The 133,637-nt window shown below is 48.8% G+C and overlaps 5 protein-coding genes across 13 annotated transcripts; 3 read left to right on the top strand and 2 right to left on the bottom strand.

Moving 5' to 3' along the window:
- Positions 1-34,862: 34,862 nt before the first annotated feature.
- Positions 34,863-78,877, top strand: LARP1 (La ribonucleoprotein 1, translational regulator). Of its 7 annotated transcripts, none has more exons than XM_064671965.1 (20): positions 34,863-35,223; positions 50,704-50,730; positions 62,732-62,793; positions 64,347-64,412; positions 65,148-65,316; positions 65,880-66,011; positions 66,187-66,330; positions 67,014-67,176; positions 67,420-67,564; positions 67,705-67,879; positions 68,738-68,907; positions 69,152-69,511; positions 70,695-70,818; positions 71,411-71,616; positions 71,714-71,820; positions 72,204-72,355; positions 72,623-72,767; positions 73,000-73,109; positions 73,612-73,739; positions 74,322-78,877. In XM_064671965.1, exons 1-20 carry the CDS (start codon positions 34,878-34,880, stop codon positions 74,541-74,543), a joined length of 3,153 nt encoding a protein of 1,050 aa, XP_064528035.1. In that variant the 5' UTR covers positions 34,863-34,877; the 3' UTR covers positions 74,544-78,877. The 7 variants fall into 7 exon arrangements, with proteins under 7 accessions (XP_064528035.1, XP_064528034.1, XP_064528037.1 ...); XM_064671964.1 differs by having other exon boundaries at positions 65,145-65,316; XM_064671969.1 differs by lacking the exon at positions 34,863-35,223 and adding an exon at positions 42,156-42,277 and having other exon boundaries at positions 65,145-65,316.
- An 801-nt stretch (positions 78,878-79,678) lies between these two features.
- FAXDC2 (fatty acid hydroxylase domain containing 2) lies at positions 79,679-95,851 on the bottom strand. Of its 2 annotated transcripts, none has more exons than XM_064671971.1 (11): positions 95,656-95,851; positions 91,948-92,057; positions 89,722-89,786; positions 88,538-88,585; positions 85,706-85,797; positions 85,504-85,601; positions 84,701-84,822; positions 84,179-84,384; positions 83,162-83,267; positions 82,308-82,474; positions 79,679-81,288 (listed from the first exon to the last, which is right to left on the bottom strand). In XM_064671971.1, the coding sequence occupies exons 4-11, from the start codon at positions 88,583-88,585 to the stop codon at positions 81,132-81,134; spliced, it is 996 nt and encodes a 331-aa protein (XP_064528041.1). In that variant the 5' UTR covers positions 89,722-89,786; positions 91,948-92,057; positions 95,656-95,851; the 3' UTR covers positions 79,679-81,131. The 2 variants fall into 2 exon arrangements, with proteins under 2 accessions (XP_064528041.1, XP_064528043.1); XM_064671973.1 differs by lacking the exon at positions 95,656-95,851 and adding an exon at positions 92,185-92,266.
- Positions 95,852-96,092: 241 nt separating this feature from the next.
- On the top strand, positions 96,093-104,405 carry CNOT8 (CCR4-NOT transcription complex subunit 8). The gene is made up of 7 exons (XM_064671974.1): positions 96,093-96,193; positions 97,420-97,615; positions 99,247-99,440; positions 100,869-101,030; positions 101,830-101,974; positions 102,646-102,756; positions 103,077-104,405. The coding sequence occupies exons 2-7, from the start codon at positions 97,499-97,501 to the stop codon at positions 103,224-103,226; spliced, it is 879 nt and encodes a 292-aa protein (XP_064528044.1). The 5' UTR covers positions 96,093-96,193; positions 97,420-97,498; the 3' UTR covers positions 103,227-104,405.
- A 1,197-nt stretch (positions 104,406-105,602) lies between these two features.
- Positions 105,603-121,958, bottom strand: GEMIN5 (gem nuclear organelle associated protein 5). Of its 2 annotated transcripts, none has more exons than XM_064671963.1 (28): positions 121,734-121,958; positions 121,407-121,561; positions 120,704-120,885; positions 120,049-120,200; positions 119,696-119,824; positions 119,369-119,501; positions 118,778-118,937; positions 117,955-118,167; positions 117,179-117,264; positions 116,598-116,692; positions 115,757-115,893; positions 115,391-115,464; positions 114,829-115,010; positions 114,585-114,724; positions 114,012-114,183; positions 113,553-113,780; positions 112,932-113,045; positions 112,420-112,548; positions 111,744-111,839; positions 111,307-111,444; positions 110,793-110,940; positions 110,551-110,670; positions 110,102-110,312; positions 109,267-109,524; positions 108,453-108,615; positions 107,262-107,835; positions 106,736-106,832; positions 105,603-106,204 (listed from the first exon to the last, which is right to left on the bottom strand). In XM_064671963.1, the coding sequence occupies exons 1-28, from the start codon at positions 121,918-121,920 to the stop codon at positions 106,049-106,051; spliced, it is 4,629 nt and encodes a 1,542-aa protein (XP_064528033.1). In that variant the 5' UTR covers positions 121,921-121,958; the 3' UTR covers positions 105,603-106,048. The 2 variants fall into 2 exon arrangements, with proteins under 2 accessions (XP_064528033.1, XP_064528032.1); XM_064671962.1 differs by having other exon boundaries at positions 119,696-119,827; positions 121,734-121,935.
- Positions 121,959-121,995: 37 nt separating this feature from the next.
- On the top strand, positions 121,996-128,668 carry MRPL22 (mitochondrial ribosomal protein L22). The gene is made up of 7 exons (XM_064671975.1): positions 121,996-122,066; positions 122,595-122,640; positions 124,334-124,469; positions 125,623-125,688; positions 126,202-126,279; positions 127,104-127,173; positions 128,375-128,668. Exons 1-7 carry the CDS (start codon positions 122,039-122,041, stop codon positions 128,584-128,586), a joined length of 636 nt encoding a protein of 211 aa, XP_064528045.1. The 5' UTR covers positions 121,996-122,038; the 3' UTR covers positions 128,587-128,668.
- Positions 128,669-133,637: the final 4,969 nt, after the last annotated feature.

Here is a 133,637-nt window from a genome sequence, read left to right as displayed (position 1 = left end):
GGAACTGCTGTGACCCCAGCGTGCTGGATGTGGAGAGCAGCCACCAGCCAGGTGAGCTGGGCTGCAGTGCTGGGCCACACCAGTGGCTTTGCTGGGCTTGTGGACACCAGCACCTAAACACAAACCACTTTTTTAAGAACACGGATGCTCTGGGCTCTGAGCAGCCCCTGCCCTGGCAAGCAGAGAGCTGGAGGCAACAGGGCTCACACAGAGCTGGAAAGTGAGCAGAGGAGCTGAGTGTGCTGCCTGCCTGTGCCGCGTGAGCCGGCTCGGAGCACAGTAGGAAAAAATACCGCAATAGGCAAAGCATCTCCCATTTACCCCTAAGCTCCTGCTCTTCCTGTGCTGATAACAAGCCCAGTAAATCTCCCTGCAGCAGTGAGACATTTTTTCCCCTCTCCTGCCCTTACAGCCTTGTCAGACAGGGCCGGCTGTGGGAGCTGTGATGGGGCTGCCCTCCTCACCCCTCTGTCGGGAAGTACCCCAAAGCATGCAGCTCCTCGAGCATCCCACAGGTCTCTGAGCCCTGCCCTGAGGTGCAGGAAGGAGCTGGGTGCAGGCAGGAGCTGGCTCCTCTCTAATTGCTCCTCGGAGCCCTGTGGCTGGGCCACTTGCTGCTATCTCAGACCATCGCAGCTAGTGCTGGGCTGACTCAGGTGAGATGAAGAACTGATACAGCCCCTCCACCCACACTGACAGGGGTGCAGGGCAAGAGTGGGGGAGGAAAACCTGGAGAATACGTGTCCAAAATCTCCCTGGCCTTAGTGCTTTGGCTGAAATGGGGAGCTTGGGCAGTGAGCAGGCTCCCATCAGCAGGTGGGTGTTCAGCCCTGGGCTGTGTGAGCCCCAGTCACCTGCTGGATGGTGGCTCATGGACTGTGGCTGGGTGCATGGCACTGACCTGGGAGAGTTTGAGCCTGCTCAAACCCAGGCAGGATGCAACGTTACTGTTCTGAAAAAGCATCTCTGGATCCACTTAGCAGCAGGATGGGGTTTACTCCATGTGGGAGTCATGATGGGACCACAGGACTAACAATTTCCCATGCAGGAGTTGGTCACAGCACTGCCTCCCAGTTGCTCTCTGATGAGTAAGAGCTTGGACCCCTTTTTTGTCCCACCCACGCTGCTCTTCCCTCCCCACAGCCAGGCCCCGACACCAGATCACCCACAGTAAATGCCACTGTGCCACAGCTGGGCTGCTGCCCCACTGGGACCTTCCTCCCTTCCAAACGCTGCTCATTTTCCTCTTTCTCTCTCAAATCCCTCATAAATTTCCTGCTGCCGGCTCCACCAGCGCCGTGTTCCCATTAAACCTCGCAGGCTGATTGCATCTGTCAGTGTCACTGTCTGGGGCTGGAATGTGTCACCCTGTTCCAGTGGAGCCATGTATTTAGCTGTAGCAGAGCATTTCAGGACAAAGCGCTGGGTTAGATCACGGTGGGACAGTTTTCCTGCGGTGGTAAGCACTGATCCATCTCGCAGAGAGGGAGGAAAGCGCCACCACTGGATTCTTTCCTATTTATTTTTCCTAAACAGAGGGCTGAGAAGTGCAAGAATCACCTACCAGCAGTATCCTGCACTTTGCTTGAACATCCCAAGGAAAGGAAGCTTGCTTTAAAAAGTCTCCAAAACCCATGAGTCTGCAGTAGACATTTTTTGCCACTCTCCCTGTCACGTCTCACTGCTTCTGTCAGGACTCTTGAGGTGCCTGGTTGGTGGCAGCAGTGACCTCAGAGCTGTGTGTGCTTCAGAGACCCTGCTGTGTGGTGGTAAGGGCTGGGGCTTATAGGGTCTGGGATGCCCACGGTGGTGGAAGAAGCAGGTACAACCATGTACCTGCACTGCCCTGTGTCCCTGCAGGGAGCATGAACAGGGAAACATTGGTGGTGACAGTGTGGTGACAACAGGGAGCAGCCAGCCATAACGTGCCCATGCCCACATCACACACAGCAGGTCCATAATGTTGAGGAGAGGACTCTCATGTGATGTGATAATTAGACATTCAGGGTTAAAACATAAAATGAAATTGGTCTCCTGAGCTCATTACCCATGTAACTGTGCAGCTGCATGCAGGAACCCTGGGTTCTGGGAAATCCTCCACCCTGACCACGGCATCCTGTGTCCCTGCCTGGTGAGATCTTACCCCTGTATTGGCAGGGGGGTGCGTTTGAGTGACGAAGGAGTGATGGAGATGAGGAGCCAAAGGAACGGCTGATCACTGTGAGGACAGACACCCTTCTGCACCAGTTCTGCAGCAAGAGTGAGTGGTCCGCAGCACAGCAATGGACTCAACTGCCTTCTTTTTGGATACGTGTCCCTGGGTGTCACCATGCCACTGGTAACTGGTTTCCCATTGCTTTTTCCCAGCTACCTGTGCTGGTGTCCTCCGGGGGGGCTCAGATGCGCTGGGAAGCTCCTCTCCTCAGGGTGCTGCCCGGTGACCTGCATATGGTAAGGGTGGAAGAGACAGTCAGTCTGTGTTGCTTTGTTTATAAGAACATATTTGCAGTGATTGATGCCTGAGCTGGGGAAGTATGCTTGCAAGTGAGACTTTAAAACATGAATCAAACAATGTTTGGAATACGTACGCTGCTCTGTCAAACATTTCTCGGCGTTTGGAGTCTGCAGAGCCTGCGCGTCCAGAGGTACCAGTGCCTGCACGGAGGTGTCTGGAGGGAAAGCATCCACCCTGCTGTGAGGGTGAATGCAGGCGTCCTTCAGCCTCAGCATCAACTCTCCACACCCACAGGCTGTTGGGGGTGGGTCGGGGCCACTCGGACCAGAGGTGTGCGTGGAGGCGTCCCATTAAGTGCCGTCCATCACGGGACATTCCTTCAAGCGACGCTCCCTTACTGCCAAATTGTCCCTCGGGGTTGCTGAGGAATGAAAGCGGCCCTGGAGGACAGAGTCAGCTTTCAGGCTTCCTTCCCCTCCAGATAACCTGATTGCCCATGGAGGGAAGAAAGGTCTGGAAGGGTCGGGCCATATCCAGATGTTCGCTAAGTGCATTAAGACCCTCAGCCAGAGGAGCACATGCTTCAGGTTAAGCCCCTGAGCAGTCCCAGCTGCAGCACTATTAATGAAGTCTTCACTTAATCGCTTGCTGAATGCTCTCCCTGATAAGGGCTGGAGTGGTTTATAGGGGACAGGGAATTTTCTCGGGCTTTCTCTTTGCATGTCCTGCTTGGGAAGTCCCACATGGGCATCCGTCTGTGCCAGCATCCCTGCTGCCATGCCAATTTCTTTGCCCATGGAGCCATGTGGGTTTCCCAGGTAAGGGAGCTGCCTGCACCACAGTGCAGGGATTGTGGATCTGGTCCCATATTTCCTGGAGCTCTGCTTTCTCTTCCATTCATAGAGGTATTATCGCCTCCCATCACCCACGGGGTGGGGCTGGACACGGCTCATCTCAGCAGAACCAGCTATTGAAATCACTGCCAGCTGTTGCAAACAGTTCTGTCTCAGCTGTCCCACCCTACTTTCTCCAGGTCCCAGGAGACACCTTGTCCTCCCAACTCCAAAATGGTCCTCAGCCACCTCACCTCACAGAGAGATTCCAGCCATGGCAGCTGAGTTCAGTGATTCCCTCAGTCTCAGGAACTTGCACACGTGACCTGATGGCACCAGGTGATGTGCCATGCTCAGAGGAGCAATGGAGCTCACCAATAAGCCATCCTGGTGAACAGATATCTGGGGTGATGCCTAACCTGCCTTTCCTGGAAAAGGAATTGGTTGGGGACAGCCTGAGAGGAGCAGGTGCCAGCTGGCTGCCATTCACTAGCCATAAATGATGTATCCAGCCCCGGATTGGGTGAGGGCATTTGTAATGGAGAGGGACACCAGAAGCTGGGCATCCCTCCAAGATGGGCAGACCTTCCTTCTCCAGGCTGCTGCTGCCCATGGGGACAGCAGGTCTGCCTGTCTCATTCAGTCACTACTTATTTATTTATTTTCCCCAGGAATCCCAAGAAAAACATTAGAAAGAGTTCTGTTCCTCCTCCCAAGCACACCACCCTTGTGCAAAGTCTCTCTAACTGTGCACATGGAAAACTCATCCCGTGAGCAGATCCCCTTCTCGCGGGTCCGCTGTCATTGCTTTTTAGCACAAGGGAGATTTATTCACTCCGTGGGTATTTTTAAAAGGTATTTTCTTTATAGCTGGGCTTCTCCTACTTAGGTGAGATTAGGAGATCGTATTTCATGACTTCTTGTGGATCCCCTTTCCGAGGCTCTAATGAACTATGGATGAGTGACCATGGTAATCCAGTCTGTGCAGGAGCTCATTAAAGTCACCAAGGCCGTTATAATAACTGGCTACATCTGATCAGATTACTTCTTTAAATCGCTGATTCCACTGGCATATGAGAGCCTGCTCTTATCCCAGAACAGGCAGCAGGAGCTTTGCTCTGGGCTCTCACCTTGTGTGTCACTAACAAGGCACAAATTGATTAACCCACAGTGCAGAAATGCCAAGAGATTTCCCTTCTCTGTTTTGCTCACCCAACCCTGGCCAGAGCAGTCAGCCTCATGTCCTGCTGGAGGTGAGTGGATGGTACAAAAAAAGGATCTGGCCATTTCCCAGTTATAAGCAGGGATTTCGGGAAAGGTCTGGCAAGTGGCTGTACAGCCAGCCTATGCCTGTGTGATGGCACCATGGGAAGCGGTGCTTCCAGCTTTGTTCCCTGTAAGGAGCAGTCTGGAGCGGCTTCTGGCCACCCTGACCAGCATTTGCCAGCCTCCCTCCTATGCTTGACACCTCAACAAACTCATGGCATCCCCAGGGTGGCAAGGCTCACAGCTCCAGAGCAATGGGACAGATTCCAGCCCAGCATCCCAGTAAAACAGAGCCCAGAACGCTGGTAAAATGAGCTGCAGCCCCTCCAGCAGTGGGATTTGCCCTCCCACCCCACACTGAGGTGGTGGTCCTGACCCCTGCCCATATCCTTTCCTTACTGAAAGCAGAAACAGGCAGTCCTGCAAACATCCAGAGGGGAGGGGGAAAAAAAAAAAGGCCAGATCCATCTGCAAAAACCCAGGCAGAAATGTTTCTTTGTCTTGGGAAGTGTCAGTGAAAGAAATTCCCTTTGAGGATAGGTTTGTGTTTGCAAAACTTCAAACCCCTCATCTGGACAATAACAGCTTCTGTCTCAGGGAATTGGGGCCGCGAGGTACCGGCCAAGCCTGAAGTATTAGAGGTTCGGACAGTAATTAGGGCTCTGGTGCTGATAAGGGTGCAGAGCTCAGCCACCTTGGGCTCTGCTCATGCCAGAGCAGTGAGTGTGCATCGCGCCCGGCGGTTTGCAGGGCTCCGGCGGCGCAGAGGCACCGGGGGATGTAAACAAACGTGGGCTGGCCCGGCCAGGGCTCTCCATCGCTGCCGCGGCTCGGCACCGGCACCCCGCGCTCAGCAAAAGCGGGATGTGCTCAGCAGTTGTGGCAAACACGTCCCCACGGGCAGCAAAACGTCAAACTTGATTTACCGTGAGGAACAAAAGTGATTTTTTCCTGTCTCGAATGCCCGTGCGTTGCCAAACCCCTGCAGCTCCCGCTCAGCCACGTTTGCCACAGGGCACCAGCGCACGGATCCCTGGGGCACAGGCACACCCAAACACGTTCAGGACAAAAAAAAGCTGGGTCTTGGGCCTCACAGCCGCAGAAAACCAAGGATCTGCCTTCACCACCTTCTCAGCCCGCTGGCAGGGAGCCCCAGGACTGGCAGGGGTTGATGCCAGCGCCCTGCAGCCCCAGGCTGCAGAAGAGGAGGTTGATGCACAGGACTGCAGGCAGAGGAGGCCGCCAGGGACTTCTGATCATCTCATTAACCACGAGAACGGCAGAAAATAATTGCTCGTGGTTCAATGCAGTCCATCTGTGTGGGATTTTCTCAATAATAAGTGCATACGGCCTGGTTTTAATGTTTTTCAACGTTTTTTAAACTGAAACATTTCCTAGTGCCGAAGCCCGGGCAGAAATCAGTTCCAGCCCTGGGGGCAGTGAGGGGATTTAGAGGCACAAGTCTCAGGTTGACTTTTTAACAGGGTTCGTACAAACTATCCTGCCCGTAATGCTCGTGTAATTGATGCTTTTGAATACTCCAAGGAGGCCAAGGTCCTCTGAGGCTTTGAAAGTATGTTTTACAGTACTTTCTGATGTGATATATAAAAAATGCCTGATCATGAGTCAGGCAAGCAAAGCTCCTGAGGCCGACTTAAAATTATTTACATGCACACACACCCCTTTTTAAGTGATCACACTTAAAGCTTTTCGAATATTTTATTTTTTTTTTTAACAAAAACTGATTTTTCATACAGTCACAGGACTCTGATAGTTTTGGTGTAAAACCTGCCCTGCAGCCGGCTGCAAGGAGGGCAGGATGTGCTGGCCAGCTGAGGTTGGGCTGTGCCTTCCTGCAAAAGGGTTCAAAGCTGGAGCTGATGCATCTTATTTCCCTGCAAGATTCATATTGAGACATGACTCTGACCAAGCAGCAAGTGACTGAGAGGAGCTTTGCTCCTCAGGAGAGATGAAATGATGAGCTCGGTCCTTTCCAGATTTTCCCAATCCATGAAAGCCAAGCAGTTAACTGGAGCATTTTCCCTGGGATAAGGGAACTTCACAGGCATCTTGCAAACACACAGAGGCTTGTTAAAGCCATTGCTATTAAAGTGACACTCTGACCACTGCCAAAACTCTGCCCTAATAATTTCCCCATGTGGAGAAATGCCGGGCATTTGTTGTGGCTTTGCTCCACTGCCTTCTCCCCAAAGAGAGTGTGGGGAGCTGCAACCCCTGCCCATCCCACTGCTCAGCCCCAGCCCCTCTCCTTCTGGTGGCTGGGGAGGGAGTGAGGAATAACCTTCCTAGTCCCTTATCAGGCTTGTATGCTTAATCCCTCTTTTAAGTGGCAGGGAGCTGACTGGCTCCCTTTCCAGGGGCATTGCTCAGGAAGGAGCAATGCACTCCATGAGAATCATGGTGGCCCCCGGGGCGCCTCCGTGCCTGGACCCCGGTGTGAGGGGGCCAAAGCCTCAGCAGCAGAGAGCCCTGGCTGTCTCACCTGGCTCTTTCTGCTCGGGGCTGCCTCCATGAGACAAAGCAGATCCCATCCCCCTGTCCCCACTGTCGTTCCCATCCCAGAGCTCCCGTGGCCCACCCCAAGGACCCCCCAACAGTGTGGGTTCAGCGCCGAGGCAAGGGGCTATTTTGGGGAGGATTTTTTTCTGGGCAACTGTTTGAAAGCTTGAACAGCGCAGGAGTCTGAATCTGGCCTGAAGCATTTCAAATATGCCTCGCCGTGGGCTGGAGCACCGAGCCTGCCTTAAGTGGGCAAGGGATTTAGTAATCACAGCCTCCCATCGCCCTGCCAAGGGCACAGGAGCACAGCACAGCTCTGGTCACCACAAAATACTTGCTGGAGGTTGAGTATTGCACAGTTTTCCACCTACCCTGAAACCCACAGTGGGAAACTGCAGCTGAGCTCGAGCTGTGGCACCTGCCCAGGCCATGGCTTGAGTGGTGGGGGTTTTTTTTGGGGTTTTTCAGGTGGTATTGGTTATTTGGATGATAACATTCTGAGGCAAATTATTGTTATTAGTGATAATCCAAGAGAGGGAAGCAGGAAAGAGAAAATTTGGATTTTCAGGTATCCCTCTCAGGGGGGTTTTCCAACACAGTGGGGAAGCAGATGGCATTTTGGGAGCTGCTGCCAAGACCCTCCCTTTCCCACACACTTACTGAATGGTTTGGGTTTCACAGCTGTCCCCAAAAACATATAAAGGGGAATTGCGGAGATTTCGATGCAGGAAAGCTACAAGGAAGCTTCATTTAAAGGTTTCAGTGTGCTTTAGGTGACCCAAATCATACTGATTTGGTTTGGTTTTGGAGGAGGCCCTTTCCAGCTTTTAACCATTTTTTGCTTAGTCCCTTCAAATCACAGACTGTGAACTTAGGGCAGAGAGAACACATCTCCTGGACATTGGAATAGCAAGTCATGTTTTTAAGTGGCACTTGGCCTTTCTCAACCCATACCCCAGGCACCCGGTCTTACCTGAGCTGTTCAGAGTTTGATGAGGATTTATAAATTATTTTGCTCATGCTCAAATTTATACTTTCTATGGCAAATATATACTTCTCCAACCATGTTTTTGTTGTGGATGAGCAAGAGCAGTTTGGGCCATGGAAAGGAAAGAGTGGCAACAGGGTTTTTTGCCTGCATGGCTTTGCCGAGGTGAGAGGACTCCATGAGCAGTGGTGTGTCCCAGCGCAGCCTGGCCAGCACCCACAGCAGGGACACACACTGGGAGCAGGGTGATCCATCCCAGAAAGGAGGTGACATGCTGAAAACAGGGTGACAGGCTGAAAATGGATGACATATGCTGGGAAAGGTGTGATGCATGCCAGGAAGAGGTGACACACTGCAAATGGGGTGACACATACCAGGATGGGGATGGCATACACTGGGAAGCAGGTGACACAAGCCAAGATAGTGGTGACACAGATTCTGGAGAGAGTGTGACAGATGCCAAGAACAGATGACACTTGCTGGGAAAGGGGTGGCAGACATCGAGAAGGGAGTGGCAGACATTGAGAAGGGAGCGACACATGCCAGGGAGGGCGTGATGCTCATCAGGACAGCAGGGCAGGACCACTCAGCTCAGCTCAGCAGCTGCAGATGGCACAGGGCAGCCAGGACATCACTGGTGTGCAGTGGCATGGCCAGATCCTGCAGTGTTGGGCCACCTCAGCTGTCACACACACGTGCCCACGTGTGGAGCAGTCTGACACGGAGCGATGCATCACGGAGCCGTTTTCCTCTGCCCAGCAGCAACACCCACCTCTGGTGCTCGAGCTGTGGCTAACGTCCTTTCACCGTGTATTATACAAATAATATAAATAACTCGTCCTCGGACTTCAAACATGCCACTTCAGATGTATGGTGGGAGATTACAGAGTTTGTTAAAGCTCAGGTCTTCAATCATCTGGGCAGCTTCGAAGCTGCTCACTAAAATACAGATCAATGCTTCAATTTTATGGGAGGCCTGTCCCATGTGACCAGACTCAAATCCCTTATTTTATGGCTTGCTTATACATTCCTGGTGAAAAACGGTTTACATTTTGGGCCCCGGGAGCTCTCCTAAATCAGCTGCCAGGTTTTTGCAGCTGGTAGTAAAGGGAAGCGCTGTCATCGGGCTGCCCGGCGGTGAACAAACGAGCCGCCAGCCACGGGACTGACGGCTCGTCCCGACCCTGCGCCAGCTCCCCGGCTGCTGCTGCCACAAGGACGCCACTCCGGTGAAGGGACACCGGCTGCCACACCCTGGGTACCCCTCAGTGGCATCAGCTCCACGGCAGCATCTCCCCCTGGGAGACTCCAAAGCTTCAGGACTTCGGAGACACTCAGATGAAAGGGTTAAGCCGGACTGGACGGCTGGAGAGGAGAGGGATGATAATCCCTCGGCTCTGGGCCTGCTAATTATTTGCTGATTCAGCTGCTGAGCAAAGCCCAGCCCCAAAGAAGGCCCTCCTGCTGTCAGTGCTGGGGTGCTGGGGTTCAGCGCCGCATGTTTTCTCCTGAGAGCTGAGCCCTGCCTGCTCTTCTACCTGGAGAGCATCAGCATGTCATGAGTAGTTTTCAAAGGGAAATTTAGGCATGGATTATCCCTGGGCCAAGATTTTATCCTCTTTCATTTTCCTGCAGCGCTTCCCCCTTTCCATCACCAGCGAGCATGAGAAAGGGGTCCAAGGCACTGCACAGCTTGGTCCCCTCAGAGGACCCTGAGTCCCAGCGAGGACAGGAGCTGCCACTTGCCACAACAGGACCTGTGGGTACATGCTGTGGGGGCAGAACTCAGTAGCGCATCCCCCTTTGCCAGCTGCATCACCTCCCTCCTTTAATGTCCACGACAAGCTTCCAGCACTTCCTGGCAACGAAATCCCCTGAGGTTACCACTAACAAAGTCCCCCCCAAAACCCACAAACCCCACCGTTGTTGGCTGCCACCTCACCTGGGCAGCTTCAGCACTGAGTTATGGCCGGGACATTTGGCTCTTCCCGGCTGAGCAGAACGTGCCGCCGGTAGCAGGCGGTGGCTGTAACTCCTGCCTGTACAAACACCTCCTCTCCCCGGCTCCTTCCCGACGGCACCGTGACAGAAAGCAGCTGCTTTGCCAGAGGAGGGAACTTGGAGCTGCAGCCAGCAGAGGTGGAAGGAGCCTGAAGGATGAAGGCGGGTGCCGGGTGTGCCGATGGGGTGGTGAACCCGAGCAAACCTGAAGCAACTGTGGGATGTGGCGCTGTGGGGTGGGAGGATGGCTGAACCTGTGGGGCTCACAGGTTTTCCCCTCCATTGCTTCTCACTGAGGGCACTGTCATGGGAGCAGAAAGCCCCATGGGGAGGTTTCATCTATCCCACTTCCTCCTCTCCTGCACAAGAAGGTTTCTCTCCTCATGGGATTACCAGAGATTTTCCCATGGGTTGGCTGTTCCCCAGCCTGGTGGGTGGAACTGGCCCCGCAGAGTGTGTGTAGCCTCCACTGAGCCCCAAAGAGGAAAGCAGAGCTGCAGCTTCCCAACACAGTAAATCTATGATGGGATGGTTGGATGAGATGAATCAAAAAACCATTTGGGCTGATCTCCTCCAGCTCCTGCCCAAGTGAACTTTCATGGCAGCCCAAGGAAACCCAGCTCCTTTTGCTGAGGCACCCAAAGCAAGATAAAACCAGCATCAGCTCCTGACCCCATGGTGTCAAGGTGCTGGTCTCCTGCTCTGAGCATGGCTGTGTCCCTCACAGCCTGTCCCTCACTCCGGTGATGGTCAGTAAAATGCCAGGTGATTTTATCCCACTCTTATTAAACACAGATGAATTTCTGTCTTGAGGAAAGTACAGAGCATCCTCCTGCTTCCAGCTATTTAGGGGATAGTTGGAAGTAGGTGGTTTTTTCTCTGTTGCAAATGGGTAGCTTCATAAAGAAAAAGAAAAAACAAAAGTAAAAAAATAACCATATTCATCTTGCTTTGAACATGCTGTAAATAAATCAGTTCACTCCCAGGATAAGCTCTGCCTTCTCTTTGCGGTTGACTCCTGCCAGTGCTAATTGGAGCCAATAGGCACATCATGAGGGGAGCAACCCCCTTTACAGGTAACACTTTAGCCTGGCGAGCATGTTTACAGCCTTATTTCAAAGCTTTAAGGAGGAGGGATCTGTCATAAACCCTGGCAGCTCTCGCTGAGCAAACAGTGCTGCTAGAATAGTTAAATCCCCGGCATTTGGGTGGAAAAATATAGAAAACATGTGTGTTTCCATGCGAGCTCTGCTGCTGTGCAGAGCCAGCTCTGTGGCACTGCAGGCAGACTCAGGTCCTGAGGTGATGAAGAGCCATCCCTGGAAGGGACACTAATAGGTCTGGGTGGCCCTGAGGACCCTCTGGGACCCCCATCCTGTCCGTGCCAGGGAATCCATATAAACCCAATGCAAGGCTCAGCGAGATATATTCCCTATACCGTGCTTCCCATAAATAAGCCCTCTGACTTTTGGGGTGTCTGGAGACAGTGATCTAGAAGAAAACCACCCTTCCCAGTCAATGAAGGAGCTAGGTGTTGGTTTGCTCATTAAAAGAAATAGTTATCTTGGGGAAACTGTGGAAGTGAGCAAAGATATTTTCAGGATTACTTTTATCTGACGAAAATAAGGAGACATTTCCTGTGGTAAAGATGTTGATGAGGTTTATAGGAAAAGCTCTGTGCAGGTGTTGATGAACTGTGAAGGAGCCACACTCTGGGACTGGGATGGGGGAACCATGGCCCCCATCTGCCATGGCTGCAGCTGATGCTCCCGATGCTGGATGCTGCATCTCTTGCTGCAGTGCCATCCACTCAGCCATCCTCATCTCTAACACTAAGTGCAAATAATAAACTAAGTGCAAATAACTAGCAATAAATCAGATTTTCCTTGCACAGCCCCCCCGACTGTGCCCTTTGGCAGTCCCCCCTCACACAGTAGCTGACAGTGAGATTTCCCACCCCCTGAAGGGTTAGAACCACCTCTCTATCCTGGCAGGGCAGGGAGCAGAAGCCTGGCAGGACTCCAGTGGGGAAATGGCACTGCCACAAGCCTTCCCCCAAAGATGAATGGCAGCCAGTTTTCCTAATCCAGCCACTATGGAAAAATTGTTTGTTCTCATCCTGTTTGAAATGGCTTCAAAGTGGCTCCAGTCTAGACTGTGCCAAGATAAATTACAAACCTAAAGCACTGATATAAACCATAGGGGAAGGAGTCATTTGCTCTAATGTAATTAAAACAAGATATCATAATGTATGTAAGCATGTATATGTGCAGGCAGGCCCTCCTGGCAGGGCAGCAGGGAAGAAGTAGGATGCTGTCAGGCTGCACCCAGCAGACACTGGACCATCCCCACTGGGCTGGGAGGGGGGTACTGCCCCTTTAAGGTGTGGTTGTCCACACCTCCATCACCTGCCAGCCAATCAGGCTGTGGCAGGGATTGGTGACATCCCACTGCTGCTATAAAAGGTAAAGGCACAGCGCTCTCCTTTAGTCCAGTGGTGGTTGGTCATGGGAATTGTTCACGTCCATGATCCTGGTTCATGGTGGGTGATCATTTCCATGACCCTGGTGCATGGGGGTTGATGCCCATATGTGGTGCTGGTGTGAGATGTCATTGCTGGAAGCAAAGGGGAGGGCTCTGGAAGGGTGGCAGCGTGCCAAGAGAGGCCCAGGCCATGGTCATGGTAGGAAGAGAATGGCAGAAGGGCTGCTCTGATGAAGAAGATGAAGTAGGGAATGAGAGTCTTTCAGCACCAGGATGCTTTTTGTCAAAGTGTATCTGATGGGAATTTTCCTCCAAACCTCACAGAGGCATTTGAGGAAAAGGCTTTTACTCCCAAAAATGTACAGAGTGAAATAAACACTTCTTCCTTCACTTGGAATAGCTCTAATTTGTGATGAACTAAATAAAATTCCAAGTAATTCTTCCACTTCAGTTAAATGCAACTCAAGATAAGTAGACAAGGATCCCCTTACACGCTAAGTCTCCTCTCATTTTTCTAAAAATTAGGAAGGAAGAGAAAAAGGAAACAGAAAGAACAAGCGCTGAAATTTGTGGTAAAGGAAAGTAAATAAAATTAAGACAAAAATTCTGAGTCATTCTGTGGACAAATAAATAAAGAGCTCTTGATAAATAATACTTATATAAATTTAATACTTATATAAATTTAAAGTTAATTTAAAAATTAACTTTTTTAAAAAGTTAATGATCATTCATTTTTCACCATGACTTGGGATACAGACAAAGCTCAATGAAAGTGACTCCTATAAAGAGAAAAAGCAAAGCTATGTGTCATTTTCTTTTAATAGCTGTATTACGCTTGAAAATTAAGATATGTGTATGTAGAGCTGGAAGTTAATAAGTGCATAAACATCTGTGTGTGCAGACATGTTTGTGAGGGGATATATGTTACTGTACATCATCCCTCCATTCATTCCTGTCCTTCCCAAGGCTGTGGCCGTGCCGCAGCCTGGCCTTAACATCCCTTGGATCCCTTCTCTGGGTGTCTTTCCCTTCAGCAGCAGCAGTGGATCCTTGCAGCAGTGGATCATCCAGACGCCATCTCAGGTGTGAGAACTTTCAGCTCCGCACTAACCACAGTTCTTTTTCCAGTCAGTCCTGAAACAACTTCTTCCTGGTGCTGCCAGGATGTTGTCCCCAAAGGTGCGGTGGCAGCGCGGGTTGGGCGGGCACACCCCTCTCTCCCCCCGCCCTGATGCCCTGGTGTGATGCCAGACGGACGCGTGTGGAGTTTCGGCTCATGCCACAAGAGGTCTCACGGATTTCATTGGGACCGTCAGAGGAGTAAAATCCCTGTTAACGCAAGCAGGAGTAACGCTCGTGGGACATCTCAGACACAGGTGAAGTGTGGCTGTGTCTGGGCTCTTACTTTCCTTCGGAACAGCCCTAAATCTCCCACCTGACAGCCCTTGAACTGGTTTCCAAAGCTACTTCATGCCTGGTGAGACGGTGGCGTGTGAAAAGCAGATGACCCTCATCACTCCTGGTGAATCACTCGGAGTTCATTTTTGTGGGATGCTTTGGGACCCCACAGGCACAGAGAGCACACGGCCACGGGGAACAACCTCGCCTAGGGTTGAGCTGCTGCTTTTACCTTGTACCAATCGCAGTGCAGGGCAACCTGCTTGGATCTTTGCCTGCATCCCGTTTACATTCCACAGGACACTTTGTCAGATCCACAGCTCCACGTGGGCAAACCGTGGTCCCGTCCCCACGTCCTGCCCATGTCCCCACCCTGGGCTGCCCCCGCCCTCTCAGCATCCACACAGGTTCTGTGACCACATAAATTTCGTCTCGGAGCTTTGAAGTCCCGAAGAGGGGAGTTGTTGTTTTGGTTTGGGAGTGGCTTATCGCCGCGATGCTCCTGCCTGTCTCTCTCCGCATGGCTCCAGCCTGCCGTCCGTGCAGCCCCGCTGCCAGGGACCGCCGGGCTGCCAGAGCCGGCTGATAAGGATGATGGATGGGGATGAGGTTGGCTCCACCATGGCCAGCTGCTTCCTGGGAGCCAGAGCCGGCCCAGCACTCCCTGAGCCCGGAGGAATGTGAATTCGCGGGATGGAGAGCCAGCACGGGATGTCGAGCCCTCCACCAGCTCTGACAAAGGGTGTTGGTACCACGTGTGGGTATTCCCACATCAGTCAGGGTCCTTCCCATATCCCCGTGCCCATGGAGAGGGGTGGGCAGTGCAGATCCAAAACTGCAGCCCTGTTGTGGGACAGTGGGAAGGAGGTGCTCCCACCCTGCCCTGTCATATCCAAGGTGTGTCTGCAGCCCACCCTGGTCCCCTCCACTGGGTGAGGGCAGCAGGTGGCTTTGACAGGTGATGGGAGGGAACTGCCACCGTGCTGCCAGGATGACATCTCACCTATTAGCAGCAGCCTGATGGCACAGAGAGACCTGCAGGCAGATGACCCTCACTTGTGCCAGGGAGATGCTTTCATTTACATTAGGCTTCCTGGGGTGGGAATAGGACTGAGGGGGCTCTGTACACCCTGGTCCCTTTGGTAGTGTGTGGTGGCTCCAGCATTGAGAGATCCCTGGATTTAGGGCATCCCAACCAGGAAATGATGCTGCATCACATCACATCTGGGTCTCCCCAGCCTTCAGGGGAGTTCTTTGCAGTGATTTTCAGAGCTGAGCTGCAGCTAATATACCTGGAGCAACTCCCTCCATGGGTCAGCTCTTGTTTTTGACTCAAACCAAACCCAGGGAAACATTCTTGTGCAGCTACCACAAGGACCACATTGTAGTTTCTTTACAATGCCATTCTTGTGTCTCTCCCTCACTATGATTTTTCTTTGCCTTCCTCTGACCCAGATCTCCTCCCTTTTGTATTTCTTTCCCATTCCTTTTCTCCCAATCTGCACCTGGAGGACTAAATGCCTCAGCTCCCAGGTGTGAGCTGCAGAAAGCAGTCAGCCCAAATCCTCTTCCCCTGGAAAGAGTCTGGATTCAGTTCCCTCTAACAGGCAGGATAATGAAGAGTCCAGAGCACAGAGATTGCCACTAGCCCATTCCCCACAGCATCGCTCCCTGAGCTCTGCCAAATGCAAACCTGGGATAAAGCACAGTAATTGCAGTGCCTCAGTCAGACAATGGAAAAATTGGATGCCTTTCCACGCCAGCCTCATTACGAGGGTTTCTTAAATGGAGGTTGTGCTTGTAATTAAATAGGCATATCTTGGCTCCTCAAGACAGGAGGAAAAGGCAATTTGAAAATGTATTAAAACAGAGAGTTTGGCAATTCTCCTGGATTTAGAACAATTCATGGATTTAAATTGTTCCATTTCAAATATGTGTGCTTGCTTTCAGTGGAATTAAATAAAGATGTGCAAGATGGAAGGAAAGCAGTACTTTTTTGGATACTTTTCCCTCTATGGCTAGGGGGTAACACTGGGCTCTGAGAACTCCTTGGTAGCCGTGCGTTTTCTGGGCTGCTCTGTGCAGCTGATACTGTGACTGACTCAGCTGATGAGTATAGGAAAGCAAGAAGTCCTATTAATGCCAAATTTTCCAAAGTCTTTCAGCCTGGCTTCTGGTTTTGCTCTTACTTCCTACACTCCTTAATGTGCTCGTGCCACTCATGGGACCAGCTCTCCAAGCACAAGCTGTGAGTGTCTGGGGATGGAAGATCCTCTTCTCCAGCTGCTTTTCCTGCAGGGGTGCCACATTAAAAACAACAATCGCAAGGTTGCTGACAAAAAACTCCTCAGGCACCCTGCCTTTGTACGCATCCTATGATTTGGCATGAAACATTGGTAATACCATCATTATACGAGTTTCCACATCCACAGGGAGAAACTCACGAGATATTTGAGAACACATCAAAATCTAACACCTCTTTTACTCCAAGAAAAGAAAAAAACACCCTTAATTTCTCTTCAGGCAGCAGCTGTCTTGCTGGGAAGGTTTAGCTCGCCAAACCTCCTCACTTGACCAGGGAGAGGAATGGGCATCTTCAGGAGAGAGTAACCCTTTTGCAGAGCACTTGCACATCTTTGGCTGTTTGTACATCTATTAGTCATTTATTTTAAGCCCAAGTAACAGGAAAATCCTCTCCCTGCTGCCTCTGGCTCCTCTGGCATCACGTGTGTGTGTGTGTGTCAGTGGCCAGCTGAGAGGTGAACAGGAGATGAACTATGAGATGACTTATTCGGGAAGCAGGGAGGATAGAGGAGTAGTTTGAATCCAGCCCAAATCCTGAGCTCTGAGGGCTTGACATAAGCATTTAAGCCTTTGGTTGGGATCTGGTGATAGAAGAGGGCTGGAAAGCACATTTCTTTTGTGGTTAAAGGTCCTTTTGCCAGTCCATAAATCCAGAGGGAGGTCCGTTTATTCTGTTTACTGCAGTTACCTAACCCGTGAGCCTCTGTGTAAATCATGGCAAGCTGTGATTTAGAGGGGAGCTGGTCTCTCTGTGGCGTGTGCACCATGTCCCTGCCCAGACCCCCAAGCAGGCAGCTGCTCTTCCAGAAGCTGGGAGATAAGAGCAATAAACGCCGCAGGTCCCTCCAGCACCACTGCCGCTGCATTTGGTGTGGCACGATCACGCGTTGCTGTGAAGTGATGGAAGGATGAACCTGAGCCCAAATTATGCTCCTTTCTTTCCTTGTTTTAAGGAAGCAGCAGGCATTTCCCAGAGCTTCCAAGCTACAATGTCCCATTTCCACCCTGTCACCCCAGGGATGTCCAAGAGCCGCTGTCTGATGGGGCTTGGCCAGACGAGGAGGGGACCAGAGTGATAATAACCCCCCCTGGGTGCCCTGCACCCAGCCTTCCTCACCTGAGAGGTGCTGACTCCCCGAGCTGAAATCGGCCGCCAGATAAGGGAATGAATCCCAGATAATGGCGCCAGCTGCTCCGTATGAGCCTCCCTGGCCCCTGGGGAAAACTGTCTGTGTTATCTGTCTGTAGAGCAAGAGGAAGAGGAGGGCTTGGACAACTGAAAAAGGAAAAAAAAATCACCTTTGAAACAGCAGCACTGGCACGCCAGGCCTGGACACACAGGTTTGGCGATGGGAGAGGGATGATGCAAAGCTGGAAGACTGTGGACAGGGAGACAGCTCACCCCGGGGGGAGCGAGCCCTCAGCCCAGGGGGCTTCCCTGCTTCCCACAGCCCGGGCTCCATCCTCCAGAGTCCCTTCAGCCCTCCCTCTGCCTCCTCCCACTCACCTCCATTAAGAAGCCACAGGATTCCCTTGGCCTTCTCCACTAGGACATTGCTGCCAGTTTTGATGCTAACCATTGCTCTCTCCCGAGCCCCCTCCATTTCCAGGCTGGAGTAGCACAGGGAGGGATCAGCTCAGGTCCTTGCTGTTTAGTCTACCGATCAGATCGGTGACGAGGAGTCTGGCAGCTGGCAGAAAGCGCTTCTATAATCGCTCAGATGTCGACTTCGGGCTGTTTGTCCAGTGGTTCTTTCTCTCTTTAAATCCTGGAGCAGGGGAAAGGGGAGGATGATTGGCAGGGAGGTGGCTGAAAAATGTTATGTCCCCAGCACTGAAGTCTGGGCAGTTGGAGAGAGCTCCCTGATGACTTCAAATGAGAGGGATTCGGGGTGTTGTTCACTGACAATAGTAAAGTCAAGAGGCATCTGGGCAAAACACAGCATCCTCCAGGCAGTCTGGGATGGATTGCTCCACTTTCAGGCTGGAAAATCCTTGACTGCAAAGCTGGACAGGCAGCATGTGGCTCTAAGTGTGCAGATGTGAAGGCAGATGTGAGTGTGCATTTGATGGCCCCTTGCAGGGAGGGTGATGGTCTGAAACTCCCTTCCCCCGGAGCCTGTGGGTCCCTTCAGTTCCAGCTGCAATGCAGCGTGATGTCCTGCCTCGACTTCAAGGCTTGAAGGGTTAAGGAGCCCATGTCCCCTGTCCATCAACAGATGAACCTCGTTTGCTGGAAACCAGAGCTGTGTTTTTGAGCAAAACAGAGGTCAGACCACTTTGCAGTGTGTAGCATCGCTGGGAGGCACATCAGGGTTGGCACGTGCTAAAGGGGGAGCCCAGATGGCCAAACCTCACTCAAAGTCTATGCATCATCTGGCTTCAGCTCATGTGAGCACTAGAGCATGCAGGCAAAGCAAGTGACCTAGGGTGGTCTTCAGGGTGTTGGGGTCCCTCCTTTGAACACTGATCAAAGTGAGCCCTGTGGACTCAGGACTGCCAGCTCAGGGAGGGATAGAGATGCTCAGAGCAGTCAGTGCAGCAGACGGGATGACAGAGTGGATGGTCTGACCTGACCAAAGAGATGGAGTTTGTTTTCTCTAGAAAGCTGGAAACGGAGGAGGACATGATAAGAGTGTTCCAGGATCTCCAAGACAACAGTGATCAATTGATCTCAGGGTCAGCTGGAGTTGGGACAAGACATAATCAACTTAATTTGCAATGAGAAAGCTCAAAGGTCAGATATTAAGACAAATGATTCAAGCACCGTAGGACAGTCAAGCCTGGACCAGGTTATGGGATGGGTGTTTTAAAACCAAGCTGGACAAGGCTGTGGGAGAGCAGTCAGGTGCAGGCGTGGGGCTTAAAAGGGCTTTAATTCCCTGAGCTCAGTGGCCAAGGACATCCTTGTTCCGCACCTCGGCTGTCCTCATTCCAACAGCTCTGTCTCCTAATTGGCTGGACAGGCTAGACCCAAACCATCCATCCCTAGGTCACAGCACAGCCTGGGCCACTCAACCTCCCCTCAGCAGCTCCTGACCTGCAGTGGGACAGGGACCAGTGAGACCTCCCCAAGCCCTCCCTCACTCTGTGGCTCCGCTCCGAAGGTGGCATTCCTAAACCCAAAAGAGGGAAACTCGACGGCTTTTAGACACTTACAAGCTATTTTACAGGAATTTTCAGGCTATTTTCTAAGTCTTGCTTTGGGCTGGTGCCTTTTGGCATTTTAAAGAGAAAAATTATGAGGAGGCTGAGGCTTATTAAAATCCAAAACTCGGCCACTCCTGCAAAAACAACCCTGCTTATTCCAGGCTGGCTTTTATGGCTGTTATATGTGTGTGATGAAAACTGGCTGGGGCTAGCAGCAGAGTGGTGTGGCTATTGCCATATCCCAAACCGCATGTTCACGGGTGTGTTAGTGATTTGCTGAAGCGCTCTGACTTTGGAAAGGTTTCATTCAAACTGGGGGGGGGGGAGCAGTGCTCATTTGGGGTTTCATGGCTCTTTTCACGTGACTTTAGATCTCTGGTTAAATAAGCAGAATTAATCAAGATTAATAAAAAGAAAAGCACTTTCCTCCCCTTTTGGAGGTTGCAAGGAGCACGCACACTCCACAGTCACTGGCTACTGCAGGAAAGCTCCCAAATCCAGTATCTCTCCAAGCCCACGTTCCTGCCCTCATCCTTTTGGTCGGTGCCTGCTGTCTGCTGGTGACTAAGGAGGTTTATCTGCAGGGCTTTGCAATCAAAGGGCTGCGATAGGCAGGGAAGGATTAACCCCAGAAGGGGAGGAAAATCCTTCGCCGCCTCCTGCTCCATACATCAAACACAGCGGCCCCGCGGCTCAGCTGCAGCACAGCCCAGCAGTTAATCACAGAGGAGCCCGACCCTTTGAGACAGAGACCTGAGATCCAGCTCCTCCAGCTCCAGCTGGACCAGCACAGGACCCTCCATGTACCCTCCCAACCTGTCCCAGCTCTGTGGCTCCCACTGGTGCCTATAACCCTCCTCTGGGCTGCTCTCTTGAGTTCCCCCACACCAGATCCCTTTGGGGCTTGGTGTCCTTTTGGTGCTGCTGTATGTGCAAAGGGAGATGGGACCTTTAATTCCATGCTCATGAGACAGGTTGGGATTCGGGTGTTGGCCATGGCCACCCCAGCTGCCAAGCCTCCCATCCTGCTCGGCCATGGAATGTGCTCCATGCAGTGCTAGGCACTGCTGTGCAGGGTGCAGTGCAGGGATGCAGGGGGCAGGCTCCCCTGGGACTGGAGTGCATCCCTGGCATTACACCCATCTCTATGAGCCAACTGGAGCAGGAGCTGTGGGGGTGAGGTCCAAGGTGGGGTGACCCGGCTTCCCACATGAAGCGTCAGTGGTGGTGGTGGGAACAGGGTCCTGCAGGGTTTGGAGAGGATGGGCTTTGGGGACAGCCCTGTCACACATGCCTTGACTCCCCAGATGGAGGTGGTGGTTGGTGGGGGATTGGTAGGGAAGCTGCCACATCCCCTTACCCTGCTACTGAGGTGGCTTATGAGACCACCCTGGGACTTGCCCTTCAGCCTCCTCTGCCTCACGTTGTGAGGCATATGAGGCTTTCCCTCATATGGTTCCCATCCCATAGGCTAATGCTTATTGCTGAAGATCCTTTGGAAGCTTTTCCCAGTTACCGTGAGTGGCAGCAGCTGGCTGTGAAAAACCCCACAAATTTATGAACTTTCTACCTGTGCAGTTTCCCCCCTTCCTTTTGGTCCAACCTGCATATCCTTGCACACCAGGCCAGCCCTTTCCCTCCAGTGCCAAGTGCTGGATCACACCCACTGCAGGCTGACAGCAGTGTGATGTCCCACCTGGGCAATGCCACCATCGCAAATGGCACCGTGCCACACAGTTTCCTGGATGATTAATCCCCACCAGGACTTCAGAGAAGCTCCCTGGGAGCTGGATGGATGTGTCAACAAGAGTGTGCACAGCTAACACCACAGGGCCTTGCTGAACACAACCAAGAGCAGCTGTAAGATCCTTCTGGCAGGTGAGCAAGCAGAGTAGTTTGATATTTGGAGGAAAGCTCAAGGGAGTTTTTAAGGGGAAAGATCCTGGTTTTGCAGCCTTAACAGTTTCCCTAGAGAAGGAAATGGCCATCCACGTCCAGTTCACAATCCAACCCGCAGGAGGCAGCCAGGCACGGATGAAGTCTTTTAATTTGCAGCCACCTCCAATCTAGCAGGAAACAACCCTAGGACTCTCATGGCAGCCCGGAGGGGAGTAGCCAGCCCAGCATGGGGGATGTGTGCTGCCACTCTGGCACTGCCGGCTGGGCAGCTGTTCAGTGATGGCCATACCCCCGGAGATCCAGCAAATCTCCTGCCTCACTTGGTACGTCATCCTGGCAGCTGATTCTCACTGGTCATGGAAAGGAGCAGCGCTGGAGCGAGGGCGCTGTGCTGGGCAGGACACGGAGAGCTCCTGGGGCACAGGAAGCGCAGGCAGGCTGGCAGCCAGTGCATCCCACGGGTGCATCCCTGCTCAGGGGGTGGTGGGGCAGGACTCCCGGGGAGGGCTCTGCTTCACGTCTGTGGTGCCTGCAGAGCAGCACAGGGCAGTGTCAGACCCATAAGTGACGGGAGCTGAGAGCCAGGAGGGTCATCCCGGCCTGTCTGCACCTCCGTCTGTCCCCCTGCGCATCCGCAGTGGGAAGAACTCAAAGGAGAGATGCAGGATGCATGTGCTGCCCGTGCTGCGGGGAATTCCCTACCACGGGTGACCGTCATCTGGTCAGAAGCATCCCCGGGCAGGAGGTGACCCGGGACGGGACCCACGAGGGGGGGATAGGGCCAAGCTCCTAGTGGAGCCGCAGTCCACATGTGCCACCCCCTGGACACTCGGCGTAACCGACTGGAAGCCTCCTATCCCGCGGCAGGAACCTCCGGGTCTGGCCTCTGGTGATAGGACAGGCAGGTATTTGGCATTCTTGGGGCTCATCTCCTGTTACAGCGGGCAGTGGGGTTCAGAGGCGGACCCCTGGACGAGGAGTGACTTAACCCACAGCACTGCCAGCCCTCGGTGCATCCTCCCCACTGGGCTCTCACTGTTTGGGATGGGGTTGGCTCTCTCATCCTTGAGAAGTGCAGGTTTTAGGATCCGTTCCATTAAATTATCTCCAAATTTTCAAACAGCACGAAACCTCTGGGCTTTTTCACTGTCGGGTTTCTGCCAGCCCAGCCCTCCGGGGTGCAGCTGTGGTTGGAAGCATCTGCCACAATGAGGAGAAGGCATTGACTCCCACTGGCCCCGAGAGCAGAGGACACAGAAACAAAAAAATTACCTCTTTTGGGAACCCTTGGAAAATGGGATTTCATATAAACTTATTGCACATGCAGAGATTTGCATCTCTCTGTACACAAAGGCTCTTGCAGAAGCGTTGCTGTTGGCCTGGCACCGGCAGCACCGTGGGATGCCAGCTCTGGGAGCTGAGATGTTATCTCGGGGATGTCCCAGACAGAGCCAGGGCATATCAACCCGTACTGTGCTGAGGACACCTTGCAAACGTCCCAGCATGTTCTTGGGATTTATTTCTGGGATGAAGCCAGGCAGGAGGAGACTTTCTGCTTCCTTGCTCCAGGCAGCTGTTTTTCAAGCAAATACTTCGTCCCCGTAGGACAAATGCTTCCCTTTGGAAAGAGCACAAGGGCTGGTTTTCGTGGATTTGGGATGAAAGGGAGATCCCCTGGCTGAGAAAAGCGGTGTTCTGGGTCCCCCCCGAGCCGGGCGGTGCTCGGTCCCTCCGCCCGGGCTGCAGGCGGCAGGTGGCAGCAGAGCCGGGCCGGGGCTGTGCTCCGCTCCAGGGACTGCCCTGATCCCGGGGCTTCCCTGCTTCCAGGGCTTTCCTGCTCCCAGGTTCGGCCTGGAACGAGCCAGCAGCAGCATTTCCTTCCGAACTGGTTTTCTTTGTGGGGAGAGGAACTTTCCTCCTGGCTGTGCCGTGTCCTGACTCCTCTCCCTGCAGGAAAGAGCACCAGTAAATTCAAGCTGGCTGCTTCCCATTGCCAACCATCCCAAAGCTGCTGCCGTGACCTTGCCAGGGATCTGCAGGGCACAGTGACAGTTCAAACATCTCTCTCTCTGCACCATCCTAGGGTCTCATCCACCCTGGGAAGGGCAAAAAATTCCCACTGCATCAAGCATTGTTTTTTTCTGTCAAGAGTGCCTTGGGAACCAGAGAGAGGGGCAATCTCTCCCTGCCCCAAATGCTCTCTAGAAATATATATAAAAAGCAAAGCACAAGGGTGTGAGAGCTGTAAACAGGTTTTCAGTGGGTTTTCCATGGCACCTACCATCTGCTGGGAGCTCAGCCAGAACCCATGGGGGTGCACGGCTGGCAAGGCACCAGCCAAAGCTTATCCTGGTACCTGACTCCAGCACAGTGCTGGGAGGGGGCCAAAGACCCCCTCATTCTCAGGATGCTTTTGGGTGCCTGTTTACAGGGTCAGGTGATTTTGTTGAGTCACAGGTCAGGGCTGGCAAGTGCCCAGAACTGCACCATCAGCCAGATGGAGGCTTGGGGCCACGCCATTGTCAAAGAAACAGTGGGGGAAAAAACTGGAGGGCATCCTCTCCAGACTTATGTGCTCCTATAGCATCCTGCCTGGTTAAAAATAAAAATAATTAAAAAATACAGAGAGAAAAAAAAAAAAGTCTGCTCTGAGAGCACAGAGCCCTTGCTGGTAGAGTAGTTCCTGCCAGAAGAGTGGGCAGAGGGATGGGGTTGAGCTGTCCTGAGAGACATGGTGTGGGTTGCAAAGCTGGAGCCAGACCCTGATTTGGAACCATATGATTTTAGGAAGCCCAACCTTGGCCACAGGGACATATAAAGGCTGCTGCAAGCAAGTAGTGAGTCTCTGAGCCTCTGAAGGCCTCTGAGAAGGACAGGGGTAGTTGAGACCAGCTGGAGGTGCTGGTGGTGGAGGATATGCAGCCCCGGGTGCTGAGCCACCCTCAAATATCTCTTTTTCACTCCCTGGATCTCCTCTCCCTGGAAGCAGGCATGGGAGGATTCTCCTACAAGGCCCCAGGGTGAGAGAGAGGGCACCAGCACTCACACTGCCAGTTCCCAAAGGACTGACCATGCAGGGAAGCCCACCAGAGCTGCACGACTTCTCGTGCTGCATTAGCACCTGCCATGGTGGGAAATTCTCCCCACCAGAGGTAGCCCCCCTCTCCCTTGCCAGCTCTGTCTCCTGGCGTGCTGACTTATCTCTGGCACAGGTGTCCTGGGTGCCTGTGTCACCCCACCCAGCCTGGCTCCCCAGAGATGCAGTTAAGAGCTGAGGCTGCCCTCTCCTGATTACACACAAGGGTGCTGAAGCTTTTATCATGGGCAAAGCCCTGCTGGCTCATTCCATCCTTCTGGCCTCTCCGAGTGCTCGGAGCCCGGCTGTGCTATCTCCCCTCCTCATGTGAACTGCACGCCTTGCAGGCTGCCTATCTGAAAGGCACCGCTGAGCAGGACAGGGTCCCTGGCCTCTGCCCAAGGGAAAGTGCCATTTGCTACTACCTGGGGAACTGGTTCTTCCAGGGAAGGACGGATCCTGATTGCTCTCATGCTGGCATTGTGAACCCTGAACACCAGCAGCTGCTCCTGGGACAGGTGCAGCCCAAGAGCTGGCTCCAAACCCTGTCCTGTCCCTGGGAGTGGGTTGAAGGGGCAGGATTGCCCTTCAGCAGCCAGCAGACCTTCAGGACAGAATAAAAAGGGTTATGCAGTGTGTTAGAAAAAGTTTCAAGGTGAGGAGCCGATCTCACTGCAGTTTCCTGGGAGTTTTCCTGGTGTTTGGGCTATCACACAACTGAGCAGGTCACTAGAGCGGTTGCAGGGAGAATAGCTCCACTAGGCAAAGCATCCAAAACAGCAGCACTTGAGGAAGCTCCATGGGAACAACTTTCAGTGCCCTGTGGAAAGATGGTACCATCCCAAATAGTGCCAAGTAGAGCGGCTGGGGTCACTGCATCAGTCACTGGCTCCCCTGCCTGGAAAGGGGACAACATGGAAGTGTTTGGGCTCCAGAGAGCTTGGGGAAGGGCAGAAAGGCTGGGGAGCCCTGGGAGGACATATCTGTGCTTAAAGATCAAGCAGACAGCATGCCTGGGTGCCTCACAGCACTGGCTGCTCAGTGCTCCGGCCTCTGCCGGTATTATCGGCCATCGGAACAGGCTGTCGCCATGTGGAGAAAGGCAGGAGGTGCCTTAATGAGGCTCACTAAAGTAAATTATTAAATTAACAGCTAAGACAGTGCAGCTGCAGAGACGGCCAGTGCTGGCACAGGAATTGCAGAGCCAAGCTGAGCAGGATGGCTCGAGCCTGCCAGAGGGAGCGTGTCGGGCAAAAGCGCCTCAGGACCTGCTGGGAGCTCCACGGGGGAGCTGGATCTGGCAGGTGCAGAGAGGCAGGGATATGTGTGCAGGGATACTGTCCTGGATTTTCCTCTCTCTGGTGGCTCCATCCCACCAGGCAGGACAGAAAGTCAAAAGCAGCCACTAACATGGTGTTTGTCCTCTGGTGTTGTACTGGGGAGGTCTCGTGCCCCACCAGCATTAACCACCCCCGGCTGCTCTGCAGGCTCCAGCTGCCCTCCTGCTCCAGGCTCTGAGCCACCATCACATGCTCCTCCCTGATTGGATAAACTGAGAAGATGTTTTGGTTTGGCACAAGCTTTGGTTTTACATCTTTAGGAGAGGAATTACAAAATAATAAGATAAGGCTGTAGACTGGAAACAAGCTCAAAAACCCCCACGGTTTCAAGAGTAAAGAGGTCTCTCCCGACTGTCAGACTCATGGAACTATCTTGGTTTAGGACATAAATTGCTGCCAAGGGTTACTGGAGAGCTGGAAAGACCATCTTGGGTGGTCCTGTGCCAACCTTGTGCTGCCTGTACTGAAACAGAGACAAGGTGTCACTGTGGGAACAGGAACTTAGAAGTAAATTGCTGGGGTGAAGAGGGGCAATATGTGCTTTTCTCCTTGTTCTTTTTCTGGCCGTGAAGAGGACCTGAAAGGTGTCTCCCTCTGGAGAAGATAAGCTCCTCTCTGGCTCCTGTCGTTTCCACTCTGAAGTCCTGGCCTTGCTTGCTGTTGGATGAAAACGTGTTTAGGAACAGAGTTAGCTGAGAAGCATGAAAATTGAACAGACTGAAACACAGGCAAGAAATCTTGGCTCTGACTGCACACAGCTTCACTTTGCATTTGTTTTGCTCATAATTTAACTTCAAAGTCTAACAACCAGGCTGGCAGGAGAACAGACTCCCTTACAGGTCACTCACCAGATGAGGGAAAGCTCTCATATCACCACCAAATTGGGCAGCCAAAATATAACAAAATCCACCTGCAAGTTCTGCACTTCTGGCCTGAGATCCTTTCACCCAGTGTGGCTGGAGCTGGTCAGTCCTTATCACTACTGCAACAACTGCCATCAAATAATATCACCAGGACTTCTTCAATCACTGAATATAATTGATATTGTCTGACATAATTGTAAAAATTAATGCATTGTTGCAGAACGTGGCCACTGCATCCCCAGATTTGCAACTAAACTTCTCATCCCACATTAATTTCCACTGACAGCATTGGAAGCAGAGGATGTCTCAGGTCCCTGAGGTGGTTTTCCTTTCCCCTCATTGCTTGCTTGGCTGTCAAGAACCTCAGGAGCTCATTGGGAAGTGCAGAAGAAGCAAGGGCAAAAATATAAAGCCATAAAAGACAATGTCTTGCAGCCTGGACTCCTGGTCCACTGGAGTGGGCAGTGGATTCAAGATCCTCCTGGAAGCTTTACAGGAGCATGTCCACAAGCATCCCATAGTCTTGCTTGCCTTCTGGAGCTGGGAAAGCAAACATGCTGTATTCTGGGGTTAATTAGAAATACTTTAGTTAATGCCTTTGCAGCTGCTGATCTCGATGAGACTTCCCTATAGTGACAGCTTCAGGATGACATTTTAAAACCACAGATGGAACAATTCCTGTCCACTGCTCCCATCTCTATGACAGGTGAGGTTCCCCAGCCCTCCTGAGGGCCACTAAAGAGCTGGGGAGTTCCCTGCAACCTTCCAGGCACCACAGCATTATCTGACATCCCCAGCCCAGACCTCTGCAGGGAGAGGAGCTGGGGGACAGTCCCCTTGCCCAAGGCCAATTTCACTCTCAATGACACTGTCACTCCCAGCCCCGCCACCCCTCTGACCGCTCGGACATGGATACTGCACGTCCTCCCCTCCACAACCCTTTCCCATCCCCAGTGACCTCCCTGGGGACAAAGCATGAACATGAGCCCTTTTAGCTGCTGTGTTTGTATACACAGGCCCACTGCTGACACAGATCTCTTAATCCCCCTGCCTGTGTCCCACGGGCTGTGCTTGTACAGCGGTGGCCATGGCTGGGTGCTGGCACTGCACTTTACTGAAGCCCTTTTACCTCTGACTCGCTGATCAGCTGCTGACAGGGTGTTATCAAGAGGCTGTGGTGAGTTCAGTGGCAATGCCAGCACCCTGGCCAAGGGCACTATCCCTAGCTTGACTTGGTGGCACCAGGGCAGGCTGCTGTGTGCTGAGGAGGACTGGTCTATGTTGCTCTATGCTTTGGCATTGCTTTGCTTCCAATTTATCATCTCTCCCACTTCATGGGCTTCAGCTCAGAGGTGGAGGTGGCTCAGCTCACGATTCAGCAAGTTGATGTTTCCTTTGCACTAGCAAAATATTTGGGAAAGCAAACACAAAGCTGGCAAGGCTGAGTGGGAGTTACAGCCAGTGGGCCTGGCTCGAGGTAGAGCACAAGTGGAGAGGAGGGGATGCTCAGAGCATGGAGCCATGTCCCCCTGTGCACCCTGGGGGTGGGGGACATGAGAGAGCAGGGCTGGCTGATGGGGGAGTATCTCTGCATGATGGAGCTTTCCCCAAGTGACAGCATGTGGAGGAAAGCCAGGGAAAACAGCTCAGCACTGAAACCTCCTTGCAATGTGAGTAGGGATGTGAGTAGAAACATGTGCAGTAGAAGAAGAACTTTGTGACAACGGGAACACAACAGGCCCATGCAGCAGTTAAAGGGAGACCATTTCATCACGCCTGGGGGTCAGGCAGAGGTAGCCCCTTTGTTTACGTGCAGATGCAGCTCTTGGTCAGAGAGAGACGTGTTGCCCCTCCCGGGGTCCTTTGTCACCTATGGTGTGATGGCTGGTGCTCGCAGCTGGCAACCAGACAGGGACAGGCAGGGACTGAGTGTGCAGTCCCTCCACTGAGGGTCATGGGAGGAGACTCAAACTCCATGCAGGATAGCTGGCCAGGAAACTCAGCCCTACCATTCCAGACTGGCTCTTGACAGGGTTCCTGCCTGGTTCCTCCTCGTCTGGTACCCCCAGGATGCCCATTGGAGTCTGGGCTGCTGGCTGCTTGTGCCTGGCACCAGGGGCGATGTGGCTGCAAAGCGGGAAGGAAAGCATTGTGGTAGGATGCCCAGTGCCCCCAAAAGTTGAAGGGCAGAAATCTGAATTCTTGCACACAAAATAACAATCCGCTTTTAACTTCTCACTGTTTCCAAGTTCTGCAACTATCAAAGGAGGAGAACAGCACCCATTGGATCCATCCAGATCCACAAAGATCCACACAGATCCCAGCGTGCTGCCCGCCAGAGAAACAACCAGCAGCAATGTTGCTGTGCTGTGGGTCAGGGTAGGATTTGAATGGCAAAACATAGGGCTTCACTTTGACTGCAGAGGGGTAAAACAATATTTAAATAACTGCCAGCCACTGAAAGGAGCAGGAGTCACACGGGAAAAGAGAGAATTTGTGGTCATTCATGGCTGATGGTTTTATCATTTACATACAACCTGCAAAGGGAGTGAACAAAACTGCTGAGAGCTGTTTCTGATTTAGTATTTCATAACTTTGGTGGTTGACTCGAACCCTTTTGGCTGTTAATTATCCTTAGGTGCTTAGAGGAAAATATCCCAGCAATTCCACCCATCAATCTTATTGATTCTCACCTTGAGTCTTCGGGAGCTTTTAGGGCACCTGCACAAGCTGCCACTGCTTGAATTAATCGAGCTCTGCAGAGCAGCCACTGCCTGGTGCCTCCCTGCACATCAGGCATGAGGCAGAAAGACATATGTCTCCAGCCAGTGCCACTGCAAGGAGCTGATGGCAGAGAAACATAAACTCCCGGGAATCACAGCACATTGCCAGCATGGCTTGGTTCTCTGTGGGAATAGCACATCCCTGGGTGGGCTGAGTCAGGGACCTTTGGCACTGCTGTGGGCAGTCTGGTCATCCAGGGAAGGATGAAGGATGTCTCATCTGAAGCATAGAGAGTTTAAGGCATCTTAAACAAGGATTCTAGAGCTCTTATGCCTCATTTGTCTTTGTACAAGTGTCTGAAATTGTTCTGCTGAAATTCCTGATGGTGGAGGGGTGGCCTGGAGGGTAAATATCCATTAGAGAAAGTATCAGGGTCAGTAGTCAACTTATGTCATGTTTTCATGAGCTCCTGAAGTGGTTTAGGGGACATATGAAACCTTGGGTTAATATATCTCCAGCAAAATATATAAGGTGAGAAATCGTGGTCTAGAGAAATTATTACTTTCTAAAGCCAATGCCATCAATAACTTGGAAATGGGGGTGTTTTTAGAATTTTTCTCAAGCAGTCAAGATTATTTATTGGCTTTGGGGGAGTCCTATAAGAACTGTGGTTTTGGAGGGAAAAGTTGCAGTGATAAAAGCAGTTATCTATCATTAGATAATCCCTCTTCCAATCCACTTATTAAAAACCTGCAAAAACTGCATTGCAGACTTTGGACCTTTAATTACGGGATATTTGCTCTCATTTAAATCTAACTTCTTAACACCAGGAAAATCCATGCAGTGCACTCTCGACACAAACACATCTGCAGCACTGCTTCCCAGTGGGCAGAGGATGGGTGGAAGCAGCCAGGGGCCAGTGGCTCTGCAGAGCTGGTGGGAGCTGACTGCCAACCTACGAGAGCCATGAGCAGCACAGTGCCTTTGGCTGGGCTGCAGCATCAAACCACTGAGCCTGAGCCCCCTGGGCCATGGTGTCCTGCTAAGGGAAAGCACTTTTTAATGGGCATGTAATGGAACTCGTTAGTGTCTGCTGGTTTATTGTGCAGGTTGAAAATTACTTATGTGTGTGAACGCGTTCACTCCTCACGCTGATCGTTCATACACAGTGCTAGGAGGGTCCGAGAGAATTTATCTAAGGACCAGGGAATATCTTCCATCTCCCTGGATCACAGGGCTGCAGATAGGAAAAGCCTACAGAACTGTCCGTGAGCACTCGGTGTGTTCTCACCCCTTTGGCCATCCCTTGCAGAAGCAGAGAGTTTGCTGCTCTGGCTGCCTGTTGTGCTTTAGTGGATGGCCCCTCTGTCCAGAGCAGGGGTGGGAGCTCTGGGATTGAAAACACAGAGCAAGGAGAGGTTAAAATCTGGGTTAAAGAAAGAGTTGTTAGAGGTCTCTCTGGCAGAAACCTGCAGGAATGGGCACTTTCTTCTGGTTCTGAGCTAAAGCAGGATGAAATGACAGTATTTGGGGTAGTGGAATAAAAGGTTTTGGTGTTTTATTTTAAAAGTATTCGAGTCTTTTGTGATGGCTACAATGTGCCACTAATAGGTGTCTGCTGGGGCTGGGAGGCACCTGCCATGGCAGGGTGACAGGGACTTGCTGACAGCCTGCCCTTGGCCCTGCTCACCGCTGGGGCTGCAAACTGGGACTGGTATTTGGGCTTCCACTGCTTTGTGGGAGAGAATCTGATCCAAACTGAAAATGTTGAGTCAGATTTCCCTGATGAGGAACTTTGGGGCAAGCTGAGTATTTTTCAGTGGGAAACTGTCAGGTTTTCTGAAATTGAAAATTCCCATTTCAATCTTAGGGCTGTAACTAGTGGCCCAAAGTCCTGGGAATGGTTCTGCACCTGCATGCCACTCTCTTCTCAAAGAGAAGATGTTTCTCTTCTAGAAATGAGCTCTGGGTGTCCTTTGAGAAGCTTTTTCCCTGTGGGTGCCAGAGGTAGTTTGATGCAGTTGGAAGCAGTTTCCTACAGTTTGATGGTCACGCTACATCTGCAACTGCTTTGGGAGCAGGACTATGACATCCCCCAAGGGCAGCCGGGTTTGCTGGAGGGTGACATTGCAGGAAAATCAGCCCCTCCCTGACAATGTTTCTGCCTGGCAGGGTTCACAGAGCAGTAACAACTGCAGAAATAAGTCAAAGCATATGACCCAGGATAGGAAGCTTGGACTTTCCCTGGCAAAATCCTCTTTCTCTTTTGCAAAGTGTTCAAGGTGCCTGAGCCTTAATGTTCTGCCATCCATGTGTAAAGCTTGGGCATCTCACCAGGGAACAGCGTGACCGGCACTGGCTGGCAGCAAACAAGCTGATGTGGAGGTGCTGGAGAGAGAAGATTCCCTTGGGAAGCACATTTCTACTCAGAGCTGACTGTGAGGTCAGTACGGCCCCTGGATGCAGGGAGAAGAGATGTGATCAAGAGTGTGCTGCAGCTGCTGATTTTCGCTGGGGACCAGACTAGAGAAAAGTAAAACTGTAGGAAACGTGTACAATGGTGACCTCCTGTCCCCGGCACCAGACAAAATTAGGCAAGTGGAACCTGAGGAAGGGGCTGAGTTACCACCCAAACAGGATGGGGAAGCTAAGGGGTGTATCAGTCACATCAGCTGCTTTGTGCTCCCCAACACACACACCCCTCGCTCCGGGCTGAACTAAAGCTGTTGCCAAAGGGAAGGTCAGGACCTGAGGTAGCCAGGCCAGTAGAAATTAAACTGGGGATATTCCAGCCAAGCAAGACCCAGAGATGCTCAAAGACATTCATGGCCACCATCAAAGCATCTTTAAACCTCCAGGCCAGCACCAAAGCAGCCAGGCATCTGTGTTAAATATGCAAGCCACGCTTCAGTCGAGGCGAAATAAATAAGCTGCTGTACACAGAGCAAGGGAGGTGGGGAGCTCCTGCCCAAATCACTACTCAGCAGAGGAGTTTCCCTGGAGACTGCTTCCTTGGAGCCTGCGCAGGGCCAGCACAGGGCTGGGAAGCAGCACTCAGAGCTGCTTGATGTGGTCTGGGCAGGCAGAGGGACACATCTGGGGTGGAGGATGAGGCAGAGAAGCAGGCTTGGGGATGGCAGTCAGGTGTTTTCCTTAAATTTTGGAAAAGCAGAGAGGGATTATTTCCCAGTGAATTGTGCTGCAGAAGTGCAGAGACTCCTTGGCTGCTTCTCAGCAAGTCCCTGGAGCCAAGGAGTAGAATATCCAAGTGCCATGGACGCTGGGCAGAGCAGGGGGAGATGGGTCCAGCACAGGTGAGGGCACTGAGGGAGGAGTGGGGCACACAGAGTTTTCTAGATGTGGCCAGTGTGTTTACACCACCCAGCTGGAGGTGGTGCACACTCAGCTTCCCTTCACGTGAAGGATGGGTGTCTGAGAGCTGACCTGCCAGTGTGATGTTACCTGTGGCTGGTGCAGGAAGGTCGCACGGACACTTCCCTCTCTGCCCCCTCACCTCCGTATTTATTTTCTGACATGGAAAACCCTGATGGGGTTTGGCCTGGCCAAGCACTGTGTGGACACTGAGAGTGAGACTCACCCTGAGAGCTCCCAGGCAGAGCTCCCTCCTGCCTGGCAGCTCTGGAGCCAGCTTGGCTTTAAGCCACTGTGGGCTCCTTCCCGCTCACGTGGCAGGCAGAGCAGTGTCCCAAAAGGACCAAGTGTCAGGAATGCTGTGCCCTGGATGGGGGACAGGACAGAAACACCACTGGGCTGAAGGTCCCCTGGCTGGAACCACAAGGACCCACTCCTAGAGAGGGTGAAGGTGGGAGCCTGGCTGGAAGTTGTGCAGCTCCCAAGTCATGCTTGTGAGGAGAACAGGGACCGTTGGCACATCAGGAACTGGGCCATATGGAGCACAGGATGTGGCTTCTGTTATTGCAACTCAGGTACTGGAGCATCCCCCCTGGGTATCCAGCCAGGCAGACAGGCCAGTGTCTGGCTCTACTGGAATTATATTTAAATTTCCTTTTGGAATTTTACTGGCCAAATTCTTGAATGTATTTGGGATGCGACACACACCGGCAATCCCTGAGGCTGCAGCATATGAAGGTGTTCTCTGAGCCAAGGAGTTGGGTACCGAGGGATGCAGAGATCCAAGATGTCCCAGTGGAGCATCCCCAACAGCCTGGGACCACCTCTATGGATCTGCCAGACCCCTGATGGTGTTGCCCTGCCAAACGTTGTATTGAGTTCATGTTTGTTTCTCACTTCTTTCCTTCCAACAGTGAAATCAGCTTTTAATCCCGCTCCACACACTGGCAGCTACATCTTCAGTGCCTTGTCATGCTGATGGGCCTCCTGCAGGGATTGCACAGATGTGTCCTCGGGGCTGCACGACGTGCCAAGACTTCCAGATAAACCTTTCTGGGCATAAGTGGAGTGGTGTGGTCACTGTGACAGGGAGGAGGCCAGGAGAGACTTGTATTGAATAAAAAAGGCACTGAGTAAGGGCCACTGTGTATTAGACAGGTTGTGCTAAATGGTATCAGCAATCCAAGCTGTCTTTTCAATGTGTATAATTTGTGGGCACTTGCACACAGGGTCCGCACTCACCCTCTTCCCAGCTGCAAGAATTGGGGGACAAACACCAGAGACATAAGTGATGATGATGAGCAAATGATTTCCCACCAGCTAGAAATCAAGCAAATATTTTAACCTCCTCAAAGGAAGGTTTTGCCGGGATCAGGACAAGGGAGGCGGTTTCTATCTCATCAGTGTGTACAAATACCCAAATGGGGGGGGGGGGTGCCAAGAAGATGGAGCCAGGCTCTTCCAGGTGGTGCCATGAGGCAAGCAATGCACAGCAAGTTCCACCTGAACACGAGGAAGAACTTCTTTACCGTGCAGTGACCGGGCACTGGAACGGATCGCCCAGAGAGGCTGTGCTGTCTCCCTCGCTGGAGATATTCCAGTCCCGTCTGCACACAACCCTGTGCCATGTGCTCCAGGACAACCACGCTTAAGCAGGGACGCTGGACCACATGACCCACTGTGGTCCCTTTCCAGCTTGACCGTTGATGAAACCACATTATCCCGAGAGCAACCCCATCCCTCGGCGCCACGCGGGGGACGCTGTCGAAGCCGGCTCGGCGACTCCGGGGCTCCCCCGGTGCGTTCGCACCGGGGGAGCCCCGGAGTCCCCGAGCCGGCAGCTGCCCCCCTGGCCCGAGCGGTGCCTTCTCTCCCAGCCGTGCGGTGGGGCCGGGATATCAGGGAAGGGTCCAGCGCCCTTTAAACCCACCCCCGTGCCCGTTTCCCCCTCCCACCCCCTCTCCCGCAGCTCAGCCGGGGCGTTGCATCAGGCCCGCGCGCGCCGCCGGCCGCCCCGCGGGGGCGCGCCCCGCGCCGCCCCTCCCCTCGCCGGCGGCGCGCACGGGCGGGCGGGCGGTGCGCGCCCCCGCGGCAGTCGCGTGGTCCCCGCGCGGCTCCATATTGCGGCGGCACCGGGGCTCGGGGGAAGGAGGAGGAGGAAGGGGGGGGTGGGGGGTTTCCCGGCGGGGCTCGGGGGCGCGCAGATGGCGACGCAGGTGGAGGCGCTGCTGCCCGGCACGGCCCCGCTGCTGCCCGCCGAGGAGCGCGCCCTGGTGCTGAAGCCGCCGCAGGACGGCGGCGGCCGGGAGAAGGGCGAGCCGCCCATGGGCCCCGACGGCGGGCCGGCGGCGCCGCGGCCGCCCAGCGCCAAGCAGCAGAAGGAGGAGAGCAACAACCAGGAGAAGGAGAGCCTGCTGAGGGCCGGCGGCGAGGCGGAGGATGGCGGCGAGGCGGGCGGTGCGGGGCGCCGGGAGTTCATCGAGGCCCCGCCGCCCAAGGTGAACCCCTGGACGAAGAACGCGCCGGCCGTGAACGGACAGTCGCCTCCCGGTGGGTGCTGCGGGGGTTCGGCGGGGAGCGGAGCGGGGCCGGGGCGGGCGGTGTGTGTGTGGGGGGGGGGGGAGAGTGGGCCGGGAGCGCCGCCGACCGCGCCCCGGGCGGCCGCGCCATGCGGCACACGCGGCGTGGGGCCGCGCCCGCGGCCTGCGGGGCCGCGCCGGGCCGGGGGCCGCGCCGGGCCCGCGCGGGGGCAGCGGCGGCGCCGGCCGCGGCCACGAGGCGGGGAGGGCAGCGCGGCCCGGCCATGCGGCGAGCGGGGGGTGCCGCGGGCCCGGCGGAGGCGGGCGGGCCCGGCGGCGGACACGCGGCCCCCCCCCCTCCCTTCTCCTCCTCCTCCTCCCCGCTCCCGGCATTCCGCCGCAGCAGCGCCGGCAACGTGGTGGGTTCCCCGGCACATGTGCGGGTCCCCCGGGAGCGCAACCCCGCCGTCCCCGCGGGGCCCCGTGCCCGGGCCGCGGCCTGCGCTGCCCACGTGTGCGCGGCCGCGGCTCCCCGCGCAGGCCGCGCCGCCTTTCTCTGCCGACTCATGGCGGTGGCGGCGCCCAGCGCGGCTCTGCCCTCGGTGGGGGCACGGCTGGGGAAGGGGGGGCTGTCCCCAGGAAGGCTGCGCTGTCCAAATCGCGTTTGTAGCCCGCTGCTGTCGTCAGCAAAGGGTGAAGCTGCGGAGCACCATTTCCCCGCGTGTTGGGATGAGTGCTGCGCTCCCCCCCGTACCTGCTTCCAGTGAATCGCGACTAGGAGGAAAACAGAAGTTTTCACTAAGCGTCTTGTTTGGGAAATAGTTATTTTTTTTCCTACCTGCCTCTGTTAACTCTGAAACACACTGCCAGATATGACATCGGATTCCCAATTACCGTACGTGCCAGTATTTTGTAAGAACTGTTAGTGCCTAGGATGATGATTCATCAAGAGTTATTGATCTTTGGGAGATGGACAGCTCTGCAATTTCCATGTGGAAAGCTGTCATCTTAAGGGGAAGTATAGAGGACAAGTTAATCGTGCTAGGTAGAAGTCCATGTTCGGATTGTTTGGTGGTTTGTCATTGTACTCACTGACATAAGCAAAGCTTAAGAAAATCCAGGGCAGCGTCGCTGTCTGCATTTGCCTTGTGCGTTATGGCACAAAACTGGTCACATCACTCCTTTGTGTGAAGGTTGCACTCCATTGTGATGCCTCCTAAGGTAACAATTCATAGAAATAAACCAAAAAATGCAGAATTGCAAGATTGAACGTTCCTGTTTGAGGCTCTGGTCTAGGGGGTGTCCAGATTCATTACCAGGCCCATCAGTCACAAAGGTGTGTGAGAGATGAGACAGCTTCCCAGCACAAGCAGGGGGTCCTTACAACTCCTGGGATGATTTTTTGGAGGGAGCGAGTGAGAGTGTGTCTGTAGCGTGTCCACACAATTGTAGGGTAAGGGAGTAATGCTGCAACATCAGAATTATCCTTGGGCCCAATACAGTTGTCCCAGTATTCCCGAAGGTGTTTAAATAATGGAATTGGTTGGTGGTGTCTTCTGGGACACTTGGCAGCAGCAGCTGGTTCCAGCAGTGCCCCCAGTGCTGCTGCCTGGCTCTCTTCTCTTGGGGCATTGTTTCTTTTGCTGCCTGTTCGTTAGCAGAAGAGAAAACGTGTAAAATAAACACGGCTGGTGAGCTCCCATGAGAGGCAGGCTGCCAGCTGACCTTGCCTGGCAGCGTTGCGCCCAAGTACCTTCTCGCAGAGTTTGCCGGCTCCCGTCGTGTCTTTGCTGCTTTGGGTGGAGAATTTCTTTTGGCAGATACTTACCAAAAAAGATCTGAAGCGTGAATTTTTGTGAAAGAATGTGCTGGTGAGGTGAGTTGTGCTGTAGTGACCTCCAGAAGGATCACCCAAGGAAAGTGACTCTTTTTTACCCTTACAGTGAATTGAGAGCTGCTGAACTCTGGGAAGGCACTGCTGGATGTCTTTGGTTTCTAAGCAGAGCTTAGGAAGCCTTGGCTCATAATCCAGCAGTGTTCCCAAAGCAATGCTTCTGTGCTGGAGATATTAAATGTTTTCAGCCCTGATCATGCCAGAAATAGTGAGGAGACCAAGAAGTGTAGAGCTGAAGACAGCTCTATAATGATAAAGGGATCCCTCTATGACTTGTTTTACAGGCTTTGAAAGCCCTAATTTTTTTTTATAATCATTGTATTAATTATAGACCCGTAGAGCAGATTTAATAGACAAGACCTACTTACTCCTTAGGTGTTCACTCATTCTGTAATGGTCTGTGTTGGAATTGGTGTTTATAAAAGTAAAGGCATTGAGCTCTGGCCCAGGGGAGACAGAGCCACCTGCAAGATCTTGGTGAATTTCTGCTGTCTCTATTGGAATATGGTTAAGGAACAGCTTAACAAACCCACCTTTGATTGTTTTGAACTGTTTGACTTGTGACAGCTGGGCAAGTTCAGTGCATTGAGGGGCTGATTCAGGAACTGAAGAACAGGGTCCTTTTTGGCGGATCAGGATTTACCTTCATGTCTTGCCTACTTGCTGCAGCATTTTTTGAGCTCAAGGTTGGCAGTGAAGTCAGTAATATAATAGGATGGTTGAGTAAATGTTTCTGCTTTTTCAGGAAGGAGGACTCTTGAAGCAAAGCCTCTCCTTGCTTTTTAACCTCCCAGAAGCATGACAGTGTAGCAGTAAGTGGAGCAACCATTAGGTCGAGTTAAACAGCAATGATAGTGCTGATGCTGTAAGCAGAGGCTGAGGCTCAGCTGGAGTGGCACACTAGAAAATTTTCCTGATGTCCTGATAAGATGTGTGTTACATTTGTTTGTGTGTCTGTTTCAGAGTGGAGGTTCGAAGATCCTTTGATCCCTGAGATATGCACCGTCCTGTCCTATTTGACAGGGCTTGACACTGCTGACTGCTTGTGAGGGACGCTGCAGAGATGTAATGATGCCTCGATTTTACTCTAATGATCTAGTAACAAGGTCTATGTGACTGTCCCCTCATTATTACACGTTCTTTTCTTATCATGTAAATAAATGCAACCAGCAGCCTGGCTGGTGAAGGCGTGATGGTAGTGTGTGTGTCTGTAGTAGCAAATGAAACATTTTCTGGCAAAACCAGCTTTGCACTACTGTCTATAAACCAAATTCGAAGTATTTTCTCCAACTCTTCTATAGAGGAGAAGTGTGGCTTGCAGTTAAGACAGCTCGACCTTCTGGAACATGTTGTACTCCTCCGCTGTGCCCTGCACCGGGGCTGGTGCTGATGCAAGCACTGGTACGGACAGGTGTTAACAGCACCCCGTTTTGAAAACCTGCTGGATTTATTTCAAGAAATGTTGCATCAAGGCAGTTGGCACTTCTTTATTTTTAAAGCCATTTACATCTTGGAAGTAAGAACACTCAGGTTTTAATGACCAGCACTGCAGTCCCTGAGCTTTGCTTGCACTAAGTTTTATGCCGTTTTTCATTCTCCTTGGAAGCGCTCGACCAGGAAAAGCAGTGTATTTCCTAGTGGAAATGCAGGAGGTGCTTTGATTTCTTGAGTAGAGTTTCTTGCATGCCATTTGGCAAAGGCACTGGGCGGATAAGCAGTACTTTCCAGAAGGCACACCTTGGTTGCTACCAGCAAGCACCAGAGGTTGCCTGACTATTGTTAAGAGAGAGTGCATGTTGCTTTATGCCAGAGCAGAGGTTGGGTTGGCTACCGGTCCTGAGGAGAAGGCAGGGGAAGATTTGTTAGCTTCTCACCCCTTGCAGACTAACTCCCCATAGGGCTTTCCTTGAAACCAGCCTCCAGCACAGGAGATAAGATGTATGGGAAGCTTATTTTACCTTTGGCATGTCTTTGCGTTCAGAGTAGACACACACTTCTGTTTGCTCGGGCACCCAGCTCGGTAGTGCTACACACACCTATTTCCAAAGTGTTGGGCAATTCTTGCTCTGTCGTGGCACGTAATTGTGGAGCTCTCCTGGCTGTTTGTTGCAACAGAGCTGCTATCGCAGCAGGAGGCCTCCCTCCCCATCACCCCAAGTTTCCTCTCCGAAATATTGTTTTGTTCCGATCCCACAACTCACATTTGAGTAACTCTTCCCGCCTTGTTGGGGAGGATGAGGGTAACTGGAACTCGTTGCACCAAAAAACGTGAAGCTTAGTGTTTTCCCTCCCCCGCATACCTTTGCCCTTCAGCTTTGTGCTGGACCTTTGCCCTGTTCTGCACTGTTTCGGGAAGGGAAGGCTGGGGAATGCAGCGTAGCTCCTGAGAGCTGACTCACTGGCCCTGGTTGCTGGGCTTCAAGCGCCTGCTTCTGCTGCGACCTCTGGATCCAAACTGCCAAGGCATCACTGGAGGATTCTCTCCAACCACCTCCTTACCTTCACAACTCTTCTTTTAAGCTTTTTTTTGCCTGTGGTGTCATGGAGGTTTCCACCAGGAGTGCATCAGGGATCACTGGATTGGGCAGCAGAAGGGCTTGGTTCAGATGTGAAGACTAAAGATGTGAAGACTTTCCCAGAAAGCAGGGCTGGGAATGGGGGCACTGGGGCTGCAATGCTCTGCTCTCCCTTCCAGATTATGACACCCGATCCTTTTGCTATGCTCAAATAGTGTGAAATTATCCTCAGGGGAATGCCAAATGCCGACTTGGATAGAGTTAGGTTGCTCTTTACATACTTGATACTACTTTGTAATGCATCTCTGACACCACCTCAGTGGTTGTGCTTGTTTGGCAAAATAAGGAATGAGCATTTTAGTAGACAGCCATGCTGTTCAGACCAGGTGGAATGTTTTAACCCTTACAGTTACTACAGCTGTGCTTACCCTAAGTCCAGTTGGGACCGGTGAGCTTTGTTCGTTCCCAACCGCGATACACATTTACATTATGGTCTTTAACATGTTATTTAGCCTCTGGTCATCTTGGCATTGAAACCTTTGCTGACTTCCTACCAAGGGCTTGAGTCTCTATGCTGCTAGCTCTGTCAAATCCTGGCTTGCTGTGCACACAGGGAGCTTGGGGAAAGAGGTGATGCAACCTTGGTGATACCTGCTGGGCTCTGCCATCGTGGTATTGCTGACTAGGTGGAGCTTTGCATGGGCAAGAAGTTGTCTCCTGGGGTTGGGTAAAGCTCTGGGTACCTTGTGGATCTGTGGCACGGACAGCTCTGCATTTTTTCCTTTCTTCACTTGAGACTGAGCTTCAGTTCCAAAGTCATTCTGCAGGTCCAGGTCCTCGTTAGTGAGCTTTGAGTGGAGTTGGGAGACTTTATCTCCTTGCATTGAAGTGACTGGCTAATCTGAATATCTTGCAGCAAATAATGCAGCTGCACAACTTGAGCAGGTCAGAGGAGAGGGAAAAGAAAGGCTTCAAAGAAGTTAATGCAGTGCTGGGAGAACTTACAGCTACTTGTGTATTTAGGCAATGCTGATGGGTGACCAGAACAAATGGGAACTGAATTTGGCCTTGAATAAATTGATTACCAGACAACTTTGTGGGGAGAGTCCTGGGTCAGGGTCAGTCTGGATTGCTTGGCTGAAAGACATGGGCGTGCACATGAAGGTCCCGCAGCTGTGGAGTAAAAACTGGCACGAGGCATTTGGTGGAAATAGGTTTGCTGATAGCAATTCTAATGCTGTGCAAGATAAACTTTTGTTTTTGGGAAAGGTTGTGGAAATGGTGGTCAAGTGTCAACATGTTTCTAAAGGGAGGCTCATCCTGTAATTGGAGATTCCCAGAAGATCCTCTTAACTGAACTTTCCTCTATCAGAGGATTTGTGCTGCAGTTTTGGGGCTTCCTTGGAAGGCCTGGGTGGATTGTCCTTCCCAAGCAAATCGATGTGTGATGTGTTGTGGCTCTGCTGGTCTAAATATTGCACCAGGCTGAGCAAGCTACTGGAGCCATCCTTAGCAAGTCATCTAGCCCAGCTTTGGTGTGACACTCACTGTGGATTTTGCCAGGATCAAGAGCTCTTCCTGCAGCATTAAAGCTATGTGTGCTGGGGGATGTTCTGCTGAGACATGCAAGGAGAGGGAGGAAGGGCTGTGAACCTGCTTTATCAGTGGTTTACCTTCATTGTCCTTCTAGAGCAAAGCTGACTTAGGGAGCAGCAGCTTCCCTTGACACTTCCATGTGTTTCAGCATTGTATGGGAACGTGCAGCAGGCTTCAGTACTCTGCATGGTTGTGATTTTATTTTTATTTTGTGGGTTTGAGTCACTCTGTTCCTTTGCGTGGTCACAAGTTGGAAGGTTTGGTAGAGTTCTCTGCTTCAAATAGCTTGGGAGTGACAGTGTGTTGGGGGTGATGATGGTGGCCCTGGCTGGGTTGGGTGCTCTGGCACCACAGGCCAGAGGGAAGCCTCCATTTCCTTTAGAAATGGTCAACAAAGGTGGTGGTTGGTGTGACCGAAGTCTCAGTGCTGCTCAGTCTGTCTCTGGTGGCAGCCAGAGGTAACACAAATGCCCTTTGTTCGCTTGATCTAGAAAAATGGCACTCTGGTTCCCTCCAGAGTGGGTGTGACACTCACGATGTGCTGGCGGGCACAGCTTGCCCCAACCTGTGCTCCTGGGGAGGCACGTTCACTTCCTGCCGGACACCTCTTGAAGTGGCTGGAAACAGGTCTGCAACCTGCTGCTTTAGCAGCAGAGCTGGCCTGTGACCTGGCCACATGTCCACAGGCACTGTTCTCCACTCCCAACTTGCTCCCCAAAGCAGCCCCAGCCTCTGATGGGGCCGAGGAGAGGCATCCCTGCCCCACAAGGAAGGTGTTGAAGGAGAAGCGTCTCCAGTGCTCCATTGTCACTCCGTTGATCTCTGGCAGGCTCTGCAGAGATCCCTTGGTGACCATGAGACAGCCAGGGAGGTAGTGGGGGCTTGGATGGGGCTTGTGAACCTCACGTGTCCTTGACACACGAGCCAGAGTTAAACTGTGATTGGAAAGCTGGACGGGGGGCGGAAATGTGAAGCGTGTCCTTCCTGCTGGCCGCCCGCCGGTGCAGCCGGAGGGGCTGTGTGAGCCCGGGGGGACCGGCGGCTGGGAGATGGGTCCTGCTCTGCTCTTCCCGGCCCAGGTATGGGGGTGCAGTCCCCGGGGGGAGGTGGGAGGAGGAAGCGGAGTCTGTGCTGAGCACACTGCTGAGCACGTTTTTCCAGCTGAGCGGCGGCGTGTGCCGCGCTCCTGCAGAGTGACTCTGCAGTCTGCAGGGCATGGCTGCGCCGGAGGGACCCGGCGAGGGGGGCTCTTATCGCTTCTGCTTTCCTGGTAGTCATTTGACTTCTTTGACTCGCCTGCCGAGAGAGAACAGGGGGTTTTCAGGGCTAGATAAGGTAGCTTTTAAGAAGTTCTGAAACACTTGAGAAAAGAGGTGGGTTTTTTCCTGACTAAATATGTGGGGAAACAAGTATGAAATTGGAAAAACCACAACAATGAGGAAAGGGTAGAGTTTTGTTGATGGGGGAAAGTAAGAGAAAAGGTGTGTGGGGAGCTTGGTGTTTTACTTGCTTGGTAACTCAGAGATGGGTATGTTGCTGAATACTGAGCACTGTCTTTAAGCAGATTATTTGTGATATATATTCGGCCTTCACACTAAGTCACACTGCCCTTTTTTTTTTTTTTTTTTTTCTTTATGACTGTGGTTTTGAAAGCTCCTAGTCAGTGGGGTAAATGAGTGATTAATTTACCATATCTTAGTTACCAAACTATCTGGTCTGCACACTTAGAGATGACAAAGCTAGTGACAGAATAAAAGAGTGAGAACTTAACGGTTTATAAGCAGCACTTAAATGTTTGATAAGTCAGCATTCACTTCAAACTACAGGAAATTAATTTCTTCAGATTCTCCAAGGTCAGATCTTCCTTTTCTTTATTTTATTAAATGTTACAAAAGAAGCACTGAGTTTATTCCTGCAAGACCCTTAGGATTCTTTTGTACCTCTGCTGTAACCAGAAGGGTTGCACTTCCAAATAGTCACAAAGTCTGTGTCAGCTCTCCTGGCCTCACAGAATGGGCCTATGAAAATAAAGACTTGACCATAATAAGAAATAGCAATGCTCTTGGCCTCCTCTAGCACAAAAAGAGATACCTAAAGGAGTGACTGAAGCGCTTCACTGTACCTGTGTACCTCCAGGGCTCTTGTTGGTAGGTCAGCTGCAAGGCTGTGCAAGTGGGCAGGTAAAGGGAAAAACAGAATGAAGAATTAAGTGTAAAGAGTGACAGCAGTATGCAGGATGCTGACAAAGTAGCAGCAGATACATTGCTCCACATTTTAGTATCCAAATAATGTTGGGAGGTTTTACTCTGACTGAAACAGAAGCGATGGGATATTTGTGCAGGAGGTTCCACCCAGCAAAAAAGAAGAGCAAATCGCAGAGGTGTCTCCACCATGTGCTCAGATGACAAAGCAGGAGACTTCACTGTCTGCAATCATATTGAATTTCATTTCCCAGCTCCCAGCTGAACCTTGAGAGCTCGGGGGAATACCGTCTATGATCTAATGCATCTTTTGAGTGCTCAGAAATCCTCGGCCACTGTGGAGGGTCTTGCAGTGATCTGAACAAAAGGGGACTTTTCTTTTGGCTTCCCAGTCTCGGGTGAACTCAGCTCCCTGCTTGTTTGGTTTTTTAATTAAAGAATGATAAATGTGACATTTGCACACTGTGCAGGGAAGAATTTTCTGTAAGTGACCCATGATTTTAAATTTTTAAACTTAAACATCTAAGAACAACTGTGGAGATGATTTGGAGAAGACGTGGCAGATTACAGCGAGATAACCCTCTTGTTGGAGTTGAAATCTGAGTTGATCTAACTGCCAGCAGAGAAGTGGAACCAAGCACAGTTGGAGTTCGAAGGGTGATTGGAAAGGCTTTGTGTTTGATTAAAACCAAGCAGATAGCCTGGACCAGAGGGAGGGAACATCTCAGACTGTGAGTCTGATGATTTGTAATTCAGTTAAGAGATTTAATTATGTTGTCTTCACTGTGCTGCCTTGTGTATCCTACATCCCCCCTGCTTGGCCCTCTGCCTGCAGCCCTAAGGTGGAGAGAGCCTTGCAATTTTGTTCCTGGAGTTTTCAGAGGGATTTATGGCATCCTTGACTGATATTATGAGGCTTACCCATGATACTGGTGGTTTTGAGGAGCTGGGGTGGGATCCCCTTTCATGGAGAGACTGGATTTCTGGCTGCTGTAATGGATTCTCCTCTGTAGAGAGAAGGATCTGTCCTGCCTGCTGCTTATTGCACTGTCCTTGGGCAAAGCTTGGCTGTGGAGGCTGACCCTGCCCTTGATGTGCACACAGATAGTGTGACAACCCTTTCAGAGGGAAACACCATCCTATCTCACTTTTCACAGTATGGGATCCAGTTGGCTTCTGAACTCTACCAAAATGGTTCCTGTGTTTCAACAAGAGTCTTTAAGACATGTTAATTTTGCTTGATTGTGCCTGAAATTTTGCTGCCTGTTCAATATCCGGTGTCTTAAAGAGCAATTTGGGGAGGATGAATGTGATCATTTGGCCCAGATTCATGTAGGGTTGGTCTCCTGGAAGGCTGGAGGTCTGCAGTAATGTCACTTCAGGCTTACTGGTGATTAAAGAATGTGAGGCAGAGCTGGGTCACCAGCAGCTCCATGGGAACAGTAATTGAGCACCTTTAAGTTGCCCTGTACTTCCTCTGCAGCTCCTTGTTCAGTTCATGATTAGGAATGTTGGGACTCTTGCCTGGAGCAACAGTGTTTTGCTGTTTCTCCATTTTGGAGTTGAGGGAAGGGGTTAATAGGAGAGAACACCCAGTGTTTGTTCTCTCCAGTGCAAGCACTGATAAGTGGATGGGAGAAACAACAGCCGTGACCTCCAGTTATTCCTCGTGTGCCTGTGCACATGTGAGTGTTGGATTCGCAGGACTGTTCTCATATTTCTGGTCAGGCTGACCAGATGCATTCCTCAGAACCCCATTGGCATCTGTGGGGCTCAGAGAAGAGACCTGGACCCTCTTCCACAGGGATCTCTGTAAGGTGATTTTGCTGGACACAGTGCCGGTCCCACTGGTGCCCATGTTTAGCCAGTGTCACAGCCCTGCCCTGTCAGTGCTGCTCCCCTTTGGCCTGGAGGAGACTGAACATCAGCATTAAGGTACTAATTTAGTGTTGGTGTGAAGTTAAAGTTACGGAGCTGTCTCAAATAGGTAATGCTCTGACTTTGGAATAGGTAATTTTTTTCTAGAGGTGTTCCTCTTACACCTCGGTGATGCTGGAGGTCTTCATTCCTTTTCAAGTACATAAGCAGTGGCTCCACAGCTGAGCTTCACCAAACCCACAGGTGCTTATACACTGAAAACCTATTTCAAGCATTTGTTTCCATGTGGTTTGTGGGAAATTGATGTTTAGCACTCACATTGACTGTAGCTCTTGAGCTGGTGTAGGCGACAGGGGTGTCTGAGAAGGAACCAAACCTCTCCTCTGAATGGAGAGTAGAAAATCACTTACTGGGGTCTGCTAGTCTGGATACCCTTGCGGAGGAATTGATGTGGGTGCTGATAAACCCTTCGGCAGATTTTTCTTTCTCTTGCACAGACCATAGGTGGTGTCTTAGGACTTAACCAGCATCAGGTTAGGATTGATCCGTCTGTCTCAAGCTTCAGCTTCTCTTTGAGAGGGGGTAAGGATACTTCCTACAGTAAGTTAAGAAGCATGGGAGGTGTTTGTGTGGACCTGGCAGCTGGATAGGGTTGGGAAAATCTAAGTGGCTGAGAGCTGGACCCTCCACGAGCCTGCTCAGCAGGTAACAAAGGAGGGGAACAGGAAGCAAATGAGATCTCAGGAGTGATTTAATTGGCCATGCTAATCTTTGGGTTTGGGGTTTCTTGCTTTGCTACTTTTTCCTAATAAACCTCGCCCCCTTCTCTGCTGAGTGTTGCTTTGAAGAGACCTGTAACTGTCTCAGGAACCTGTGCAGGCACTGCCTTGGCCTCTGAGGATGGTAGAGGTTTGAGCTGGAATGTTGCGTGGGACAGGGAAGAGATTCAAGCACCACTGGTCTCTTTGCAGCACATGCTGGACTGTGTAATTTGGACTTTTTCGCTCTTTGGATCGTCCCTGCTGGGCTGCAGGTCAGGAGGAGAGATACCAATCGATCCTGCCATCCACCAGCACTTCCCTTCCCAGTCCCTCTCCTGGGCAGCCAGCACAGCCCTGCAGCTTTCGAGCCATTGTGATCGAGTTCTGGTCACGTCTCTGCTGCCGAGTCCCCGCGTGACCTTGGAGAGGTCATTTTTTTTGCTGACGTCCGAGTCTTTTGTCTGCAAAACGTGGAGGGTGATTTGGTTACAACTTCATGGGTCGAAAGCCAGAACAAATCAGCTGGTGTCTTCCTGTAGCAGTGTCAGTGTGGATGAGCCCTGTGTCCCGCTGGGAGCGGCTGAGGAGCTGGCTGTCATCTCCACTGGTACCTGTACGTGCAGAGGCGCAGCCTTCGCTCAGCACACCGGTGCAGTGGTACCAGGCAGCGTGCTTTGGTGACTGGCAGGTGACACAAAGCACTCTGAGGTCCTCTTCCCCCCAGCTTGGAGAGCAGGAGGGTAATTGGAGCTGGTTCCTGCTGGTGCTCCGCCTGCGGCCGCATGGCCCCTCGGCAGTTATGGCTGCAGGTTGCTGTAATAACGAGTCAGCGTTTCTCTTGCGTCAGGGATAATGAGCTGCTCTTCAGCCGCTGCCTCCTGGGCCCTGCCAGGAGGAAGCAGTGTCCATGGTGGAAAAGGGGGGCTGGGAGCAGGCAGTGGGTGGTGGAGGTCCCTTCCCAGCTGTAGCTTCTGAGCAGGGAGAAGATGGGCTTCCTGCGAGGGTATTTGGATTCAGCACTATAAGTGTGGCTGGTGGAGGAGCCCCCTTGGCAGTGTGCTTCCACAGGGAGTGGGAGGAGCAGTGGAGGGGAAATGGGGGCTCACAAATGGGGTAACCTTCCTGGACCTGTCCCAGATACCTGAATAGCAGCAGGAGCCAGATAGCCCCTGGGGAGGGGGTATGTGTGTGGATGCATCAGCTTTTCTCTTTAGATGCCCCATTTTAGCATACGGGCTCCTCCTGCATGTAAAAATACCACCAGGCAAAAATTGAGATTCTGTATCCACCCCCCCAGCACCACCTAAAATCAGGACAACTGCCCTCAATTTAGTTATGTCTCCTGGGCTTTTTATACAGCAACTCTGGGTATTGGTGCTCAGAGCAAGCACCCCTGTACCACATCTGCACCCTCACTTGGTGGTCCTGAAAGGGGCACTTTATGCCCATCCTGACACTCTACCATGCACACCCTTGACCTCCTCCTGCTCACTCCTTCCTCCACCTCCCTTTCCTGAAAACGGGAAGAGTCGTGGAATGTGTTTTCCATTGAGATGTTGTAGGCTGTGTGGATACTGTACAGGAAGGATGGTCATGGGCTTGGGAAATAGCTGGCTCGGCAGAGACAGGCACGACGGTTAAGAGATGACTGGTTCCTGTGGTGATTATAATCCCTTTGTTTAGTCACCAAGTCTTTCTGATTTTGGGCACATGCTGAGAAACCAAAGTGTCTGCATGCAAGAAGGGGAAGGAAATGTGAGACCATAGGGCCCAAATTTCCTAGGCCTTCTTATTTGCATTATGCTCCTTCCCTCTGGGCTGACTGAAGGCTATTTAGTGTTGGTCCAGCGGGGCAGGCAGGGCATGGCTGGGATGTGTGATGCAGGCAAGGGCAGAGCTGCCTGGCTCCCACACAGAGGCTGCCCCTCCTGGGCAGGTGGCTGATGGGATGGTGGAGAACTGCTGTGGAGCATGGTCCTACAGTGTCTGGCCTGTGTTGGGAGACCTGGCATCAGGGTGCTTTGGGAGGTAGCAGATGGGAAAGCAAGGTGTGTGGTAGCAGGAAGCCAGCTGGTTTGCTGGCTTCACCTTTCTATGTTGGGACTTCGCTTGTCCAAAATACCAGCCTGATCTCTGTGCCTGGGTCTTTTGTGTTTGATTTTTAACCTTGGGAGAGCTGGGAAGGGAGCTGACCTAGACAGGCAGCCTCAGTCCTGTAGTGTACTAGACAGGCTCCTTGGAGAGCAGTCCGAGGGGTTTATCTTTGCCTTGCTGGCCACATGTGTCTCTGCCTCCTTCCCTACCATGGCTTTCTTGGGAAAAGAAAGCGCTGCCTGATTTAGACTTCTCTTGGGCACCTGAGGTGCTGCCCTTAATTGGCAGGCTAATTTTTAATCTAGTCACTTGTGCTTGCAGGGGAAAAAGGTGTCCCAAAGGGTCGTTGTGCCTGACAGTCCCTGACCAGCCCTGCCTCAGATGTGTGCTCCCAGCAACCCTGTTTTTAGAAGAGCAAGTCCTGCAGACTGATTGCTCTGTCCTTCTTCTCAACAGTGGGGAAAACTTACTACAAGCCCAGAGTTCTGGATCTCTGCTCTGGAGAGGTTGGAGTCAAATCTGTGTTAATTTTAGGTGTGATGAGTTGGACAGGTCTGACCACTGGATACAAGTGTCATTCCTCCGCAGGAGTTGCACTGACAAACCTCTTGAGGTGAATGTGAGCTGTATCTGCCCTCGACCGTGATGTGTGGTCCTTGAATTCTACTGACATCAGCCACTGAGGAGTTTCACTGCTTTTCTAGTAAATGTAGTGGCAAATCTGCTATTGAGTTGTGGCTGAGCTCAAGAGGAGCCAGGTGAGCCTTTCTGCACATCTAGAGCCAGATGGGGCAGTGGGGGATACAGCAGTGAGATGAGAGGAGACCTTGAGGGAATGCGGGCTGGGAGTTGTGGTGGTGATGTGACTGACAGGAGATGTTGCTGAGGGGTCACCTGCAGCTGCTGCCTGGTTTGGTGGCAGTTGTGGTTTCTAGAGGTGGGTTCTAGCCTGGACCTCTTGTGAGTAGTTGGTTCTGCTGCGGCGTGCGTTTGAGGAGTTGGTTGGACAGCCTAGCAGGAATGCAGACTGGAGAACTGCACCCATTGGGGTATGGCAAGGGCAGTGATTGCCAAGGCCTGTAGTTCTTGATGGGCACAAAGGAATTTCTTTTATCAACCTTTATATTGTTATTATTTTATTTTGCTTTTTGATAACAGCTGATATAGCTGAGCGAAACAGGTGGGATACCAGTGGATGCATTTGGGTTGTGGGCTGGTGGAGGATTGCAGTAGAACATGCAGTTTGCAAAGGATCCAGACTGGGCTTGGAGGCTTTTCTGGATGTGTTGGATTGGCCCTGATATCATGCCTTCAAATGGCCACAGACCATAACTGTGTAATGTCTTGATTTAGGGCTTTTTGCTCCACTTACTACTTCCTGCTCATACATGGGATGAAAGCATCCCTGCCCGAGGATGCTTTGAACATGGTGCACTGTCAAAGGTAAAGAAAGAGAAGTTCTTTGTGTGTATTTTTGCTGTTTTGGCACTGGCTGAGCCCAGGCCAAAGAGCATTGCCCTGTATGAGGGGTAGTCCTTGTGACTTTCCAGCTGAATGTGTGTTTTGGGTAGCTGATAAGCAGGAGCCAGGGGCCTGCCCCTGTCCCAGGAGACCTTGCCTTGCTGGCAGCCTCCCTTCACCCTTCTCTTCCAAGATCCTTGAAGAAAACAACATAATGTATTGCTGTCTCAAAAGTACTGTTTTCATAGCTTCTGGGGGAGCCTTTATTAACAGGCTTTCTCCACATACAGTGTCCTGTGTGCTCCTCAAATGAAAAATCTTCCATCTGGTCCTTCCTAGCTACTTCAGGAAACATCTTCCCAGCAATAAATAGGGTCCTTCAAGAGAAGGACCTGTACCTCTAACTGGAAAAAGCGTGGGGTGGTCGTGAGGTTGAATAATCTGTGTCAGGGTCTTAACTCCCCCAGACTCCACAGCAAGCTGTGCTTGCTGACAGGGACACCTGAGCTGGGAAGGGGAAGGCATTCTTCTGGGGTGGTGGGTGATGTGCCAAGGCACTGGGTGCCCATTTGATGATGGTTGGGTGCTTCTGGCTGCCTGTTCTCTGGTGTAGGTGCTGTGTTAGAGCCAGGCACAGCTGCCGATGTCCCTGGTGGCTGCGAAAACCAAGGACCATGAGGAAAATGCTCAATTGGATTTTGCCTTGGCTTCCACCTGTGCTCCCTGTTAGATGTTCTCTGCAGGTTTCCATCTGATATTGCTGCTCAGGGGGAGTGTGGGGGTGCCACCAACTAGCTCATTGTGTGGATCTTTGTACATCTCAGCAACCTCTTTTATTGCTCAATGCTGTGTGTTAGAAGCCAATACAGAAGGTTATTTATGAGAGCAATGTGTTCAGGTAAACACAGACTCCTTCAAAATCTTTCTCACAACAAGTGGTTGAATTGAGGTGGGTTCCAAGCTGGATTGATGTTTAACTTGAGATACTAAGAAAATACTTCCTCTATTTAGCTAAAGCAAACAAATCGAGAGAGGAGACCTTTTAAATATGATTCGCACTCCAGCTGCAACCAGTACTGATTTTTTTTCTTTCTTTTTTTTCTTTTACAGATATATTTCCGACTGACAGCCAGTCTGGTATGTATTAAGTAAAAATGGAGCTCTTCAAACCCTCTCCCTTGCCTTCCCTGCACTTCTCTTTCTGCAGAGCCAGCACTAACCAGATACAGAAGACCGGTAGAAGAATATGCAATGGGCATTAATTTAAAAAAAAAAGCCCATAAAACAACAAAACACTCAAAAACCCAAGCAAAAAAAATTCTTAAAATACAAGCCTCTAATATTTTGGCCATCCTCATATGGCAGCGACATCTTCTATGCTTTCATGTAGTGATGACTAAACAGCGAGACGGTTACTTTCCTCCCATACATTGCAGCTTAGCAAATTTGGGTTTCCAGGGTGAAAGAGTTTGGCAACTTGTTGGTCTTGGTCATCAATCATAATAGAAAAACATTGACATGTCAAGATGCAAATGTAATTCAGACTTGCTGTTGTTTATATACTTGTGTGCAACTGGATGTGTCCATGAACCTGAAGATGTATATTTGAATTTGCAGTACTTTGGAAAGATTCAGACTTACCCTGTGGCTTGTACTCTGTGTTGCTGTCGAGTATTGCTGTTAAGGACAACGAAAATACAACAGTGTTGCCATCAGTGCAAGACCAATGAAAACTTCCTGGCCACAGCAGTGTGTGCACATCGCTGGGAAGGACGGAGCAGAAATGGATTGGGGTCCCTGAGAGGAAGGGAGGCTGCTCTGGGTAGAGATCCCAAATCAGAAAAGGAGTGTAGCCAGTATTGATGATCTCAATTCTTGCCTTTCCCAAACTGCCAGAAGGTCTTCATCCGGGTTAATGTTGTCAGAGTGCCAGCACTGAAGAAGAGGTTTGTGTTTTACCCAGGGATACCAAGATCGGTCCATAAGATCTTGTCTCAGATCTGTAGTGCCATGTGGAGTTATTCTATAGCAAGGTACTGGGAATGGGAGTCAGTGCCTGCCTTGGCTTTGTGCAACCCCAGGCACCTCTGACCTCCATCTTTGGCTTTGCATGGGATTACATTTCACCAGTTCATGGATAGTGTGAGGATAAATTGCTGCTGATTGTGGAAGCATTGCATGATCAGGATTTAGAAGTATGGGAGTCAACACCATTGTCTTAAAGCTGAGTTCAGTAAAAGAAACTCACTGGTTTAGAGCAGTGTGGTGTAACATTGGAGACAGTGTAATTTAACTTGTGAATTGAACAGAGGGCTGGGTGTTGTGGATGTGTTTCCAGAGCCCTAGCCAGCTAATGAGGCTGTGGTATATAACTGAATCCACTGGATTAAGGCTTTGATTCCACATTTGTAAGTCTCAGGATTTTCTTGCTTTCATAACATGTGTAAGAGTGACATATTAAGACTGGTTTTGAAGGAGCAAAGGTACATTCCCATGTGTTGAGTTCATAAGAGGCTTTTCTCCACCCTGCTTAAGATCTGTCTTTGTTGGGTGTTGGATTTTGTCTGCCTGTGCTGCAAAACTCAGAGATGTCCTTTGCTTGGCACAACTCCACCCTCTTGTTCTCCAGCTGGTTGGGGACCTCCAGGGTGGGGCACAAATGTATGTCTGCAGCAGATGATAGTGCTTCAGAAAGTGCATGTTACATGTCAATAGTGTTACAGAAAACGTTACCTACAGAGCTTGGGGCTTTTTTACAATTCTGTATTTTTTTTAGGAGATAAGTGAAAGCTCAAACAGGATTCCTCTTTATAGTAGCTACACAGGACAGTGTATAGTCTTTCTCCAGAAAAACCTTCTCCAGAAGAACTTTAAAGCTGGTGCCATGCCTTTTCTTCCCATGCACTATGCTTATCTGGAAGCCCTGGTATCTCAAAACACAGTGAAGTGTGAGCCCAGCAGGCGAAGGCAGAGCAGCACTGGGAGCATACCTGGCACCAGAGTTGTTGTGCACTCCTGAGGCTGCTGGGTTTGACTCCCTCACTTCCCTTTCCTTGCTGAGGTTGTTGAATGAGTTAATTTGCTCAAGTCTGTTACTGCAAGTCACTGGGACTCCCATACCTATGTCAGTGCCTATTTTTTAAGGTTAATCTTGTAAGGTCAGATGGGTCTGTATGGGCAGTTTCCCCTCTGAGTGAAAAGTCTGTTGTTCTTCCTCCCAACGAAGCAGTTAGCAGAGTGATGGAGGATGCTAAGTTGCAGTAACAGAGTTGGGAATTGCATGGGTGAGGAGCCTGAGCCAAAAATCAGCCGTAGGCACAGTAGCTGCAGAGTGCCCCAAAGCGTGTTCCCGCTTGTTAGTGATGGATGCCAGAGGCGTCCTGCCCTCAGCCTGGTGTCACGTGTGAGCTCTATGGAGGTGGAAGGGCAGCAGTGTTTGTGTCCTGGTTACCTAATAGTGTTTGGAAATACAGTAGTTGTTGGAGAGAGGCCTCTGACTTTCCTTCTGTCTGGCACAGCAGTTCCTTGGTCCTCTCCTCTCCCACATCCACCAACTAGATTTGGCATCAGGAGAAGCCCCTTCAAACCATGTGATCTGAAGTTCACATGGAAAGCTGAAAGACTGTAGCACCCTTGGGAGATGCAGGGCTGGGCTTGGCAGGGCGGTGGCAGGGCAGAGGGACACTGATATTCCCCACTTCTGCTGTTGAAGGAGAACTGGGGGAGTACATTTGCAGCTGGGCTTCCTGCAGATGTGTTTGCCCTGAACACCAGACCCCTCTCTGAGGTGGCTGATGCTCCACCTCCCAGAGCCTGCTACTGTGTGTGGTGGTGAAATTTGCTGCCTGTTCTGGAAGGGAACACTTCTATCACTTCAAGCAGATCTCCTGCTGGCTTCGTGTGCTGTGCCTGTGCCCTCCTGGCCTCGTGTGCCACAGCCAGCCCTCCTCCTCTCCATGCTGGAGGATCCCAGACTTTTTAGTCTCACCTCTTGAGGAGCTGCCTCTGGGTGGTTTAATTGCTTTTCTTTGACCATCTGTAACACTGCTGTGCCCTTGTTGAAATCCAGAGACCAGAGCTGACTGCAGGGTGCAGTTGTGGATGTGCTGGTGTTCAAGAGAGCAACAAGTGATGCTCTGTCTTGGTCTCACTACTCCTGATGACTTTTTTTAATCTGCTGCTGCACCCTGACCTGTTCATTTTGTACAATTGTCAGCTGTGGCTGGGATATCTTTCCTGAGTTATAAATGCCCCTTTGAATTAAACGCTGTAAAGTTTTCCATAAAGAGATGAGGGTGATGTTACCACTGGAAGGAAGTAGTTTTTAATCCTTTATAAAGAAAAGGAGGGGAGATAGATCTTTAAATTAGGAAAGTACTGTGTTGCTCTCTTTTTTAATTGTGTATTCCTGACTTCTTTGAGAAGACTGATTTACTGGGTTGTTTTTTATGCTGTGTATTGACACAGGGGAGGCAGCCACCTGTAGCACTGAAATTACCTAGATTAGAGAGAGTGGTTTATACACCAGGATCAATGTGATTGAGCACCCAGGAAGGTTTTTTTTGTATCGGTTATTCAGAAAATCTGGAATTTCTCTGCATCTGGCTTAAGGTGGGAGGCACAAGTGAGGATGTTGTATTTTGTGCTTGGACAGCATGCCCTGAAATCAGCTTGGCTGAGGTACAGTAATCCTTAAGTAGCAAAAAAAGAAGCCTTTCTGCTTGCTCTCAAAGATGGCAGGGATATTTAAGTGCCTTGTCATGGTTTTAATGCTCTGGATTCGCCAGCTGGAGGAAGCCCCCATACCTGCGCTTAGTTTAATCCAGGTGCTTATGGGACTGTAAGATTTTTCTCAGCTCATTTCTGGAGACACTTTGCTTAGCAGGTGACCTAGGTCTGGCCTCCCTGAATTCCTGGGAGTGTTTGCTGCACTTGCTCTCCTGCCTCCAAATCGCTCTTGCTTTTCTCCACCTCAGGAGACAGGGCTGGATTTCTGCCTGGTGGTGGCTCTGTGTTCCTTGGCTTCACAAGCTGAGCTGCTGCTCAGTCTCCTCATTATATGCAGTCAGGGAGGCAGGTCTGCAGCTGTCCTGGTGCAGGCTTTGAGGGTGAGGTTAAGTGGTTGCTGCACAGGGGACACTCTGGTCCTACTGAGATGCCTCTGCAAAAGCAGCCAAAGTCAGGTACAGGAATCAAAGCGGGAGGAACTAGGAATGATGTTACTTAAATTACGTCACAGTTTCCTTTCTAAAAGCCCCTTTCTTTGAGATGACAGGTTTTTCCAGAGGCATATTTTGTGCAGAGGTTGCACTTTAGCCTTGTACGACCCCTCACCCCCTCCACTGGTGCAGTGGGAGCTGTGCAGTCTCCTCACAGACAGTGTGAACGCTCGGAGCTGGAGGGTCTCGCGGCAGGCGCTTGGCCCTCGATTCCTGTCTCTTCATTGTTAAATATTTACAGTGAGATGTACCAGATGCTTCCCAGGAAGGGTTTTGTCAGCTTCCAAGTCCCCAGCTGCAGCTGCAGAAGAGGCTGACGGCCATTAAAGGGATCATGTCAGCACGACAGTGACCTCCTCTCGCTCATGCTGTGGGTGCCACCGGTTTTGCTGTCTCGGTGGCCACAGTGGGATGCGGGCAGAGAGCACCCCTCTGCTGATGACAAGAGATTAATGATGTCTGGTCCTCAGGCTTTTGTTTTTCGTCTCCTTTGAAGTTGTTTCACTGCAGTGGCAGAGGGAGCGGGTGATGCTCTTGGATTTTGTTGCTGCACATCTTTTCTTCTGGGACTGTCTCTCCACAGCAGTAGTGCCCATGTGGGACTCCTGCAGGACTGCCTTCACTCCCTCTCTGTTCTTGGCATGACAGTGCCTGTCTTGTTCACCTCTCCACCCTGTGGAGAGAGGGGTGGGCTAACAGGGAGGCAAATTCCTATCACCAGCCCTGGGCATGCAGACTCCAGCAGGCTGGAGCATTGCTGCTGAATGCCACTCCTGTGCTGGTCTCACTGGTCAGGTTTCCAGTGTGCCTCCTGCTTTCAAGATAAGGTCCAGGACCTTGGGCTGGGCCTTGTTTGTGGGCTTTGGTGCTTATCAGCTTTTGCTGCTGACAAGGTGACCCGCTCTGCAGCGCTGAGGATGAGGAGGGAGGGTCCCCCTAGCCTGGGCCGTGTGCTGGTCTGCCCCCCAACAGGACAGCCTGTGGATGCACGCAGGGCTTGCTCCTGTCTCGGTGTTACAGCTGCGATGGACGAAGAAATTCCCGGGTCTCATGGAGGTGGGATCTCCCGAGGTGGCAGGTCTCCTTCTCTGGGGGGAGCCAGGGAGGAGCAGCCTCGCTAGGTCATCGTTTTTCCAACTAAATATAGTTGCCTGTGCTTTCATAAGGTCAGGATTTTTGTATCACGTGACTGTCTTATCCCGCCGCCCTCGGTCAGAGTAGGGGATCGTGTGTCTGAATGGGTAATAATTAACTGTTAACTAGCTTTTCATTAGAGCCTGGCAGAACAGGCAGAGCAGTGCAGCAAAGGCTAAGGGGAGCAGGAAACTGCTCCTGGTCCCTCCTGGAGGGTGGACACCCCCTTTTAATTTGCAAATCAGTTGTCCCCAAAGGTGAGTGGGTTGGGTTTTCTATTGTGTTTTATAAGGAGTTGCAAGTCTTGCATTGTTCGTCTGTCCTTGCTGTCCTGTTGTTCCTGCTCGTGTCACCCTTCCCTTCCCCCACTGTGAACTATCAACTGATCTCTGAGCTGGATTGGAGGAGGGCCTAACCCTCATCTCATCCAGGGTTTGGCCTGCCTGCATGCCCCGGGCCCCTGCAGCCTTGCCTCAGGCGCCCTGCTCTCCCAGCGCTGAGGTGTCCTTGCTGTGTGGAGCTGCCCTGAGTGGCAGCTGGATCAACTCATGCCTTTTCTCAGGGGCCCAGCCTGTCCAGGATGGACTGACACAGTGTTTTCCCTGGAGCACCGCTGGCTTTTTCAGCCCCTCTCCCTGAACCATTTAACCTGGCAGAGTGTTTGCAGGTGTCCTTCAAGGCTTTTCTGTCTTCCATCCTGGCAGAGGAACTGCTGGTTACGTGGTCTGCTGGCTGGACACTTGTCTGCACTGGTGCTGGAGTAGCCTCTCCGCAGGGATGGTGGGGTGATGGGTGCCTTTTTCCCTGGTTATAGAGGACAGGGTGGCTCAGCAGCTATGGGAGCCTGAGCCAGCCCAGCTTCCTCATTTTGACAGTTTCTGGAGTCTGGTCAGCTGGGTGACCTTGGCTGTGTCCCCTGTGTGATGCCTCTTGGTTTCTGGGAACCACTGGCTTTCTCAGCAGAGAACCCTTAGTTTAGGACTCATTTTTTTGTAGAAAACTGGGGGGGGGGGGGGGGGAGGGTTTCGTGTGCTGTCTCATTCTGCATGTGCCTGGCATCTCGGGGATTGTGTGCAGTGGTGTGAGCATGGATCGTGTGTCAGAAGTTTCCTAGAAATCTCCTTCAGGGAAGAGCATTGCTTGAAAAGGCAGTGGAAAGATGTCACTTGCCCTTAAAGAGAGTTCATTTGCTACCTTTAATAGTGGCTGTCTGTGCCAGGAAGAATCCACAGTGCCCTCACTGACAGTGTTAACGTTAGAAATGCCTGTCAGCATTTCTTAAGCCGCTCCTCCTGGAGTGTAGCTTGGCCACAAGTTGTGAAGCATTTCTGTCTTGGGTAGAGAGATGCAGGGAGGATGATCATGCATTTTTGGTAAGTCCAGACCCTTCCTGTCCCCCGTTTGCCCTGGAATTAGAAGTCAGACCCTGCAGATCACTCGTGTGTGCAGAGCTTGTAGCAGCTATGTGCATTTAAAGGAGCAGTGCTGTTCCTCAGCTCCCCGTAAGCAGGGCTGTGCTCTGTCTGAGCTCCTGCTCGCTCTGAGGGTCTGTGCTGCCTGTCTGTGCTGTCGGCAGAGATCGGCTCTGCACGTGTCCTGAGCTGCTTTACCCTTGTTCCAGGGCTTTTGGAAGTATCGGCTGAGGGATGTGAGAGCTTGGAGAGCTGGGATTATAATTTGTGTGCCCACACTCTCAGCCTGTGACAGAGGTGTCCTGCCTGTACCTGCCTGTATCCTGGCCTCTCTCCCTGCACTTTTCCAGGGCAAACTCATGAGCTCCCAGAGCTGCCTAGGACACCCAGGTGGGAATGTTCTCATGCTCTCTGTAGAGCTGTCAGATGCCCTTTTTGAAGTTATTTTTAGAGAGTGATCTTTGCAGCAGTTGCAGAGCTTACATTGCAGGGAGGTGTAGGCAGCTCCTTGCTTCCTTTGCTATTACAGTAGGGCTTGTACAGTGGAGCTTCTGCTGAGGAGCTGTGGAAGATTGCTTGGAAGGCTTTAAGCCATGGTGCCTGCAGGTTATCTCCTGCTCCAGTGGAACCAGCTTCCCACATGCTTTACAAACCTGAGTCCCGCTCAGCCATGCGCCTTAAGGGTCCTGACCTTGCCTATACTAGTGCAGCTTTTCTTGCATGTGCAGGAAACCTGTGATATTGCTAAAGTGTTCCTAAGTCTTGCCTTTGTGAACAAGGCCAAATGCTTCTAGCATGAGACCACGTCCTGCAAGTGGTGGGACCAGTTGTGGTTCTCTGCAGTCCCCAGGAACAGGTGGGAACCCCTGTTGTGGAGACACCAACCTCCTTATGCTGGAAGATGTCCTTGTGATAACATCTCATTTAAAGTTGTCAGAGAACTCCATCCTGTGCTCCCTTGGTTTCCCCCTCTGTGCACGCACACACCTCCAGCTGCCACTGCAGTTTGGTGGGAGATAAAGCCATAAAATCTTTCAAACCTAGAGGAGTTGCAGTCTGTGTGCTGAGTCTGTCCTGAACCTTGCTGGCTTTGTGAGCCTTGTGATGCCTTCAGCAAAATGTGAGTATGCCAAGCAGTCAGTGCTATAAATCCCAGGCTTTTCCGCTCATGTGTGGAGCTGCAGCGACAAGCGTTACCCGTGTCGGTCTGGCATTAGCTCTGACACATGGCTGAGGCGGTGCTGGGAGCAGCTCCTTGGGAGGCAGGCAGAGGTGGAAGCTGCTAATCGGTCTTGGGGGTATCTGCACCTGTCTCTGCACACAGGAGTGCTACCAGAACACTCCCTGGGCAGGCTGAGGCCCCCTCCCATCTGCTTGTCCTTCCTGACCCCTTTATAGGAAGGATATGTTGCCCAGCACTGCTACCTTGCTGATACAGAAATGGCTGCAGCACCCACAGTGGGCAGACAGTGTTTGTCCGTCCCTCAGGGCTTCTCTGCCTGTAAGTTCAGGCAGAGATGGAGTTTGGGATGGAGTCTCAACAAGAAAAATCTTTGGCACCATCTGCAGCAGGTGAGCTGCTGGTGGGAGGGAAAGGGCTGTTTTTGTATTGTGGGTCACATCTGGCCTGCAGGACTTTTGATCCTGCAAATGTCTCTGGAGAAGTTGTGCTGTTGGTGGGCATGAAGCTCAACAGCTGTGTCCTCTGATGGCTTGACCAGGCTCGGACTGTGAAGTCATGGAGCTGAGTGCATGGACAGCAATGAGTGCCACAGGAATGCCTCCGAATCTGTGTCTTGCCCCTGGTGCTGTGCAGGTAAGGCCACCCTGGGAGAGAGCTTGCTTGAGGCCTGGAGGAGGGACAGGGTTGGTACTCTTGAGTTTCCCATGTTGGCAAGGTGAGGATACACCTTTGGAGCTGTTATCTGTTGCCTCTCTAGGTCTCCTTTTAGGCCAAGAAAGGGATTTTTGCAGCCACAGTGGTGTCCTGACAGGCTTGGCTGTGGGTGACTGCCTCTGCTGGGTCTGTCTTATGGGAGTTGCTTTGCAGGTTGGTGCTGTCCCACCACATCTTTCGTGTGTTGGTACCCCAGGAGGGACTCGCCCGCCCTCCTGGAAAGGCTCTGAGGAAGCTGTCTCCAGGGGAAACAGTTAATCTCAGGCTGGTTTTCTCTGTCCAAACAGTGAGCATGGATATACCAATAGTGTGAGCGAGCAGAGGTTCTCTTGAGTGTAAGCTGTCTAGTGGTTTGTCTTTAGTCTTCTCAGAAGCTGTCATACCTGGGTGTCAATTGGTTTCTCAGGAGGTTAATGCAATACCTTGTCCTTACTGTGTCATTTTGACTGGGGCACTATTCCCCCTCTCACTTGCAACCTGCCAAGCCCCCCCCATTGTTCTGGGCACGGCTCACCTTTGCCCAAGCTGCACTTGCTCTTTCTCACCTAAAAACTCTAGGGAGCATTGCCAGAGTGGGTGTCCCGTGGTAGTGTTTATGACCTGTGGTCTTCACGTGTGCCAGGACTGTCCCGTGGAGCATGGGAGGGAGGGAGGATTATTTGGAGACAGAGTAGTGGAGTGGATCCTGGTGGACTGCTGGGCACGTGGCTGTCTATCCCACACGGCACCCTTGAGCTCCTGCTGGGGCTCTGGGGAAACTGGGGATACCAGTTTGGCTCTTCCAGCCCCATCAGGACCTGCAGTACAGAGCATGCGCTCCTACCTCAGCCTCTCCAGCACAAAGTCCGGGCTCTTGGCTTTGAAACCACCCTTATCAGCAGTTTCTCAGGTGCCAGGCCTTGGGCTGGAGCAGCACGGGAGCAGGCCCGCTCCTTTATGTTGTCTTGGCTGCTGGGTAAGGAGGGTGTGCTGTGTCAGGGATGGAGCATATGCTGGAGCTGAGGACTCTGTATTCCTGCTGGGAGCCTGGGCTGCCCTCTCAGGCTATCCCAGCTGATGCTGGGGTTCTCTGAGCCCTTGTCTCTGTCGAACGTGAGTGGTACACCTGAAGTAGGCACTACAGCATTCTTACTGTAGGTGCAGGTATTTCTGCAGTATAATGCCAGACAGCTGTCTGTCTGCCAACACTGTCACACCCTCTCGGTCTCCTACCTTGGTCTCCACCATGAATTGCTGGATCTCGACTCCATCATCCACGCTGGCTTGGCTGTGCTGCCTGGAGCAGCCTCCTTCCTTCCCTCCCTCCGTCTCTCCCTGCCTGGCTGCAACTCTTTGTGTTTTGTCTTCCGTAGCCTCTGCAAATGCTAATTAGTCTTCTCAGCACCTCAGCGAGATAAGGGATCCTTGTTCGTATCTTGCAGATAAGGAAAGTGGCAGAACTTGTTTGAAACAATCTCCTCCCTCCCCCACAAAGATGATTGAGTCTGTGGCACACACCCCTGCAGCCTGTGCCCCTACGTCCTCTTTCACTTCGGTTGTGAGGGCAGCATTCTTGACTGGTCCCCAAAAGAAGCACAGGAACATCTATGGCCGTGAGGCTTCTGAGCTGAAGCAGCTGGAGGACAAGGCTGGATGCCATTGCTGTGATCCCTGGGGCAGCAGCATGGTTGGAGCAGGCGCTGGGATGGGATATTCACAGAGAGAGAGGGAGCCCTGCTACCTCTAGCCCAGGAGATCGGTGCTGATCAGGCTGCAGAGCAAGTTCAGTTATTTCTTTCTGCAGTGCCAGTCATGTCAGTGCTGTTGGAGCAAGCAGGGGTGCTCTGTATGTGTGGAAAACTGGGCTGGCTGAGGGTGCTGTAGCTCCGGGTGCCTTTTGAGGCTGTTTTTAGCTGGTGACATCTGTGAGCGTTGAGGGGAGGATTTTGGGGGCTGTTTTGAAAGCACTTGCTTGTCCTCCACTATCAGGAAAGTTCAAAAGCCCTGTGGCAAGCTTTGTGTGGTAGAGCTGGGATTCTCAATGAAGCGCATGTGGAATAAATGAGGGACATGTGGGACTGCCACTTCTCATGAGGGGAAGCAATGCAGATGGGTTGGGGAGGTCCTGCAGGAAAGGGGAGGATCCAGGGAGAGCTTGGACTTCCCTGGAGTTGAAATCCCTGTGCAGATGCCTTAGACAGAGGAACTGGGGAAGGGGAGTGAACATGGCTCTGTCCTGCCATGTCTGACTCTGCCTTATTGACACTTCAAAGCCTCCAGCTCTGAGCAAGGCCGGGCCAGCAGGATGAATCACTGGTTTCAAGGCTCGGAAGGGGACCGGTTTTGATCATCTAGGCAAAGTTGTCCAGCCTTGCACAGGAGATCAAAGGCAGCTTTGAGCAGAGCTGAGTAGGCTACTTAGGGTGTTTCCTGGGGCATCCCCAGATAGCCTCTGCATTCCACCCACCCTCACCCTACCCCAGTCAGGGCTGCCTTGCTTTTAAACAAAGCCAGTGAGTCAGTGGAAAAGCTCACTCCTGCCGGCTGTGTGGCACCTGGCACGGGCTGCCCCTCGAGGCAAGGGACAGTGGGCCCTTCTCTCCCTGTGGAGCACCACTGTCCTGGAGGAGACCCTCGTACCTGGTCCTTGTGGGGCTGGTTTGTGTTGGGCAGTGACGTGCTGCTCTGTTGGACTGTGTGCCCTGCGTGAGCCTGATCCGGAGACCTTGCAGCCAAACCTGTGAGGGGGAAAACAAATTGAATTTCTATTTCTGCCTGTAAGGAGGTGATGTGTGAGCAGGAGCCAAGATGGGTCATGGTGGGGTTGAAGTCTTTACTTCCTGTGAGGTCTGTGGTGGTGTGAACCCCAACAGTTGCACTCTGATACATTAAAACAACCCAGAGGCACTCTGGTGCCTAAATACTTTTGGCCGTAGCAGGATTTGGGCACTTCATGGATCTGGTTCCTTCTCTCTGTATATTCCCTGTTATGAACTTGCTGGGATGCTGGAGTTCAAACCAGGAGACGGCAGTGCCCGTGTGTGCATCCCTCTGCCGAGCCCTCCTCTGCACCCTGGGGAGGGCTGGCCATGGCGTCATGATGGGCCTTGGCTGTTCAAGGGCGTTTGCTTTGCTGTTCAAAGCAGATCAGGTTCTCCCTGGTGCTTTGCAGAGCGAGCTGAGCTCCTCGAAACCCCTCCTCCCTGGCTGGCAAGGCTGAGTTGGGAGGGCAGAACTAAGTCAGGGAGTGCCTTCCTGCAGCAGGATGGGGTTAAAGTCCATCTCTTGGCCACCTGGATTGATTTTCTGATGTTGTGATAGGGCCCTTAGGAGACACAGGTTGGGAACTGGCTCTGTTTCCTCTTCACCTTTTCCTCTTAGCCCTCCTTTGCTGAAGGGGGAGCTGGTTTGCTTCCTGCCTGCTTCCCTCCAGAGCCAACATGCCCACAGCCCTCAGCTATGTTTTTAACAGTTTTGTTCTCCTCCTCCTCTTGCAGAACTTACGACTCCAGCAAAAGTGGTGAGGGCTGCCAACCCAAGACAGCGGAAAGGAAGCAAGGTAAGGCTGTACCTGCTGTCCCTCTCTCTGGCCTCCAGCTTCTGGTGCAGTTGTCAGTGCTGCATGAGTGTCTTGGGGGCCTGGAGAGCAGACCCCTCCCTTGGCGAGCCTGGTTGTGGAGGGGCTGACCTGCTGGCATGGCTGCTTGCAAGGATGTGGAGGAAAACATTGTGATTCTCCATCTCTTCAGCATTTTAGTGATCTTGCATGATGCCTCGTCTGGTTTCCTGCCCAACCAGGCAAGGGAAAACCTTCTTACCTCCTCTCTCACAGGGAGGTGCTTGGAGCAGTCCTGGATGTAGAAAACCTGTCCCCCCACTGCAAGGACACCCCAAGTTCCTTGTGGGCTCAGCCTGTGCCCTGTTTTGCAGTGCAGGCAGGGCAGCAATAGTGGTGTGTCTACAAGTCCCTTCTTCCCTGTGCTGTCTGTTCCTCACATGGAGAGCCAGGGTAATCGATTTCAAACAAAGCAACTCCTTTGGAGGAACCTGGCCAGTCTGTTCCAGGAGAAATCAGTGTGTGATGGAGGGACAGTTACTGCTGAAGATGTTACATGCAGCTGGGGCACAGCAAGGGACATGGGTTGTTGGTGTTGGCTGCCTCCCAGCAACCAGTGAAGACAGATCTGCAGCTTGATAGGACCTTCCTTATATTTTCCATTTTGGAGAGAGGAGGGCCCTGGGGATGGAAGGTTCTCCTGTCTGTGAAACAGGCATGGCCCTGCACTGGAATTGGTTTGCTCAGGAAACCAACCTCCTGAGGAGAGGAGCATGGCACCTGAATGTAAAGATGTGATGTCCTGAGGAACTCAGTGACTCCAAATTAATACAGAAATAAAAACCCCACAGGGGCAATGAGGAGTTTCTGTGCCCAGATAAACTCAGTGCCCAGCCACGATTCATTGGTACCTGGGCAGCTCTTTAGGTTCTTTCCTCTGTCCGCTGGTTCTCTCTGAAATGTGAAAGGTAGAAATGATGGCAGTGGTGAGGTCATTTATTGAGCAGAGAAGTGACCAGTGTTCCCCATATGGGCATGAAGTGACTGGAATGAGGGAGATCCCATCACCTGCTTGAATTTTCTCACCAGTTCTGCTAGACAATCTGTTTGCTTTGTTGTTGGCATGTGGGTGTAGTTGGGCACTTAAGTGGAGCTGTGCTTGGCTGTGACCTGCCACTAGGTGGAGGAGGTTCTTTAATGGGATGTGGTTGCTTCAGGTGGATTTAGAGTGCTGGAAGCTGAGTGCTTTCCCTGTCCAAGGAATGGTGCTTATGGTGAGTTAACCTGGGCTCCTTGCCTACCAAATGCTGCTGCTGAGGCAAAATGAGGCTTGCAGGACTGGTGACAACCTTGTTACAATCGTTGATAGACATAGTTTTTTGGGATTAATTCAGGGACCCTGCCTGGGGGGGAAAAGGGGCTGTGTGTATGCAGTTTGGATGTCACCCTCAAGCCTCCCAGGGACAGCTGTTTGTGGGACGGTGGTGCATGGAAGTGCTTCTGGCTTCCCTAATGCAGAGAACAGCACTAATGGGACCTTTCTCTTTGGATTCCAGGTTGGTGACTTCGGTGATGCCACAAATTGGCCAACACCTGGAGAAATAGCCCACAAGAGTGTCCAGGTGAGAACACAGAACCATTGCAATGAGCAGGATAAGGCCCTTGCAGACCTCTCTGTCCCTCTGGAAGCACTGGCTGAGCCAGGCCATTTGGGGTGCTCAGTGTCAGTGTGGAGGCAGCCAGGAATAGTGTGCAGGGGATTTCCTTTTAGGGCTGCCCATGCAGCCGACTCCCTCCCTCAGTGCTATTCTGGGAACCTGGAGCCCAGTCTAAACCCTGGGCTGGGTGAAACAGGTAAGGCAGCTCTCAGACCCACTCTCCTCAGGGCTGCTTAGTGCAGGAAGGGGCCTGGGCCAAAGTCAGGACTTCCATAGGAGGAACTGAAAATGTGTGAGAAAAGGGCTGGTGTGTCTGAGGGGCTTGGCCCTTCCTCTCCTGCTAAGGGACCTGGATGTCATTGAAACCTTTCTATTTTTGGATGCTGCTCTGCCAGCCCCTGGTTGTCTGTCACTGTTTTGCCAGTCTGGTCCCTTATAGGACACTCCATCCAGGAGCTCCAGGCCTCCCTGGCAGTCCATCTTGGTGTCAGCACATCTGGAGCACTTTGCAGCATCTCCCAGGCCCTTGCCCTGCTCATCCATAAGCTCCCCAGAGGAGCAGGACAGCTCTGGGAGGTGGAGAGCAGGGATGCTTCCAGCCTAGGACAAGGTCTTCCTGATGGGACAGTTGGGTTCTACGTTCAGCCCTTCCTTTTTCCCACCTCTCACATCTTTCCTGCACTGGTGTGTCTCCAGCAGCCGCACAAAGCACCAACCCTTCGGAAACTGCCTGTCAAGAAAGACATGAAAGAGCAGGAGAAGGGGGATGGGAGTGATGGCAAAGAGAGCCTGAAAACCAAATCAGATGAGTCGGGGGAGGAGAAGAACGGTGATGATGACAACCAGAAGTCAGCGCAGAAGAAGAAAGGTAAGGCAGAACCTGATGAGGGCAGTCCCCTGGCCTCAGCCTGTCTCCCCATCCACAAGCCAGGTGGAAGCATCCACTGCCTTCCCTGGGGGCCATGCTGCAGGAAAGAATCCCAGTGTGGAGACAGCTGTAGTGAAAGGTGTTGGCAGACTTCAGAGGAGCAAAGTGTCATATTGGTGGGAACAGGGCCCAAGTAGGGGTGTGACAGGAGCCTACCCTCCCTGTGCTCTGTGGTGGCACAGAACAGCCCCTGACTGTGGGTTGTGTCAGCTGTGGTTGACACATGGGCTTGGTCTGGTCTGAGCAGGGGCAGAGGAAGGACAAGTGCTGTGGCAAGTGCAACAGGAAAGGTCTGTGTCATGTCCCTTCATACCTGAGAGTCCTGGTCAGTGCCTTTCTGCATCCAGCAAGGCCTGGAGGGATGTCCAAGGACAGGGTCTGTCCAAAAGGCCCTGCTGCTTTCTCTCCTCCGTGTGTGGGGGCTGTGTGGCAAGAGAGGGCTGCGGGGAAGGAAGCAGATGCTCTCTGAACCTATGTCACACCCAAACCCTGTCCTTTTGCAGGCAACAAACACAAGTGGGTCCCTTTGCAGATAGACATGAAGTCAGAGGTGCCTAGGGACAAAACCGCCTCTCGGAACAACCGGCAAAACGAGCAGCACAGGCACCCCTCCAACAACCGCAGCGAGCTGAAAGGTGGGGGCTCAGGCTGGGGACCTGCTCCCTGCCCTGGCCGTGGGGCACAGCAAGCCCTCATGCCCAGTGGGCACATTTCCTGCCTTCACAGGGCTCTGGGTGCAGCGGGCTTGCTCCAGGGAGGTGCTTTCATTCTGTAACACTCCTCCTGCCTCTCCTTCCCTGTCTGCTGCAGGCTGGCACCCAGACAACAAGCACGAGCGCAGCTGGCAGGACCACGACGAGACCTCCAGCGTGAAGAGCGAGGGAGGGGCCGTGCGAGGGACCTTCCGGGGCCGAGGCCGTGGCCGTGGCAGGGGCCGTGGCCGTGGCAGAGGAGGTAATCATTGTATATGTGGTCTTGTGACAGCAAGGAGAGAACTGGGCATGTGACAAAGTGTGCACAGCTCTGCATCTCTGTGTGTGAGAGATTTGGGCCTCCAGAAGTGGGCTGGGAAGGGCAGAGCACTGTAGGGATACAAGGAAATATTGTGGCAGGTCATCCCAGCTGATAAGTTGAGCTGCTTTTAACAAAACAAAAAATTCTTACTAGTATTTTAGTAGAAGCAAATGTCTTCCCACTACTCAGGCCAAGCTGTTCTTCCTGTTTTCTCTCCCTTGCAGTATTTCTGTGAGCAGGAGTTGAAACATGTTGATACTCTGTGTAGGCTTTATGTCATGTTGAGAGCCAAGCAGGAGGTGTGTCTCGGATAAGGAAGAGCGTCTGCCCTGGCATTGGACTGGGCAGTGTCTGTGCTAACCCTCACCTGGCTTCAGTATAGGACCTTTGTGTGTCAGCTGGGCTGCCCAATTGCTCCTGGATAAGAGGGCTTCTGGCCTCTCCTGTGGCAAAGGCAGAGAGCATGCGGATGAAGGATGTGGGTGCCCCATTATGGGCTGCGGTGGGGTCCTCAGGAACAGTGCAGGGGGAACTATTTATACAGGAGTCCAGCCCCATCTGGCAGCACAGTCTGTCTGGCACATCCGAGTGTCTCTGTGCTGACCCTTACTGGTGTCCCACAGGGCACTTTGACTACCAGTATGGGTACCGGAAATTCGAGGGCTCAGATAGCTCCCGCACCCAGAAGTACGCCAGCAACATCACCTACTACTTCGACAACATCAGCAGTGCTGAACTCTACAGCGTGGACCAGGAGCTGCTCAAAGACTACATCAAGAGGCAGATGTGAGCACCACCTCTTGTCCTTGTCTGAGCATTGGGTGGTGGGGGGGACTGCATGGCCAATCCCATGGGAATGGTTAGAACTGAGGTGTGTTGACACTCTGCTTCACTTACAGCACCAGCTTGCCCCACATCTGGGCTCCCCAGGCTTCTCCCTTCAGTAGCTTAAGTGGGAGGGGGGTATAATTCCTTAGGGGTTGCCCAAGGGACTTGGAGCTTCCTCTCACTGACGTGTTGTCCGTACAGAGAATATTACTTCAGCGTGGACAACCTGGAGCGAGACTTCTTCCTGCGCCGCAAGATGGACTCGGACGGCTTCCTCCCCATCACCCTGATCGCCAGCTTCCACCGAGTGCAGGCACTGACCACCGACATCAGCCTCATCATCAAGGTGAGGGCAAGGAAAGGTGGCCTTTCCTTCTTGTCCTGCATCTCACCACCCTTTGTGTGGTGCCTGTTTTCTATGGACGAGTTAGCCCTTCAACATGCTAAGGCTAAGTGCTAAGTTAACCAAGTATCCCTTGGTTCCAGGCTCTGAAGGACAGCAAGGTGGTGGAGATTGTGGATGAGAAGATCAGGAGAAAAGAGCAGCCAGAAAAATGGGCTCTGCCTGGCCCTCCTATGGCAGACTACACTCAGACTGACTTCTCACAATTCATCAATTGCCCTGAGTTTGTCCCCCGGCAAAGCTTCCAAAAAGAGACAGGTGAGCACTGGGGGAATGTGGAGTGAGGTGTGGGATGCAGTGCTAGGACTGCAGCAGGACTGAGACCCTGATAGTCAGGAGTGTTCCCCAGGGCAGGGCTCTGCCACTGGCTTTCTGCCTGGTGGTGGGAGCTGATCCGAGCTCTGTCCTTGGACCTCCAGAGCTGCTGCCTCCATACGTGGGGGGAAACATGAGAGACTGAGTCTTGTGGCTTTTCCTCTGTGGGGGCTGAAGGCATTCAGGGAGGGTCACTCTGCTGGAAGTCTCTTGGCTGTGCCTGGAAATAGTCTTATGGCTGCTGGGCGGAGCAGAGGACACTTGGGAATCCAACTTTTCCTTACCGGGTGAGGAGATACTGGGCACAAATTGGGCAGCAGATGTGGAGCTGTCAACCAAGTGCTGGGGAAGGGTCTGCTGTCCTTCATGGGCTGCTCCTGCTCTTGTCACCCAACCCCCTGGGGGCTGGCAGGAGCCCAAGCCTGCACCTGAGAGCCCAACTGGAGAATCTTCTTGGTCCTGTTGTAAGAGTTTTGGCAGGAGAAGATCTATTCCCACTGGCTCCAGACTGTCTTGGGAAGGTTTCCCAGAGAGCAGCACAGCATCTGCCTTAGGGCTTTGTGTGTCTGGGAAACTGTCACCTGCAAAGCTTTGTGGCCACCACTGGCATTAACTGAAGATTCCCACTCCAGCACCTGTGGGCACTGTGCTGGTAGCCTTGGCCACAGGATACCAGCTAGTCCTGCAAGCTGTGCTGTGCTGCCGGAATGACTCCTCCTTTGGTCAGATAATTTGTAAGTACACAAACCCCCAGGCTCCCTCCCTCCCTCTAAAGCACCTTGTGGCTCTTTTTGGCTCTAGAGTCTGCTCCTGGCTCCCCACGTCCTGCCAGCCCCGTCCCCACCAAAACAGAGGAGGTCAGTAACCTGAAGACAATGCCCAAGGGCCTGTCCACAAGTCTGCCAGACCTGGATTCAGAGACATGGATTGAAGTGAAAAAGAGGCCTCGGCCTTCCCCAGCCAGGCCCAAGGTAGGTGGTGATGAAGGAGCTCTTGGAGTGGGGGGTTTCCCAGTTGTTGAGGTGACTTGAATCATAAAAGTTGGCAGGCTTCAGATCAAATAGGGTACTTGAGCCCCTTTGGAGCTCCTCCTCAGTGGTGTGAATAAGGTGTTCTGGCTGGGGTGAAGAAACAAGGGGCAGTAGCTGGATCTCTTGTCACTTGTTTCGCTGTGTGGTCTTTACCCTTGTGTCACCCTTGTCCCCCTATCTGTAGAAACCAGAGGAGTCAAAGACACCCCAGCAGCAAAAGCAAAAGGACCAAGATGAGCCTGAGGAGCTCGACTTCCTCTTCGACGAGGAGATGGAGCAGATGGATGGCCGCAAGAACACCTTCACCGACTGGTCAGATGAAGATTCCGATTACGAGATCGACGACCGCGACGTGAACAAGATCCTCATCGTGACACAGACTCCTCCTTACCTACGCCGGCATCCTGGTGGGGACCGGACTGGCAACCACACCTCCAGGGCTAAAATGAGCTCGGAGCTGGCCAAGGTGATCAATGATGGGCTCTACTACTACGAGCAGGACCTGTGGACAGAGCAGTTCGAGCCAGAGTATTCACAGATCAAGGTGAGAGCGGCTGATCCAAGGAAGGGAGTGTGTGTGGGCTGTGGGGAGCCTCACATGCAGCAGGGTGGCTGATGGTTAGTATGGGGTGAGAAGGGCAGTACAGCAGGTTACAGCCCACTCATGGGGTAGAGCTAAGCTGGGATTAGTCCTCTTGCAATGTTTGGACTTCCTGGTTCCCAGCATCATGCCCTGCCATGTCAGGGATAAACACAGCTCTGTAACAAGATGTAAGGCTGCAGCCAGGTAAACAAAGTGCCAGTAGTGAGGTGACCTGGAACGTGGGGCCCATTGCTCTGCTGTCTGCCAGGGTCTTGGCTGGCAGTGCCAGATCTGTGAGAGGAAACAGGTGTCTGCACTATCCAGAGCACCCTGTGCTTCATGGCACAGTCTGTTGGAGACCACACGTACTGGGGACAGGTTCATAGATGGCTGGGCTGCACTTGGCCTCTGCTCTTCTCCATTTTGGTATCAGTTTGCACAGACATGGGCTTTTTATAGAAAGCTCATCTGCTGCTTTGAAACATTTGAGTCCCAGCTTGGTGACTCTCACCATTGGGGACTTGCCTGGACTTGCTCAGTGACAGAAATTATGGCTGGAAGTGGGGTGTCTTGTTGGAGCTACAGCTGAGCTCAGTGCTTCCATGTCTGGTTCAGGGCCCCTGGTTGAAGCAATGCTGCTGTCTGGGGTGACAGAAGCTGTGGGGGGAGCAGGTGACAGGGACAGTGCGTGCTGTGGGTGTGGGTCCTTCAGATACATGGGACTGTTGGGCCCCACTGCTGGCGTGGCTGTGGGGGTGTGGGGAAGGAACTCTAGGGCCACAACACCATGGCAGTGGCAGGGGGGCCTGGCTAAGAACAGGTCACTGAGCTCACCTTGAGCTTTTACTGCACCAGCACTGGCCTGGGTGGGTAAAAGCCTGAGAGAAGCAAGTGCTAATTAGTGGAGCTGCCTTGAAGGATTCCTGGAAGCTTAGGAGCAGAAAGTGGTTCATAACTGGACTGTGCAGTGCCCAGTTTTCTGTCTGCCACACCTCCCCTTCCTACCTCTGTGCAGCAGGTCCCCCTCTGGGCACCAGGCCCTGTGACTGCGCTCAGGGCCCAGTGCTGTGGCTGTTGCACATGATTGTGATGGGGTGAGGGCAGAAGAGGGCAATTTCTTCACCATCTTCCTCTTACAACATAGCAAGAGGTGGAGAACTTCAAGAAGGTGAATATGATCAGCAGGGAGCAGTTTGACACCCTGACCCCAGAGCCCCCCGTGGATCCAAACCAAGAAGTCCCTCCAGGTCCCCCCAGGTTCCAGCAAGGTAAGAGATGGGGCATGAATGGGTTGGACTGAATTTGTCCCTGTTCCTTATGCTGAGAGGTTCTTGAAGGTTGGGTAGCAGATAGGGAGAAAGAATTGGGACCACAGGCACGTGGGATTATCTTTCCCAGATAAAAAACTGAATGTTTTGGGGCTCCATCAGAGGAGGTGCAAAAGAAGGGGTGTCCCAGTGGAGTGAGGTGACCTTGGCAAATTTGGATGTAATTACCTGGATGTGACTTTCCTCTTGGACCCTCTCTGAGTACCTGGAAGGCAGCTGCCTGCTGGGCCTTGTTTGCCTGTGTGTGCCCCCAGTGCCATGTCCTTCTCTTGGGAATGGAGGGTTTGTTGCTGTAGTTTGCCACTAGAAAGCAAATACCTTGTGGGATCCCTGGAAGCTCCATCCTTGGATCTGCTACTAGGCTTTGGGTTTTCTGACCAAGCTGATGTCATGCTGGATTTGATGCTGGTCGTGTGGGAGGGCTGGGATGTGTCCCTGCATTCCTCCCCTCCCTACTTCCTGTGTGCCAGATGGCAGAGACACTCATGCTCAGAGCTCAGCCTGACCTGGCTGGGGGGGTTTCTCCCTGCAGTACCTACAGACGCTTTGGCCAACAAGCTGTTTGGAGTCCCTGAGCCTTCCACCATCGCCCGGTCTTTGCCCACGACTGTACCAGAATCACCCAACTACCGCAACGCCAGGACCCCCCGCACCCCCCGCACGCCGCAGCTGAAGGACCCGACACAGACGCCCCGGTTCTACCCCGTGGTGAAAGAGGGCAGGACGATAGATGCCAAGGTGGGAGCCAGGGCTGGGCTGCATGATGGGAGCTGGGGTTTCCCAGCTGGGGCCTAGGGAAGAAGGGAACACATCCCTGATATATTGTGTCTTGCAGACTCCACGGAAAAGGAAGACGAGGCACAGTTCGAACCCTCCGATGGAGTGCCACGTGGGCTGGGTGATGGACTCTCGGGAGCACAGGCCACGAACCGCCTCCATCAGGTACCAGGGACATGTGTACGAGATCATGGAGCAGCCAGAAATGGGAAAGGGAGCGAGTGTGGGAAGGAAGGGGGAAGGCAGCATCTGCTCTTGTAGGAGAAGTCTCCTCTTAGGTGACTGCAGAAAGAACTAGGACCAAATTTGCCCCTCCTGGAAGGGCTTGGGGAAAATCTGAAGCCATGGAGAACAGCGAGATGAAACTTTGTTAGAAACATTGATTCCCTTCCTAGTAGGCTATTCCATGGCTCAGATCCCAAGCCCAGGGTAGACAGTCACAGGGAGTGGGACCAGCAGACAGGTGCTGTGGGGTGGAGCGTGGCCCTACTCTGCTGTTGGCTGGGTGGTGCCAAGGAAGGGTGTTGACAGGAGTCTCTCATGCTCAGCTCCAGCCCCTCGGAGGGGACTCCAGCTGTCGGGAGCTACGGCTGCACCCCACAGTCCCTGCCCAAGTTCCAGCACCCTTCGCACGAGCTGCTCAAGGAGAACGGCTTCACACAACACGTCTACCACAAGTACCGTCGGCGCTGCCTTAACGGTAGGGACGCTGAGGGGGGCAGGGTGTCCCTGCTCTGCTGTGTTGGGCGCAGGAACTGCCACAGGGCACAGACACAGGCATGGGCAGGGTCCTGTGGGACAGCCCTGCTGGCAGCTGATGTGTCCCCATGGTTTGTGGAGAGCATGGGCTGCAGTGTCCAGCACTGGGGCTGGGTGTTGTCACATTGCCATGTGGCCCTCCTGTGCATAAGCCCTTGACTCCCTGGGAGAGGATCTGCCTTGTAATCATCCCCTCTTCCCAAAACAGAGCGGAAACGACTGGGCATTGGTCAGTCCCAGGAGATGAACACGCTTTTCCGGTTCTGGTCCTTCTTCCTCCGAGATCACTTCAACAAGAAAATGTATGAGGAGTTCAAGCAACTGGCTGTGGAGGATGGAAAGGAGGGATACAGGTAGGAGGGGAGGAGCAGAGTGGCCTCTCCTGGTAGGGGAGTGAGGGAAGAAGGGTGGGCCTTTCACAGGGCTCACAGCAAAAGGCAGCAGCTCTGCCTTGCTCGAAAGTGGGTCTGAGGTCACCCTCAAGTCACCTGCTGCTGGTGCTCAGCCGGGCTCTCACCTCAAGAGCCTCTGTGCCCTGTGTTGTGTGCACCTGTGTGTGAGCCCCCCATGCTGCTCTGTTCCCAGGTATGGTCTGGAGTGCCTTTTCAGATACTACAGCTACGGGCTGGAGAAGAAATTCCGGCCAGACATATTTAAGGACTTCCAAGAAGAGACCATCAAGGATTACGAAGCTGGTAGGTGCCTCCTTTGGAATTGGCAGTGATGTAGCCCAGCTGCAGGGCTGCCCCTGGGCCTCTTCTCATCATTTTGGGGAAGCCACATAGTGCTGTACGTTAACATGTGCCACAGGGACTGGGTGGACGTCCTGTTGCTCACTTTGTGGGAGGGTCAGTGGATGCTCACTGTCCTGAAGAGTCCTGGGGGATGGAGGAGGGCAGTGGGGGCCTGTAGCTCTCCCAAGGCATTCCTTTAGACACACCAGTTCACATAAGATTTCTCAAGGCCCTCCAGTGGCAGGGCCTTGTCACCACCAGGTCAGCTGAGTTCAGAGACATCTCAAGTCAGGGGAGCTTCCCAGGGCTATTGTAGGTTGCTTCCTTTGAGGTTTTCTATCTTGCCTAGGTTGTGCCCACCAGCAGGACAGGAGGGTTTGTGGGGAAGCCTGGAGGAAAGGTGTCTGACATCTGGTTTGGTTTTTGTCCTGCTGACGTCTGGATTGGTTTTCTTTCTCTCCAGGGCAGCTCTATGGGCTGGAAAAGTTCTGGGCCTTCTTAAAATATTCCAAAGCCAAAAATCTGGACATTAACAGCAAACTGCAAGAATACCTCAGCAAGTTCAAGCGCCTCGAGGACTTCAGAGTAGATGTGAGTAACACAGCGCCTGCACCACACTGATGTACCTGCAGACAGCCCTTGGCCCCTCCAAGGATGGAGGATTTTGGGGGGTCCCCAGGTGGTGGCAGCTTGGGGAGTGGGAGCAGTGACATCTACTGCTCCCTGTTATTGCAGCCGGGCCAGGAACAATCTGCAGGGTTGGAATATTGTAAATCCACTCAGAGCAGGATGAAGGAGCTGGATGAGCCCGTCCTCCCTGATGAACTGAGGATGGAGAAGGAAAGGGAGCCTTGATGGTTTTAGTAGAGCCAACGCTGTGTGGAGCTTCTGCTCCCAAACTTCTGGACTATGCCCCTGTGTGGGAAGCAGGTGCCTAAGAACAAGTTATCACCATTGTGCTTGATTGGAAGTCAGTCAGTCTTTCTGTCAGCAGATCTGTCAGTGGGAGGTTTGGAGAGGAGGGCAGCTGAGTGCTTGGGATGTGTATGTTCCTTGTGGGTCAGGGAGAGAAGTTGCAATTGGAGGCTTGCAGGAAGGCTCTTCCCTGATCCCTGGGGGAGGGCACCTGCATTTGGAGGAGGCTGTGCTGACACTGGGGTGCTTCTCTTCCAGCCACCCATGGGGGAGGAAGGTGGACACAAGAGATACCCTTCGACGTCAGGGGGAGATGGCAGGAAGCGCTACCCATCCCAGTCTTCCAGCAAAACGGTCAGCCAGTGCCCATCCAGCCAAGCCCACGCCTCACCCAGCCAGCCTGCACAAGAGGATGCCAAAAACCTGAGCCAGCAATCCCCTGCCCCATCGGCCGCAGAGTCGCAGACAGTGGGGAAGTAGAGAGGCTGCAGTGTCTGCTTCCTGCCAGGGGATGGGGTGGGTTGGTGGGGGACTGGCTTGGAGAAGGGAAGACATGAGGGGGTGGGACAGGAAGGGAGCTGGAAGGTGGGTGCCCAGGAATAGGCTGCTTGGGAGAAACTTCAACGCACACGATCTTCTTCTCTTGTGGCTGGAAAGCAAAGACTATCTACATCTAAAACACCATTTTGCTATTACAACCCTGACCAGAGCCAGACCCGCTCCCAGCAGACCCACCCTTTCCTTTCCCTTCCCTCCCCTCCTGTGCACACACTCATGTCTTAGCGTCTCTTCAAAAAAAAAATGTGTTCTGGTTGGGTTGGAAAGGGGAGATTTTTTTATTATTATATATATATATCAAGTTTTAAATTATTGCTAGAAGTTCGTCTGGATTTACCAAAACAAGTCTGCTCTGTGTGGCCCCAACGACTCCCCTCTGTGTCCCCCCTCGGATCTTGCGGGGCAGCCGCTCAGGAAGCTCGGAGGAGCGAGGTCCCCCAGTGGGGGACCGAAGCCACAGCGTGTCACGATGCTGCGGAGCCTCTGATCTCCATGACCCGGCTGGCATCTCCCATTCCACGTACGGCGGTGCCTCTCCCGACACCGACCACCACGACAGGAGCATCGCCCTGTTCGTCCTCCTGCTCCCTTCCCAACCCCAACGTCTTCACCTTCCCGAGGGTCTGGCTCTTCCCTCTGCCCACCTCTCCCTTCTGTCACGGACAATTTGGAAGTCAACCAAAGGACCTTTGCCAAGGATAGGCTTGTTCTGACTCCTTCCTGCGAGGATGGCTGGTTGGGAGGCTGGCAGGCACCTGGACTCAAGCCTGCGTGGACGGTGCATCCGCTGCCCCAGGAATGCCCATCGCATGCAAAGACAGGACTTTGCCGAAGGAGCTTTTCTCTTCCTTTTCCCTTGGAAAAAATGACATGACATAAAAAACCCCCACAAACCCCTCTGAAAAAAACGACGACAAAAAAACTCTTTAAAAAGACACATCTCCCTTTGCTTTCTTCCTTGGAAATATTATTGAAGAAAAAAAAAACAAAAAAACAAACAAAAAACCCCCAAAAACACACAAAAAAAAGTTGCCTTATGGTGGAGCTGGACGGGGGAGGCTTGTTGGTTTCCTGCATCCTGGGGTGCACTGGGCTCTTGGCCCCCCCAGGCCCAGAGACTCCTCACGGCATTGCTGCCGAGCTGATCTTCCCTGCGGCCTTTCCTCTGACCCCGCAGCTCGCTCGGATGCCTCTCCTGTCATGGAGCCTCCCTGCCAGGCCTGAGTCTCCTGGGGAAGGTGCCGAGGGCAGTCAAATCCAAGACTTGTGCTCACGCAGTAGTTGAAGCCTCTCCGCTGTGTTTGTACCATGGCAGCCTCCTCCCTATGACAGCAACTGAACGTGCTCATGGCCTTGCTCAGACCCCCCCCGGCCCTCTCCAGGCAGGAGGTTGATCTGTTCCAGTCTGTGCTTCCAGCATGGTTAGGGGGTGAGCACGGAGATTGTCACAGCAGCTGGAGGGACTGGTCCTTTCTGTGAGCAAGTGGGAGAGCTGGCGTGTTCCTGGTGCCACTTGATGCTGTAGCCTGACAGGGAGTGATGCAGCCCTAGGAAACCTGTCCCACAGCAGTCGCTGGCTCGGGACTGCTGGTGCAACTTATGCAGGGGTGAGCAGGAGACCTGCCCAGCACAGTAGAGCTCTCACTTCTCACTTTGTGTGTTGTGGTTTGGCAGGTGGCTGCATGGAGCCTCCCACTCAACACAGTCCCTGTGCACCTCCCAGGGCTCAGATGACACCGTGCAATGCAGCTCCTTGCTGGGCTGAGGCAGGGCGTGGCTGCAGAGCTGCTGTGGCATTTACTTGATTGATCCTGCTACCCCACACCGGGTGGGCTTTGGCAGGCAAACCCTCCCCAGCCTGTGAGCTTTGCAAGGGGCATGTGTCAGAGGAGTGAGATCTGAGATTTCCAGTGCTACCTTTGGAGTTGCTCCAGAGGTAGCACCGGAAAGTTGTTTCTTTCCAGCCAGACCCACCTGCCTTGCTGCCACCATGCTCCATCTCCTCAGTCCCTGGAATACCTGCCGTGCAGATGGCTTGGCTGTGGCTCTGGTGCTCCATCGCCTGAGCTGCAGAACGTGCTCCTTTGTGGTGTGGAGTGGAGCAGGTATGCAATAGGTGGCTCCAGAGGTGCAGCTCATTGTGTGACCCTCTCTGCACCATCACAAGCTGGTACCAAACAGCGTTTTCCCAAAGGATCCAGTTGATCCAGAGCTGCATCTCAGAGCTGGGAGGAGTCATCTCTCCAGGGCTGTCCTTATGCAGCCACGGGGCGGGTGGGTGAGAGCAGCCAGGAGCTGAGGAGAAGGAGCAGGAGGGGGAGCACGGTCAGGCTGTCATGAGCAGTGGCTGTGGATGCCCACCAGGGCCTGGCTGAGGTCATCACTTCCCAAACTGACACTGCCTCAAGGATGCTGCTTTGGTGGGGGGAGCTGGGCTGGAGTGAAGTGGCTTCGTGAACTGCTGCTAGAATTGAGAGCACGGCTGGGTTTGAGAGGTTGGGGAGCTGCTACTTGGCTGTTTCCTGGTGGTGTGATCCTGCCCTGCTCCATCCACCCCTGCTGTGTCACCCTGCAGCTGGTACCACTCACAGGCCAGATTCCAGCAGGCCAGCCTGCCTGAGGCCATGGATGCTCCACTACGGCAGCAGTGCTCTGGGGTTGTGGGGTGGGAACTGGGCAATATGGGCAAAAAGTTAACACTTGTACAGTGCTGTGGCCGTGACTGTTATATCTGGATTTCCCCTCTTGTGAGCCAGAGTCAGATCTCTTGAGGTTACGGATGTAGCCGGGTTTGTCCCTGATTTGGGAAGGAGGAGGCTGGATCAAGGACATTGGAGATGTGTTGCTGGTTGTTTGCAAGTGGAAGCGGGTCTGGATGTGCGCGGGTGGCCCCGTTGCCACGTCCTGTGCTCCTCTTGTGGGTGCGTGTTCTCTTTAGAAGCCAATTGTCTGCATTTTAGCAACAAACATAATAGGAAATGAGGAGGAATGAGCTTCTGCTGTGGAGTTGTTGCTTGTGGAGCAGACTGTGGAATTGCTTGGGTAGTAGAAGAGGTAGAATGTTTCCCCAAGAATTTCCCAAAATCTGAGTTGATTTTAAATAATATTTTCACTTCTGAGCCTGAGACTCTAGTCTCAGAGTTTTCCTTTTCCCTCTGCCAAGTCAGTGGTTTGTCACCTTACTGTGTGTACCTGTTTCCCGGGGGAAGGTGGGTCAGAAGAGGAGTCCCAGTGGTCCCACCACCCTCCAGGTTTGTGGACTGTGTGCCTTGTTTTACTGTCCATCGGAGAGCAGCGGGCAGGGCAGAGCAAAGAACAGATGGACATGACAACCTGAGGCAGCTGTTGCTTGCTCCCACCTGTCTTCCTCCAGATGGAGGGAACACAGAGCCATTCACTCCTGCTCTGTGTAGGGGTGGGTGCTGGCAAGGGCAGGGAGCTCCTTGGAGCAGTGTCCTGCACCCCTGTGCTGTGTGGCCGTGGCCAGGCCAGGGCTGCCCAGGTCTGTGCATGGCTGCAGGAGGCACTGCACATGACTTGTGTCCCACCTGGACGAAGGGACAGCTGTCCAGAGGGGTGTTGTATTTGAGGAAGTTCTTGCCCTCCTGTAGAGGACGGAGTTTGGCCTTGCTTTTAGCTTGGATCCTTCACCTCCCTGCGTTCTGTGCTTTTTTTGATTTTAGAGGTCCGAGTGGTTGCACGTGTGCTCCTGTGAGTGCTGATCCATCCCGCAGCTCACGAGAGCTGCGTGGTGCTGGTGCCCAACTGCTTTTGGAAAGGTCTGAGGGAGGCTGAGTTGGGAGGGGGAAGTGCTCCCCTCTTCTCAGGAGGTCCCCCAGGCTGCCACAGCTTGGGGCTTCTTGCTGAGGTCAGCCCATCTTTGGGGTGCAGGTGGCTGCAACAGGTACAGAGCTCTGGCGTGGGGTCAGGAGTGGAGGTAGAAGGTGTGTTTCAGAGGAGGTTTTGTTGCTTTGCCATGCTCATTTGGGAAAAACAAACAAAAAAAAAGTAATAATACTGCTGCTCTGTTTTTGCCTGTCCGTCCCTCTTCTGCTGCCCCCTTGCACCCCTGACAGGGGTCCCTTGAGTTTTGGGAACTGCTCGGGACTGGTCGACTGTACTGTAACAAACTGACGTGTTTAACCTCAGTGTCCTGCCACGTGTTTGCATGGCAGTGCAGAGGGGGCCTTCTAGCTGTTAATGCCTTTCCAGTTATTTTGTCAAAAAGAAAAAGAGAAAAAAAAAAAAAAGGAAAATTGTATATGTAGCAAGCTGTGTTTGCAATGCTTATTGTCTCCTGTCTCCTCTGAGGCTGGTTATGTCACTTGTCACTGTTTGAAATGGGTGCTGGGCTCTTCTTGAGGGGGTTGCTACACTTGATGTTAAATGCCTCATTGGCTTTTTTTAAAGCTTCCAGTACAGGTAACAGATAAATGACATTTTTAACAGATGTTCCTCTCGGTGGCATGGAGCAGGCGGCTGGAGGGCAGCATTTCCAGGCGTAGTTTACAGTTTCACTTTCTGCAGACACTTGAACATAGGACCGATGTATCTGTGACAAGCACATCCCCTTGGTGGGAAGCTCCAGAGGAGCGGGGAGTGCCCTGGGTGCCAGCAGGCCCTGCAGGGTGTGCCGGGGTCCCCCTGGCCCCCCGTGCTGTCCCTGCTTGCTCCCCAGGTGCCAGCCCTGCACCAGGGGGGCTTGTGCCCGTGGTGCCCCTCGTGGGAGGGGGTGCTTGGCACCACTTGGTCCCTTCAAGCCTTCCTGGTGCAGCCCCGCTCCCCCTCCTCCCCTCCCAGCCTGTCCTGGTCCCGCTGGGGTTGAAAACCTTTGGATCTGTGGCTCAGAAACCCCTGCTGAGCTGCACCCCAGTGAGTGCAGCCCTCTGCTCTCTCGCCTGGAGCTAAAGGGGTGATGGTTTGATGTGCTGGCCCTTCTCAAACCCCATGTGTCCAACCTCAGCCTTCTGTTTCCCAAAACTAGAAAGTGTGTGCAACCTTCTTCAGCTGCATTTATCGTAGAGACAAACTTAAAATGACTCATCACAGACCATGTATCACTTGGGAGGAAAATCTTGTTAATACGGCCGGCTGTACATGATCCATCTCTGTTGATAGTACATAATCTTTGACCCATGTGCTAGGATCATCATCACGTATAAACGGAAAAGAGAAAAATGTAAAATACTTGAATGAGAGCTTGTATTATAACATTAATATTATTCAGATTATCTGCTTTCTAGGCTGATGTGATTCATTATTCTAGTAATGCTTTAGTCCTTTGTAATTTGTGGTAATTATGCTTTTTCCTTTTTAATACAAAAAAAAATGTATAAAAATAAAAACTTCAAAAGACATCGCAGCCTGGGTTTTCTGTTCTGACTTGCCCTCCCCAGGGAGCTGGGAGCTGATGAGTGGGCCAGGTTCATCCCTGTGTGGCTGCAGGGACCAGAGGAGGGCTGGGGAAGCAAGTTGACTTCCACAGGTAGAGCTGGGCTGACCACAGCTGAGTGCAGCACAGGTCAGCCCTGCGTGTCCCCTCCTCGGGGGACTGCTCTAGCACTGGGGGGAGATGTGTTGTTTTTGTCCCAGACCCCCAGGCAAGACTGGAACTTAAAAAGATTTGAGAAAATTCACAGTATGTCTCAATGGGTCTGTAGGTACTTGGGGATGTGCATAAAGCTCTGAGGGCTGCTATGCTGAGTTCTTTCTTACAGTGTTTCACTGATCTCCACACAGCTCAGGACAGCAGGGACTTGGCTTTCCTTGGAGACTCTTTCCGTAATTTATCATTGTGGAATTTTGGTTGTATCTTGGAGTGAGATGAGGCTCAGCAGGAGGAGGTGATGGCATGTAGCACATCAACTCCCAGCTCCTTCCCTGTCCCATGAGGGGAAACTCACTTTTGTTTGCCACTGGTCTGTGGAGCAGCCATGAGGCCGTGACAGCCCTAATTCAGAGTGGGACTGACCTCTCCCAGGGAGAGATTGCTCAGGGGGAGCCAGGTCTCTGCTGCATGGGCAGGGGAGAGTTTCTAAAGCTGTGGCACCACTGATTTTTCCATGGGATTGCATCTACTATCCCAGGTGCTCTGAGTCTCAGAAAAATAGTGGTTTTAATACTATCACATGCAATTACAGTGACCTTGCTGGTGTTTCTATAGAGTCAGTGCTGCTGAGAGAGGCCTGTGGAAACTGGTGCCAAAACCTCAGTAATTCTTAATGAAAACTCCCCCACTCCCACGTGGTCCAGAACACACCTGGCTCATGCACAGGCAGCTGGAACCAAGGGACAGTGCAAGTAATTAAGAAGCAAACCACTACATTTTGCTTAAAAATAGATTTCTAGAGCAAGAGTTTTTTGCAGTAAATGTGCAGTCATTTCCAGCAGCATGTTTGACTTCAGTTTCGGGTCTCGTTATGTGTGAACAATAACCTGTTTCCCAGTTAAAATACTATTTGGCATAAATCATTGTCTCTCACTGCTGGTCACAAGAGCTGCTGGGCTGGTTCACTCGGCCCTCTTGGGTGCCTCGGGGATGCTTTCGGAGAGTGGTGTGAGGCCGAGGAGGACCTTGTGTCTCTCGAAGGCTTTGGTTTGTCTGAACACTCTGTCTGTGCCATGCAGATAATCCAGCACTCCCAGGACTCCATAGCACTGGTTGAACCTGAGAACCAAATGAAGATAAACATCGCTAGAAAGCTACTGAGGTTACCTCACCTTTCGTATTTCCATTCCTTTGGGAGCCCTGTAACCTGTCTGTGATTTCTGTCCCTGCACCAGTCTCCCTGGCAGCTCTGTTGAAACCTGGGTGAAACGTGCAGCTTCCCTCTTTGGTGCCTTTGTTACCCAGAAATGGTGGCACTGAGCAGAAGCCACAACTCTCCTGGGCAGCTGAGCTGTGGGAGCAGCTGGACACTTGTATTACCATTCCATGTGCTCCCAAGACTCAACTGCCATGGGATACAGAGTGGCTGTGCTTCCAGCACTGGGATACTGGCACAGCTGTCCTGTCCAGAGAGCATCTTGGATCTGCAATCATCTGTGTCCTGACAGGAGCTGAGATTCAGAGGAAACAACAGATAAGAACTGGCACCATGTTTGTGGTGCTGCCCAACATTTGGGTGGTGAGTGAACTGTCCCATGGGCTGGATCTGTAGGAGAGGCAGACTTGGAGAAGTGTCTGAATCTGGTACACATCTGGGAGATGGGAACAATTCTTCCACTGCTCAGGTATGTGTCCCCGAACAACCTGCTGCAACTGCTCTCTCCAGAATAGGAGGAGGCTGGGAATCTGCCAGGAAGGGTTGTGATTGTCTGGGCAAGGTGTTATCTGATTAGTGTTTCTAATCCCAGTGTATGGGAAAGGAACAGACAAGCTTCCTGCATGTTCCCTTCACCTGTGTGACCTGCCCTTGCTCTGTCTTTACATCACATGCAGTGTCCTCTAAACTTCTAGGAAGAGCCTTGCAGAGAACTGTCTTTGACAGGGCTGGAGTCCCTTGAAATCCTGGTCTGTCTAACTGCTGTAAGAACTGGCAGCATTCAGCAGGTGAACTGGAGAGCTGCTCTGCCTGTACATGAGTCGTGCAAACCCACTTGACCCTTGGAAAGGAGCTCTGCCCACCAGCGGTGCCAGAGTGCCGGCAGGAGGGGAAGGGGAAGCTGAGCAGTGCCCAGACATACTTGAGGTGGTGGAAGTCGTGGAACTCTGGAGATGGCAGGAAGGGCAGGTGGTATCCACAGTGTGAAATGCTTGTTGTTACGAGAGCAAGGGAGAACCACACTGAGATTGAAACAATGTGAGACCCCATGACCATCGGGCCAGTTATGACAGGCAGCGTGTTGGAGAGCTGGAAAGGAGAACAAACCACCTCAGTAATGCTCCACAACCAAGCAGACCCTCCTCTAGGAGCTGAATTGTGTCACCTGGGTGATGCATGACATTAGTTTTGTGCAAACAGCACAAAGGGAAGATGCCTCTGTGAACATCTTAATAAAGTTACATAATCATCCAAAAAATAATTATGGGACTAACAGAGTTCTACTAACTGCAAACCACAGTCACAGCCCAAGCTCCCTAAGCTTGTAGTAGGAGTTAGACATGAGACCAAACCGTGGATGTGAGGGCAGCATGATTCCAGTAAATCATCCTGGAGTCTGAGGTATGAATTTCAGCTTCACTGTGGAATAACACTGAGGCTGCTCTTGGGAAACCTCACTGTAAAAGGGTATGGCCTGTGGACACACACAGTGATGTGATGATCTGCATCACTTCACTGTGTCCTGCCCGTGACATACAGAGAGACTCAGAGCTGGTGCTCTGGCCCAGGACTCCTGTTAACAGGAGATGGGACTTCTAAGTAGAATCTTTTCAAGGTGGGATGTGTTTTCTGGGAAGTCTCAGCTGGAGCAGCGCTGGGAGACACTCCTGCAAACATTGATCACATTTGCTTCTCTTCTCTTACTACTTCTCCTAATCCCATGGAAATCATGCTCCACACAGCAACTGGAGGGTGATTATGGGAGAATCCACTTACTATGTGTTCTACAGGGTGAGCATAAATGGAGACCACGCCGACGGGGGCTGTCCACTCATGGTGCTTCTTGTGAATGTGCCTATACAGGACTGGGTGGTGAACAAGCCTAAGCAGAGCAAACAGAGAAAGGAGAAAACAGAGAAAGGCAGGTTTTGAGCTCTGCAGAAAGGAACATGGAATAATAGAACACAGAATTTCTGTGGGGGACTTGCTCATATCTCCTCTCACTTAAGGATTTAAACTGGGAATAAGAGTGTAGGACTCCTGCCTTCCCATGCTCTCTCTCTGTAGTACTGAGCCTTCACTCAATTGATGTGTCCACTGGCTGATGTTAATCTTAGTCCACATAAATCCTATAAATCAATGTCCCTGAATGACTCATTTGCTCAAATATGGGAGTACTGCTTAGGGGAAGACTCTGTATTTTCACTGTTTTGACTTTTCCAACTGGCAACTATTAGAGTCAGAATTTTTGGTTCCATGGGCCCTTTGTAAGAAATAGATTTTACATTTTTTTGGTGCATTTGTCTAAAAGGGAAACCTACACTTTTCTGAGAGTGCTGAGCTCACTTCTGCATGGGCTTTTGTAGGCTTTTGTCCTCCTTGTTCCAGCTTTGTCCTCTAGAAATCCTGCAGTGTTGGGAGCCAGGCCCTGTTTCATAGGTGTTGTACAAGGGAACAGGAGATCAGTCACTGACCTTTTGGACTTTTTTTCTTTCAGGATACTGAGTCTCACTCTTTTCAAAGAACACAGCTCTTGTGTAAAGCTGCCTGTTTTGTTTCTTCCTTAGCTTCTAAGCTGTTCCACCTTTGTAATTTTACCCATTTTTGCTTACTCTAGGTAGTGGCAGCACCAAAGTCTCATGTTGTAAGGGTGCATTTCAGGACCTGTAAGTTTTCCCATATAAATACTAGACTGGTGGAAGAGGGGGACTAGGATTATTGCTGTTGTAGGAGATGAGTATAAGCTTAAAGGCATGGAGGAGAATCAGAGTCCTGTTCCTGTGCTCAGCTCACCTGTGTGTATAATAGAAGAGAATTTCCTCTATTATGATAAAGATGCTTAGCTCCACAAGAAACCACTGGAAAGTGGGTAATTCCTTGCTGAAGGTGTTGCCCCACCATTTCATGACATGGAACATGGCCACAAGCATAGGCAAGGAGACAAAGAACTGATTACCCAGTGCTGTGTAGATGGCTTGGCACAGCTTGTTTGTGTCCACCTGCAAAAGAGAAGTCAGGACTTGAGGCAAAGTAAGAAGTGATGCAGCTTTAGTTGGAAGGATAAAAAGCTTTTAGATTTATAGGCAGTTCATTTTGGGACCAACTTTTTAACAAGCTGTCAATCCAGATCTGATCAGTAACCTGATTATAGGATCTGCCTTCCTCTCTGCAGTGGATATACAAGACTTGGCTTGATTCTCCTGGAATCCTACCTGGTTGCAAGAGAAAAGCATAACAGGTTCTTCTCCCCGTTCCTGGCTAAGAGACTGCAGGAAGTGTTTAGCCAGCAGAAGAGGCAGAGTGGGAAGTACTTACAGGATCATTCTTGCCCAGCTGAATGCGATAGCGAGTAATGAAAGTTGGCTTTCCTGTTATATCAGCCACCATAAGGATTCCATTGAAGCCCCAGAAAGCAAGTGCAGGCACCAATGCAGCCCCTGTGGCGTGAGGAGAGGGCAGAGATGTGTGAATGAATTGAGAGCTATGAATAAATCAGAAACAAAATACACTGGCATAGTATCCAGAGGACTTTGCTGGGACTCAGACGTGCCAAGACCTGCCCTGAGATGCTTTAAAATGGAATATGGGTAAGTTTTGACATCCAGGTAAGATCTAAAGAATGGGGAGGAGGTTAGAGAGGACAAATGTCTCACAGGTTGAAACTTGAGAAATCTGAGGCTAAGAAAAGACCTCTCTGTTCTGGGTTACTTTTAAATACAAGTAGTATAACATTGAGTTGATCCCTAGAACCTTGCAAGGTCCCTATAAGTTCTGTTCACCAGCTGTTAATCACAGAGAAGAGTTTTACAGGTACTAGAGCAAGAGTAAAATCCATTAATTGTACTTAAATTTTTAGTAATCAGTTCTGCTGAGTCATTCAGTTCTCACAGGAGCAAAGTATCTTCACAGGGAAGCCATTTCAGCAGCAGAAAAAGATCAGATTTTTAATCTGTACAGGGGACCCCATTCAAAGGCAGAACAGCTGCACAACATCAGCTGTCTCTGGCTTCCAAGCCAGTGCTTTTCTGTGGGATTAGTGAGTTTGGCAGGTCCATGAACCCCTTTTACATACAGCACATGGATGATTTCTCCTACAGAGGAGTGTTGTTAAAACTCACCAAGGAGGAAGATTGTCCACTCATCTCCCTCAAAGAAGTTGTAGAACTTCAGCCATGTTGTTTGCCAGAAATTGCCTAAAGTTATATCCTGCATAAACCTGTGGAAATAAGAGTTCTTGGTTGCCCATCTTCTTGTCATCCACTTTTTCCCCCTTTTCACAGAAAAGTTTCCCCTCAAGCCACTTTGTTTGAACAATCTTACCAAGAAACAGAGTTCACTAAGGCAGTGAACGTGAGCAGGCCTGTACTGAAGGCGTAGGCACTGATCTTCAAGGCATCCCAGAGCTTCTCTTCCTGTGAGAAGCAAAAAGAGAAAGCACGTGCTGCTGAGGCCTGCCCTGGCATTTTTGGTATTTGCAATGGTAAAGGCAGTCCTGTGATGGCCTGTTTTGTTTCACACACACTCTAAAGAACACAGTAACAAAGCTGTTATGGGATATTGTGTGTAATTGAGGGGGGAGTACACACCCATCCATCTGCCATGCTTACAGAGACCTGACGTGTCACTGATGTGGAATTTCTCTGGAATAACCAAAGGGAGAGAAAGGACCACTGATTTTTCCCTCTCTGTTTTTACTTGGATGCTGCTCAGTACCTGGAGGGCTATAATACAAGGAGCTTCTGGATAACTCGGAGCAGTGGGAAAAGAACACCTGGGGGTAAGGAGTGGTGCTCCACTTCAGCACCTCCCTCCTTCAGTATTTTCTCCCTCCCAGGATACAGCATGCTTTTTCCCACCCAAAATAGTCAAGAACTGCTGTGCTCAGATGACCTGGTTAACAGCTCCAGTTAATCCAGAACCTCTCCTCTCAACATTCCTTTTTGTTTTGAAGACCCTTTGTGAAGCCCATTGCCCACGTGCCCAGAAACTTGCCTTTTTTCCCCAAGTATAACAGAGCTTTAACACCTTTCCTTTCATAATTCACTTTGCTGTGCCTTTAGGCCATCACAGGTACAACTCAGCTCCAGTGCTGAGAGTACAACTTGGCCAGCAGGTATCATGTGCCATCTGTATAAAACAACTGCACATTGACAGGGAGCTAAAACACTCAGCTTCTCACAAGTACAAAGTTCTATAAATCCCTGCTCTCAGCCACAGAAATGTTATCTTCTGAAGAAATATTCCTGTGGGCAGCTCTAATGTTAGCAGGACTTCTTATCACAGTAAGGATTTTAACTGTACAGAGCAACTGCAAGACTCAGAAAATTACCAGTGAGACCTTTTGATTCTAGGAATAAGTATATTCAAAAAGCAGCATTCAATATTTGAATATTCAAATATTCAAACCCAAGATGTTTAGCAAATATATGACAAATTTGTAATTAATGATCTCTCATTTAGAGTGGCCCAAGTTTGAATTGGTTCTGGAGTTCAGCAATCTTAGTTTGGTTTTTCCTGAGTGAATATGAATTATATTTATCTGCAGGATGTTTTTAAAAAAATCAATGTAATTTTAAAATAATATTATATAATAACCAGCTATTGTCTTCTTCATTCCTCTGTCCTTCCTGTTTTTTAACTGTGGTGTTGTGCTGTACAAACAGACTGGAGTAGAAATAGTATGATTCATAGTTGCAGTTCTGCTTGTCTTCTGTCAGAGAGGACAAACAAGAGAGGCAGCTCACTGAGAAACATTGAATGCAGGTGGTTTAGGGTAATGCAATATAGAAAAATTCTCTTTACGTGGCTTTCAGATTCTGTAACAGCTACAGAACATTAAATGTGACCCAGGACTTGTCAGCAATATTTATCTGTCCCAGGACAGAACTTTGCTTGTTAGCACTGAAATATTCCTTATTAAAACAAACAAACATTTCCTCTTATCACCTTCTTTTTTTTTTTTTTAATCAAGTGAGCAACTGGGGAGGAATTAATTGCCAGGACTCTTGCCCTACAGCTTGATGTTTGTGAACCCTACAGGTTCACAATGCTATAGCAATGCTATCAGCTGCCAGTGTTATCACTGGCTGTACTGAACTGCAAAGGCCAGGCTGGCAAAAGTCTCAACTCCAGCTTCAGACAGTGCCTGCTGGATCCTGGGCTGGAGATCTGCTCTCTTAGCAATTTCATACTTCCAGTTGCCTCCATGTTATGCTGAAGTAAGACTTTCTTAATCTTTAGACCCTGGAACATCACCCACCGATTCTTTAAAAAAAAATGTTACAAAAGCTATAAAAAGCTTTGAGCTTTTTCTCCTGGGATGAAGAAAGAACATACCAAACAAAAATTCTGATGTCTTACAAGTGTTAAAATTTTTAGTTAGACCAAATAAGATTTCAGATGCTTTAGCATCCTCCAGCTGAAGAACTCAAAAGTTTCAAAAATTAGTAACTCCTAGTACTCACCACACACGGTGCAAGTCTTGCCTTGAGACAGGATAGAGTAGGTAAAGCTCAGAACCTCAGCTATTTAAAAAGCCCTTTGGCTAGAAACTGTTTTGTTTTGGGGCTGTGCTTTTATTGCATGTGATGAAGTGATTACATGAACAAGTCACACACAATGTAATTACATGAGCTGTAGAAGCAGAGAAGTTTACATATATATATAAAAAAAATCTTGTTCATCAAGTCCAAGTACTTAACACCCTGTTTCTCTTCATGCCAACAGCTCCAGCACAGTAGTTTCCAAACTAATTCATGGATTGCTTGAGTTCTTGCCCTTAAAGGGCTTGTAGAAGTTGGCAAATTCCTTAAGTAGAACAGGGTTGCTGCTGGCATGGTGAAGAGACTGGGGCACATCAGCTGGGTCTGGGCCCAGTGAGGTGGTCCAGCTTCTGGTTATGGGGGAGTGTTGTGGGTTCTTGCCACACAAAGATAACAGGCCTTTCCTCACTTGCTGCTGTAGCTGCAGTCCACTGGAAGGGAAAAACACAGGGGAAATGCTGCTGTAGTGATAAGAGATGAGCTCCTAATTGTACTGAAGTGATCAGAACGTGGATGTGTCTGTCACTTCTCTTAGAAGATGATTCAACACATCCAGCCTTCCAAAGCACCTGGATAATTCTTCCCTTAAAAGATGACCTTGAGCCTTTACCTGCTTCTGCTGCTCAGCCACGGTGGAATATCCAGAGTCTCTTTTCATCTGAAATAAAAGGTGATCTAAGTAAGTGAACCTTGGACAGCTGGAGAGTGAAAGAACACACTGCTGGCAACAGCAAATCCCCTCAACTTCCAGTCAGTTGCAAAAGTGTAAAATATTTACTCTGTGTGCCCTGTCCTGTCCTGCTCCACCCTTCATGTTGACCATCGAGCAAAGCTGAGCTCTAAAGAAAAATGCCCTTATTTCCTGATGAGTTAGAAGTGTCCCAGAAGACTAAAAGGGATGTAAGAGTAACAAAGAAATACGGGAGGATAGCCAAACCCAAAGCTTTTTGCTCGTGGCACACATGTGTTGTGGCACAGCTGCCTCCCTTGATCTGATCCAGGAATACAGTGCACCCAGCAGCTGCTCCAGCCCTTCTCAGACTGTGAGGAAATGATGATGTGGGATGTTTCCTTCCATAACATGCAGTTAAACTAACAGGAATGAAAAAGAAAAATCCTAAAACAACAAAGTGAGTTTGTGCCACAAAGGATTAACACAGTAGAGCTCCACACAGCCTTCACTCATGTGGCAGAGAAACTGTAAATTACAGCCTAAGAACATGGTAACTGATAAAATCATCTTTGCTTCAAGTCCTGCTATGGTCAGTTGGAGGGTTAAAGTCCTAAATGGACATGTGGCCACCTCATAGTAAATCCCCTTGCATCTGGCTCTGGCTTGACCATTTGTTAATCGTTTTGTTAAAAAAAACTTCAAAAATAAATCAGACCCAAGGTTTAAGTAGCTGCTGGGCCTTCAGCACTGGCCACAGCCATGAAGGGTTCTCTATGTCAGGCCATGTTCTGGCTGTCCTAGGGATTATTGTGTAGCTGTTTTTATATTGCAACGCTCTTATCATCAAATATAATTAGCAAAAGTTAACAAAACATTCCTTAATGTTTTCTTGGTTTCACATGATCTTTAAAAACAAACACTCAAGTTCTAATAATACAACAGCCAGATTACTGAGGACTGTGGAATTTAATCCATTTTGCTTTTCATACTCAGCAGAATATTCAAGCACAGGCAAAACATGTTACCTAAGGTACAAAGGAAAGCACAGAGAGGTTTAAAGGCACCTGTCTAAGGCACAAACACTTGGAAAATTACCCATTAGGAAGATGATATTCTATTACCTTTATGATGGAGGGAAGCCTCTTAGGAGTACTCTTCTTGCAGCGACTCAGAAAGGAGGAATACACTGCCAAAAAGAAGTCCCCTTATTAGCCAGGAGGTTACAGTTTACCTTTGAAATTATAGCCTTCTGGGTTCTTGCAAATATAACTCTGTTTATTTACAGGTGTTTCCAGCTCTGTTTCTCTACATTACATATTAGTATGCAGGCTAAAGGGCATGAGATAGAAAAATTAAGACACCTTCTTCCTGCTTACTCTTGGACAGAAAAGGACAAGAACAGCCCACCACACACTTCAGTGGAAGAAACTAATGTTAAACAGTTTTGAGAAGGAAAAAAGAAAAACTAGGCAAAAAGTGATTTGAAACTGGAAACTGTGAGCTCAACTCCCAACCCCCTATTTCAATACCAGGGTTGGATGTACTCCTATGGGAAATGCCAACTTTTGGTAGCAGTCTTAAAAAAACCCCAAACCCAAGTTCACTTTGTCTCCCTTGGCCAAAAAAGGTAGTGTGAGAAGTGCCCTAAGGTGCTATTGCTTAAAATGAGAATGCATTAGGGAGCTCACAGTGTCCAGGGCTTCTTGTCTTTCCCCAGACCTAGAGCTCCTCACTACTGGACTCTGTGAGCTGCCAGGGCCAATTCTCTTCTCCTCTTATATGTTGTTTGCCAACCACAATTTTATTGATAAAATATAGTTGGACTCTAATATAGTTGATGAAGAATACCTGTAAGAAACAATCATAAATAACCTGCTGGCCTGAACACAACAGCATGAATAATCCTTGCCACAAGGATAAATTTAAATTGATCTTATCATAGTTTTTACAAGACCTTCTGATCACATCTGTTACATAACATGCATTATATGCCCATCTTGTCACAGAGGTCCTCTTAGGGCAGGTGTGCCCACTGCCTCCAAGAAAACAAAAATATGTCAGGCTTGAATAATCCATTTATTTTTGAGGCTTTGTTATATTCCAGCTTTCTTAACAGGTTGTTCAGAGCCTTCAACAGTTGAGTGTCTGCAGAGAGGGAGATTCCACAGCTTCTCCAGGAAATCTGTTCCAGCATTTGACAACCTTCACTGTGATTTTTTTCCCCTCAGAATTTGCCTTGTTTATTTGCCCTTTGGCTGTGCACATCCCTATCTTTACAACCATCCAGCAGGGAGCTGAAAACAGTAATGTGCAACACTTAATTAATGTGTAAAATGCAATATGCAACCTCTAGTAAGCCACATTTCAGGATAAAACTTTACATTATTTACACTAAACCAGGATAAATTTGGATGGATGAGGTTTTCCCCAACATCTAATTACCTACTCTTTTTAGTGTTGGGTAACGTCTCTCCTGATTCAGGATAAACCAAATACATTAAAAAACCATTCATGTAACCATGGCTGTTTCAGCAAACAAAAAAGCCATTCAACTGCTTGGCACTGCTCTCATGTTGGCATGTTTTACAGCCCCGAATCAACCACTGAAGCTCTCAGCTGCCTGCAGCTATTTCCAAATATCAGCTAGAACTAGAGCTGTGTAAGAAAAAAAAGAGTTCCTTTTCAGTTATTTCAAATTAGTTAACACAAAATTTGATCCAGATCAAATTCTCAACCTTAAAGTAAGAGTAATTGATTTTCCAGTCAGTCTCTTGGCATTAAAGGGGATACATACACTAGTCAAAAAAGAATTCTAATACATTTTTTAAATTATTATTTCCATGTACAACTTCATTTGTCCAACAAGTGTTCATTAAGTCACAGATCTGTTTTCAGCAAATTTTCCACTTCAGGTACCAGGATAGGTTAGTTTGTCTAAGCCATGTTTTACAATGCTCAGTATAATCTGAAAAGGAAAGAACTGCCATATTTTTTACAATTGTTTTAACATGTGCATCATTATTTATGCCCCATCTCTGCTGTCCCCTTAGATTTCTGGTGCCCAAGATGAGGCACCACAGGTGCCATTCCCCCTGCACTGTACCCATTGCACTGCACCCTTCTGACAGCAGCCAGACAGTCCTGCACAGAAGGTGCAGCTGAGTGACTGGCTGCCCACCTCGGTATTCCTTCTGCCTTCCTGCTTAAACCTTCTGTTGTAGACCTTAATTCCCTGGAATCAACCTTTATAGTGCACAGACAGTGGAAAGCTGCTCCTGGGAGAAAAAAGGCTGTAACTATTCATGAAAGTACAGAACATATAGAAACAAAAACACAGGACCACTCACCTGGTCACCTGAGCAGTTGCATATCCATGAAGCTCTGTGGACAGACACAGGACCAGACGTTGTTTGATGTCCTACCAAGCCCTGCACGGGTCTGAGGGCAACCCCCGTTCCTAGAAAAGCTCACAATGGACTTCACACAGACACACGGCACTGCCTTTTAATGACTTCCTCAAAGTTTCTATCATATCTTTTCAAGCTACTACACCCTTGAACTCTGGCTGCCCATTCTTCGCTCACCTCCTGCTGATGGTAGCCTAGGAGAGGTCCTTTGTGTCTATTCAGAGCCCAGAGTTCAACTCTTCACCTTTCACTACTGCTGTGGAAACTTTATGAGGGTTTAGGCAAAGGCAACAGGGGTGTGTTTCCAAGCAGAGCCGGCTGTCCCCTCCCAGACAAGTCATGTGAAGCCAGTGCCATGTCACTCACTGTTAGTGCTGGCAGTGTTCCCCGTGCCTATGTGCTGTTACTCAGTTAAGCATGTGCAATACATCTCTGCAGGTAAGAATTTTTCATCAAGAGTTCATCACAGTACCTGAGAATAAAAGAGCCACCAACGCCCTAAGGATAAGTAGTTTTTATAATTCAGCAACTCATGTTTTGAGCACAAAATAGCTAGAGTGAGTACAACTGAATGGGTCAAAGGTGTATTTGTTAAAAGCAATAAGGGTTACTGTGCAATCTGGCAAAAAACCAGCAGTCCAGTTTTCATTCTGCTGTACTAGGTCTATAAATTACACCAACGCTGTTGTTACACAGTGTTCTCAACCAGTCACAGGCAGTGGTTCCATGAGGAAGAAGATGCATATAGGTTAGCACGTGCTCAGGCTTAGTTGTCTTTGAATATGATGTTTACAGACCATAAAGTCTGTAATTATGGTATTGCAGAGAGCAAGATGTAATTTACAGTAGTATTGGTCTTTATTATGCAAATGTGGCCCCAATCTGTTACTTACCCAATATATAGTGACTTATTACAAACTAAGCTCTGAGAACTGAGTGTTATTATCATAACTTTCCAGACTCATTTTTTCACGTGAGGAAAAACAAGGAATATCACCTCTGCCTCACAGTTAGCCTTGTATGGCCACTCTCAGGTGAAGCAACCTCTCACACCAGCAGAGCTGGAGCTGTGGAGGGCTGCAAGCGTGACTAGAATTTAACAGTGTTACTGTTGCTGTTGACACTTTCTCTTGACTAATTCCAACTGCTCCATAGTAGGAATTTGTAATTCTTAGCTACTGCTACTAATTGTTATTTATCAAAGACAGCAGACTCAACAGGGAGGAATGTGATTCCTTCAAACTATGTACTCACATGCAGAGGAGGAAGTGGAAATGGGCATTTCAAGAGGGGGATGCCACATGGATGATGTCCTGAGCCCATCTTTCTTTGGACTTGAGATTGCAGTGGGAGGATTGTCCATCCAACAGCCAAAAGCAGCTGATAAAACAGTGAATTTCAAAGACCTCAGTGTTCCTTTGTAACCACTGCTCAATTCCAACATGGGTGATCTCTGAAATATTCATACCCATAGGAACAGACAGCTCAGCACATCAGGGATGTGACAGCTCATGACGTTACATCATAGGGATGTAAATGTCATTTACCTTCTGCTGCAACTTGTGTCTAGCACATGTCACTAATCAGCTGCTTCTCTGCTGGCTGCCCTGTGCCCTGCACTGGTGTCTCCACCACAGACACTCCAAGGCTGGTGCAATCTATGCCGAGGAATGCAAGAAGTCTGATTTCTTCTCAGCAGAAAAGCTTTTTGATTAGAGACGTAATACCTTTGATCACTCTCCACAGTTTTTTTAATAGTCACTGGTTATTTCACTGTTTGAAAAGAATATCAGGAGAAAACCTCTGAAGTACATCTCAGGCTTGTACGAGCCCACTCTGATAGTTCCTCTAACACTGAAGAGGAATCTGACCTTGGCATGCCTCACCTACTCCCTAATTCCCTGTGTTCTGAACCAGATTTCTAACCATCTCCTAGGGCAGACGTGGCCACCACCTACTACTGCACTGGTGGAAGCATCTGTGGAACCACAGAAGGGTTAGAAAAATGTAAAATTTTAGGGTTTCCATAAGTAAGTTTTTTCCTCATTTGTGGTGCTGTGACTGAGCTCTACAAGAAAGGAACAACTGTTTCTACAGGGCATGATCCAGGACATGCAGCTCCAGCTGCCCAACATGAAAATGTTGAGCTAAAGCCCTTTATTCCACTTTATAATGAGCTCTACACACACAAACTGTTTTTTGTACTCTGGTCTTAACAGAACCAGAGGGTGTGAGGACTCCTTGGACTTCTGGACCTGGAGCATGGTTACTTCCAAGTACAAAACCCATGAGACTTTTTTAAAGAGGAAGGTGCCTTTTCCAGCTATTCTTTGTCTTTATTAGCAATGATCAAAATCAGCCATGCTTGGAAAAACAAATTCTGATCTCCATCAGCAAAATATGTCACCAGCACTCCCCACCAGTGCTTGCAAACATCCTTCAACAGCCTTTTTTTACATGGGAATTTTTAAACACTACAAATGTAATTTATCACAGGCAATTATTGCCTGCAACACATTTTTGTGAGAGTACCAAGGCACAAATATTTACAGTGTCCTGAGAAGATGCATCCTCCCTTTTCCCCTGGATTCAACATACCTTCGAGTGCTGGGTCTATGAGCAAGAAAAATATGTATGTGTATTTAACTCTGAACTCTTTAGGGATTAAAAAAAAAGATCTATGCACAGAGTGCTGTAATCCAACCTGGTGAATTCACCTGCTAACAACGTTTTCTAGCATGAAATCCCAAACTCAAGTGACCACGGGCAGAAAGGTGATTACTTTCTGCCCTTGTAGCATATTGCGTAACAGATAAGATACTCAATGCCAGAGACTGCAGAGCTAAGGCAAAATGGTAACTATCATCTATGAAGATAAACTTTGACCCAAAATAACATGAAATAATGGCATGTCATGAGATGTTGACAGCAACAAGGTCACTTGACAGAGAGCAGCACTCAAAAACCCTCTTCTAAATGTTACATTTCTGCTGAGGCATGAACATTAAAACTGAGACACTGAACTATGAAGTGGGAAAGACCCCATGAATCGGTTTTCCAGATACTTTGATCGAAATGGGTGGGCAAGTAGCTGAGACTCAGTGAGAAGAAAGACTCCCAAATGGTGGGCAGATAACCCACCCAGTACTAGAATGCATGTAAATATATATATATATACACACACACACATATGTATTTTATAACAGATGCAACCCTGTCCAGAAGGCAGGCAATCTAAAGGAAATACTATCCAAGCTTAATTAGTAGACAAGCTTCCAAGTAAATTGCCTCTCTGCCATCAGCATCAGCCCGCAAAACAGTGTTGGCGGCCGCGTTCCAGAAGCAATTCGCTTATACTGCTTCACCAGGTAGAACCTTCTGTTGCTAACTTAATTGAAATTCCATTCCCGGAACAGCAGAAGCCAGACTAAAAGTCTGCAGGTGTAGCAGGGACTTGTAAGACTTCTACGCTCCTGCAGGAAGCAGCAGAATTTCCTCAACTAATGAGCTCGGTACGCACTGCACCGTAGGGGCGACACGTGCCGGGACAGCGGTGGTTTGCACTCTGGGCCTTGGAAAATGAACCCTTATCCCGCTCCACCACCCTGCGCGCCCTCGGGCCTGGCCCCGACCCGGGGACCCCCTCACCTCCCCTGTGGTGAGGGAGGGGCGGCCGCTGATCCTTCCGGGGACGCTCAGCCAAGGCCCGGCGCAGCCCGTATCCCGAGGGGTCGGGGCGCTGGGGCTCCCCATGCTGGGAGCCCATCCGGTCCCGCCGGGCGCGATGGCGCCTGTTCCCTCCGGGAGCGGAGGCTCCCGGCTCCCTCACCCCTCATCCCTCCCCTCCCCCCGCCCGCGGGCTTTGGACGCGCCCGCCGCGCGCAGCGCTGAGAGCCCGGTTGAGCCCATTCCCGGCACCGCAGGGGGGGACGGGGAAGAGAAACACTGCTCTCCCAGCGCTCTGCGCATGCGCAGTGCGGGCGGCGCGGCCGCGCGCCGTAACGTTTCCTCTCTCCCCCAGCCCCGCCCCGGCCCGCCGCGCGCGCCGCCGGGTTCTTCACCTCGCGCGAGAGCAAGAGCCGCGAGACCCGGAAGCGCCGCCCCCCGTGGCGGGGGGGACTCGGAGCCATCGCGGCTGCGCGGGGACGGAGCGGCGCGTGCGGGCCGGGGCTGCCCCGGGCTGCAGGTACCGCCGGGGCTGCGGGAATGGGGCGGGCCCTTGGCACAGGCACCGGGGAGCGGGGCTGGGCTGCGGGGCTGGGCTGAGCTGAGGGGCCGCCGGGGACAGCGGCCCACCCGCTTCCCCCCCGCCGTGAGCCGCGTCCGGGCGGCCCCGCCGCTCTGAGGGAGGGGGGCCCTGAGGGGACCCCTGGGCTGTGAGGCTGTGCTCGGTGCCTCCCGGTGACTCGTGCCTCAGGGCCCGACCGGGGGCTGGGCGGGACCCCTGAGCAGGGTCTGTGTTCCAGCCCGGGAGCTGTCCCGGGGTAGCGCTGCTGACGCTGCCGGTGTCAGCTGGAATGTTGAAGCTGAAATACCCCCCTGCAGCGTGTCCTGAGTTAGGTCAGGGAATCACAGCATCCCGGAGTGGGTCGGGTTGGAAGGGAACACTGCGGGTCAGCTGGTCCAACGTCCCTGCTCCAGCAGGGCCATCCTGGGGCACATTGCACAGGATTGCGTCCGGACGGTTCTGGAATATCCCCAGGGAGGGAGACTCCACAGCCTCTCTGGGCAATCTGTTCCAGTGCCCGGTCACTGCGCAGTTCAGGTGGAGCTTCCTGTGCATAAGTTTGTGCCTGTTGTCTCTTGTGTTGTTGGGCACCACTGAGCAGATCCTGGCTCCAGCCTCTTGACATATCCCCCGTCAGACATTCATGCACATTGAAACTTATGTTGGTGAGTGTTCTCTCTAACACGTTCTGTTACTGTGTTTAAAAGCTCTTCATCCCAGAATCACAGAATGATTTGGGTTCAAAGGGAACTTAAAAATCATCCCATTCCACCCCCTGCCATGGGCAGGGACACCTTCCACTGGACCAGGTTACTCAGAGCTCCATCCAGTGTGGCCCTGAACACTTCCAGGGCTGGGGCAGTAGCTGAGGGTTAAACATGAGGATTCCCTGCTGTACATCATGTGCCCAAACTTTCAGAGCTTATGCCAGGAGAAGGAGAAAGATGGGATAATGATTCTTTGCATGAATAACTGTACTGTTAATTGTGCATCCACTCTGAACAGGTGCTCTAGATTTCAATCAGCACATTTACAGAAAGTGATAAAAGCAAGAAGAAACTTGATGTAAACTTTAAATGGGTTGTTTGAAGCTGGAAATGGAAGTGTGACTGACTGCTACAGAGCATTTATTCTCATGTGACTCTTTCTTCATTTAAAGCATTATTTATGTCTCTTTAATGCAGCTCACTGATAAGATTGCACAGCTTGTGATTCTGCACTGTTGTCTGAGTTCAGCATCAGCTGCCTTTCCTCTGCTGCAAGATGCCAGCAGCTCTTGCAGAGAACAGCCAGGTTATCTGTGAAGTATGGGCCAACAACCTGGAGGAAGAGATGAGGAAAATTCGGGAGATCGTTCTGAGTTACAGCTACATTGCCATGGTAAATGTTTTGTACTTGACCTAATTGCCTTAGTCAAGGGATTTTTTTGGGTAGAGGGAGTAAGTTGATTCTTGAGTGAGAAATGATTTCTCCCTACCCCCAGTCAAGCTGCGATAGAAGAGGTGAAAAATTAAAAAGATGTTGAGTAACTTTCCAGAATTTAATACAAGCAGTGTTGAGCATGGATTGAGTGAAAAAAGGGCAAGATGGAGACCCACTTAAAAAGATGAATTAATTTAACATTTAGCTATTCATGGTGTTTTAGTTTGTACAATACAAAAATGGAACAGGTCATAATTGTGTTTAAATTTCTATTTTTCCACTGGTGTATTTGTCCTTTGGATGTCTTTCTCTGTTTGGCTGTGGAAGATACCATGGGACTGTAGGTCAAAAGGCCTGACATCCAGTCAGCTGGGCTGCCTCCAGCTCCTTTTTAATGAGGGCAGATGTTGATTCTTAGGGAAGAAAAATATTCTGGCTGTAGATAAGACAATGTGTTCAGAAAGCTTTGTTTAAGAAGACCAGAATCTCCCCCGGGTGGGAGGAATCTCCTCCTGCTCTTACAAGTCTGTATCTGCTTGGCAGCACCCAGTGAGTTACATAAAGAACTGGTTTTAGTTTTTATACTGCAAGTTCTGCCAACTTTGCTTAGGAATACTAAACCTCAGGATAGGAAAAGTCCTTAATAAAAGTCTGGCACAAAGACAGGTGCCCCTGCAGTGTGTGCAGGATTTCTGTGTCAAATGCGGTTGTGGATGGGAATATGATTTCTTGTTGTCATATGTCAGTGGGAAATGAGCTTTTTTGCATCTTTTTCATCCCACTGAAAGTGTGCTCAGGGCCTGTTTTACTGGCTGTGCTGTCAGAGTGGACACAGAAACATCTTGGGCAAGGGAGAGACTCTGTCAGATGCACCAGCCTCTGGGTTCGTTGTGGAAGATTTTGCATATAGTCAGTAGAAGCTACATGACCTAATCTGAGGGTAAAAATAGTGTGGCAGTTTGGGTTTCAGCAAAGGTAGCACACAGTCTCTGGCCAAGTAAAATGTTTTTCATCAAATAGATGGTTTTTTGTCTAATAGATGGTTGCTGTTGTTGAAGTCTGTTTTGATTGATAGTAATTTTTGTTAATGTAGGCATTGGCTGTTCCTCAGAAACAGTGAAGGTTTCACTGTCTGGGCTATCAAGTGAAGGTGGTCAGAGTGCCAAATCTAACTTGTATTTAGAACGTGAAAGAATGCTGAATAAATAAAAACTATTTCATTGTAAGTAGATTTAGGGAAAATGAGGGAGTCTATTGCAAGGGAGAGATGTTTAGATTGTACAGTAATGCATGTTGGAGGGCTTTGCAACGTTTTTGATTTGGAATAAAAACTGTAAGAAGGCATATGTGTAGTAAATTAATGCAATAGTTTATTAATTGTGTGGAGTTTTTTAGTGTCTGACTTGTAGCAGTTTAAAAGCTGTATGAATATGGAAAAGGAGGGGAAAAAACCGCTGATTTTAACAGAATAATTCACAGAATACAGTGCTGAGACCTGTAGGTGTGGAACCAAATAAACTTCCAATAGAGGGATAATAGTGACTTCTAACAGAGAACATGGTGAAACAAAATTTTCCCTTCTGTCCTAGGACACAGAGTTTCCTGGAGTTGTTGTCAGGCTGATCGGGGAATTCCGCAGTTCCACAGACTACCAGTACCAGCTCCTGCGGTGTAACGTCGACCTGCTGAAAATTATCCAGCTGGGCCTAACTTTCACAAATGAGAAGGGGGAATATCCTTCTGGCATCAACACCTGGCAGTTTAACTTCAAATTCAACCTCACGTGAGTCTTTTGAGCCGGGGAATAATTTCATGTTCTCTTCTGCTGTGGAGATGTTTTCCTTTGGCAAATGCTGGTGTCCGTGTGCTCATCATCACTGGCTGATTCCCAGCAGTAAAAATTCAGATTCTAATGCAGAATATGTGTGAACCTCTTTTGGAGTGCCAGGAGTTAATAATGTTTCTTGAAGTCAAAACTGTGCTAAAATCCTTAATACCCTTTCTCTTGATAATTTTATGTCTTATTCTGGAACAATGTTATAGTCTGAAACTTCATGTATTTTATGGAGAGAGAGAGATATGTATATGTATGTAAAAATCCATGTCTTTCTGCTAAAAATAAATGGATGTGCTGTTTTCATCGTAAAGGAAAAGACCTCCTTACAGATCCATGCTAAAATATAAACTGGGATCTAAAAACATGTTGGTGTAATCATCACACCTGTTCAGGAGAATGAGTATTGTTAAGTGGAGCGTGGCAGTTCTTGTCTCCTCCATACTGCAATATCCTGGGTTGCAGCTGAAACAAGTTTCATTATTCCTTCCCCTGTAATTATAAAGACAAACTCAGCATAATTACCACTAGAGCTGCCTGGAAATAAAGAAAGGTTTATCTGACAAAACCACACACTTATAGGAAATCAATTAGTGTTTTTATGAAGCTGTCATTGGAAAGCATTAGTTACTTTGTGCAGGGCACACAGTTCTTGAACCCAAAAGTTGTACTATTTACTCCACAAATCTGTGAGCCTCCTAGAAGTATTGAATCAGAGTGAAGGGGTTTTCAGTGTGATCACTTCATTTGACTGAGTAATCATATTGATAGGAACTTTGATCTGTGTGTTGTCATGTCCTTTCCTCCCCCTCAAATAAAGCAAACCAGTAAAGAAGTCAGGTTCCTGCTCAGCTCTCTACCAAGCACATCATCACTCATCCCCGTCCTCCTTCCTGAGTCAAGGGTGATGCAATTTTGTTTACTCCCAGAGATGGAAGTGGAGATGATGATGATAAAGTGGTGCACGCTGTGAAGTTAAAAGGAAAAATGTAGACAGGAATGATGCTCAGTGCTTTGGAGTTGCACATCTTCCTCTTTGAGAGAACTCCCCTTTTCTCTGTGGTGCTTCCCTTTGCCTTGCAGAAGAGGCATTTTTCAAAACTCAGTTTCATTTCTGTGGAGTTGGAATCTTTGGAATTTGCACTAGCAGCAGAGTTATTAACTAGTTAAGATCACAGAACAGGTTGTTACAGATGTAGGAGGCTGTGGTAATGATATTAAAACTGAGTCAGTTTGAATTTTCTAAAGAGACAAATGTGGAACCCAGAGGTCTCTTACTGGTCAGTCCAATTCTTGAAATACTGTGTGGGGACAATTTTTCTAAAATGAACTTATCTTGGCAGCACCTTAAGTGCAAATCTGTTTTTTTTTCTTCAGGGAGGACATGTACTCTCAGGATTCCATAGACCTCCTTGCCAGCTCTGGGCTGCAATTCCAGAAGCACGAAGAAGAAGGGATTGATACCCTGCATTTTGCTGAGTTGCTGATGACATCTGGGGTTGTCCTAAGTGACAGTGTGAAATGGCTCTCCTTCCACAGGTGGGTCTGAGATGGTCACTGACCCTGTCAAATCTTTTCTTGATTCTGTGCTTTTTTCCATGGAGACTGACACAGATTTTAAGGAATAAAATTAGCAGTCCTGCAGTTCTTAAAATAAGATATGAAGGCCAAGTTTAAGAAGTAAGGACACGTGACACTTCATGGTCTGAATTTTGTGTATGTGTTGCTTGCAAATCCTTTTGCTATTACAGTCTCCTTCAATGCAAGAAGTTAGTAACAATTTAAAATATGATTACACTTTAGTAAATGCATTGTGAAGTAAGGATTTTGTTTCTTTTTCCTTACCATACTGTTGGTGGTGCTCTGAACTTCCATCTTGTGTTTACGTAGAGAAAGAAATCTGTGTGGTTAAGATGTGTTTCCTGTAGCCTTTCAACCAACTTGATTGCAAAGCCTCTGGTGTCTGATGCCATCACAAGTGAAAGGACCTGCCATCACCTCCTCCTCTCTCAACAGACACTTCCAGGGTTTCCTGCTTTTCTGTATTGCCCATAGCTACAGAAATGTACAGTGTTGGGAAGAAATGTATGTTCTTCCCAATGGCTTAGCTGTTTCACAAGAGGTTAGTGCAGTCACTCAAGGAGGATTCCAAAGTCCTGCATTGGCATGAAAATCAGGATGAGTTCTGGCTCTGATCCAGAGAACTTTTATGAGTGTCAGAATATGTTAAGGCTTGAAAGGTACAGCAAGTGAAATTCTGTTGAAAAATGAGATATTGCTACGGACTGAGTTACAGGTGCTGCCTGCTTATCTGGTTTCTGTATGGGTTTTTTTTCAGTGGTTATGATTTTGGCTACATGGTGAAGTTGTTGACAGATTCCAAGTTACCGGAAGAGGAACATGAATTTTTCCATATCTTGAACCTTTTCTTCCCATCTATCTATGACGTGAAGTACTTAATGAAAAGCTGCAAAAACCTCAAGGTAACTTGTCTCTCCCCAGCAAGCAAGTGATGGGCATCAACACTGTAAATGTACAGGAAGCCAAGTGACAGAACTGCTACTTATGTTGTCTTAAAACTGGAACCTGTGTAAAAGCCAGTGGTGACACAGAAGCAGCTATGACACAGTTTGTCTAATGGATGCTGCCCTCTCCACATGAGACTTATCAGTATGTTTATTATAAAGGGGACATTCCCATAATGGGGAATTCCCTTCCGGTTTGTGTATCAGAGGCTAATTATAATTCAGCATATTTCCTATGCAGGGCTGTTTCTTTTACATGAACCACTCCATGACTTCATTAGTTAATCAATTAGTAGACACTCAGAGGGTTGAAAGTAATCTATCTACTGAATCACAGCCTTGTTTGAGTAAAGGGAGGGAAAGGTCCAGCATGTGTAACCTATGAATGTACCCACAGTCATCTCAAGTATCTGCAGCAGGAAAAGGAAGGCACCTAAATTTGAGAAGAGTTATTTATGCACTCTTGAACAGTATTTGCCACTGTGTTTCACTCACAGCTGGTGTGTGTGTACTGCTGGAATCTGCATCGATTTATCATATTCAGTGTTTGTCCTCATGTTTTGGAGAAGTGTGGCAATTTTGGCAAGAGATAGATCTTCTAAAATAAAACTGTTCTGTTTTATTTGCAGGGTGGCCTTCAGGAAGTGGCAGATCAGCTGGATTTGCAGCGAATTGGACGACAACACCAGGCAGGATCAGACTCTCTTCTCACAGGAATGGCGTTCTTCAGAATGAAAGAGGTACTGCAGTGTCCTCCTTTCTCCCGTTCCTACCCATAAATGTCAACATGTACAGTGTGTTCTTTGTTTTGTTTTGGATTTTTTTGAGCCTTGTGGCCATCACACTTCAAACTGTCAGTAATAGGAGTTGTTAATATTGGCAGAGACTTGTTCTGTTTACTCCTCTTTCATGTGCTTATTTTAATTTGCATGCTGCATCTTGGGGGTGGCCGATTTCAAATAAGCTGTTTAATTAGCATTGGATGCTTTCTGATTTAGAGGCACAATTAAACAATACCTGTTTCTCTTCCCTGTTTTGTTTTTTTTTTTTAAATCTGCAGTTGTTTTTTGAGGATACAATTGACGATGCAAAGTATTGTGGGCGACTGTATGGCCTTGGCACGGGGGTGGCTCAGAAACAAAATGAAGATGTGGACTCAGCCCAAGAGAAAATGAGCATTTTGACCATTATCAACAACATGCAGCCGTGATGAGCGGTGCCCCTCAGCAGAACATGTTTACCACATTGGCAGCTGCTCTCCTCAACCTTTTTCCCTAATAGTGTCTCAAACAAAAGGCCTCTCCAGTCCACAGGCTGCGCAAGGCCTGCAGTGTTGCTGAAGAGCTGCATCTTCATTTGAAACCCAGAAGAGTTGACTGAATTCCTAATACCAGCATTTGTGGTTTGCCATATTTTTAATACCAAGGCCAAAGGACAGAATCTACTGTGTATACCTCTGTTTATTTTTTCCTCTTTATACTGTACAGAATCTGCAAGGAAGATTTAATGGTAGCTATTAAGTAGAGCTAAGGGTCTGGAAATCCAGTGACAATGGACACAGACAGGCACACAGATTTGCAATTTGTGCTTTATAAAGCTTATTTTAAAACGTCTGCATGGTGTGAGGGTGACAGCTTCACCTCATGTTTTGCTAATTTTATCTTTGTATAGTCTGTGAAAATTGCTCCCTTTGATCACTGCAGAGGTTTGGGAGTGGATGACATTAAAAATGATCCTTGCAGCTAAAAATATTTGGAGATTTGCTTTAACAGCTGTGGGAGTGGATATTAATGGAGCTGATTTGATCAGAACTCCTTAGTTTCTAATTCTGTATGTTACAGGTTTGACCCATACTGAGCCTCAGCTTTGTTCTTACGGGTATTAAGGAACTGTTCTGGAAATAGATTCAGAGGCCCAAAAGTTTACCTTTGACAGGGGATTGGACCAATACTCTGACTTCAGTTTTCTTCAACTCAATCTACAAATTTTATTCTTCTCCTTGCAACACAGCTAGTTCAGCAGATGGATAAGTATTTGTTCCTCTTATCTCCCCTGCTTCTCCAGCCCCTAATTTTACAGTTTGCTTAACAGATAAAACAACTGGTTCTTTTCGTTATATACACCTGAAAAGTAGTTAGAGGATGGAAGAACTTGGGATTCTGACTTTGAAAAAAATGAGCTATTCTGCAGTACTTTTTTTTCCAACAGCTCTGTAATGACATTTCTTAAAAAAAAAATCCCTTTTGGACATGTCAAACCTAAAGTTCATAAGACTTTGGTATTTTAAAAAGTCTTAATCCATTGTTATGAGTTGAGGTTTAGAGCTGGTATTTAAAATGCTTGTAAATACTAGTTTTTATTTTTTGTAAAATAAATTTTTTTAAACCAGGCTTTGTTTTGGATTTTCTATCAAGCACTAGAATTTCCAAAGTTGAGGCTCTGGAATCTGAATTTGGGTGATACAAGCTAAAAGATGCTCAAGTTTGTTTCCTTTACTATTTATGATGTGCAGCTGGGATAGTTCTTTGTAAAATCTGCTTTTGAGCTTATTGTACAATAGCTGATGAAAGCTGAGCTGAAGATCTCTGGGGGATTTGTATTCTCTTCCTGCTCATCTCAGCACAGGTCACAGGAAGGTGGAGTATTCTTACAGTGCAGAGTGGCCACTTAAAGGGAAAAATTGTTGTGTGTGGCACTTTCCTGCTCCATCTAAACTAGTGGTTCCCGCTGTAAGTGCAGGAAGGCAGTTTGGTTAAGCACTGGCTCCCCCACGTGGTTTTCGAGTACTTTGTAAGGAATTTAGCGAGTTCGAGTAGGTGGCAACAGTTTAGTGATTAACACATCTACAGAAAGATCTTGTTTTAGTCTAACCCCTGGCTTTCACCTGCTGCTCTTGAAGTTGTTCTGAGCTTTATTTAGCTTGAAGCAGGAAGTCTATCAGGATTAAGTTTGCATTTTGGCTGGAAGAATTTGGAACACCCTTTGATCTAAAAAATCCATCACTTCTTAAACAATGATCTTTAGTGTACTTACAAACTTTCTAAATTCATGATACATGCTCCCCCCCCCATATCAACCTTTCTGCTGCATTTAAAACATTGCTTCTAGAAGTGACTAAGACAGCTGCTATGTTCACTAAGGCTCATACAGCCTTGGGCTTTTCTTAGGAAGAGTTACTTTTTCTAACCAGACAGACAAAGCTTTCAGGTAAGCTGTAAAACTGGTCAAAATATTACATGTTCAAGACTGCAGAATCTACAATTGGTTTTGGCACTTCTAGAATAGCACCATTCTAGAGAGCTTGATTGTACCTCAAATTCACCAGCACTGTAGCAAAAAGCAGTTTGTTCAGCTGTGGATGTTTTCAAAAGCAGGGACTTTTCCTGACCTGGGGAAATTCCTTCTCTCTCGCTAGTCATGCTGGAAACAAAAGATCTTGCTGCCTTTTACCTTGTACAGGTGGCTTCACCACACAATGCTAAGCCATAGCACACATTTAACAACAAAAAAGAACCCACCCCAGACTTATTTTTAATGCATTTGCCCTTGCTTGATATTGATTTCTATACATCAAATTAAATACCAATTCATGGTGGTAGAAGACTTTATTTAAAGGAGAGAAAAATAAACTCACAATGCTTCTAAGAACAATACTGGCTTAAGGGTCAGTTTGGTTACAGAAACCATTGATTTTCCTGAGGGAAGCTACTCTTCCTCTGCTGAGACTGTACAGCTGCTCAAAACTGTTTCTCTTACGTGTAAATAGCAAGAGCTTTCATGAGCATAGTTTCCAACAAATAAAAAAAGACTATACAAAAATCCTGTATAACAGTTCAAGCCCACACCCTCCTGCTTTTCAATTTTCTAACAGTGTCCTTAAGTATTGTTAGTGAATGAGCACAAGTGGGTCTGTATATAAACCTGAATTTTTGTTTCAGTAACAGCCACAGCCATCAAAACAAGCCTTCACTTGAAGAAAGAAGAGCCTTGGTGTTAAGTAACTGTAGGCAGCTCAAGAAGGGAGACAGAATGTCATGTCAAGAACCTCCTGACAGCCTTTTTGTAAATATTAGCACTGCTGTGTTTCCTAAGGAGATCCAGAGCCTGTTCCTGTAGCTCAGGAGGGCACTGGGATCCAAGGTGAAGGAGTACAAGGCAGCATTCCAGCACGTCAGGGAAGGGCAAGACCTGCAAAAAAGGAGCATGAGGTGACTGTCAATTACAAGTGCTCAACAACATATTCAGGTAGGCAACTCTCTAAAAACACTGCTTTATAGAATCCTTGAAACAGAGATAGTCAGGATGCATTGTCTCCACGTTTAACCCCGTTTGCCCCCTCTTGCATCATCACCATGGTTACATGTTTTCAAACATGTGATGAGTAGTTTCTACAGTTCCTGATCTATAAAGGCCATTTTATAGCTTAAATTTCTGATTTTACTGTTTATCAATTTTTTTTTTCATACATAAGTAGCAAGGTATTACTTCTAAAATGCATGAGATAGATCCGTAGAGGATATCCCATTGAATTCTCCCATGCAGGAGCTTTAGCTACGCTTTCCAACTGCACAGGAAAAGTTATGCTTGAAAGAAAAACACCACCCTGATGCCACGTGTCAGCTGTGTCTCAAAATTCCATAGGATCACAATCCCTCCATGGAAGGGATTCTGTAAGGAGGCTGCCCTTTCAGAACCACAATGGCTCTTCTGAAAACTTACCTTTAAACTGTCTGGGAATTCCGCTAGTTTCTGCTTTGCATTGAGAAGCTGCTTTGTGAGCTCAGGGAGTGTAATTGGTTGCTTTATTTCATCTTTGCTGTCAAGAAAAAAACAGTTGTCATCGGTAACTGTTTTGCTTAAGTTACTGCATAGCCTCTCTCCTGTACACAGAGCACAGGAGATAAATGGAAAAGTGTTTTATGTCCTAGCTCCTTCTTGCCAAAGTCCCAAACAACTGTTCAACAAAGAAACAGATCTCTTAGACCATGCCTGTCCTTTTCATTGTCCTCCCCTTTTCAAGATGCCCTATTTTTTCACTGTAACAACACACCTCGTGTATCATGCAGCTGTTCAGCTGCACTAAGTTTAGGAAAATGGTGGTTCGGCCCCAGGAAAATGCAAGATTTCTGAGCTGTGTGTTTAAGTGTCCCTGGGTGTTCAGCTGGAGATTAGAGGCAATTTGCTGCACAAACACACAGAAAAAAGCAACACTTTTCAATCCACTGATTCATGTGCTGAATCTTACCCATTCATCTGGTTGCTGTCAGAGCATGGTTTGTCTAATTCAGTCTCTGAACTCTGCTCCAGGTTGCTTTCCTGGGTGTTTCCATTTGTGTTTTCCTGGAGATTGTTCCTCTGCTGCTGATGCTGGCGGATCATTTCTGCTAAAGTCTCCTGGACCTCCGCTATATCTCTCTGGGTGTTCTGTAACACAGCCATCTCTTCTGAAAGGAGCACTTTGCAACCCTTCAGTTTTGATTGTCCGTCTACCAAATCGACCAAGTTAGTTCCTGAGTCACTTTGCGTCTCACACTTCTGCACTTCAGTTGTATTGCAGAGGTTTTCATCCATCTCAGCTGGAGTTTGATCCGTTTCTCCAGGGGAGGAGTCACCTGAAAGGTAACTCTTCTCAAGAGCTGTCTGCTCACTGGGGCACAGCACAGGATCCAACACAGCCTTTTGCAAGCCAGGAGGGTCTTTGGGTGGGTTCCACCACAGGTCATAGAGCAGTCTGTAAGCCACAAAGCCCTCCAAACTTCTGCAGGCATCCATGCTCTGGGAATTTGTGCTGTCTAGTTTGTGTCTCAGGTCATCACAGCCTAATAATGAAAACAGGATTACAAATAGTTCACAGAGCTTTCCAAAGACAAAGAGCAGATCTGGTAAATGAACCAGGAAACCCTGGAAACTCAAATCAGGGATTTACTCAGATGCTGGCAGAGCAGTACAGGAAGTATGAAAGCAAATACATCTTTGGAATCTTTGTAAACACAATACTTTGTTCTAACATGGGATTGTTCTCATCAGCTACAGCAAACTTCTTGGTCCCAAGCTGCACAACACAAGAGTCATGAAATCAAGAGCCACAAAAGAAATGCACTGCATACTCTAAAGAGAATGAATGGAAGAGCAGGTTGAAGTGATCTGTAGCTGTGAGATGAACACAGCTTTCTAATGTCCCCTATCTCCCTTACAGAACAGAATTCACTCTGTTTCCTGTGTCAGCTGACACAGCTGAGCTTCCTTCACAGGCAGGAATTTTGATCACCCAGCGCCCCTTGCACTAGCAAAATTCTACAAGTTTCCATAGATATGGGTGTCTTGCTCCTTCCAAATGTTATTGTGCCTAGGAACATTAATGGACACAAAGCTGTGCTTACAGGGAAGAGCCCTGTATCTGTCAGTGCCAGGAGAACTGACACAAGGAGAGACTTACCCTTGGGAAGGATGATACTGCAAATCTCCTGCATCAGAGTGAAATTACCAGCATCAAAACTGCGGGTCACAGCCCCAAGAATACTTTTCACTGCCTCATCCCAGGTACCAGACTGACAGCTCAGTGCTGCAAGGGCCAGGTCATGGGAGATATGGAAAAGCACCTACAGAAAGCACCAGAGAGCATAATTAATGGTTTTTACTGCAAAGTATGAGCTTATGGCCACTGTGGAAGTGCCCAGAAGCACATGACTTAACCACAAGCAATTTTAATGACAATGCAATTTACAGTCTCCTTCATGCAGGAGATACAGCACTTCTACATCCCTTACAGCTGTAAAATCAGCAGCTGTGCTTGCATGTGTCCTACTAAGTAGATGAGAAGTGGGAGCACACCCAACTGTCAGTGACTCACCATGGTCAGAGAGAAGAGCTGCAGGAGCACCAGTCTATGGACAGACCTTGTAAACTCCAGGATATTTTAAAAACAAGCAGCCCTGCCTCCCCTAAGTTCAATACAAACCCCTGAACCAGTGCTGAGACTACTCAGCTATCTCAGTCACTCCTGGCCAGCACATCTCAGTGACCTCATTGCTCACCATGACGCCATACGTCCAGTTCTTATCCTGCACAGACACAAATGCAGAAGCACCTGGTGGCTACACAAAGCTGTCCCAGCTGATGATCATCTCTTTCTCCCAGACTATAACCCATCCTGCAGCAGGGTGCAGACATCAGTGTCCTGGCAATGTCTGGTACAACAGCACAACCCGGCTGGTTTTACTGTGTGTGTGTCCAGATCAAAATCCATTTACCTGCTTTGGGGGTGTGTTGCTGGTAGAAGGAGGATGCTCAATCTGGTGCAGCTGCTCCCATGCACATGTGGCTCGTTCAGTGGTGTCCATGCCCAGCACATTCTGCCACACTTCTATCACCATGTCAAAAAACGAGGCCTCTCTGTTCAGCTCCCAGCTGTGGTAACAGGGGGGAACGGGGCTCTTTCGCTCACAGGGATTTCTTTCACTAAGGCACCTGCAAAGCAGCTCATTGAGGCAGAAAACAAGTCTTTGTCCCTTTAAAAAGGAAAAAAAAAAAAAAAAAGAGCACTGAGCTGTTGCTACAAGAAAAACAATCCCTTGCTGACCACAGCAGGTACAACGATTTAAGAACACCATGGCTGATAGCAGTTTGCTGGTGACAGACTGACAACGGCAGCTACCAAAGAACAATGGTGACACAGACTCTGATGGGAAATCAGAAGGAAACCTCAGAAAAAGCCAAGGCAGTCACCTGCTTCTCAGCCCACTTGAAAACAGATTTCAGGTTTAAGCCTCCAGCACCTGGACTTGGAGTTGGGATCATTTGTTCCTTTAAATCTTTTCTCACACTTAAAAAAAGAATACCCCTTTTCTCAACAACCTCTCATGTAACAAGCACAGAGAGTCTACACACCTCCCCACCATGGGCCCTCTGCAAAGACACATGCTTTTCCATAGGGTCATTGCAATATACTCCTAGAAAAATATTTTCAGGCAAAACCAGCTCAGAAGACTATTTGTGGACTACTAACATATGGGAAGTAGTGCCATGTTAAGATAATCTGGAGAGACAAAACATGAAAGAAAGCAGAAAGGAAATGACCAGACTCACAAATAAAGTTTTATGTTGCTGAAGGACTTCCTGAGCTCCCACCCAGTTCCTCGATAACAGCAGGTCTTGTGCACATCTCAAAGACAAAGTTGCTGACAACTCCTCCTCTCCAGATATCAGTGCAAGCTCAGCAGCAGTTTTAAGGGATGTCACATCCCCCTTTCTTGACAACACTTTTACTGCATCATAGGGTGAAGAAGCCCCCAAATAACTGAAAGAGATAAAAGCAAATCAGATTGATTAGTACTAAAATACAATTTTAAAATTGTGTTGCAACACAGTAGCTTCTCTTCCCACCTACATTAGAGGGAATCTAGTGAGATAGGCTCAGAAAGCACCTAAGACAAACAATGACCAGAGCAGTTAACAGATTTAAACTGCTACAAAACCAAGGACTTTCTTTGTTTCAGGCATAGAACCAATTCTGTCTTTTTCCCAGTAACACTCACCATTTGGCAGCCATGGAATAATGACCAGCTTTTTCTAACAGAGCTGCCCAGCTGGTGTAGAGATCCCTCAGAATTGGATCCTCTGGACGCAACCTGGCCTTAGCAATTACAATTGCTTCCCTAATGCACATAAGGGAAACCAGACAGAAAAGTTAATTGACTGTGTACAAAAAGTGAAACAAAATGTCAAATCTAACCTACTAGAAAACAAGATAAAATGCTAAACATAAATATACAGCAACCTGTAAAAATTGTTCACTTTCAGGAGCTCGATGGCCTCATACACTTTATGGATGGACAGGAGATGGGAGGCAGCCTTCACATACTGCTCCTGGAAACACAGCTGCTTTGCAAAGGCTTCTACTGTCCAAACCCAGGCCTGATATCCAACTGCAAAAGAGAAGGCAATATCATTGGAGGCAAAAGTTAAAACTGGAAGAATTCATGTGGGATGACATCATCACTGGTTCTTCAACATGTATCTATTCTCTGCCCCAGATGAGTTTCTTATTTCTTAACCATCCTAATACAAGTCCATGAGGCAACAAAACAGGGCAAAACTGGGGCTTGAACATGACTGTAGGAGTTCACTACCAGTAAAATAACTTAAAAGCATATTTAAATCAACAGCCAGCTGTAAGGACTGCTACTTATTAGAAAGAACCCAACTCCTGAGTTCCTATCCCAGAAGGACCAGCACGAGGGTACCCTTGGCAGCCAATTTCACCTGCTCATGTGTTACAAGAGCAAACATACCCATGGGTGACATTGCCACGAGCTGGTCTGTCAGCTCCCCCCTCTCAGCAGCTGCCTGGAGGACACCCTTCATGTCTCCTTTCCACAACATGAGCTGCTGGAAGAGCTCTGGATGCCCATTCTCCAAGTGATGTTTTCCTGTTGGAAGCAAGCACACCTCCTATCAGCAGGAGTGCAATAGCATTATTTGTCACAGTAAAATATCTTGGCAAAAATGAGATCAAGCACACCGAAGATACTGCAGGTTTGCATCTGAAAGGTGCAAAAACTATCTGGGAAAAATATGTATTTTCTTCTTTTCACACAGAACTGCATTCTTAATCCTAGACTGTCATCCACAGTAGAGAAAACTCGAGCATTTTTCCCAATTTGTTTTCTCCTTGAATGTACCAGTTATAATGAACATACTGGCGAAATGGATTAATTATTCCACTTACCTTCCACATCAATCATCTTGTGCAGAGAATCCCTGTCTGTGAACAGCCCCAAGTGGATGCAATCCTTAAGGTCAGGGGACACATCTTCATTATTATCTAAACAAGATAAGAAGAATATTTAAGAAAAAGATTTAAGATTTGGTACAACACTGGGAACTGGAATGTGCCAAGTCACTACCACTCAGTTACACTCAACTGTTGGCAAATACTTATGTCTTTTACTTCCTTTCCTGCATAGCAGATTTAATAATCTGCAGATCAACACTCAACACTTAGTTTTTAAGTTTGATTAGAAGGACGGTATTTGCACAGAACGTTTATTCTAAATCAAACATAGCACATTCCTTTGCATGCTCTGAGTGAGTAGACAAACATTTCCCTCATGGCTTGTTTTCCTCTGCTTATACTTTTGAAGGTGAAAGCATTTTGCACATACACAGACAATTCTACCCTGTCTCAACAACATAGGATCTTACTCAAAACCTGGCTGAGTGCCTACAGAGCACAGAAACACTGCAAGAGCAGTGAGATAAGAGACCACAGTTAGTCATACACTTTGATAAAGGGGAGGATTTTTAAAAACTAATGCCCAGCTGTCAGCCAAGTCCCTGGACACACATGATTCTGAGAACTTGAGAGCACCTACCCTCTAAGCATTTTAGTTTTATACTGATACCTTTAGTTTTCAGACATGTAGCCAGCCTCAAGCAGTCCTGATGCAATTCATCTTTTGATCTGTGATCCATGAATGTGCTGAAGGGCAGAATAGAACGAGGCTTCTTCTTCTTCAGAGAGGCATCAGGAGCTGAAAAATCAGACACATTGTAGTCACTGCTGCAGTTACAGCAGAACTCCTCAACATATTCCAAAGCACCCTCTTCCTCACACTGGAAATCAAAAAGCAGATGCTCAAGAGCCACAAAAATCTTTACTATGACAACCCTGACTTTTGAATACTGATCACTTTGCATATTTTCTGCCCGTCTTGCCTGGAATAAAACTAGCAACTAAAAGGCACCATTAAACACTTACTGAACTGACCTGACAAACAGGGCAATTAAAATAAACAAGCACACTCTTATTTCTCTGGCACTTATTTGGTCACATCAGGAAGGGAAGCTGCAGCCAAACACAAGCCTAGAATGAGAAACTCTGCAGGACTGTTAAAAGACCCTAAAACACACTAACTTGGTTTCTCTTTAGGTGGATCCTTTTTCACAGGAGCAGCTTTCTGGGTCACAAAAGGCTTTGGCAAGTTGAATGAAGAATAATCATATGCAGATGAAGATGTATCCTCGGACACTGTGGAGTTAAGTGATTAAAAAAAGGAAAACCAATGAATGGAAAAGGCCACAGCAGAAAAATTCACATATTCACAATCTGTTACATTAACTTTGAAATATACCAGGCTTTGCTTTGCCATAGAACTTAATAGCTTTTTAGGGAAAGGAAGTATCAAGAGAACATTAGAGAACTGTCAGAAGCCTAAATAAGATGTCAACAGACACTAATGAAGGTCCACCAGTATTATAAGATTTATCACCAGAAGGCAACACTGATCAAAAAATCACATTGTTTCAAGCCAAACACAGTAACTCTGTTCATGAGGCCAGAATCTTCTTATTTAAAGACAATTAGCCCCAAACTAGTCTAGAAAATGATGAAACGCATTCCAGAAGCATATTTCCTTCAAGTGGACAATTTCAATAAAACCATATAATGAGAAAATCTGCATGAAAATTAAAGTTGGTGGTGCTCTGAGGGCTGAACACTCTGGGAACCATTGAACTAAGATGATTTAATTATTACCAGTCACAGAGACTTTATCAGGCAACTCTGTCTCCTGAGCTTCTTTTTCTCCTTCATGGTCCAACACTCCATTTTCCTCCAGCAACGTTTCCTTGATGCTTTCATCTCCATTCATGGCATCATTTACATCCTGCTTGCCTGAACTCTGTCCTATAGGCTTTTTTTTCTTCTTGGCTTTGACTTTTGGTTGCATACTTCTTTTTTTCTCTAATTCTATACTCTTCTTGCCTATAAAAGATTGCAATATTAGTGTATTAGCTGCCTGTCTCTGAAGATCAACATCTAGTTTCCAAATAAGGATACAACTCAATTTAAACCTGGACATGGTTTATTCCTGAAGAGGAAGCAGGCAGATTTGGAGTTCAGCATAAGAACTTACACCATTTCAATGTGGCAACCCTCTATTTCGCAGCTCCAATATCACATTCAGGAAAGGATGTTTTGTTTGAATATACTTACCCTGAGGGGGCCGTGTGTGCTCCTGCTTTGAGATGTGCCATTTGTGAACAGAAAAATCATCTGCTCCTGTATAAACACAATCTGAATCCACTGGTGACCACTGGACACTCAGCAGGCGGCCCTGGTGCCCTCGGTAGTTGCAAAGTGGCTCTTCCTTCATAACATCCCATACCTTCAACAAGAAAGAAACCCAGTTATTCAGAAACTCTGTTCTTCCCCTAATACTCTGCATCTTCTCATGATTTGCACTTGTAGGAACTTCTCTCTTGGGTTGTTGAAGGGGTATCTCAAACACCAACACACAAACGGAGAAAATTCAGGGCTTGCTTTGTTTGCATTGATACAGTTGCATAACACCTTTCTTTTTTAAAGATTCCAAAGTGTTAATACAAAAACAATAATGACTGGGCTTACAAATCATTTTGCAAGTTGCAAAAACATAAGAGACAGGTGCATATCAGGTATCCAGAATCAGGAGATGGTTACCAAGGGTAAATTTGCAGTACTTCAGTAGTTTATCTCACAAAAAAGCTCTGGTGTTTAGCAATACTTCTGAGAGGCTGTGGACAGTACCTGTGCAGTGCCATCATAGCAAGCAGATACCAATCTTCCCTCATGGTGGGGGCTCCAAGAAAGACTTGTTATTTTAGCTGTGTGCCCAGCCAGAGTTCGAAAAGGCTCTGTTATTGTCAAAGGACTTTCTGAAGTGCTCTCTGAAAGAAAAAAAAAGAAAAGGATCAAGTATGGCCAGCAAGACAAACCAGAACTAAACCAAAAAAAGATGCCAAAACTTGAAATATAATCTGCAAACTGTTACCTACAACGCTCTTCAGATTATGCACATAAATGGTGGCATTGATTGAGCCTGAAGCTATCAAGTAACTCAGCTCTGGCTGGTTCCCATGCTCATGGTGCCAACGAATGGCATTAATCAGCTTGTGATGCTGTTGGATAGTGCAGAGCAACTTCAAGTTTGGGGCCTGAAATATTTCAATTGAGCTGAAATATAAGAACAACAGGGTAAGAATTCCAGTACTTGGTGAAAATGGTTGTCTTGCATGAGCAGAATTATAGAACATAATTACAGTAACTGAGTTTGTGCTTTCTGGATTCAACTCAAATCCTTGTTTCATACATCAGTAAAAGTGCATTTCAACCAGGAGTGGATCCTTGAAAAATAACTGAATGTGATAATGAGGATCCTCCATGACAAGAGCAGCTAAAACAAGTAACAAGGAATGCTATAGTATCATAACTCAAATACATCAGCAGGGAAAGAACAAGAGACAAAGCAGGGCAACGAGAAGTACTTTTGCTTCACCAGTGACTCTAGTGAAGATCAGCACAGACACCACACTTAACCTACAAGTGAAACGTACCCATCCTCATTGCCAAGAGCCAGGAGTTTGCCATCTGGTTTCCAGCTGATCTCTGTACGTGCAGGCAGTTTGTGCTGTAGAAAGAAGACACAACTATTGCCAAAAACTCTTAAATCTCTGTCAGAGCAAGACTCACAACTGGACAGAGGTGTAATTAATCCCACAAAAGGCTCCACTGCTTTCATAACAGTTTAAACAGTTTGAGTCAGTGAGTGTCTCTGAAGTTCACCTGTGGAGACTGAGGGCTTCAAACTCTTTGTTACAGATACATCAGGAAGGCCAAGTCAGAAGCTTACAACTACAAGGCCACAGAAACTATGGCATGGTTACTGTGAATTCATAAAACCCCCTCAAATTCATACTCACTTTGATTGAATTAGTGTCTCGGATGACTTTGTTGATGTCATTTGCTTCTCCATTAAGATTCCAGGGATTGTGTTGAAAAACAATACCTTCTCCAGCACAACTGTATAAAGTTACAGAGGGCTGTTCACTTTCTTCTCCTATCCAACAAAGAAAAAAAGCTAAATATACTTTGTTCTTCATCAGTCTTCACAGAAGTAATCACTCAGACTATAAATCAAAACATTATTTTAAAAGGCTCTATTCATGTCTCAATTGCCTGTAGTCCAGCAGCAGGAAATTCTCACAACACAATCCTCTGAAAGGACCTTTCATTTCTACCAAGAGATCTCTCATAGCACAATCACTGCAAGTATTAAAATGCCCTTTAAAGTTTGGTCCTAAAAAAAAAAATTCAAGTTGTGGAAGAAGAGCTAATGGAACAGTTCTGTTCAGTTCAAATGGCAGAAACACACTTCTGGAGCTGAGGAACATGTATTTCATCTGATGCAGTCACTGAAAGAAGCCTGTGTGGAGTTACTGGGCTGTAACACCCTGACAAACAACCCCAGAGGTGTGGTACAATCCTCCTACCTATTTCCTGAGGATACTAGAATTCAAAAACTAGAATAGTTTGCAAAAATTTTTAGCAAAAATTATTAGCAAAATATTACTAACAAAAATTATTAACAATTGCAAAAATTATTAACAATTCCTCAAGCAGAATGCATTCTTAGCTGCTACAAAGGATTGCTACCAAGCAAATGGGGCTCCTTCTCCTAAGAAGGGAGGGCATCCCAGCTTCATGGCATCTCTGAGCTCTGCATGGATGTTCTACTTTGTCACAAGGCGTTGGAAAACTCACCAGAAGTCAGAGGAGGAGTTGGAGGCCCCCAGGCTAATGCATACACAGTCTTCTTGTGGTAAGTACTGGAGATCTGAGGTGGCTTGTTCTTAGCACTGGGCAAGAAAGATAAGGAAGCAGGGCCAGTCAGGTTTCAGCAAACAGAAATTAAAAAAAGATAAAATCAAAGCAACATATTTCCAGACACGAGGTGCTTTAACATACTAAAGCCATGGCACAACCAAGCTTTCTTCAACATCTGCTCTAGGACACTACTACAAACTGTCCTGGTGAGCTTTCCCTGCACGATGCTTCTCCTTCCCCAAAATTGTCCTTCTGGCTAAAGTCTTCCCCAACTCATGTCCTTCCACAGGTGATCTCTGGTCATGCAATTTTTTACCTTAAGGCAAGTTGACCTTCGAAGCTATCAAACATAATGGAGATGAAAAAAATGCACTGAAAATCTAGCTGTTTGAATAGTTTTAATTTAGTTCTACTCTTGTCCAGCAGCAAAGATATTCCTCAGGAAAGACCACACCACCCACATGTGGTAACACATCAGCAGGATCTGACACTAATGAATTTGAAAGCTACTTTTTTACCTGCTGGAGAAGGTGTCAAATATGCCAACTTTTCCATCATCTGTTCCAAAAGCCAAGGAGCCTTCCTTAGTTGGATGCCAGGATAACTGCAAGAAAAATACAGAGAAATATATAATGACATAAGCCAAGACACTTCAATAATAAATAAAAGGAAAACATTGAAACTGCTGAGCAAGGACTATGCCTTACACCCACCCTTCCAACTACAGCCACTGGATCTGATCGCTCTGCTCTGAGTATCAAAGGCTCTCCCTTACCAGGTATGGTGGGATAAGATAAAATGGACTACAAATCATTAAAATGCTATTTGACACCTACACTGCAAAACAAAAATGGAAAGTATGATTTTACTTCTGCCAGCTATTTTACCAGACTGTAGCTTCTGGCTAGTTCCTGGTTAACCTAAACTGAAGACATCTGTGTTGGTTTTTATATGTGTCAAACTTCCTAGCAGAGCAAGGGCAACCATGGATGAAACAAGGAAGGATGATGAAGGAGGATAAAAGTAAAAAATAATGTAACAGCCAGCTGGACTTCAGCTGATTTTCACTAGATGTAGTGAGGGCATCTAGGGTTGTAAATAGGTCTAAAAATTTGCTGACAGACCCTAAAATGTCTTGTAGACTGAAAGAATCGAGTACAAAATGAACAACTTGGCTTTTCCTGGGAAAAACCTTCTTCAGAGTGAAAGAGAAAAAAAAACATACTTGAAAAAAATGGAGTGATAAGAGGAGAAGAGATAAGAGAAAAAGAAAAGGAATCCAAAGCACACTTACTGCTGTGACCTTGGACTTTATGCTTTGCCAGAAGGTTTTAACATCGTAAATATTGTTCATGGACAAAGTATTCCACACCCGGATCATGCTGTCTCCAACCCCGATGGCAAGACAGCCTGTGTCCACAGGGGAGAAGGCAAGACTATAGACAAAGCCTCCAAGGGAGGGCATGGTCCAGCTGCAATCCAGAGTTGACAGGTCCCAGCACTTCACCTGAAGAATATTTAAGGAACAAGGAATAGTTAAATATAGAGTGACTGATATGACAAGGAAAAACAAAGCATGTTGTGAGATGAAGAATTAAAAGGTCAAATTCAAGGCCTGACAGTATGTGATGTGCACCCAGAGGATCACATGTCACTGACAGGGCTGCAGTAGTTGGAAGACTGTAATGAAATGGACACAATGAATATATTTCAATACTATAGTCCTCTTCAAATTTCAAAATAGGAGGCACTCTGCTGCCTGTAAAAGGCCAAAGGTTTAAAAAAACCCAAACAAACCCAGATGCTTTAGTTTGTATAAGAAAGAAAACTAGACCTTTTAAAAATGAAACAGGAAAAAGAAGTGGTAAGTACACTTTATTAAATGCTTACCACTCAAGTCTAGAATGTCATAACAATTCACCAGGGTAAGAGCTTGAGCTTATAAACTAACAGAAAAATACACAACCTGTGCTCAGAGCAAATCTGAAGCAATGATGTTACAAAATGCTGGGATAAACCTACTTAAAAAGAAATATTGTGGCCCTAAAAGGCTTACCCTCACTCAGCCAAACTGTACACTACAGGCATTTTTATGTTAATTTTAAAATGGTTCTTACATCTCTGTCCATTGAAATGGAAAAAAGGAGCTCTTTGTCTTGCTGCTTCACAGAGCTGAGATTGAACACAATTCGGGAGTGGTTTTGTCCTTCTGATGATCCCAGAAGAGTCCACTTGCGTTTTCCAGGTTGGGTCAAATTCCAAAGAAGCAGTTCTCCTCTGCAAAATTTAAATTTTTTTAATTTTTCACTTCAAAAGAACAACATAGGCCATATACAGACTCCACTACCTGTGCACATTCTGCAAGTACAAGACTAATACAGCTCGACACACATCCACTGCACCTGCCTGTACAGAGCTGCACACAAACACCACCTCGAAAACTGACAGGTCATTTTTCCCCACTAGATGGGCAAAACCACAACTTGTACCATTAGCAGTCAACATTCAGTTAGGTTATGGGAGAAATTATGGGACAAACAGTTTTCTAGAAGCCTGAAGTCCCATTTTTACTCTTGGCCTATCCTGTCTCCTGTTATACTGGGAAAGAAGGAGGAAGGGAGTGTCTTTTCTACCCAGCACTTCCTTAAGTATCAACAAATGTATCTGCAGCTGCTGATGGTCCCCAGGCTGCTGAGTGCTCTACTCACCCAAAACCACTGGACACAATTTCTGTGGCACGACCAGGAGGCCAGTGAACAGTGAGCCAAATGCGCTCCTTAACAGCGGGATCAACGGCTCCACCTCTTCTTTTGGTGGGGGGCAACTTCAGAGTCAGCACACCTGTGGAACCAAGAGGGATCATCCAGACCTTGCACATCAGAACTCCCTGACAGAAAGAGTAGCCCTGTGAATCTGCAGCTTTAAGTACACTGCTCATGCTTTAAACCATCAGATTAGCAGACAAAGGCTGCAGTTAGAGAACAGCTCTTCCACCACACTGTCACTGTTTATCTCACATTATTAATCCTACTTACTCCTGCCTCTGGTACAGCTCCATATTCGTATGGTCTGATCTTTGCTTCCCGAAGCCAGGTAACAGCCCTTCTTTGTGGTTGTGTCCTGTGTCAGCTCCCCATTTGGAACTCTGCCTTCCTCTGAAGGAACTGCTGAACATCATTGAAGTCATGTTATTACACTTTGAAATTCAAAGCTTTAAAAAAAAATAGCTGAAAAATAGACTGATTTCTATCAGAACACACTGTACTGAACTTATCAGTTGCCTTTGCCTAGCTACTTACCAACCTTCTATAAAAAATTCAATTCTCTAGAAATAGACATTTACATGAAATAAAAATTACTTCACAAACTCTTAATCACTTCTACATACCCTGGACCTCATCTTGCCAAGCAGGTAACCTTTCTTCACCAGGCACAGGGCACCAGGCCAGACAATGTATTTCATCCTCGTGGCCCCTCAGCCGATGCAGGACTTCTCTTTTCCTGCTGATATCAATGACAACCACCATGCCATCCTTGTAGCTGAAAGCAGAGATCTAAATTAATGAAGAGATTCTTGGATGCTTGTGGGATAATTTCTAAGTGATTTCCAAGCTCTTTCCAGGATCACTATTATATTACAGACGGAGAAGCCAAATCCTAGCAGCAATGGGACTGGCAGCCTAATGGTAATGGGAGCTCTAGTATGGCAATGGGGTGCTTGCAGCTGCCTTTTCAAGAAGGGCAACCAGTATACTTGGCTGCAAGAATGACAACAATCCATTACTAATGCAGCTTTCAGTCAAGTTTAATTAAAAATAACAGTTTTAAGAAACCTCAAAAATGCAAATTGAACCTGGACAATTACACTGTTATGGATTTCTGTGTCTTGCAGGTTTACCACATCTAAATGTTATTTCTAACTTGTACACTAGAAGAACAGCCACCAAACCCTCTCAAAATTAACCCTACAGCCATGTAGAAAAAAATTCCCAATAAGGTTCTTGCAGGAGAATAGTGGAAAACAAACCATAGTGAATATTTACCCGATGGCCACCAGGTTTTCATGATGAGGGGAACAAGTGAGGCAAAAAACTGTGCGAGGCTCTGGGAAGAACTGCTGGCTGTCACTTCTGTTGTACCAGTAGCAAACAATGACACCTTTTTCATCACCAGACACAATGAGATCCTTCACAAGAGGTGACCAGTGCAATGCAGAGATTGGGTTCTGAGGAAAGAGGATTGAACACACTTAGAGCTGTTCCACCACCACCTAACACAGAATAAAGGGCAGAAAATAATCTGTGAGAACTCCCCAGCACTAGTTCAGAAAGCAATCTGTGAGCACTTTCCAGCATCAGTTCAGTTTGTTCCAATGTGTCTTGGGTCTGCTGGGCTTTAAATGGACGCAGATGCTGATCTGGTGACCTGAGTCACAGAAAACGTTCAAACGTACCTTTAGTCTGCCCCAAGGGGAACAGTAACGTGCTGAGATCATTTTAAGCGAGCTGGGTTAAGTGGCAACGAGTCTAGACCGCGAGCACACTGGTTTACTGTGGCTTTGAATGGCAACCAACAGGTCATTGAGATGATGCAACGAGGCTCCAGGGCAGAACTAAAACCCGACCAGAGGGTTTGAAATTCACCTTTGGGTGAGGCAGCCTCACCCTGCTTTGTGTGCGAGCCCTAAATCACCGCACCCTCCTGCGAATCCCTTTGCCCCCCGCTCCCGGTGGCTCCCGCTCCCACCTGGTGCCGGCTGTACTCCAGCACCGGCGACAGCGACGCCGCATCCCAGATCTTGACGCTCCCGTCGTCGGAGCTGCTGGCGCAGAGGCCGCTCTGCCCGGGGCAGTGGCAGAACGCGAACCCGGAGATCCTGTCCGTGTGCCCGATGAGCTCCCCTGCACCGACAGCGACAGACCGTGATTCAAATCCTGGATCCCCGGGAGCGCACGGCGGCTCCCTATACCCCCCACCCACCCCACACCTCCCCCGGGGCTCCCGCCACCTCCCCCGGAGGATCCCGATCCCTCCCTGAACAACGCGGGGGGCCAGGGAGGGCTGTGACGGTACCGTAAAACGTGGGGGCGGCGGCTGCGACATCCAGCAGGCAGACGCGGTGCCGCGCCGCGAAGCCGAAGAGGTGGCCGTCGCTGCTGGCGTCGCTGCAGCGGCTGCTGTACCAGTTGGGGGAGGCGGGCAGTGCCCTCACCCCCATCCCTGTCCCTGTCCCTGCTCCCGTTCCCGTCTCCGCCGCCATCGCCCCCCGCTCCCCCCACGTGCCCCGGGCGCTGCCGCCGAGCACCGTCGCAAACTGTCGCAAACCCCACGCCTCTCTGCCCCCGCCCGGCGCGCTGCCGCAAAGCGCGGCCGGGAAGATGGCGGCGCGCTGGGCACTGGGCGCGGGTGAGGCGGCTGCCGGGGGGACGTGGCGCTGCTGGGGTGGGGGGCTCTTCCCTCAGAGGAGGGCACCGAGGTGGTCAGAGGGGTGGAGCATCTCCCGTGAGGAAAGGCTGAGGGAGTTGGGGTTGTTCAGCCTGGAGAAGAGAAGCTTCGGGGCGACCTGGTTGTGGCCTTCCAAGGAGTGCCAGAAGGAGCGGGCGGGGAAGATGGGGAGAGACTGTTTACAAGGACATGTAGTGACAGGACGAGGGGGAATGGCTTTACACTGACGGAGAGTAGGTTTAGATAGGACATTAGGAAAAAAGTCTTCCCTGTGAGGGTGGTGAGGCCCTGGCACAGGTTACCCAGAGAAGCTGTGGCTGCCCCATCCCTGGAAGTGTCCAAGGCCAGGTTGGACGGGGCTTGGAGCAACCTGGGATAGTGGGAGGTGTCTCTGGTTTGAACAAGGTGATTTTCAAGGTCTCTTCCAACTCAGCCATTCTGTGATTCCATGGTTGTGTTTATTCCTCGCTCTCTGCTCCCCCCTTTCAGGCGGTTCCTGGGCGCGGGGTCTGCTCAGCTGGGCGCGGCCGGAGAGGTGAGTGTGGTTCTGCTGCCCCCCTGCCATCCCCAGGCAGTGGGACATGGGCAGCCTGCCTAGGGGGTACCTGGAGCTCTGCCCTTTCTCTGCCTTTCCCCCCTGCCCTGGGGCTGTGGGAACAGGTCACTCTCTGCCCCTGTGGTGTCTTTCTATGTACTGAGGTGTTGTGCCATGATAGAGGTGTCTTCCAGATTTCCTCTGGCCTTGTGGTGCAGGTCACAGTAACAACGTACCTGTTGCTCCCCCCTGTGCTGTCCTCAGCCACTGCTTTTCTGTAGTTACTGAATTTCCCTCTCAGTCTGGAGGGATCACAGGCTGTGCTGTGGGAGCAGTGGTACTGCTGTATCCCTGACTTCAGAGGGAAGGCTGGTGTGGATCCTCCAAGTGCAGAGCTTTGGTCGCTGCTAGAGCCTGTGTAGTTAAATTGCAGAGACCTGTGTCACCAGAGGAAGAAGAAATAGCTTTATGTTGCCCTTACTTTGCTTCCTTGCAGTTGGACAGAGTTATCTGCTCATTATTTTACTAAATTCTTGTTTGTGTGTCCCACTTGCTGCTTGTGGATGGTTCCTTCTAGCATTCCTTCAGCGTTTTTCCGTCCTGTTCCCCTCACGCCTATATAATGTATTTTGTTTGTTGTTTGTCACAGTTTTCTCTTGCTTGCAATGTGTTTGTGTTGCTTCCTAAAGTTAGGATAGTTTTGCTCTTCACATGAGGCTGGATTACTTTAAGATAGAGGGAATGTGACGTTCCTTAAATTGTCAGATATATTAATGTACTCTCTGAGGGCAGGAAGGGAATGCTTAGTTCATTCCTGCTCAATTTGTTAAACTACAGAATGATAGTCATGTGCTTGTCAAAAATTGTCCTGTACTAATCCATGATATTCTCCCTGATGATGATGACTTGTTGCCTTGTTCAGTGACATTTTTAGGTATTAATCAAATAAACCAAAACGTAGAGATGTACAATGTCCTCTTGAAACTAATCAGCATGTTTTGTTTGCCAGTTATTTTTAAGATGCTTTGCACAGTTTGCCACCCACATGAAGCTGTTCAAGGCTTAGTAAAACTCACAATATCTGGTATTGAACTTGCAGTTGGGAGTGGCTGCCCAGTGCTGCTTTATTTAGGCAGCAGGGGGGCAAAATGTAGCTTGGTTTTTCAGGTTCTGAGATGAGCAGACTGACTGAAGACTGATTTTTTTCGCTGTCAGCTTGTCCTATATTGACTTGATTGCATTTTGGAAGTAGTTCAGAACATCTCTCCTTTCAGATTTCAGAATGTTTATAAATTTCTAATGCTTAGAGATACTCAGCCCCTTGAAAAACTAGAAATTTTTATTGCTAAAAATGTCGGTAAGAGTTAAATAAGTAGTGGTAGGTCTTGGAAAAGATATAAACAGAGGTGACTGTGCCTTTGTGGGATGATTCAGGAGCACTAAATGTGGAGTCTTGTGCTGTACCAATGTCACTGATGGTTCATAGTTTGCTTTGGGAAGCCTGGGGTTTCTTGTTGAATTAAAAAGCCCTTCCAACATAAACTATAATGCACTGTAATAGTTTGATTTTATGAGTATGAAAATGTGTCGATTCTCGTTATCAACACAGGCAAGTTCACAATTTTCCAGCTAAACTGGGCAGGGAAAAAGAACTGTTGTGTTCAGCAGCTGAGGCTGTGGTCTTGTCTTTCAGGTGGCTGCCATCCTGTAGCTTTTTCCCTCTGTCATGCATCCACACAAGCACATCTCTGCAGAAGACAGGGAAGTGGGAGAAAAAGAACAGGGTTGTTTACCCTCCACAGCTGCCTGGAGAACCCCGCAGACCAGCTGTAAGGATGCACCTGGGAATGTCCTTACCTGTGTGTGGTTAGCAATTTCTGAGCAGATTGTCACTGGCTCTGGGTGACTGTACAAGGCACTAGTTTTATAGCTTATTTGTTCATTATTTCAGTATATTATCTTTGTAACTTGGAAGTTGCAGGTAAATGCAAGTGGAAGCAAGGCTCTGAAGTTGCATAGGAAGAGAATGTTGTGTGTTTGATAACTGAAAGGACCAATTAGTGCTGCTTTCACTACAGCTCAGCTTGGGAGGATTTTAGGTTAACTTTTCAGTATTTACTCGCTGTCAAGAACTGATGTTTTTGAATTCCATTTTTGTAATTTTTCTCCATTGGGAATTGATGTGTTGTGGCCTCTGTTAGACACACTGCTCAGCAAAGTAAAGTGTTTGCATGTCAAAAGAAAAGAGATTTTTTGGGCATGTACTTTTGTGGGCCATGAGCATTCATTGATTGCCCCTGTGACCATTAAGCCATAGGATGTAGAAATCCCTGATGTGGCCTGTGCTGACTGATGCAATGTGGGTGAAAATGCAGCTATCGACTGACTCGCTTATTAAATCAGTTTTTTACCTGTTTATAAAGAATGCCACTGCTTTCAAATTTGTATTGATGTTAAATGCTACTAGGTACTGTTAGTCCCTGTCAGTAATAATGTTGAATGGGTCTGTGGAGGCAGCTCTTCATGCCAATCAAACTTGAAAGCCTCTTCTCTTCTGAAGTGGTAATTAAGTTCATTCTGATAATATTGTTTAGTTGCTCTCCCACTAAGTTGACTTGACAGCAGAATAGTATTTTTAAGACTGAATGGGCACGTCAATCTTTGCTTCTAAAGGTGGGGAGGATGAGAGGAAAAGATGATGAGAAATCTTCTGATTATCCTTTTCAGGGACTTCTGTTTATGAGCAGATTGTCATAAAATTGCATTAAACTTTTCTGTGTGCCAGCAACTTTTTTTTAATACTTTCAAATATCAAAGTTTCAAATCTCAAAGCTGTGCCTGATCCAGTGTGCTCATGGTATAGTACGGAGGGCCATACTTATTTTATTCTTAGTAAGAAAATTGTGGAGCAGGCATGGATGGTCCATTCTTGTTTTCACAGGAAAATTACTGATCCTGGTAACTTTTGTTTTTTGCACCCAGGTAATATATCACTGTCGGAGAGACATAAAGTACAGCAAAGATAAGATGTGGTATCTGGCAAAACTGGTAAGCAAAGAGTACTTTGTACTGTGTTTGTTAGAATGCAAAATTTGATTGTATTTGCCTTAACGGCCTCATTTGGCCACAATCTAATCAGCCTCTTCAATACTGAGTCCTTGGGATGAGCCTGGATCTGGACAGGGAGCAGCTGTTTGTGGTTTGGTTTAGGTGCTTTATCCCAGTGTGCTCTCTCAGGTGTACCCAGGATCATGCACAGATTTTGCACTGTGGAAGAATTTCCGTGTTGATTTCTGCCTTGTGGTAGATGGCAAGAGGAATTTTGAAAGATAGTAATGGACTGTTTTTTTCTTTAAGGAAAAAAATAATTTAATGTTTTGTCAAGATTTATTCAATATTTAGCTCAGACTTTCTGTGTGTAAGATATTGAAGAAGTGGTAATTAAGGAAACTAAAGTATTTTTGGTTTTCATAATGGCAATGTAAGTCAAGTAATGTCTTCTGAATAAGAGAAGGGAAATAGTTGTAATTGCTGGAGTTAATTTTAATGCTTTGATTGCAGATAAAAGGAATGACCATTGATCAGGCTCTTGCTCAGTTGGAATTTAGTGACAAAAAGGGAGCAAAAGTGATCAAAGAGGTATGTAGTAGTATTCTTTGACACTTCTAGTTTCAAGAAAACTTTAAAATCAATACCTGTCACCTGAAGTTTGGAGATGTTTCTGTAGGGTCTTATGTTTCGAGTAAGCCTGTTGGGAACACATTCAAACAACATTTTTTTGTTACAGTCATGTCATATTGTGACTTATAAATATGTTTGGGTCACTTGTGCTGGCTGTGTTCATTTGTCATGATGATAAATTACATGTGGGTGCCCTCTGCAACAGTGCTTGGTGTTAAGTTCCTGGTAAATGATGCAGAATCCTGGTCTCTAATGGCTGTTACATCTGTGTGCTTTGGTTCTTTAAGAGGTGAAGGATATTAGCAAGGAAAGGCCTGTAAAGGCACAAAGGCTTTTGATACACTGTAGTTGTTAGGATTCTCAAATTACTCATTTTCTTGGCTGAAGCATTGGTTTCTGGCATAATAATGGCAAAGATGTGTCCTGTATGAGCTGAAAATGTTGAATGACCCAAGTTCATTTTGCCCACCTTAGAATTTGTTTCTAGTCTGATAGTTAGACAAAGGTCTGTAGATGGAAGGCTGACAAATGCTGATGGGAACCATCATTTCCACTCCCTTTCCTCCCCAAAAATGTAATAAAATTCTCCTGAGGCTATTTCAGTTTATGCAAGGAACATCCTTATGTAAAAGATGCTTGTCTTTTAACAGTTTTTATCTCTGTAAAATACTTTTTCTATAACTGACTTAAACTTTCAATTTCTTCCATGTTATCTAGAGATAAGAAATAGCATTGCTTGAATTCCTACTCAAGTATTTCCATTTCTTTTCCTTTTGTTACAGGTTCTGTTGGAAGCACAGGACTTGGCCGTAAGAAAGCACAACGTGGAATTCAAATCGAATTTACATATAGGTACATTTTTTTTTAATTTAGTACAGCAAAATGTCATCCTACCCTATCCTGCCCTATGAAAAAGTTTTATCCTTAATAAGTTTTTCTGGCTTCAAATCAGCAGAAATGAATAGAGGGCAGTTTCTGCTGAACTTATCTTTACCAAACATGAGAGGCACGTGCTTGCAACACAGCTGAAGTTAGTAGTGGTTTTTGAGCCTTTAGCCATCGCTTTGTTGCAGTTGGTGCCTGACTGGTGGTGTTCTGGCATCTGCCAGATGCATCATTTTTAAGATGCATTCATCTGAGAGTGGAATTTCTGCTCCTTTTGTGAACAGAAGGTCCTGAAGAGGAAGATGCTTGACATGAATATGAAAGCAAACCATTACTGCTTTTTAATGTTGCCAGTGAACAGAGATGCTGGAGGCTTTGTCTGTGGCTGGTACAGCTAGATTTGCAGGATCAGAATTAAACTTCTGTCAGAAATTGTATACAATTAATGAGTATTGACAGAAAACTTCTTAGTAAAAAGATGTAGTTGTTTACAGGATAAGCTTGGAATAACTACAGCACTTTTTAGCCCAGAAAAATGTTAGAGAAATGTTTACTTGTAGGTGTTTTTAGGCCCAAAGATATTACTTCCCATTTTGTCTAATGTGGCGTAAATTTTACTAAACAGACCTTATAAGCTTAAATTCACCTGGACTGTAGAGCAAATTTGATTAGAATTCTTTGGAGCATTCCAGGCCTCTGCCATAAGAAGATTCAGCTGCTAGTGCAGGACTGGATGTGTAGATAATGAAAATACCTGTGATATATGCAATAAGGGGAGAAAATGAAGTCTGTAAGACTTCTACAGGAATTCATGAGGCAAACTACTGAAAAGCAGTGATATTAATATCACCTTCAGAAGAGCTATATAATTTAGTGAGTGTTCAGTCTAGCTTCCTTTGGATTTGCCCTTTCCTACATATTTATCTTGAGTGCATGCTTTCTAAATTCACCTTTTTTGTGCTCCTGAGGAGTGTTAATTCAGCTCACGGGGCCCTCTGTATCACTGATCTGCTGAATGTAACAGAGGAAAGATGGGGGAGAGAATCCTGAGTAGAATTAACTTTACAGAAGCAGCCACAAAACATACACTGGCAAGACAGGTGTTTCTGTTGCAGCTGTGTGGCAGTTCATCCTCAACTCAACAGTCCTTCTCTGCTTTCTCCTTCAGCCGAGTCCCTGACGGGCAGAGGCCGCTACGTGAAGCACATTCGTTACCATGCCAAGGGCATGTTTGCCTTCATGAAAATCAACAGGTGCCACTACTTTGTGAAGCTGATGGAAGGTCCTCCTCCCCCTCCAGAGCCACCAAGGACTGGCTTTGACCAGGCAAAAGAATATGTGCAGCAGCTGCGAAACAGAACCCTTGTTCATACGCTCTGACAGACTGTTGTGACTGTATAGGTATCTCTTGTTTGACAATGTAATTGTATGAAAGAATAATTAAAATAATGCTTTAGTTATATCTTTGGTGCTGCTGGAGCTGGATGATGTGAGAATGATCATAGGGTTTTTTCTTATTTGTCAAGCCATAGGCATGGAAAAATCTTGGAGCAGCAGATGTTATTTGCAGCACAGCATTCAGACTCGACCCTGGGCTATCAAATCTAGAACATACGATGCTGTTATAAAGCTTGTAATGAACTGAAGTTCACACAGGTGTCTCTGTTACGTATGGTGGGGGCTTTGATGGTAAAAATATGTGCTTGACAGTCAAATTGCAAGATCAGACTTGGACTAAAAGTACTAAAATTTCTTAAAGTAGCTACAGCATTGGAACAAAAAAAGCAACAATAATATTTAAGAATACAGACATCGATTTATGGTTTATCTGGGATGTAATATTTTCCTTACAGCTATTATTGTGCCTCTTGGGCAATGTGTCTGGGAGTGGGGAATAAAAAAACAATCCTTTAAAGTTCAGGTTTTGGCAGTCAGTAGGTGGCAGTGTTTAGTTTGTCAGAGAGGAAGCGGCAGCAAAAACTTAACAGGGCGTTGAAACTCTGTTCTGGATTCTGCCCTTGGCATTAATAGTCTGATATGTGCATGGAGTTCAGGCTGCTTTCTGTGGAAACTCAGTGTGGGTAATAGGCACAATATGGAGAAAACCTTGTTTTGTTGAAGAGTGAACTAATTATTCTGCGCTGTCTGGAAACAAATTGCTTTGTAATGTTGGGGAAAGTAACACTCTGTGGGCATAATATGAAATGGCTTGTTGCATATACAAATCAGGCTTTCAGTTCTATGAAAACAATCCCATTTTTATCATTATTTCTTCGAAGAGAAAAAGACTGAGATCAGAAGGGGGAATCTCATTTCACTCAGTCAAATTTTTAACTTCAGATGGCCAGAGTTCATGAACATCACCATAAAAAGAGAACGAGCAATTGCTTGTTCATGCAAATGTCTGATATTTAGACTTTTCCATTCTGGGAACATCAGTATGGGAGATAGATTGCTTACCTCATCTGGGTCTTTTTACCACACCAGCCCATGGTAGCCTTTCTTACATGTGTTTACTTGGATCAGTACTTGAATGATGGTTGAGAGCAGCTTCTGTAAGGAAACAAATTATCTTTATTGTCCTAATGAAGGTGGCATACAGGTGTTTCTTTTGGCTGCCAAAGAAAGGTTCTCATGATGTTAAAGAGTATTGGGGATGGTGAAGTTACACAAGAGGTCCATGCAGAGCTCAGTCCTGTTAATGGGTGCCTGTTTGCAGTCTGGATTTCTGCAGTGCACTTTCAGACACATTACTTGCTGTTAAAGCCACGATTTAGTAACTTGTCTGAAAGGTGTGTTCTGATAAAACTCTCTATCTCTGCATTCCCTGATGTGTGTTTGAAGAACTGTTTCTGTTGTACTGTGATAAACAGCTGTGCTTTGCTCTGCCAGCTGCCCTTAAACTCTTCTGTCATACTGCATCTCTTACAAGTTGTAGCAAAGTTGAGTCATTTAATCTTTTTGGAGATCAGCAATCTGGGAGAAGACTAAAGAATTGCAAGATAATTCAAGTTTATTAAGCACTCACACACATTACACTTACATACATATAAATATCTAAACCCTGGCTTCTAGGTGTTTTATTCCAGTACCTATTTCTCCTGCATGCTGTAGATTTTGCTTTGGATCCTTTTTGAACCTCCAGAGAAGGCTATATCCTCAGAGATAGCATTGCTCTGGTTGTGAATCTACAGAGAGGGAGAGAAGTGAGAATACGACTGATGTCTTTTCCAGCTTCTTTGTGATGCAGCAGATGGCCCTGAAACTCCTTTAAACAAACAGACCTGGGGCTTTCAAATATTTTCAGTCAAAAGGTATGGCTTTTGCTTGTCATTCTTGTTTTCTTCCTCAAGATAGTAAGTGGGAAAACTCCTTTTTGACATGCTTTTAGTCTTCTTATTCCTGAGTAGCCTTTTCTGCCATCTCAAAGATGCATAACCCAGAGCGGATCTTTATGGTATTGGCTAAGGAAGCTCTACAGGTGTGTTTGTAACAGGGAAGTTGGGTGAGGTGAGGGGCTTGAACTGGCTTGGTTCCTGCCTTTCCTTGGTAGGATGGTAAGAGTGAAGTGGTTTCTGTGATAGTTGCATCAAAACACTGATAAGGGAACCTGCCTGAGGTGTAGTGATAAAGCTTTTTACTGGCAAGTTCTACATATACATAAAATTTGACGGGTTTGATTCTACTGTACTTTCTTGGTAATTAGTACATCTGCACTTTAGTTTGGTATCTGATATGGATTCAGACACAAAATTCCATGCTAACTGCAACAAGGTTTTAGCAAAACATCATTTATTGCTGTGACCACTGATAAAAGAGTGTTCTTAAATGAGAAGGGATGGGAAGGAGAAACACCAAGGCCTCTACTTGGTGCTGATTTCATGAGTAACATCTGGGGGCACTGTAAACTCACCACTTGTGTATGTGCTGATGTTACAAAAACTGGAGAAGGAGCAAGTAAGTGTGAAGGTGCAGTGAGGCTTCAGGGAAATCTGAGGAGAGCAGAACTGTGAGCTGTGCTCAGCAATGTGAGATTTAATTGAGAAAAGCTTCCAAACCTGCTGTTGGGCTTGTTCATAAACATTTTAAAGTATCCATTGAGAAAGTAGAAGTACTTCTGTCAAGTCAGCCTGATGTCATTTTGGATGTGTGTGGTTTGTTTGTTTGCTTTTTTTTCCTTTTTAAAACTCCTAGGCACTTATTAAGGAGGTAGTTCATCAAAAACAGAGTAAGAAAGGGCTCATGAATATAGTTATGAAGTTCATCAGCCTCTTTTAAAATGTGGAAGATAAATGAGAGTGTGATAGACAATGACTGGAGAGCTGGGTGGGTACCTCTGGCTCTGGTCAGGTCTGTCCTGGGAATTGCTGTGGTTGAGGTGTTGGGGCTCGGGGGGTACCTGGGCATTGGCAGTGTGTTCTGCCCAGTGCTCCAGCTGTGTTGCTGTACCTGGTATGGACTTGACACGACCAAGGCCATTCAGTGGAAATTGTGTGATTACCTGATGCACAAACAGGAGCTGTGTCACAGCACTGCTGCTCCTGCTTGGGAAACCAGTCACTGGAGTGAAGGAACAATAGGAGTTGCTGCTCTCTGCCAGTCCCTATGAAAATCCACTGTTGGGATGCTGGGAAGTCGTTTACAAACAGTATTATCCTTTAAATAGTAATAAGGTTACCCCTAATGTCCTCCATGGACCATAGAAGCAGTGTGACATTCCTCAGCATATGAGCTACAGTCCTCTTGCTAGAAAGGCTAGTTCAGGCTCTTCAAAGAACAAGCCTTTTTGCTGAATGACATCTATCCACTGCTATATATCCAGTTGCACTTCAGCTGTGTAATTTAAAATAATTAAAAATTAAACAAAATAAGAGACTGTAATAGCAGAAATAATCACACAGGCTGCTGTTTGCTGGAGCCTTACCTAGGCAAAATTACTTGAAAGGAGGGGAAAGTTTCAGGAACTGACTTTTGAATACTTAGACTAAAGTAAGGAGCAAGATATCTTCTGGGAATAGTCAGCAAACGCAGAGCTCATTTTGTATTTGCTCTATAACATCAACACTGTCTTCGTGTTTCAAGGAAGTTGTATGCTGGTATGGAGGGCAGGCTGCCATTGAAGGGAACAAACCAAGGAGAGTGTAACTTTACCTTGGGCAAATTAGATGTTCACCTCAGAGTATTAGCTGAGGAAATTAATCTGAAAGTCTGTAATACACTTGAACTGAGCATCCTTGAAAATGAAGACAAAACGTGGGGCAGAGCATCTGAATAACTACTGCATTTGTGGGTGCTGCTTCTGTGTATCTCACAGTAGTGCAGCCATCAAGTTCTGTGTGGTAAAATGAACTTGTCAAAGATGAACCTAGATAGACTCCCTTTTTCTTTGTTCCAAAAATAATGAAGTGGAGGCTGAAACCGTATTTGTATTTGTATGACATCTTTATTTTAAATTAGCTCAGAGTTGGGACCTTTGTCAACACTGCATCAAGTCACCTCTGTCTCTAACACTGTGGGAGGCCCAGCCACCTCTGGCCTGTACTAGTGCTACGCTTGTCTCCCTGCAAAAACCTCTTGCCAAGCCAGCCTGAGCTTCCAAGCTCTGTTGTCCTTGTCCTTTATTCTGTTCCCTGGTGCTACTGAGAAGTGGTTGACTCCATCACATTGTAACTCCTTGTTGCTGTCAGATCACCCTGCTAACCCACCTCTTGGGCAGGATGAACAAGCCCAGCTTCAGCCTTTCCTCATAAATCCTGTTCTCCAGCCCTTGTGCTGTCTTCTCTCCAGTTTCCCCATTTCTGTTGCAGTGCAGAACCTAAAACCAGACTTGGTGTTCCAGGTACAGCTTCACCAGCACTGATGAAAGGGAGATAACTTCCTTTGGTCATCTGGCCACACTTCTAGTGGAGCCAAGGATGCAGTTAGCAGCCTCTGATGAGAGTGTGTTGTTGGCTCTGATGTTCATGCAAGTCCCAGGTCTGTGTTAGGTTGCTCATCAGAGTTGCACTAAGGACCTGTAACACCTGTATTCCAGCTCTCAGTGCTTTTCTGTTTACACTGATGGGGACTCCTTTACTGCTCAGAAATTGTTGTGCTGCGTGGGTGACAACTTTCTTTCCTAATAGAACAATTACAAAACAGTTTTCTGGCTTCTGTTATTAATCAAACTCTGATGCCAGCGAAGGGTGGAGTAAAGGCATTTGTATGTGCTGTTGAGGTAAACTCCAGCTGTGTGTGCAGCTAGTAAGTGAAATGTATCTACAACTCTCCTATTGATTATCACCTTCAAAGCAAGACAAACATAGGTCCTTACTCTGTGCTGGCCGTGTAAATTAAAACTTTATTTAAATGAAAACAGAGTGGACTGTGAGATGCACTGGATTGGGCCAGGAAAGGATTGCTGTTCAAAACCAGCTCCTCTGGATGCCCCC

The sequence above is a fragment of the Pseudopipra pipra genome, chromosome 15, assembly GCF_036250125.1.
Source record: "Pseudopipra pipra isolate bDixPip1 chromosome 15, bDixPip1.hap1, whole genome shotgun sequence".
In the NCBI taxonomy this organism is placed as follows: domain Eukaryota; kingdom Metazoa; phylum Chordata; class Aves; order Passeriformes; family Pipridae; genus Pseudopipra; species Pseudopipra pipra.
Note: the sequence above shows the minus strand (reverse complement) of the source record. Positions and strands in the feature narration are given on the sequence as shown.

Coding starts and splice junctions, on each gene's coding strand:
- LARP1 (XM_064671964.1), top strand. CDS start 34,878: ATGGCGACGCAGGTGGAGGCGCTGCTGCCCGGCACGGCCCCGCTGCTG. Junction 67,177..67,419: donor GACTACATCAAGAGGCAGAT/GTGAGCACCACC, acceptor TTGTCCGTACAG/AGAATATTACTTCAGCGTGG. Junction 67,880..68,737: donor AAGCTTCCAAAAAGAGACAG/GTGAGCACTGGG, acceptor TTTTGGCTCTAG/AGTCTGCTCCTGGCTCCCCA.
- CNOT8 (XM_064671974.1), top strand. CDS start 97,499: ATGCCAGCAGCTCTTGCAGAGAACAGCCAGGTTATCTGTGAAGTATGG. Junction 101,031..101,829: donor AAATGGCTCTCCTTCCACAG/GTGGGTCTGAGA, acceptor GTTTTTTTTCAG/TGGTTATGATTTTGGCTACA. Junction 102,757..103,076: donor CGTTCTTCAGAATGAAAGAG/GTACTGCAGTGT, acceptor TTAAATCTGCAG/TTGTTTTTTGAGGATACAAT.
- MRPL22 (XM_064671975.1), top strand. CDS start 122,039: ATGGCGGCGCGCTGGGCACTGGGCGCGG. Junction 122,067..122,594: donor GCGCTGGGCACTGGGCGCGG/GTGAGGCGGCTG, acceptor CCCCCCTTTCAG/GCGGTTCCTGGGCGCGGGGT. Junction 126,280..127,103: donor GAGCAAAAGTGATCAAAGAG/GTATGTAGTAGT, acceptor CTTTTGTTACAG/GTTCTGTTGGAAGCACAGGA.
- GEMIN5 (XM_064671962.1), bottom strand. CDS start 121,920: ATGGCGGCGGAGACGGGAACGGGAGCAGGGACAGGGACAGGGATGGGG. Junction 113,781..114,011: donor GCACACACGGCCCCCTCAGG/GTAAGTATATTC, acceptor AATCTTTTATAG/GCAAGAAGAGTATAGAATTA. Junction 110,941..111,306: donor CGTGGCAATGTCACCCATGG/GTATGTTTGCTC, acceptor TCTCTTTTGCAG/TTGGATATCAGGCCTGGGTT.
- FAXDC2 (XM_064671971.1), bottom strand. CDS start 88,585: ATGAAAAGAGACTCTGGATATTCCACCGTGGCTGAGCAGCAGAAGCAG. Junction 85,798..88,537: donor TGGCTGAGCAGCAGAAGCAG/GTAAAGGCTCAA, acceptor TGCTTCTCACAG/GAAGAGAAGCTCTGGGATGC. Junction 81,289..82,307: donor CACGACTTCCACCACCTCAA/GTATGTCTGGGC, acceptor TTTGGTTCTCAG/GTTCAACCAGTGCTATGGAG.